The sequence below is a fragment of the Hyla sarda genome, chromosome 7 (assembly GCF_029499605.1).
Source record: "Hyla sarda isolate aHylSar1 chromosome 7, aHylSar1.hap1, whole genome shotgun sequence".
In the NCBI taxonomy this organism is placed as follows: Eukaryota; Metazoa; Chordata; class Amphibia; order Anura; family Hylidae; genus Hyla; species Hyla sarda.
The window spans coordinates 176,631,804-176,775,982 of NC_079195.1; the positions used below are offsets into that span (position 1 = coordinate 176,631,804).

At 45.0% G+C, this 144,179-nt stretch overlaps 2 protein-coding genes across 4 annotated transcripts in view; both read left to right on the forward strand.

Annotated features, from left to right (window-relative positions):
- The first annotated feature begins 6,320 nt into the window (after positions 1–6,320).
- On the forward strand, positions 6,321–64,971 carry BMS1 (BMS1 ribosome biogenesis factor). The gene is made up of 23 exons (XM_056531398.1): positions 6,321–6,395; positions 13,052–13,251; positions 13,526–13,716; positions 14,106–14,185; positions 15,038–15,226; positions 24,964–25,106; positions 26,445–26,566; positions 26,708–26,904; positions 27,234–27,373; positions 37,125–37,852; positions 47,292–47,393; positions 52,627–52,787; positions 53,882–53,963; positions 54,122–54,198; positions 55,033–55,224; positions 55,349–55,537; positions 55,686–55,866; positions 58,530–58,588; positions 60,532–60,654; positions 61,253–61,400; positions 62,223–62,398; positions 62,509–62,670; positions 64,355–64,971. Exons 2-23 carry the CDS (start codon positions 13,076–13,078, stop codon positions 64,577–64,579), a joined length of 3,843 nt encoding a protein of 1,280 aa, XP_056387373.1. The 5' UTR covers positions 6,321–6,395; positions 13,052–13,075; the 3' UTR covers positions 64,580–64,971.
- Positions 64,972–86,131: 21,160 nt separating this feature from the next.
- The window catches only part of LOC130282764 (proto-oncogene tyrosine-protein kinase receptor Ret-like), a 597,601-nt gene continuing 539,553 nt past the window's right edge, over positions 86,132–144,179 (forward strand). For 2 of the 3 annotated variants that reach the window (XM_056531399.1, XM_056531400.1), the window contains exons 1-3: positions 86,132–86,208; positions 125,033–125,102; positions 135,270–135,333. In XM_056531399.1, coding sequence (XP_056387374.1) covers positions 86,205–86,208; positions 125,033–125,102; positions 135,270–135,333 — 138 coding nt within the window. In that variant the 5' untranslated portion in view covers positions 86,132–86,204. Of the gene's footprint in view, positions 86,209–125,032; positions 125,103–135,269; positions 135,334–144,179 lie in introns of those variants that run through there. The other variant, XM_056531401.1, reaches the window with a different exon arrangement.

Genomic DNA, 144,179 nt, shown 5'->3' on the forward strand with positions numbered 1-144,179 from the left:
GTTTAATTTTTTTTATTGACTCAGAGGGTGGGGGAGGGGCCCGACTGGTATAGCGGTATGGGCAAAAATCCATACCATGGGAGAAAAAAAAAACGGTATCCGGTTCATACTGGTATACCGCCCAGCACTACGGTGGGGGGTGCGACGCGGTGCGGCGGGTCGGTCGCAGTGCGGCGGGTCGGGGGGGGGGGGCGGTTGAGGTGCGGTGGGGGCGGTGCGGGGGTCGGGGCATTATCGGCTTATCGGCAAGGTAATTGCCGATACCGATAATACCCAAAATCATGATTATCGCCCGATAATATCGGCCATACCGATAATCGGTCGATCCCTAATTGCTATATGATGATGTGTTTCCCTCTTTATGCACTGAAGCTGGTACGTTCCCTGAGTTTTTCCAGCAAGATAGTGCACCACCACATTATGGGTGTCAGGTCCGAGCATTCCTAGATGAACAGTTTCCTGGAAAGTGGATTGGTCGTCGTGGGACAGTTGAATGGCCCCCAAGGTCTCCTGATCTGACCCCCTTAGACTTTTATCTTTGGGGTCATCTGAAGGCAATCGTCTATGCTGTGAAGATACGAGATGTGCAGCACCTGAAACTACGGATACTGGAAGCCTGTGCTAGCATTTCTCCTGCGGTGTTGCTATCAGTGTGTGAAGAGTGGGAGAAGAGGATTGCATTGACAATCCAACACAATGGGCAGCACATTGAACACATTTTATAAGTGGTCAGAAACTTGTAAATAACTCATGAAAGAATAAAGTTACGTTAAAACCAAGCACATCATTGTTTTTCTTGTGAAATTCCCAATAAGTTTGATGTGTCACATGACTCTCTTCCTATTGAAAAAACAAAAATTGGATTCAAAATGGCTGACTTCAAAATGGCCGCCATGGTCACCACCCAACTTGAAAAGTTTCCCCCCTCACATATACTAATGTGCCACAAACAGGAAGTTAATATCATCAACCATTCCCATTTTATTAAGGTGTATCCATATAAATGGCCCACCCTGTATATATATATATATATATATATATATATATATATATATATTGACATTGAGGCTTGTTTAAGGGCAATGAGAGGGTGTTTTCCAAGACCTTTAACCTAGGTGAGCTAGCGGAGATGCTCATCAGGTGCCTAATTAATGAGGCCAGCAGAAGTGTGGGAAGTTTGCATATAAGGAAAGGAAACAGAATAGTCTGGGCTCTCCCCAGAAGACAGCAAGGTGGCTGAGAGGGTCCTTGCGAGGAGCACACAGCCAGGCGCTGTGAGTGACCCACAACATTAAAGTGGATGAGACAAGGGGTCTTAGTACACACAGCAAGAGGCTGCAAACGCGTGTGTGAACAGTGGGTAAAGGTTGCAGGAAACTTATGTTTTAAGCTGGTGGGGACTTGCTTACCAGTGGATAGATGTTTTGTCCTGCACTCCGGCCAGACACGCTGGCCGTGAGCGCTCCCCTGCTCTTCCTTCATCTGCCGCAGGGCTGGGCTTCTCAGCACACCACTCACCTTCCCAGTCTGTTGTCCCTCCGGTCATCTCACAGCACCAGCGCGTGTGCCCCACGCCTCCTAGGGCACGTGCGCACCGGAGCTCTTAGGTTTAAAGGGCCAGTGCGCCCATAATTATCACTTACACCTGCACCTTTTCTATAAGTAGCTGCACCTCCCACTAACCCCTGCCGGATCTTTGTTTGCCATTTGTGCCTTAGAGAAAGCGTTTTGTCCTTGCCTTGTTCCAGACCCCTTTATTCCATGACCTGACCTTGCTCCTGTGCTGCCTGCCTTGTTCTCCTGTCACATTCCTGACCTCGCACCTGTGCCGCCAGCCCAGACCTACTGCTATCCTGACCACGACTTGCCGTATCCCTCCTGTGCCTCGTACCTCCTTAGCCGCCTGTGTGGTCGAGCCGTGCCAGGGGTAGCGACCTGGGTGCCGCCTGCCACAGCAAGACCCTCCCGCTTTGCTGCGGGCTCTGTTGAAAACCAGCGGCACCTTAGACTTCGTTCCCTGGCACTGCCCACATCATCTACCACACAGGTCCAACAGATCCACTATTACCGTGTGTGAACCTGCCCGAACACGGCGATTTCCTCGATTGGCATCCGTGTTCCAACGTCCACCTCTACAGTCTTCTTTGCCTCCTGCCAAAGAGGCTATTCAAGTGGACCGCTCTCGCTTAACGCAGCTGGAAAGATCTAGACGACGCAATGAGAATTTGTGCCTATATTGTGTCAGTCCGGAGCACTTTCTCAAAGACTGTTCTATACGTCCACTGCGTCCGGGAAACGCTTGCACCTAGGACACGTGGGAGAGGCGTCCTTAGTTGTGAATACAACCTCTCCTCGTTTGACCATTTCTGTTCAAGTCTTTACTCCTGCCAAAACTTCTTTCATCGCTTCTGCATTTTTGGACTCTGGTACTGCTGGGGACTTCATTGATGCCTCTTTGGTCCATAAACATCGTCTTCCTGTGACTCGGCTTGCTAAGCCCTTGTATATTTCCTCTGTTAAAGGGATTCTCCACTGCCCTGTCTTCCGGAGCTCTGCTCGCATCGTCCGGAAGTTTATTACTCTGGACGCTGTGTGTGGGCTTCCGTGTTCGAGGCCGCCCCCTCGTAATGTCACGCCCGCCTCCTCAACGAAAGTCTATGGGAAGGGGGCATGACAGCCGTGCTCCGGAATACAGGGCAGTGGAGAACCCCTTTAATGGACAAAATCTGGACTGTAAGGTGTTATTCCGCACAGAACCTCTCATCAAGCAAGTAGGAGTCTTGCATAAGGAAAAAATGTAGTTCTATGTGCTTCCACATTGTACTTCAGAGCTTCTTCTCAGTCTTCTCAGGCTCCAACATCATTCTCCACAACGTAACTGGAAATTTGGTGAAATCAGACGCTGGGAACAGTTTTGCCAAAATCACTGTCTTGTGCCAATCCAGTCTAAAGCGGTCTCTTCACCTCCTCTTATGCCTGGTCTTCCTCTTCCATACCTAGACTATTCAAATGTATTCTGCAAAAAGAAGGCCGAGACCCTAACACCACATCATACCTACAACTGCTCCATTGACTTACAGTCTGGAACCATGCCACCTCGGGGAAGAATATATCCACTATCTGTTCCTGAGACACAAGCCATGGCAAAATATATCCAAGAGAATCTCCAAAAGGGATTTATCCGAAAGTCCTCCTCTGCTGCTGGAGCAGGTTTTTTCTTTGTGGGTAAGAAGGATGGTTCTCTCTGTCCATGTATTGACTACAGGGGTCTTAAAAAGATCATGATAAAAGATTGCTATCCTCTTCCTCAGACCTTTTTGATCATCTACGTGGTGCCAAGGTCTTCTCTAAGTTGGATTTGTGGGGAGCATAAAACATGTTGTCGTATATCTTGATATCTTAATCTTCTCACCCAACTTGGAGGAGCATCGCTCTAATGTCCATCTGGTACTTCAGCGTCTCCGGGAGAATCATCTTTATGCCAAATTGGAGAAATGCCTATTCGAGAGATCTTGTCTTCTGTTCCTCGGTTAAATTTTTTCTCATCAAGGCCTTCAGATGGATCCAGACAAACTGACTGCGGTATTGGATTGGCCTCGTCCTACTGGTCTACGGGCTATTCAACGCTTTTTGGGATTTGCCAATTATTATCGTTCATAATAAGTTCATCCTACATTTCTCTTCCTTGGTTGCTCCAATTGTGGCTCTCTCACTAAGAAGAACTCTAACCCCAAGATTTAGCCTACTGAGGCCGAAGAGGCCTTCACTTGCTTAAAGACAGCATTTGCCTCAGCTCCCGTGCTTTCAAGACCTGATCCAGAGAAACCCTTTGCTTTGGAGGTAGATGCTTCATCCGTAGGAGCCGATGCCGTTTTTACCCAGAAAAACTCCAAGGGCAAGATTGTAACCTGTATTTTTTTTTTTAAGACACTATTGGAGATCGAGAACTCCTTCCTATTAAGCTTGCTTTGGAAGAGTGGCAACATTTATTAGAAGGTTCTTCTCATCTGGTCAGCATCTATTCAGACCATAAAAATCTCCTATATCTCCAGTCTGCTCAGCGATTGAACCCTCGCCAGGCTGGATGGTATCTTTTATTTTCCAGATTTAATTTCTTCATTTGTCTTTTTTTCTTTTTCTTACCACAAGCCATGATTTCTATAAAAAGGAGAGAACATTATGCATTGAAGTAGAGGTCAATGTTTTGCCAAGATGTACAACATATTACATTTTTTTGCTTTTGACAGTGCCCATTTAATGCTCCTGACATTCATCATGGTAGTGCAGAGCATCATCATGTGCCATCCTCCACCAGCTCCAGGGCATATGCCCTTACCTGGACCCTTTTGCTGACAGTTTAACCTCTTAAGGACCCATGACGTACCGGTACGTCATGAGTCCGCTCCCGATCTATAAAGCAGGGCCACGTCTAAAGTGAAAGTAAAACCATGCCGGTTAGCTCAGGGAGTGTTCCGGATCGCCACGGCGAAATAGCGGCATCCCGAACAGCTTACTAGACAGCAGGAGGGTCCTTACCTGCCTCCATGCTGTCCGATCGCCGAATGACTGCTCAGTGCCTGAGATCCAGGCATGAGCAGTCAAGTGGCAGAATCATCGATCAGTGGTTTCTTAAGAGAAAAAAACACTGATCAATGTAAAAGATCAGTGTGTGCAGTGTTATAGCTCCCTATGGGAGCTATAACATTGCAAACAAAAAGTGAAAAAAAAAGTGAATAAAGGTCATTTAACCCCTTCCCTAATAAAAGTTTGAATCACCCCCCTTTTCCCATAAAAAAAACCAGTGTAAATAAAAATAAACATATGTCGTATCGCCACGTGCGGAAATGGCCGAATTATAAAAATATTTCGTTAATTAAACCGCATGGTCAATGGCGTACACGCATAAAATTCCAAAGTCCAAAATAGTGCATTTTTGGTCACTTTTTATATAATGAAAAAATGAATCAATAAGTCCTATCAATACAAAAATGGTACCGCTAAAAACTTCAGATCACGGTGCAAAAAATGAGCCCTCATACGCGGAAAAATAAAAAAGTTATAGGGGGTCAGAAGATGACAATTTTAAATGTATAAATTTTCCTGCATGTAGTTTTCCAGAAGTATGACAAAATCAAACCTATATAAGTAGGGTATCATTTTAATCGTATGGACGTACTGAATAAAGAGAAGGTGCCATGTTTACTGAAGAATGTACTGTGTAGAAACGGAAGCCTCCAAAAGTTACAAAATGGCATTTTTTTTCAATTTTTTCTCACAATTATTTTTTTTCCGTTTCACCTTAGATTTTTGGGTAAAATGACTGATGTCATTACAAAGTAGAATTGGTGGCGCAAAAAATAAGCCATCATATGGATTTTTAGGTGCAAAATTGAAAGAGTTATGATTTTTTTAAAGGTAGGGAGGAAAAAACGAAAATGCTAAAAACCCGGGTCCTTCAGGGGTTAAACAACTACCACTTGTTACCAGCCTCAGCAATTCAAAATGGCAGCACCATTGGGATTCCTATTCACTTAAGGGGTTATCACAAGCCTATAACTTATCACTGATCCACAGGATAGGTGAAAACTGTCTGATTATGGGGAGGTTTGGCCCCTGGGACCACCACAGATCACGAGAGCGGGGTCCTTGGCCTTGAACTAACCAGTTTTCAAGTATGTGAAATGCCACACCATTCACTGCCAAAGAAAGGGGTGGCAATGCCCATACCTGGCTGATGCTCCAGGGACCCCGCTCTTATAATGTGTGGGGGTCTCAGCAGCCACATACCATCTTTCCTGTGGATTGCTGATAGGTTTTCATCTTGGAATGACTATTACCAATGTCCAAATTCTTGGCTCCTCCTTGGATTCCCTCTAGAGCAGTGTTTCCCAACCAAGGTGCCTCCAGTTGTTACAAAACTACATCTCCCAGCATACCCGGACAGCCTTTGGCTGTCCAAGCATGCTGGGAGTTGTAGTTTTGCAGCAGCTGGAGGCACCCTGGTTGGGAAACACTGCTCTAGAGTGACCATTACTACCCTCACATGAGCTGTCACCCAACTATCCCAGGATCCTGAACAGTAGATGTGTCCTCTTATTAGATCAGTGAGTGTATCATTGTATGACAAAGTAGATTTCCTATTCTGGAGCTTATGGTGCATTTCACCATACTGATCCTCACAGCGCTTTCCCACATAGAATAATGGGGACATCGTTCTACAAGTTCATGTCTGGCGGATCAATGTACAGTCCGCACACACCGCGCTGCAAGTTATTTGGTTCCGCTTTCGAACTGTTTCCTGACGTGCCTGAACAGCGGTGCTCACTTCCGGCGGAAGTAGCGCCCATGTGGACTGTGTGAACGCTGACTAGTGTGGAACCTAGCCGGAGACATAGGTAAAGTATAAGCGTTGTGTGGTGTGCGTACTACAGGTCGCAGCGGGTCTGCACCAATGTACTAGAAAAGCTGAGTTATTTCTTATGTATACATCCTATACATAAACAGCAAGATACATGGCGTCTGCACAGCTGTATGTATGGCGAGCCTCACACCGCCATGGTATATGTCTCCATTACTTCAGACATTGCTTCATGCAGCATGTGCTGCAGTGTTTCCCAGCCAGGCAGCCTCCAGCTATTGAAAAACTATAACTCCCAGGCTGTCCGGACAATCTAGGACAGTGGTCTCCAACCTGTGGACCTCCAGATGTTGCAAAACTACAACTCCCAATGGCTGTCCGGGCATGCTGGGAGTTGTAGTTTTGTAACATCTGGAGGTCCACAGGTTGGAGACCACTGATCTAGGAGTTTAGTTTTGCAACAGCTGGAGGTACCCTGGTTGGGGAATACTGGTGTATTATATACCACATGCAGTGTTTTTTGTACCAAAAGCATCAGTGGATCCTGCAGAAAGGAAACCTGTTAATCTGGGCATTCCATTAAAAAACTTTTTTTTCCATATTAACTGGCTGCAGAAAGTTAAACAGATTTGTAAATTACTTATATAAAAAAAAATCTTAATCCTTCCAGTACTTATCGGCTGCTGAAGTTGTGGTGTTCACTTCCGACTGACCACACTGCTCTCTGCTGTCACTTCTGTCTGTCTCAGGAACTGTCCAGAGAAGGAGAGGTTTGCTATGGGGATTTGCTCCTACTCTGGACAGTTCCTGAGACAGTCAGAGGTGTCAGCAGAGAGCACTGTTGTCAGACTCAAAATAGCAACTCAACTTCTGCAGCTGACAAGTACTGGAAGGATTAAGATTTTTTTATAGAAGTTTAAAAAATATATATATATAAAGAATTTTTAGAATATCCTATTTATATTTCTCACTCCTGGTTTTGACTCAGAAAACAGTGTCAAATGCTGTATGTGTCTGGCCAAAGTTTGAGCTGCTTGGACAGTGGACACAGAGCTGTATTTGTAAGCTGAAACCATGATTCATTCCAAAATATGGAAGAGGTGCAGACCTTCCTTTACCTCTCTTCTCTGGGTTGTTCACAAAGCAGGATTTCTGTGTTGGAAACATCTGCCGCAAAAATTCACATTCCGGTGTCCGCAGAAAGAATAGACATGTCTATTCTGTGTGCGGACACCACACGGAAATACATTGGCATCTATGAGACAGCACATTTCCAAGTGCTCCTGTCTCTGCTGTCAGGGGAATGTACGCACAGAAATTTTCGGTGCGGATATTCCCCCGAGTGAACATAGCCATAAGCTATGTTCACACAGTGGAATTTCCTTGTGAAATTCCGCATGGAGATTCCGCAGAAGAACCCCTTTAATATCAATGGAATTCTGCTGCAATGTGCACACTTCGGAATTTCCACAGCAGATGTTTCTGCTGCGGAAATCCTGATTTCCGAGTCCGCAGAAAGAATAGACATGTAGAAATTAATTTCTATCTCTGAGATGGCGCATTTTCGAGCAGACATTGCTCATGTAAACATAGCCTTAAGGTTCCACTCATTGGGGGAGATTTATCAAAGCCTGCGCAAAGGAAAAGTTGCCCATAGCAACCAATCAGATCGCTTCTTTCATTTTTGAAAAGGCCTCTGAAAAATGAAAGGGATCTCATTGGTTGCTATGGGCAACTGGACAATTTTTCCTTTGCACATGTTTTGATAAATCTCCCCCATTGGGTTTGGCCTACAAATACGAATGTCAAATACTGACCAGATCAAATCATTGTATGGCTATAAGGGCTTGTTCACACTGCAGACATTTAGCCGAAATAATCGGTGGTAGGACCAATGCAGAAATGCATTCCAGTGAATGAACAAGTTTTTTAAATTCTTACAGTGCCCATTTAAAGAAGACCTGCAGCCATAGACACTTATCCCCTATCTGCAGAATAGGGGATAAGTGTCTGATTGCGGGGGTCTGAACGTTGGGTTTCCTCTGCGATTTCCTGTACAAAGCCCTGGCTCTGCTGCAACTCTCCCACGCAGGAGGCGTGTCACATGTGACACGCCCCTCAATGTATCTCTATGATAGAGGCGGAGATGCAACGTTCAGGCATCCCCACCTTTCCCCCAGAGCTGTTTGGAGGGGGCGTGAGGTTGACGATACGCGCATTAGCCACACAGAGACGTGGTAATGGCGGGGTCCCAGGAGTCGGCCCCCCCCCCCCCCTGATCAGACACCTTTTAATGGTAGTTTTTGTTCATTTGTTTTAGGCTAAGGAAACACCTAGGAAGGCTAAATATAAAAGTAAAGAGTGTGTTCTTTGTAGAAAGAAGCTGGATCCAAATTATTTAAGTTCACATTGTGAAGCCTGTGTTAAAAGGATTGTGGAGGATGTGTCTCCGTCTTTCTCCAAAAGTATGCAAGAGGTAGTCAGAGAAGAGATTAAGGCCTGTATGTCTACTTGGTCATCTGTGCAGCCAGAGCCTAGTTATTCCACTATAGCCATCCATTCTTCTGTACCTGGTTGTTCCGAGCAAAGAGATTTTTTTAGAATTTGAAGAGGGGGATTTGGATGAAGAGTCAGAAATTTTGGAGGAAGTTCATAGCGCCGCTCTTTTTCCTACTGAAAATGTGGACGGTCTAGTCAGAGTGGTTAGATCTACCATGAAGCTTGATAATAGGATTGAGCCTTTATCTGTGCAAGGCCTTCATTATTAAGAGAAAATATCCTTTTCAGGAAGAATTCACCGTCAGTTGGGATAGGTCCCCTAGAATTGATCCACCTGTGGCTAAGATGTCTAAAAAAGCAGCCCTACCTTTTGAGGATGCCGGCTCTCTAAGGGAGCCAATGGACAGAAGGGCTGATGGATTTCTTAAAAGAGCCTGGGAAGCAACAGCAGGCTCCTTCAGTCCAATTATTGCTACCACATCTGTGGCAAGATCTTTAAAGGTCTGGATTGATCAGCTGTGGGAGCAGATCAGGGATGGTGCTCCTAGAGACCAATTGCTTCAATCAATCCCTACCTTGGCAGCAGCGGCAGACTTTATATTGGATGCTTCTGCAGACACCCTAAGACTATCCGCTAAAGCCTCGGCCTGTGCCAACTCTGCCAGACAGGCTATTTGGGTTAAAGAGTGGAAAGAAGGTGATCTTACCTCCAAATTTAAATTATGTGCTATACCCTGTGAAGGTTCCTTTCTTTTTGGGACTGATTTAGATCTAGTCTTAGAGAAAGCAGCGGATAGGAAGAAGGCCTTTCCCTTAATCCCTTCCTTACCTATCCAGAACAAGATGCCCTTTCGTGGAAGAGGAAGGGTGGAATTTCGGAGAGATTCATACAGGGCCAGGCAGTGGCGAGGCCAGAGAAGAAGCAGAGGTTTCATGTTCACTACCCCTGAAACCTCCAAGAAGTCCAGTCAGCAATGACTTAAGGTTCCCAGTGGGGGGCAGGTTGTCTCATTTTCTTCCCCAATGGGAGAAAATTTCTGCAAGCCACTGGGTTTTGTCCACAATAAAAAACGGTTTAAAAATAGTTTTTTCAGGTCTCCCGACTCCCAGATTTGTTCCAACAGATCTCCGAAGGTTTCCAGAGAAACAGGCTGCCCTGGAGAAAAGTTTTCTCCTTGATTCAGAAGAGAGTTCTGGTTCAGGTTCCGGAAGAAGAGGGAGGTCTGGGATACTACTCCACGCTCTTCCTTGAAAGAAAGCCCAATGGCTCCTTCCGCACTATAATAAATCTCAAGCTATTGAATCGTTTCCTGAAGTACCACAAATTTCGGATGGAAATTATTCAATCAGCTATCCTGAACCTGAACCAGAACTGTTTTATGGTCACCTTGGACTTGAGGGACACATATTATCATGTTCTTTTTTTCCCAAGGTCATCAAAAATATTTAAGGGTTGCAGTAGTCTTGGGAACCTGTCTGTTCCACCTCCAGTTTCAGGCACTTCCCTTTGGCCTATCACAGGCTCCCCGAGTCTTCAACAAACTTATGGCCGTGGTGATAGCCCATGTAAGAGAACAAAATATAGTCATAGTTCTGTACTTAGACGATTTTCTTTTGGTGTCAGACTCGGAGGAGCTCTTGATTCGGCATGTTCTTCAGACTCACAAAATTTAATTCTGTTGAATCTAGGGTGGGAAGTGAATCTAGACAAATCCCACCTGGTCCCTTCTCAGATATGCACATTCCTGGGGATAGGCCTGGATTCCACCCGTCAAATCTCCTTTCTTCCCCAATCCAAGGTGATTTTGGTCAGGCAGAAAGTGTCTCAGCTACTGAAACTAAAGGAGCTCCCCATAAGGGAGGCCATGTCTGCCCTGGGCCTGTTAACTTCGTGTATCCCAGCGGTTTTATGGGCTCAGTACCATTCAAGGAGGCTACAGGGACAAATCCTGAGCCAGTGGGACGGAGTCCCTGATTCATTAGACACTTACATGACCCCTTCAGCCCAAGTAAAGAGGTCCCTTCTCTGGTGGGTAAATCCGGCGAATCTAGAAAAGGGCATTTATTGGATAAAAAAGAACGAATTTTGCCATACTACAGGCGCAAGCCCCTGGGGGTGGGGAGCCCACGGAGAATCCTTAATCCTTCAGGGTCAATGGAGTCAGGAGATTTCCAGGGAATCTCAGAACCTAAGGGAATTGAAGGCTGTCCTGTTCGCCATCTCTCAATCCGTTCCTCTGCTTGGCGGAAAAGACCTAAAAATTCTGTCAGACAATTCCACAGTAGTTGCCTACTTAAATCATCAGGGGGGTACCAGATCCCCTTCCCTCATGAGGACTTGTCATCACATCTTCAGACTGGCAGAGATGCATCTCAGCTCCTTGTTTGCTCTCCATCTAAAGGGGTCCCAAAATCAGGTGGCGGACTATCTCAGCAGACATCGCCTGAACCAAGGGGATTGGGAGTTAGATCAGACAATATTTCTCCAGACCTGTCAACGTTGGGGTACTCCCCGCATAGATCTGTTTGCCTCAAGGGCCAACAGGAAAGTAAAAGATTTTTTTCTCCGTCACCAGCGGATCACCCCCTGGGGATAGACGCTTTTTCACAGAGTTGGTGCAGGGGACTTCTTTTTGCCTTCCCTCCGGTCAGGTTACTTCCCAGAGTCCTAAGGAAGATCCGAGAGGACAGGGGGAGAGTAGTGGTCATTGCCTCATTCTGGCCCCACAGGGTATGGTTCACCTGGTTGAGGAAGATGTCGGTGTCAGATCCCTGGATCCTTCCAGAGTCCCGGAACCTTCTACATCAAGGTCCAGTTATGCATGCCGAGTCCTCCAATCTGCATCTGACGGCATGGCGGTTGAGCGGGGCATCTTAGAACAAAGGGGTCTTTCTGATCGTGTTATTACTACTCTGTTGGCGAGCAGAAAAAGGGTAACTTCTCAAATTTATTTAAGAACTTGGAAAACCTTTGGTAGATTCATGCAAAACCCTATTGATGTTCTTAAAACTCCTGACATCCCAAAAATATTAGATTTTTTGCAAGCGGGTCTAGATAAACAGCTTAGACCCAGTACTTTAAAAGTTCAAGTGTCAGCACTTAGTGCTCTTTTTGATTATAAACTAGCGGAACATCCCTGGATTAAAAGATTTCTATCAGCTACAGTCAGGATGTCTCCGGTGGTTAGACCATTGGTTCCACCTTGGGACTTAAATATTGTCCTAAATAGTCTCACTAAAACTCCCTTCGAGCCGTTAGTTGAGGTTCCCTTAAAGATTCTTACCTTTAAGCTTGTGTTTCTTTTGGCAGTCACGTCCGCCAGGAGGGTTGGGGAAATTACTAGTTTCTCTATTAACCAGCCCTATTTGTCTTTAATGATAGAGTGGTGTTGTCTCCTGATCCAGCCTTTCTCCCCAAGATGGTCTCTGACTGCCATAGAACTCAAGTTGTGATTCTACCTTCCTTCTGTGAAAATCCTAAAAATGACAAGGAAAAAGAATTCCATTGTCTAGATGTTAGATGTCTTCTTCATTATTTGGAGATATCTAAAGATTGGCGCCTATCGCCTAAGTTGTTACTTCAATTCCAGGGGCGGAATAAGGGTAGAGCAGCTGCTCCTAGCACTGTGGCGAGGTGGATAAAACAATCCATCCAGCTAGCATACACTTCTGCAAATCTAAATCCCCCTTGAGGGTTTAGTGCTCATTCTACCAGATCAGTTTCTACATCCTGGGCAGAGAGAGCCTCAGCTTCTATTCAGCAGATCTGCAGAGCAGCCACTGGAGTTCACCACATACCTTTCACAAACACTACAGGTTGAATCAAATGAGAGATGAAGAGCTTTCATTTGGTCATAAAGTTCTCCAGGCACCTACTAATTCCCTCCCATGTTATATGGAAGAAAAAAAAAAGGGGAGATATATTAATATTTCCTAGCTATGTATGTAAGTTATGGTTGATTATTATTCATTGATAATTCCTTTTGGGTTGTTACTTGATACTTGCTTAAGAACTGGGGAATAGCAGCTCCTATGGTCCTTATATGCAAACTGTTTCCAGTTCCTGTTTCCTGTCCTGAGGAAGGAGGCGGTCTCTCCAAAGGTTCCATCATGGGCTCAACGAAAAACAATTACCGGTAAGAGTAATTTATGTTTTTCTAGATTTTCTGTTCACTTTTATTTAATATTCCACAGCTAAACACAGATAAAGATAGAAAAATGGATGAAAAGAAACAAAAGAAACACAACAAGAAAGCCAGTGGAACAAAGGCCAACAAGAAGCGTAAGCGGCAGCAAGGAGAGGGAGGAACTGGTACTGAGGAAGATGCCAGGAAGAGGAACCCCAAAGCGTTCGCTGTGCAGTCCGCTGTGCGTATGGCCCGAAACTTCCACAGGTAAAGGGGTTGATGCCATGAAAAGCAGCGTTCAGGATAGAGTAAATATGTATCTTTTACCATGATCCTTAGATCAACCACTCAGACGCCATTGGGTGTGGACACATTGTCTGAGAGGTAGAATTAGGGTTCCTTAATCATATAACAACTGCATTGGCATAGTAGGTTAAGTTATTGGCAAATGTCTCTTATCTGTAGCTTGTGGATTTATATTTACAGTTGTTTCAGATACTGTTGTCACTTTTGAAGTATTCACTTTAGCCTCTCATTACAGGACACAGGATCTTAAGACGAAAAAGCATCATATCCCAGTGGTAGACCGGACACCTTTAGACCCACCTCCTGTTGTTGTGGTAGTTGTGGGGCCCCCAAAAGTTGGCAAGAGCACCCTGATCCGTTGTCTGATTAAAAACTTCACTAAGCAGAAACTCACAGAGATCCGCGGACCTGTTACCATCGTCTCTGGTACTAGAATATCTATTCATATGGGACATGATAAAGAATGTTTGATATGTCCAGCAACTAAAATTCTATAGATAATTTATTTGTGTCTGTCTCTAGGGGAAGAATGCATGGTTCTGTTATTTTTTTCCAACCAGTGTGCCTCCAGCTGTTGCAGAACTACAACTCCCCACTACACAACTGATTTAGAGACTTGTTTTCATTGAAGATCATTTTTTTTCATAAGATGTGTAACTTTGTAAATGCTTTGAATTACTTAACCTGTACTATTCCTGATTCACAGCCTTTAATACAGTATAGATCTGCATTCACAATTTCATAGGCTTTAAAGCTAAAATCTCCCAGTATCCCTTGCAATTTATCTTTCTATATTTTTTTTGGGGTAATCTTAGGAAAGAAAAGACGTCTTACCATCATTGAATGTGGCTGTGATATCAATACAATGATTGATTTGGCTAAAGTTGCTGACCTGGTGAGTGTTTTTGGGGTATAAGGTAAATCGACAAGGAATGCAGACCAACATTTCTGTGAACTATGACTTTTCATAGCCCTAGGTCTTGTTTTGGGGAGTTTCTTGCACCCCGTGTAACTGCCTTCACTTTCCTGTATATCCTGTATAGTGGTCAGTCACCACATTTTTTCTATTTTAAGAATTGGCCAACTCTAGAAATAGCAGAGGTTGTGGGTCTATAGTAATTTGCTTGGGACTGTTTGAGGTCTTAATTAGGAAAGGCACCTTGGTGGAGCCCATCTTCAACATTTGTATGTGTTGTATGATCGATTCTTTATTGTATCTTAGTTTTTGTAGTCTTGAATAGAGCCTAAGAAAAGATAGATTTCACTGGAATATTTTGAGTTGTTCAGCACTAGAGATGAGCGAACTTACAGTAAATTCGATTCGTCGCGAACTTCTCGGCTCGGCAGTTGATGACTTTTCCTGCATAAATTAGTTCAGCTTTCAGGTGCTCCCGTGGGCTGGAAAAGGTGGATACAGTCCTAGGAGACTCTTTCTCCTATAGAGACAGGTTTATTTTCTTTGTTTTCCTGGAATCCTAAACCTTACCAACCAGTAATAGTGTTGGTGACAGATGAAGTTAATATCTATTCATTAGAACTTAATATGTTCCATAGACATGCCATTTCCTATAAGATAACCACACAGGAGTGTCTAATCTTTGAATTTTGCACTTTGTCATTCCTCTGTTGTTCATCCTGGAAATGCAATAATTGATTTATTTTTTGTCTATGTGACATGTGTCCAGTCACAACTCCAATCCAGTGTCTCTTGCTTCTTCTCAACATTAACTTGTTTCTCTTTACTCAGGTTCTGATGCTAATAGATGCTAGCTTTGGTTTTGAAATGGAGACCTTTGAGTTCCTGAATATCTGCCAGGTCCATGGTTTTCCAAAAATAATGGGGGTCTTGACCCACCTGGACTCCTTCAAGAATAACAAACAACTGCGCAAGGTCAAGAAAAGGCTGAAACACAGGTTCTGGACAGAAGTCTATCAGGTGCTCTGTCTGTCCTATTTCTGTCTAATCTCTTAAAAAAAATAAGTAATTAACACTTGGAAGGCTTTGTTTACATCAGCGTTGTTCAAATCAGTTATGAAATGTCTATTATTGACACAACGGAGGTCGCTCATAATGAATATGAAACTGATGTTAAATGAAGTAAAATTGTAAAAGATTTAGAAAAACTTGCATATAAGATAACGGACAATTAACGTCTATTATTAGCCATTAAAACATCTGCCTCCCTGCCTCTCCCATAGAGGTGTATGGGGGGGGGGGGGGGCGTACCATCGACCTCAGTGAGGTCGACGCTATATGCGTTAGCCGGCGAATAGCTCGGCAATGCCGGGGCCCAGTTCGAGAGATCTCCTGAGGGGGGGGGGGGGTCGGCGTCGGCGTCCCAGCGGTCTTGCTCCCCCCCCGATGAAACACTTATCCCCTATCCTGTGGTAATTTATTGCTACAGATGTCCTTTTAATGTGTTATTTTTTCTGAGCTTGCTCAGTAGCAATAACGAATGAAATAACGGATAAAAATAATGGGAAAAAAATAGCCCTGCATGCACATCTTTTCTCTGTTTAAAAAAAAAAAAAGAAAAAGGGAAAAAAAAAAATTCTACGCAACAGACAGTAATGGAGCATAGTGGAGATTTAAAAAAGCCCATTGACATTGCTCATTTCTATAACTGAGAGGAACAGCGGTGATGAAAAATGTTCATGTGAAACCAGCCTAGGAATCATGTGTATCTTTTAGGGTATGTTCACCCAATGGAATCTCTGTGCGGAATTCTGCACAGAGATTTCCCAGCAGCCTATTGATATTAAGGGGATTCTGCTGTGCACAGATGTTTCTGCTGCGGTAATCCCAATTCCAGAGTCTGCAGAAAGAATATACATGTTTTTCTCGTTCAGCTCCATTGGGGGGACTCACAGACCCGTGGGTATATGCTGCTGCCACTAGGAGGCTGACACTAGGCAACAAAAGAAGTCTGCCCCTCCCAGCAGGTTATACCCGCCCACAAACTCTGAGCTATCAGTTTAGCTTAGTGTCCGTAGGAAGCAGACACAGGTCTGGAGCTCTCCAGACCTGGTCTTTAATTTTCTTATTTTTTTTAGTTTAGGGACGGGTGTATAGATTTTTTTTTTCTCCCTTTTATTTCTCTCTTTTTAGGTGGGGGCTCTGGAGCATAGCGCTCACTGTTCACCCCCCCCCCCCCCCCCCCATTGGCGAAAAAGGGGCACAGGCATCGAATAATGCACTGTCAACCCCTTCTCGCCACCGGTCAGCGCCTGGGGTTGCACCTTTAGGTCCAGGTACCCCTATCTACTCTGCTCATCTTGCTGTCTCAGCCCGGCATGATGCAGGCGTGTAATAGCTTGTTGAAGACTTCAGTAGGTAAGTTTCCCAGGACAAGGTATTCCCCCCCCCCCCCCTTTCCTAGGAAGCTATACTTTATTCAGGATTCTCAACCTCTGTAGCCCCTCTGTTTTTGTCCCACTCCTTTTTATTCTTTCTAGAGACAGTTCCTTCTCGGACATTCTGAAAGCAGGGGACAGAAGCATTGGTACTTAGGACAGTGGTTAATGTTATTTTTACTGGGGCATTTTTACAGCCCTACTTTGCCGGCGGCTGTGCTATGCGCACATGGCCGGCATTTGCTTTCGCTTCGGCCTCCTCCACCTGTGAGGCGATCGGTGCGCCGGGAGTTTGTCTTCTCTGTCGGCCGCGCTGCATGCGCATGGCCGGCAGCTTTTTCTCTTCTCTGGACTCAATCCAGGTAAAGTGTCCAGAGCGCAGGGGGTGTTAATTGAGGCCGCAACTCTAAGGGTCGCTGTCCTAGGCCTCCAAATCTGCGTGCCAGGTCCGTTTCGCCTTCATCTAAGGCTGCCTCCACCTGCTCCCACTTTCCTGGGGAGCTGGAAGATGAGGTTTCAGGTTCTGCCTCTGATCCAGAGGACCGAGCCAGCGTGTCCAACATGGTAGACAACTTGCTTTCTGCCATCAGGCACACCTTCCACCTAGAGGACCCCGGAACTTTGGACCCAGCACCAGAAGTTTCATTGTTCCCGCTGCTCTCCTAAGGTTTTCAGCTCTCATGCTAAATTTGACACCTTATTGGAAACAGCATGGAAGCATCCAGACAAACGCTTTCAAGGGACTAAGAAGGTTCAGGCGCAGTTTCCCTTTGCCCAGGACCTTATCGCGAAATGGACATCTCCATCTGCTGTGGATCCTCCGGTTTCCTGTCTGTCGAAATTGACCACTCTACCATTGGCGGATGCAGCATCCTTTAATGACCCGGCGGACAAGAAGATTGAGAATCTGGCCAAGTTCCCCTTTGAAGCGGTGGGTTTATCTTTTCTTCCTTCCTTCGCTTCTGCTTGGGTGTCCAAAGCCCTTTCGGTCTGGGCTTCCCAGCTCCACCAGGGCATTTTGTCCGGGGCCCCTTTGGAAGATTTGACTGATCTTGCATTCAACTCTCCAATGCTGGAGACTACTTCTGCTCTGCTTCCCTGCAGTCTGCCTGTTGTACAGCTTTTGCCACAGGTAACTTGGTGGCGATTCGTTGCTCCGTGGCTTTCAGGGTCCCTTTTCCCCTTAATCACCGTACTTGGTGGTCCTATTTTCGATGGTGTGAATCTCGCTCATTATCCCCAGTTTCCCTGTCGGTCCTTTCCTACTGCTTTGGGACTAAACTGATACCTCAGAGCCTGTGGGCGGGTAAATCCTTCTTTTGTTGCCTAGTGTCAGCCTCCTAGTGGCAGCAGCATCATATACCCATGGTCTCTGTGTCCCCCAATGGATCCTCCGAGAAAGATTTTACGGTAAGCATAAAAATCTACTTTTCTCTTTCGGCTCCATTGGGGGACACAGACTGTGGTGTATGCTGCTGTCTCCAGGATGTATGACACTATGGCAACAAAGTTGGCTCCTCCCAGCAGGATATACCCGCGTCCAGGCCCTGAGCTAATCAGTTTTAGCTTAGTGTCTGAAGGAGGTGGATATGGTCTGGAATTCTCCAGACCAGGTCTTCTGTTTTATTATTGTCCTAGTTAGGGAATGTGTTCCTTTTTCCTTCATGTTTTCAGGTGGGGATTCAGGAACTTTCCCATTGCGATTGAGGGGGCACAGAAATTGCGTATTTGCGCTGTTCACCCCCTCTCACCAACGGTCAGCGCCTGAGGTTGTTCCTCATGGGTCCGGGTCCCCCAATTCCCTGCTCGCCTCGCTCACACATGGTAGCTCGGAGTGATGCAGGTGACAGAAAGCTGACTGAAGACTTCACAGAAGACTCCATTAGGTAAGTTCTTCTGACTGAGGTGAGTATATATATTCCTTTCTTCCTTAGGTGCTGATTCACAACCTCTGGAGACCCTCAGTTTTTGGCCCACCTTTCAGGGTCTAATGGGGCTGGCCTGTGCTAGGGGCTTAATCTTTATTATTCTGGGGAGAGCAGTGGCATATTGGGATGAATTGCTTAGTTTTTTCTATGCACTCGTGTGTGTGTGTGTGTGTGTGTGTGTGTGTGTTTGTGTGTTACTATGCGGCTGACAGCCACGGCACTTTCACTGTATGGGCGCATGAAGCGCTGACTTTCACTTCGGCAGCAGACAGCTGCCGGCGCATATCAATCTTGCCCGCTCACTTCCCCGCGAGCGCATATGCGGACGACATGTGCGATTTGGGGCAAGGAGCGGGCGCCATTATTCTTCTTCATCGGCATTTCGGCGGCCGGGGCGCTATAGCTCCGCCCACAGGGTCGCCAGAGCTTACTGGAGGCACGAAACGTCCTCCAATCAGCGCTGTGCGCGCGATGTAGGTGGCAGGGGCCAATCAGACAGTGCCCCTGCTCCAGGCACGCCCCTATCCGGCTATTGGCTAGTCATTTCTCCTCTCTGTCTACATAGAGCAGAGTTTCCTCACAGCAGCTGCCACAGGGGACACAGAACTGTTCCTCCCTCTAAACAGACAACTGGACTGTTAGCCTCCTATTTTGTCTGTATGACATGTAATTCCAAAATGCCTGGTTCTGCTGAACCCACTGGCTCTGCCTGCGCCACTGCTCTCCCAGACCCCCTAGCTCCCCCAGATGCTCTTACAGTTCCGGTGGATTCGGCCACCCCTCCAGCCTGGGTTTCTTCCTATCCCAGTATATGGCTGACTTGACTCAAGTCTCCCGTTCGGTGGCTGAGGCCTCCCGTGATTTGGTGTCTGCCTTAAGAAGCCTGCGCCGGCCCTCTAGAGAGTCCTGATCCTCTTCTCCACAAGCCTCACGCTCTCACAAGCATACTAGGGGTGCTTCTTCTGACTCTTACATTGAGTCTTCAGGTAGACGTGGGTCCCCCCCCCCCGTGTCATCTGGTCACAAACAGTGCTCCTCCAGAGGACGTTCCCAGAGTAGCTGCTCTGCCTCGCCAGAGCCGCGTACCCGGTCAGGGTCGCCCCCCTCCAGGGCTGCCTCCACTCGTTCACATTCTCCTGGTGAAATGGAGGATGAGGCTTCCGATTAGGCATCTGACTCAGAGGACCGCTCGGATACAGTTGAAACGGTGAACTCATTGGTTGCGGCCATAAGAGACACCTTTCACTTAGAGGACCCAGGATCTTCAGATGTGACTCCTGAAGTATCCTTTCATCGTGCTAAACCAGCACCTCAAAGGTTCAGCTCTCTCGCTGAATTTGACATCCTTCTGGAATCTGCATGGAGGCATCCGGACAAGAGGTCCCGGGAATGAAGAAGGTTCAAGTGCGTTACCCATTCACCAAGGACCTTGCCTCTAAGGTGGTTTCCCCTCCCTCGGTGGATCCACCAGTTTCCCGCCTCTCTAAGGCTACTACACTGCCGCTAGTAGATGCGGCTGCCTTCAAGGACTTGACAGACAAGAAGGTGGAGTCCTTAGCGAAGTTTGCCTCTGAAGCAGCAGGCTCTTCTCTGCTTCCCACCTTCGCCTCTGCATGGGTGCCCAAAGCCCTTTCAGTGGTGCTCAAAACTCTGTCAGGGTATCCTGGCGGGATTCCCCCCAGGGGATCTATCTGCTTTGGTTCTCCAATGCTCTAAAGCTGGGGACTTTCTGTGCACAGCTTCCATGCCGTCAGTCCATTGTGCTGGCTTTGCTGTGGGTCTCCTAGCGTCTCTCCGCCGCTCCATGTGGTTTAAGGCGTGGGATGCGGATGCCGCCTCCAAAAGGTCTCTCACCGAGCTTCCTTTTACTGGTACCCGTCTTTTTGGCAAGCGCCTTGACGAGATTATCTCTGAGACGACGGAGGGTAAGAGTTACTTGTTGCCTCAAAATAAGGCTCGCTCTACTTCCCAGAGGAAGTCCTCTTCCTTCCGGTCCTTTCGAACTATTGGCCCCAATGAGGGGTCTGGGCAGGCGCCTTTGCGGGACAAGAAGGCTCCCTCGTTCCGGGCGTTCCGAGGGATCGTTTTTTCAGTCCCGAGCCCCCCCTGGTCTCCTTCTCTGGGAAGCAGTTTCAGGAGGCCCTCCAGTCCCTGCTCCTCCAGGGAGTTATTGTCTCCGTTCCTCCAGGGGAACGTTTTCGGGGTTTCTATTCCGATCTGTTTGTGGTTCCCAAGAAAGGCGGTTCTGTGTGACCAATTCTGGACCTCAACCGTCATCTTCTCATCCGCTACTTCCGAATGGAATCTCTCCGTTCGGTAGTGGCATCCATGGAACAAGGGGAGTTTCTTTCTTCGGTGAACATCAAGGATGCCTACCTTCATGTTACAATATTTCCCGGACATGAGCGGTACCTCCGCTTTGCGGTTCCGGAGGGGCATTTTCAATTCGTAGTCTTACCCTTTGGTCTGGCCACTGCTCCTCGGTCTTTACCAAGATCCTTGCGCCAGTGATGGCCCTGTTCGGTCGAGAGGAGTCTCAGTGCTTCCTTACCTGGACGACCTTCTCATAAAGGCTCCCACCAGAGTCAAGACTCTAGAGAATGTGGATCTCACTCTCCAGACCCTGAATCGCTTCGGGTGGATGGTCAACCAGGACAGGTCTGTCCTCTCTCCCACCCAGTCTCTGATCTTCTTGGGACTTCAATTCAACTCTGCCTCTTCCCGGATTTTTGCCTTCTGCCGGACAAACGTCTGTCGCTCCTGTCAGGAGTCCGCTCTCTTCGGGCCCAGGCCCCAGTTTCCATCCGCATTTGCATGGAAATCTTGGGTTGGATGGTAGCGGCCATGGGAGCCGTACCCTTTGCCCAGTTTCATTACCGTCCCCTTCAACTGGCGATTCTCTCTCGATGGGACAGATCTCCTCTGTCTCTCGATCGCAAGATTGCTCTCCCTCAACGGATCCGTCAGTCTCTGCTCTGGTGGCTCCGCTCCCCCCTTCTTCTTCAGGGGCGATCATTTCTTTCTCTCCACTGGCAGGTAGTTACCACGGATGCCAGTCTGTCGGGATGGAGCGTTGTGTTCAGGGACTGGATGGTTCAAGGCCTCTGGTCTCCCCGGGAAGCCCTTCTTCCGATAAACATCTTGGAGCTGAGGGCGATTCTTCTTTGTCTTCTTCATTGGGAGTCCCTGCTTCAGTCCCGCCCTGTCCGCGTCCACTCGGACAACGCATACATAAGTAGCATACATAAGTCGGCAAGGCAGCACTTGCAGCTCGGCAGCCATGGCCAAGGTGACAAAGATTCTCATCTGGGCGGAAAACAAGGTTCCGGCCATTTCGGCGATTCACATTCCGGGTGTGCTCAACTGGGAAGCGGACTTCCTCAGCCGGTCCTCAGCCGACCCCGGCGAGTGGTCCCTACATCCAGCATCCAGAGGTCTTCGCACAGATCTGCGACCTCTGGGGCATTCCAGACGTGGACCTCTTCGGCACAATTGGAAGATCCTTCCATTTGTGTCAAAGTCCCGGGACCCCCTGGCTCTAGCCGTGGACGCCCTAGTGATTCCTTGGGCGGGGTTTGCTCTGCCCTAGCTGTTCCCTCCCCTTCCGCTCCTTCCCAGGGTTCTGAGGAAGCTCAAGGCGGAGGACGTTCTCGTCATACTGGTAGCTCCAGATTGGCCCGAAGGTCGTGGTATGCCGTCGTGGTCAGGCTCCTGGACGATACACTCCACTGCGCCTTCCACTTCTTTCGGACCTGCTGTCTCAGGGTCCTCTTTGCCACCCCAATTTACAGTCGCTGCATTTGACGGCGCGGCAGTTGAGACCGCGGTTTTGAGAGCCCGTGGTTTCTCTTCCCAAGTCATTCGCACCATGCTCAGGGCTTGCAAGCCCTTCTCGGCGAAGATTTACCACCGTACCTGGCGGTCTTGTTTTCGTTGGTGTGAAGCTCAGGTCTTGTCTCCTGTTACTTTTTCGGTCCCCCGTCTTCTCTCCTTCTTGCAGTGGGATTGGAACTGGGGATGTCTCTCAGTTCCTTTTAAGGGTCAGGTTTCGGCCCTTTCTATTCTTTTCCAGCGTCCTCTGGCTTCTAATTCTCATGTCCGGACCTTTCTTCAAGGAGTGGCGCATGTTGCCCCTCCTTATCGGTCACCTTCTCCCCCTTGGGACTTGAATCTGGTTCTGGGTGTCCTCCAAGGTGAACCTTTTGAACACCTTAGGGAAGGTGTCACTGCGCCTCTTTTCTTGGAAAGTGGCGTTTCTTGTTGCTATCACCTCCATTCGGAGGGTGTCTGAATTGGCAGCTCTCTTCTGCCGTTCTCCATTTCTGGTGTTTCACCAGGACAAGGTTGTCTTTCGACCAGATCCTTCCTTTTTATCTAAGGTTGTTTCGGCCTTTCATCTCAATGAGGACATTGTTCTTCCGTCCTTTTTGTCCCGCTCCTTCTCATCCTTAGGAGCGTTTACTCCACAAACTGGATGTGGTTTGGGCTGTTAGATCTTACCTCTCTATCTCTTCTTCGTTTCGTCAGTGCGATTCCTTTTTCGTCCTTACGGAAGGTCGTCGTAAGGGACAACCTGCTTCCAAGGTCACCATTTCTCGGTGGATCCGGTCTGCCATTTCAGAAGCCTATCGCTGTAGGGTGAAGATTCCTCCCTTCAGGGTTGTGGCTCATTCTACCCGTTTCTGTTGGGGCATCCTGGGCTCTCCAGAACAAAGCCTCGGCCTCCCAGATTTACAAGGCGGCTACTTGGTCGTCTTTGCACACTTTCTCTAGGTTCTACCGGGTTCATACTTTCGCATCGGCTGATGCTAGTCTGGGCCGTAAACTGCTGCAGGCGGCAGTGGAACAGCCATCTGCCTGACTATCTGCCCACCCAAGGGATGGCTTTGGTATGTCCCACGGCCTGTGTTCCCCGATGGAGCCGATAGAGAAAAGGAGATTTTTTAACACTTACCGTAAAATCTCTTTCTCGAAGGATCCATTGGGGGACACAGCTCCCGCCCTTTTGGGTTTCTCTTTGGTTCTCTGTCCGAGGGTGTGTTCAGTTATATCTTTTCTTCTGGTTCTCGGACAGTTCGTGTTTTTTCCTTGACCTGTCGGTCCTCTCCTATTGCTCTGGTACTAAAACTGATTAGCTCAGGGCCTGGAGGCGGGTATATCCTGCTGGGAGGAGCTGACTTCTTTGTTGCCATAGTGTCATACCTCCTAGAGACAGCAGCATACACCACGGTCTGTGTCCCCCAATGGATCCTTCGAGAAAGAGATTTTACGGTAAGTGTTAAAAAATCTCCTTATTCTTTATGCAGAGTCCGCATGGAAATGCATCGTCATTTATGAGAAGCTGCATTTCCAAGTGGTCCTAGTGCCAGCGCTCCGTTATCTCCCGTGTGAACATAGCTTTAGAGTGGGGGCTTACCTGCAGTGTCCTCACTGGTGTATACAATGATCAGCCATAACATTAAAACCACTGACGGGTGAAGTGAATAACTTAGTGGCACCTGTCCGTGAATGAGATATATTAGACAACAAGAGAACATTCAGTTCTTGAAGTCGATGTGTTGGAAGCAATAAAAATTTACAAATTTGAGATTTGAGTGACTGTCAAGGGCCAAATTGTGACTGCAAGGTGACTGAGTGTATCAAGGAAAGACAGCCAATGCTAAATGTTACCTTTGGCTGTGACTAAAAGATGCCTGAGCATACAGTGCATGACCGATTACTGTGTATGGGGCCACAGACTTGTCAGAGTGCCTGTACCAATCCCGGTCTACCATCGAAAGTGCCTACAGTGGGCAGAAGAACATTAGAACTGGATATGGCACTATGGGATGAAGGCAAGCATGTGAAGGCAGTGTGAAGCTATGTGCACTGTTCTGTTAGGAAAACTTGGGTCCTGGCATTCATGTGGATGTTACTTTGACAGTGTACTACCCACATTAACATTGTACAGGTCAAGTGCTTCCCTTCAGGGCAATAGTATTCGATAATGACTGTAACCTCTTTTATGCAAAAACAGTTTGAAGAACATGACAATTAATACAAGGTGATGACTTGGCCCCTAAATTTTACAGATCTCAATCCAGTCGAGCATCTGTGAGATGTGTTGATAAAACAGGTCTGATCCTTGTAGGCTGTGCTTCACATCTAACAGGACATAAAGGATCTGCTGCTAATGTCTTCTTAACGGATCAGAGCTGTTTTTCCTGTACAAGGATGAGCTACACAACCTTTAATGTTATGGCGTAATGTTATGAGTGATGTGTAACGCCTGCTAAACCAAAGAAAACTATCTGAGGGAGGTCACATTTTTTATACTTTCATCAGCTTTAATCCCCTAAAATATATATGTAATAATTTTTTTATGTGACATAAGGTTATCTTTCCTTTGCAGGGTGCAAAGCTTTTCTACCTGTCTGGAATGGTGTATTCTGAATATCAGAAGCAAGAAATACGTAACCTTGGGAGATTCATCTCTGTAATGAAATTTCGCCCTCTGGTATGGCAGACATCACATCCTTATCTACTTGCAGATAGGTGAGTGTGCTCCTTTAGCATTTACTGTGTAGGGGAAAAAAGTAACCTTACCCTTGTAAAATTCCTAAACAAACACAACCTTATAGTCAACAGCTTTAGAAATCTTCTATAAGAAAAGTTGCATGCTTTTGATGCACAAAATGACTGCATTAATCCATTGCAACAGAAATAGATGAAAAAAAAACCTCCATCCATAGTGATAAATTTCCCCCTAATTTTCCAGGTAAAACAGCACAAAACAGGGATATAAGAGACAATGCTCTGCTTCTCCGTAGTTTATCAGAAAAATGTTGGCTCTTTAAATGTGCATTATAATAGCAGAACTATCCAGAAACCAGGCCTGGTATATTGTTATAGAAGTGTTTTAAATGCTACTACTTTAAATGCTTCATTTGAAGGTACAGGCCTGAGGACCTACTACTGAGAGATTCTGATGGCCACAAATCCCTTTAATTTTTGTCGTTTGCATTTTTGTTATGGAGTTCTTGTGTGGATTCAGTCCTACAGACCAGACTGAACGGAGAGGTGGTCGCACATGTTTACACCTCCTTCCATTAAAGTGCTTGAAAGTTCTAGAAATTGCTAAGTAAGTTTGTGAGAAGCGGGAGTGCCAGATGTAGGACACAACTTATCAGACATTTGTGGCATATAATGTGGATGCAAAAGAAATTTTCTTTTGGTCCTATTACATGAGCTAATGTGATTTCATAGATCAGCGCTCACTTGGCTGGGGCCCCTTGGGCAGCAACATCTCTCTCCTCTTACATCCTGGCCAGTTCACTGTTTGATTGACACACAGAACAGATATTTCTGCAATTAAAATACACCAAAATAACAGTATATGAGCACACTTTTGTACATAGCTTAGCTAGACCTTGTTCACACTGCGTTTTCATGCTACGTTAAACGTATATGTTTAAAAGGTGAATAAAACAAACCAAAACATACACGTTAATGTAGCCATTGACTTACGGTGAGCACTTTATACTGTACGCTGGCACACATTACACAGCTGTTTTCCACTATTCATTTATTTTTTTGGAGGATCCATAAGCAATGCAGTGTGTTTTTGTTTTTAAAATTAATTTTTATTAACTTTAACAAACGGAGAATAATAACATTGCAATTAGGTGTTAAATCTCATTTGTGGGAGGGAAATATTGTGAATACAGAATGAATGATAATTCCTCACTATAAACATACAGCGACATTTATGCATATCGTATCTCAGAATGCAATGTGAATGGGGCCTTATTTGGAAATGTATTCTGCTGGAATACTGACATTATGCAACCAGTTTCGATAGGGAAAATTCAATTTGTTGTCTCCCTTTCTTAGGATGGAAGATCTGACTAATCCAGAAGACATTAGGCTGAATCCAAAGACAGACCGTAAAGTTTCATTGTATGGTTACCTGCGGGGGGCCTATTTGAAAAATAAGAGCCAGGTTCACATACCAGGTTATTACTCTGTTGTGTTCTTTATTTTATCAGTTTTATCATGCTTATTTTTACATAGTTCTCGTTTCACTATTTTTTTCTTCTTCATTATGTGCAGTGTAATATAAGATTTGTAGGATTTATTCAGCCATCTCTTTGTAGGTGTTGGAGATTTTGCCCTTTCTGAGATAAGTTTCCTACCTGACCCATGTCCCCTCCCAGACCAGCTGAAAAAGCGTTCTCTGAATGAGAAGGAGAAGACAATTTATGCTCCACTCTCTGGTGTTGGAGGCGTAGTATACGATAAAGATGCTGTGTATATCGACCTAGGTCCAAACTACCTTCAACAAGAACAGCAGGTAAAACATAAAAGCAGGTGCCTGTTAACCTTTTAGGATATGTATCTAACTGGATTGGGTAAATTACATTAAGAAACATAATTACACTAAATATGTGCTAGCATCCCTAGATATTATATTGCTTGAGCTTGCTTTTGTGCTATGGTACACATATCCTTAATACAGGGCTTATAGAAAACTGGTTGCCCATATTGTACTTCCATGTCACTCATAGCTTGTTAGATAGATGATAGCGTCATTATGTAATCTATATTCTATGATGCTTTATTGCATGGTGACTGACGACTAAATATTATGGTTTCGAATGACTGCTTTTTATGTCTTTACAGAGAGCTGCAAAACCTTCACGTGAACTGGTAAAGAGTCTCATTTCCACCAACGTTACCATTGATTCCAAGATGTCTACAAGCAAAGTGTCCTTATTTATGGACTCAAAACCTCTGGGCATGGACGAAGTTGACAGCAAAGAGTATGTTTTCATATGTCTGCTCAAAGTGTCCCTGAAACATTAACAACTTTTAGCATGTTCTAGAGACATGTCAGAAATTTTGATTGGTCAGAGCCCCATGGATTATTATATAGAGATGGAAGAACTGCTGACAATCAAGACTGCCTTCTACAGCGAACCGGGGGAATGAAGCTTTTAGCGGACCCCAACCAATCTAAACTTCTGACATCTTATTTTTTTTAAAGTGACAGTGTCCATTTAAATGGGTACTCCAGTGGAAACCTTTTTTTATTTATTTTTTATTTTTTAAATTTTTTTGTATATATAACAACTGGTGCTTAAAAGTGGTGCCTAAAAGTTAAGCAGATTTGTAAATTACTACTATTAAAAATCTTCCAGTACTTGTTAGCTGCTGAATACTACAGAGGAAATTCTTTTCTTTTGAAATTTCCTTTCTCTCTCCATTTTTGGAACTGTCCAGAGAAGCATATGTTTGCTGTGGGGATTTTCTTCTGCTCTAGACAGTTCCTGACATGGACAGAGGCGTCAGCAGAGAGCACTGTGAACAGAGAGAAAAGAAATCCACAAAGAAAAATTTCCTCTGTAGTATTTAGCAGTTAAGTACTGGGTGGATTAAGATTTTTTAATAGATGTAATTAACAAATCTGTTTAACTTTTTGACACCAGTTGATTTAAAAAAAAAAAAATATATATATATATATATATAATATAAAAAATTCTCCATCTGCTCCATTGGGGGACACAGACCGTGGGTGTATGCTGCTGTCTCTAGGAGGTATGACACTATGGTAACAAATAAAGTCGGCTCCTCCCAGCAGGATATACCCGCCTCCAGGCCCTGAGCTAATCAGTTTAAGCTTAGTGTCTGAAGGAGGTGGACATGGTCTGGATTTCTCCAGACCAGGTCTTATGTTTTATTATTTTCCTAGTTAGGGAATGTGTTAGTTTTTTTATTCCTTTTTCTTTCATGTTTTCAGGTGGGGACTCAGGAACTGCGGCTCACTGTTTCCCCATTGCGAGTAAGGGGGCACAGACATTGCGTATATGCGCTGTTAACCCCCTCTCGCCAACGGTCAGCACCTGGGGTTGTACCTCATGGGTCCGGGTCCCCCAATTCCCTGCTCGCCTCCCTCACACATGGTAGCTCGGCGTGATGCAGGTAACCAAAGCTGACTGAAGACCTCGCAGAAGACTCCATTAGGTAAGTTCTTCTGACTGAGGTGAGCATATATTTTCTCCCTTAGGTGCTGACTTGCAACCTCTGGAGACCCTAATTTTTTTGGACCACTTTCAGTTAAGGGGCTGGCCTGTGTTGGGGCTCTATCTTTATTCAAAGCTGGGGCGTGCAAGGGCATTTTGAGCAGGAAGGGGTTACTTCTTACTATTACGTGTGTGTGTGTGTGCTTTATACTATGCGGCTGTCAGCCACAGCGCTTACTATGCGGCTGACAGCCGCGGCGTCTGTACTGTTCGACGCACGGAGCGCCAACTTACTTTTGTTTTCGGCAGCAGACCGCTGCCGACATACATGTGCATCGCCCGCTCACTTCCCCGCGGGCGCAGACACGCCTGACATGTGCGCCCGGGTCAAGGAGCGGGCGCCATTACTGTTCTTCACGGCGTCCGGGGCGCTATAGCTCCGCCCACAGGGTCGCCAGAGCTTACTGGAGGCACGAACAGCCCTCCAATCAGCGTAGTGCGCCCGATTATCGTGCACAGAGGCCAATTAGACAGTGCCTCTGCTCCAGGCACGCCCCTCTATGGCTATTAGCTGGCCTGTTTCTCCCTCTCTTTCTCTCAGAGTGGAGTTCTCCTCACAGCAGCTACCACTTGGGACACAGACTCGGGTGAGAGAGTTCTTTTTTTCATTCTGTCTGTACCCAGAACTGTTCCTCCCTCTAAACAGACAACTGGAGCATTCGTTTCCTATTTTGTCTGTAAGTCCTGTAATTCCAAAATTCCTTGTTCGGCTGAACCCCCTTGCTCTGCCTGCTCCTCTGCTGCCCCAGACCCCATGGTACCCCCAGATGCTCTTTCAGTTCCGGTGGATTCGGCCGCCCCTCCAGCCTGGGTTTCTTCCCTATCCCAGTATATGGCTGACTTGACTCAAGTCTCCCGTTCGGTGGCTGAGGCCTCCCGTGACGTGGTGTGTGCCTTGAAAAAGTCTGCCCTGCGCCGGCCCTCTAAAGGGACCCGCTCCCCTTCTCCACATACCTCATGCTCTCACATGCGTACTAGGGGTGTATCTTCTGAGTCCATCTTCTTCCATTGAGTCTTCAGGTTGAAGTGGGCGTTCCCCTCGTGGGTCCCGCTCTGGTGGCTCCGCTCCCCCCTTCTTCTTCAGGGGCGATCATTTCTTCCCCTCCACTGGCAGGTAGTGACAACAGATGCCAGTCTGTTGGGCTGGGGTGGTGTGTTCAGGGACTGGATGGTTCAAGGCCTCTGGTCTCCCTGGGAAGCCCTTCTTCCAATAAACATCATGGAACTGAGGGCGATTCTTCTTTGCCTTCTTCATTGGGAGTCCCTGCTTCAGTCCCGCCCTGTCCGCATCCAGTCGGACAACGCCACGGCCGTGGTGTACATAAATCAGCAAGGCGGCACTCGCAGCTCGGCAGCCATGGCCGAGGTGACAAAGATTCTCATCTGGGCGGAAAACATATTTCGGCGATTCACATTCCGGGTGTGCTCAACTGGGAAGCGGACTTTCTCAGCCGTTCCTCAGCCGACCCCGGCTAGTGGTCCCTGCATCCAGAGGTCTTCGCGCAGATCTGCGACCTCTGGGGCATTCCAGACGTGGACTTCTTCGCATCTCGGCACAATTGGAAGATCCTTCCGTTTGTGGCGAAGTCCAGGAGCCCCCTGGCGCTAGCTGTGGACGGCCTAGTGATTCCTTGGGCAGGGTTTGCTCTGCCCTATCTGTTTCCTCCCCTTCCGCTCCTTCTCAGGGTTCTGAGGAAGCTCAAAGCGGAGGAAGTTCCCGCCATTCTGATAGCTCCAGAGTGGCCCTGAAGGTCGTGGTATGCCGACGTGGTCAGGCTCCTGGACGACACTCCACTACACCTTCCACTTCATTCGTACCTACTGTCTCAGGGTCCTCTTTACCACCCCAATTTACAGTCGCGGCATTTGATGGCGTGGTGGTTGAGAATGCGGTTTTGAGAGCCCGCGGTTTCTCTTCCCCAGTCATTCGCACCATGCTCAGGGCTCGTAAGCCCTCCTCGGCAAAAATTTACCACCATACTGGCGGTTTTATTTTCGTTGGTGCGAAGCTCAGGTTTTGTCTCCTATTACTTTTTCTATTTCCCCTCTTCTTTCTTTCTTGCAGTCGGGTTTGGAACTGGGTTTGTGTCTCAGTTCCCTTAAGGATCAAGTTTAGTCTCTTTCTGTTCTTTTCCAGCATCCTCTGGCTTCTAATTCTCATGTCCGGACCTTCCTTCAAGGAGTGGCGCATGCTGCCCCTCCTTATCGGTCACCTTCTCCCCCTTGGGACTTGAATCTGGTCTTGGGGGTCCTCCAAGGTGAACCTTTTGAACCCCTAAGGGAGGTGTCCCTGCACCTCCTTTCTTGGAAAGTGGTGTTTCTTGTTGCTATCACCTCCATCCGGAGAGTGTCTGAATTGGCAGCTCTTTTCTGCCTCTGGCAGTTCCCGCAGACTTCAAGGATCCCACTTAGCGAGGTTTGCTTCTGAGGCAGCTGGCTCTTCTCTTCTTCCCATCTTCGCCTCGACATGGGTGTCCAAGGCCCTGTTGGAGTGGTGCCAAAAGCTCCATCAGGATATCTTAGCAGGATCCCTCCACCAGAGGCTCTGTCTGCTCTGGCTCTCCAATGCTCTAAAGCTGGGGACCTTCTGTGCGCAGCTTCCACGTAGTCAGCCCGTTGTTCTGCCTTTGCTGTGGGTCACCTAGCGGCTCTCCGCCACTTTGTGGCTTAAAGCTTGGAATGCGGATGCCGCTTCCAAAAGGTCTCTCTCTGAGCTTCCCTTTGCGGGTGGCCGTCTTTTTGCCGACCGCCTCGATGAGATTATCTTTGTGGCAACTAGAGGTAAGAGTTCCTTCTTACCTCAAAATAAGGCTCTCCTTTCTTCCCAATGGAAGTCCTTTTTCCTTTCGGACCTCTGCTTCCAGCTAAGGGTCCGGGCAGGCGTCCTCGCGGGACAAGAAGACTTCCTCGTGCCAGGCACGCCCGGCTTGCAAGTCGGATTCCAACCGGTCTGGCCATTTTGCGCCCAAATCGGGCAACCGCAAGCCCGCTTCTGATGAAGTGAGGCCCCCACCCGTGTTTTCTTTCGGGTGGGAGGTCGTCCCTTCCGAGACATGTGGACTTCACACATTCAGGACTTTGGGGTCAGGGATGTGGTGTCCAACGGCTACTAGATTGAATTCGCTTCCCTTACGAGGGATCGTGTTTTTTTGACCCCGGCCCCCCGGTTTCCCCCCCTGGCAAAGCAATTTCGAGCGGCTCTCCAGTCTCTGCTTCTCCAGGGGGTTATCTTCCCTGTTCCTCCAGGGGCACGTTTTTCGAGGTTCTATTCAGATTTTTTTGTGGTCCAAGATGGACGGTTCTGTGCGACCAATCCAACCGTCATCTCCTCATCCACCACTTCAGAATGGAATCTTTCCGTTCGGTGGTGGCGTCCCTGGAACAAGGGGATTTACCTTCATCGGTGGACATCAAGGATGCCTACCTCCATGTGCCAATATTTCTGGGCCATCATCGGTACCTCCGCTTGCGGTTCCGGAGGGGCATTTTAAATTCGTGGCCCTCCCCTTTGGTTTTGCCACGGCTCCTCGGGTCCTTACAAAGACCCTTGCGCCAGTGTTGGGCCTGTTTGGTCGAGGGGAATCTCGGTCATATCCTATCTGGACGACCCTCTCATCAAGGCTCCGACCAGAGCCCAGACTCTGGAGAATCTGGACATCTCTCTCCACTCTCTGACTCGCTTCGGGTGGATGGTCAACTGGGACAAGTCAGTCTTCTGTCCTACCCAGTCTCTAACCTTCATGGCCTTCGATTCGATGGCCTCTGCCCGCATTTGTCTTCCGCCGGACAAACGTCTAGCGCTCTTGTCGGGGGTCCGCCCCCTTCGGACCCTGGCGTCAGTCTCCACCTGCACAGTATGGACCTCCTGGGTCGGGTGGTGGCAACTATGGAGGCCGTACCCTTGGCCCAGTTTCATTACCGCCCTCTTCAACTGGCGATTCTCTCTCAATGGAACAGGTTTCCTCTGTCCCCCGATCGTCAGATTGTTCTCCCTCGCAGGGTCAGTCAGTCTCTGCTCTGGTGGCTCCGCTCCCCCCTTCTTCTCCAAGGGCGGTCCTTTCTTCCCCTTCTTGTGCGGTTGTCGGCCTGGGGCGGCGTGTTCAGGGATTGGACGGTCCAGGAACTCTGGTCTCCCCTGGAGACCCCCCTTTTCCAACAAACCTATTGGAATAACGGGCGATTCTTCTTTGTCTTCTTCATTGGGAGTCCCGTCTTCAGTCTCGTCCTGTCCGCATGATCGACACACATTCCGGGAGTGTTCAACTGGGAAGCGGACTTCCTCAGTCGGTCCTCACCCGACCCCGGCAAGGGGTCTCTTCATCCGGAGGTCTTCACGCAGCTCTGCGACCTCTGGGGTCTTCCGGACGTGGACCTCTTCGCGTTCCGGCACAATCGGAAGATCCTTCTGTTTGTGTCCAAGTTCCGGGACCCTCAGGCTCTGGACATGGACGCCCTAGTGATTCCTTGGGGGGGGGGGGGGGGGTTTGCCCTACCTTATCTGTTCCCTCCTCTTCCGCTCCTTCCTAGGGTGCTGAGGAAGCTCAAGGCAGAGGATGTCCTCGCCTTTCTGATAGCTCCAGATTGGCCCCGAAGGTCGTGGTACGCCGACGTAGTCAGGCTCCTGGACGGCGCTCCTCTTCGCCTTCCGCTCCGCCCGGTCCTACTCTCTCTCGGGGTCCTCTTGCCACCCCAATTTACAGTCGCTGCATTGTTAGCGTGGCGGTTGAGACTGCGGTTTTGAGGGCCTGCGGGTTCTCTTCCCAAGTCATTCACACCATGCTCTAGGCTCGTAAGCCCTCCTCCGCACGAATTTACCACCGTACTTGGCGGTTTTTATTTTCGTTGGTGTGATCCTCAAGACTTCTCCCCGGTGACCTTCTCGGTTTCCCGTCTTCCCTCCTTTTTTGCAGTCAGGGTTGGAACTGGGGTTGTCTCTCAGTTCCCTTAAGGCCAGGTTTCGGCCCCTGGTTTCTATTCTCATGTACGGACCTTCATGCAAGGAGTGGCGTGCGCTGCTCCTACTTATCGGTCACCTTCTCCCCCTTGGGATTGAACTTGGTTCTGAGTGCCCTCCAGGGTGAACCCTTTGAGCCCCTTAGAGAGGTGTCTCTCCGCCTCCTTTCTTGGAAAGTGGCATTTCTTGTTGCTATCACCTCCATCCGGAGGGGGTCTGAACTGGCAGTTCTTTCCTGCCGTTCTCCATTTCTGGTGATCCACCAGGACAGGTCGTTTTCCGGCCAGTTCCTTCCTTTTTGCCTAAGGTGGTCTCGGTCTTTCATCTCAATGAGGACTTTGTCCTCCCGTCTTTTTGTCCGGCTCCTTCCCATCCTAAGGAGCGTTACTACACAAGCTGGTTGTAGTTTTGGGCTGTTCGGTTTTATCTCTCCATCACTTCTTTTTTTCGTCAGTGTGATTCCTTTGTCGTCCTTACGGAAGGTCGTCGCAAGGGAGAACCTGCTTCCAAGGCCACCATCTCTAGGTGGATTTGGTCCGCCATTGCGGAAGCCTATCGCTGTAAGGGGAAGATTCCTCTTTTTCAGGGTTGTGGCTCATTCCACACGTTCTGTTGTGCTTCTTGGGCTCTCCAGAATAGAGCTTCGGCATTGCGGTTTTGCAGGGCGGCTACCTGGTCGTCTTTGCACTTTCTCAAGGTTTTTTTTTTTTTTTACAGTTCATACTTTTGCATCGGCTGATGCTAGTCTTGGTATTAAGGTGTTGCAGGCGGCAGTGGATTGGCCGTCTGCCTGACTACTTATCTGCCCACCCAAGGGACGGCTTTGGTACGTCCCAAGGTCTGTGTCCCCCAATGGAGCCGATAGAGAAAAGGAGATTTTTTAACACTTACCATAAAATCTCTTTCTCGAAGGATCCATTGGGGGACACAGCTCCAGCCCTTTTTGGTTTTTTCCTTTGGTTCTCTGTCCGAGGGTGTGTTCAGTTGTGTTTTTTCTTCTGGTTCTCGGACAGTTTGGGGTTTTTCTTTGCCCTATTGGTCTCCTCCTATTGCTCTGGAACTTAAACTGACTAGCTCAGAGCCTGAAGGCGGGTATATCCTGCTGGGAGGAGCTGACTTTTTTTTGTTACCATAGTGTCACACCTCCTAGAGACAGCAGCATACACCCACGGTCTGTGTCCCCCAATGGATTCTTCGAGAAAAAGATTTTACGGTAAGTGTTAAAAAATCTCCTTATTTTGACCACCTATAACTTTCTAATTTTTCCGTATATGGGGCGATATGAGGACTAATTTTTTGCGCCATTATCTGTAGTTTTTATCAGTACCACTTTTGCTTAGGTTTTACTTTTTTATTAATTTTTAATTAATTTTTTTGGAATAAAATGTGACAGCAGCAATTTTGGACGTTTGAAATTTTTTTTTTTACGTTTACGCCGTTCACCTTATGGGATAATTAACAAAATATTTTAATAGTTCAGACTATTACGCACGCAGCGATACCAAATATGTGTAATTCTTTTTTACGCTTTTTTGCTGGTAAAATGGGAAAAACGGACGTTTAACTTTTTTATTGGGGGAGGGGATTTTTCTAATTTTTTTTTACTTTATTTTTTTTTTTTTTTACACTTTACTAGTCCCCATAGGGGACTATTTATAGCAATCATTTGATTGCTAATACTGTTCAGTGCTATCGGTGATCTTCTGCTCTGGTCTGCTCGTTCTCAGACCAGAGCAGAAGACCCTGGGAGACAGCCGGAGCCAGGGACCTCCGGCTGCCATGCTGGACGATCGGATCCCCGCGGCAGCACTGCGGGTGATCCGATCATCCATTCAAAGTATGTCCGCCATTACCGGCGGGTCCCCGGTGCTCGCGGTCATGGCGGCGCGTAAACGTACGTCATGGTGCGTTAAGTACCACGGCACCATGCCGTACATTTATGCCCATTGTCTTTAAGGGGTTAAGTTTAATAAGGATATTTCATAAAAATGCCAAATATTGTAAAGGACAGCTTTTTGAAGTATACTATCTGATGATCTTCAAAAATGAATTAGTACTATAGAAGTTGTTTGCCTGAAATGGAGAGAATGCGAAGAGGACCATGGAGGGGTCTCTTAGGGTCTCAATAATAGCAGTAAGAGCACTAAAATCACCTTGTCACCACTCTGAAGGCTTAAAGGGGTACTCCGGAGCTAAGACATTTTATCCCCTATCCAAAGGATAAGGGATACGATGCCTGACCACGGGGGTCACATTACTACAGCCCTGTGATAGGCAGTAATCAGACCCGGGGCGAACATGCTCAGGGGGCTGATGGTAACAGGGTGGTGCGTGAAAGATCACGGGGTCCCCAGCGGCAGGACCCCCGCGATCAGGCATCTTATCCCCTATCCTTTGGATAGGGGATAAGATGTCTTAGCACCGGAGTACCCCTTTAATGTAACAAAACCATGCAGGTTTTCTCAAAAGAAATTTAAAGTACAGGTAAACTTTAATTAACGGCCAACCATATGATGCAAGGATGGAACGAGAGGTAGTAGTAAAAAATTGCAGCTCTCTGTTCTGGCTCATATTCACCTGGTGGGGCATATGGACAGGAGTTGTCCTGATGTGACTATTGCACCTGGTGTGGTCTCCTAATTGTCTCCTAAGGTTCATTTGTCTATCCAGGTCCATGTATTGCTTATTTGCAACTGTGCTGGTGGTGTTACAGTATCTTGTATTCTGCAAATCTACATAGGCCGGCAGCACTGTTAGTTTTAAAAGCACAACGCCAACCTTGCTCTTATGCTCGGTCTGCAAAATTTGTCCTGAAAAACGCTGCATGCGCTTGGTGGTCAAGGTGCCGAGACAACAGTTTGACGCCCAGTGAGTTCTGTGCACAAGTCCTGTTAAGTAACAAAGGGCTTGTGCACAGTACTTGCTGGGAGACTTGACTGCCCAATGTGTGCAGCGTCTTCAGAACAAAACTTTGTTTAACAGGTAGGAGAGCAACACTAGTTACGCTTCAAGCAGCAACATTATGCTGGTGACCAGGGATGTGGACATTAATCCATTCTTTAGACCAACAGGAACTTTGATGTTAACACCTCAGCTACTCTCTACCAGTAGGGAAATGGACATTACCCCCTACTCTGTCCTAAACTTATTTTATGTTGACATAAACCATTTCACTAACTAAGACCATGAGGGACAGTGACATTTTTTTTTTTTAACCATAATCCTTATTGCTATTTTACTATTGTATATCCTGCTCTTATTTACAACTACCTGTATGCCATATATAGCTTACATTTTAGGCTGTGTGGCACTTTGTATCTCACTGGAATGATTATGCCCCCATGTGTCAAGGTCTATTTCAAACTTGTTATAATTTGTTAGTGGGAACATTACCCAGTGCCCTTTATGTGCCACCTCACTAACTGCAAAGTCCAAGAAGGAATTTTGTCAGAGAGTATTACCTAAGGAATTGTTGGTAATTTTTAGCTACGTTCTCTTCATGGTGCCTGGTATTCATTTTGTTATACTATTTATTAGGTTTGAAATGCCGACAGAGGAAAAAGTTATAGACGCTGAAACTGGTCGGGTACGTCGTAAAGCTGTGTTTAAAGGGGACGAAAATGAGGATTCTGATGAGGAGGACGATGATGATGAGGAAAGTGAGAATGAAGATGAAAAGGAGGATGATGATGGTGAAAATGATGAAGATGAGGAGGAAGCTGCTGAATTTTCTGAAGAAGAAAGTGAAGCTGAAGAAAAAGTTAAACTCTTGAGCCGAAGAGCTGATAAAAAAATGAAAGTGGAGGAGCGTCCTAAAAGGAACACTTTGGAGATGCCAGCATTTGCAGACAGTGATGATGATCTTGAACACAGTGGTGATGAAGGAGCAGAAGATGAGGAAGGAGGAGGTGATGAGGAGGAAGAAGAGGAAGATAGTGAAGAGGAGGAAAAAGAGGAAGATGGCGAAGAGGATGACGACAATGATGAGAAAAATATAGTGGTAAAGAAAAAGGGGACTGCTGTGAAAAAGGCACAGAATGGCAATGAAGGCAGAAAATCAAAAGCCACATTAGATAGTGGGAATTGCACTGGAGAAGATGGCATATCTTCAGATTCTGAAGACGTAGAAAGCATGGATACTGATGAAGAACCATCTAAAGATGTAGTTAAAGAATCTGAATCAGAAGAGGACAGAGGTGATGAAGAAGACTTACTAAAAGAAGATGAAGACCTCATGGAAGACGATGACATTGGAGACACAGCTGGTGAGTTATATAGTGACCTCCACCTAGGTGTTGGCTCAAAATGTGCTGATGTTTCACCATTTTTATAGTGACGTCATTTTTTTCTGTTAATATGAATTGATTAAAGAATACGTTTTTACTACTTTCTGCTGGAAGCTGCATTCCACGCTGTCTTGCACATTGAGTGACCTCCATTACCACAATTCAAAATTAAATTCAACTTGAGAAGTCACTTTCAAGTTGAAATGGGATGCTAAAATGCTGGCAGATGGTTTTATCAGAAAACTGGCAATTTAGTTTATAACTTTAACCCCTTCCCACTATAGGACGAATTCATAAGTCCCAGCACCCGACATGTTTGTGTGCTGGGGCGTATGCATACGTCCTGACGATCTCCTGCGCTCTGCTCAGGAGATTGGCGGCGGGACCTGACTTTCAATCCCAGCCGGGGTCCCGCCAGTCACGGCAGCATTAACCCCATAGATCAATCCTGATTATGGCATCTATGGTGTTGACCGGGAGGGTGCTCCCCCTGTTCACCAACAGCAGCACCGCAATACGATCGCGGTTTGCCATTGGTTTCTATGGCAGCAGGAGGCCTGACTATAGCCTCCTGTCTGCCTGCCTGCTACGGAAGCCTGAGAAATCCAGCCAGAGGCTGGATCGCACAGCCTGTAGTGTGTGCAGTACATCAGGTCATACTGTGCTGCAGTACAAATGTATTGCAGCATGGTACACTGCTCAAAAAAAACACTTAAAGGAAAACTGTCAGACTAGTCACCTGCACAAACCGGTGGTACTGCCTGGTTAGTGCCTGCAGGTGACGCTGGGAAAAACGATGCCTGCATACAATGCCTGGATCCATTGCTCCATTCGTCTGATATCTCCTTCTTTCTGAATATGCAAATTAGCAGTAAGGGGCATGAGCAGGGTTACAATTCAGCCTTCGGGCACTGTGACGTCAGTGCTGTTTCTTTGGCTCTCGGCCCGGCTAATCATTATTCACTGCCTCCCTCGGCCTCTCCTCCATTCCACCGCTATGTAATCGCATTTACTGTGCATGTGCAGCTTCCTGACTACACCTGGAAGCGGCCTCAGAGCGGTTATGAAGCCTGTTATGAAGCCGCTCTGAGGCTGCTTCCGGGTGTAGCCAGGAGGCTGCACATGCGCAGTTGACGCGATTACTTAGCGGGGAGGAGGGGGAGAGGCGGAGAGAGGCAGTGAATAACAGCGCTGACGTCACAGTGCCCGAAGGCTGAATCATAACCCCGCCCATGCCACTTACTGCTAATTTGATATTCAGAAAGAAGGAGATATCAGACGAACGGAGCAACGGATCCAGGCATTGTAAGCAGCGTTTTTCTCAGCGTCACCGGAACTACCAGGCAGTACCACTGGTTTGTGCGAGTGACTATTCTGACAGTTTTCCTGTAAACACAATGTAACTCCAAGTCAATCACACTTCTGTGAAATCACACTGTCCACTCAGGAAGCAACACTGATTGACAATCAATGTCAAATGCTGTTGTGCTAATGGAACAGACAACAGGTGGAAATTATAGGCAATTAGCAAGACACCCCGAATAAAGGAGTGGTTCTGCAGGTGGTAACCACATACCACTTCTCAGTTCCTATGCTTCCTGGCTGATGTTTTGGTCACTTTTGAATGCTGGCGGTGCTTTCACTCTAGTGGTAGCATGAGACGGAGTCTACAACCCACACAAGTAGCTCATACAGGATGGCACATCAATGCGAGCTGTGGCAAGAAGGTTTGCTGTGTCCATCAGCGTAGTGTCCAGAGCATGGAGGCGCTACCAGGAGAAAGGCCAGTACATCAGGAGACGTGGAGGAGGCCGTAAGAGGGCAAAAACCCAGCAGCAGGGCCGCTATCTCTGCCTCTGCAAGGAGGAGCACTGCCAGAGTCCTGCAAAATGACCTCCAGCAGGCCACAAATGTGCATGTTTCCACTCAATCGGTCAGAAACAGATTCCATGAGGGTGGTATGAGGGCCCGACATCCACAGGTGGGGGTTGTGCTTACAGCCCAACCCTGTGCAGGACGTTTGGCATTTGCCAGAGAACCCAAAGATTGGCAAATTCGCCACTGGCACCCTGTGGTTTTCACAGATGAAAGCAGGTTCACACTGACACATGTGACAGACGTGACAGAGTCTGGAGACTCCATGGAGAACATTTCTACTGCCTGCAACATCCTCCAGCATGACCGCTTTGGCGGTGGGTCAGTAATGGTGTGGGGTGGCATTTCTTTGGGGGGCCGCACAGTCCTCCATGTGCTTGCCAGAGGTAGCCTGACTGCCATTAGGTACCGAGATGAGATCCTCAGACCCCTTGTGAGACCATATGCTGGTGCGTTTGGCCCTGGGTTCCTCCTAATGCAAGACAATACTAGACCTCATGTGGCTGAAGTGTGTCAGCAGTTCCTGCAAGAGGAAGGCATTGATGCTATGGACTGGCCCGCCCGTTCCCCAGACCTGAATCCGATTGAGCACATCTGGGACATCATGTCTCGCTCCATCCACCAACACCACGTTGCACCACAGACTGTCCAGGAGTTGGCAGATGCTTTAGTCTAGGTCTGGGAGGACATCCCTCAGGAGAGCATCTACCACCTCATCAGGAGCAAGCCCAGGCATTGTAGGGAGGTCATACGGGCACGTGGAGGCCACACACACTTCTGAGCCTCATTTTGACTTGTTTTAAGGACATTCCATCAAAGTTAGATCAGCCTGTAGTGTGGTTTTCCACTTTGATTTTGAGTGTGACTCCATATCCAGACCTCCATGGGTTGATACATTTGATTTCCATTGATAATTTTTGTGTGATTTTGTTGTCAGCATATTCAACTGTGTATGTAAAGGCGAAAGTATTTCGTACGAATAGTTCATTCAGATCTAGGATGTGTTATCTTAGTGTTCTCCTAATTTTTTTGAGCAGTGTATAACCTGTAAAAAAAAGGGTGTGGGGGGGGGGGGGGAATAAACGGTTCTTTAATTAAAATATAAAGTATGAAAATTATAAAATGCCCCTTTCTCTATCGGCTCCATTGGGGGACACAGACCTTGGGTGTATGCTGTTGTTGCTAGGAGACTTGACACTAAGGAAACCAAAAAAAAGTCGGCTCCTCCCAGTAGGATATACCTGCCTACAGAGCCTGAGGTAATCAGTTTAAGGTTAGTGTCTGCAGGAGATGGACACTGGTCTGGAGTTCTCCCCAGACCTGGTCTAACTTTTTTCTTTTTCTAGATTAGGGACGTTTAGTTTCTTATTTCCTTTTATTTTCCTGTTTTCAGGTGGACATAGCGTTCACTGTTTCCCCATTTGCAATTGAGGGGGCACAGACATCGTGGATGTACTGTCAACTCCCTCTCGCCGGGGAGTTGACAGTACAGCGCCGGGGGTTGTACCTCATGGGTCCGGGTCCCCCACTTTTCCCTGCGCATCTCGCTTTTTACAGCCCGGCATGATGCAGGTGATTAAAAGCTGACTGAAGACTTCTTCAGAAGACTTCATTAGGTAAGTTCTTCTGACTAAGGTGAGTATTCCCCGCTTCCCCCCTCCTTTTCTTACAGGTTGGGGACTTGCAACTTCTGGAGACCCCCTGTTTTAGTCCCACTCCTCTTTATTATCAGCTAATGTGTGCATTTCTGAGGTGTCTCTGCTCTTCCCCCTCTTACTATCTAGGCAAGGGTTTCCTATTACTTTATTGGGGGGCTGGTGGTCAGTGGTGTAGGACTGTTAGCTCCTCTCTGGACGCCAGTGTTTTAACGTTAGCAGATCTGTATTTTCTTCAGCAGCCGCGGCTGCCGTCTCACTCAATTTACTTTCACTTTCTCGGCAGTAAGCTGCCGGCGGCGCTTTTGCCCGCCCCCTTCCCCCTGCACTCGCATATGTGACGGGGATTGAGAGCGGGCGCCATTTCCACGCCGACATCGTTCCTCTCACGGTGGGGTTCGTGCCCTGTGAGTGCAGAGGCGCAAAATCACTACAGCCAATGGGAACAAGCAGGGGAGCTTTTGGACCAATCGGAGGCGCCCCAGTCTAACCTGGCCCCTCTCTTCTCATTGGTCCTGCTGCCCCTGCTTCTCTCTCTCTCTCACAGCAGCTGCCTGGTAGGGGACACGGACGCTGATGAGACGGTTTTATTTTACTCATGTCCGAGCCCAGAACTGTTCTTCCCTCTAAGCAGGTACCTGGGGCCCTGGTCACCTACTATTCTGGCAAGGGCTGAAATTCTGAAATGCCTGGGTCTGTTGAACCCACCTGTTCCTCCTGCACCACTGCACCTCCTGACCCCCCCGGGTATTCCTACTCAGGATGTTCCCCCAGACCCAGTGGGCTCTGCTGCCCCTCCAATATGGGTGTCTTCTGTCTCTCTGACTTGGCGCAGGTCTCCCGTCCCATGGTGACTGCCTTGAAAGGGTCCTCCTTACACCGTTCCTCGAGAGACTCGCTCTCCCTCACCCTATGTTAAATGCTCTCACAGGCGTAATAGGGGTCATTCCTCTGTCTCCTCTCCGGAGTCTTTGTACAGACGTAGGCGAGTACTCCCCTCATGGGCATATCCCATCTGCTACGTCTTTCCGCAAGCGTCGCTCTTTTAGAAGACGCTCCCCGAGTCGCCATTCTGGGTCCCCTGAATGGCGCACCAGGTCAGTGTCTCCTTCTTCTAAACCTGCCTCCACCCGTTCCCACTTTCCTGGAGAACTAGTTGATGAGGCTTCTGCCTCTGATTCAGAAGACATCACAGACATGACCGACACGGTGAACTCATTGGTTTCGGCCATAAGAGACACCTTTCACCTAGAGGACCCAGGAACTTCGGACGATGTCCCATAAGTTTCCTTTCATCGTGCCCGTCCGGCACCCAAGATGTTCAGCTCCCATGCTGAATTTGAAGCCTTGTTGGAGTCTGCCTGGAGGCATCCTGACAAGAGATTTCAAGAAACAAAGTAGATTCAGGCACGTTATCCCTTTGCTAAGGACCTCATTGCCGGTGGACCTCACCTACTACGGTGGACCCACCAGTTTTCCGCCTATCTAAGACTACTACCCTGCCTTTGCCTGATGCTTAAGGATCCAGCGGACAAAGGGTGGAGACCTTGGCAAAAATTGCCTTGAGGCGGCGGGTTCATCTCTTCTCCCTGCTTTTGCCTCTGCCTGGGTTTCCAAGACCCTTGCAATCTGGGTTCCCGACTCCGTTAGGGCTTTTCTTCTGGAGCTTCCTCGAAAGAACTGGCTGTCTTAATTCTCCTACTTTCTAAAGCGGGAGATTTTCTATGTTCTGCTTCCATGCAGTCGGCCCGCTGTGCTGCTTTTGCCACGGGTAACCTAGTGGTTCTCCGTAGATTCCCGTGGCTCAAAGCCTGGGATGCGGACGCAGCCTCTAAAAAATCTCTCATTGAGCTTCCATTAACTGGATCTAGGCTTTGATGAGATCATCTCGGAAGCCACGGGAGGGAAGAGTTCCTTATTACCTCTAAATAAGGCACGCAGTACTACTTTGCGCTGTAAATCTACCTCCTTTTGGTCCTTTCGGGGTCACAAAGGGGGCCAGGCAGGCGCTCCCTTCTTCAAGTCTCGCCCATCCTGGAAATCGGATAACCGTTCGGGCCGCTTTGCGGCCAAGGCGGGCAGCCGCAAACCCACCTCTGCCTGAAGGGGCGCTCCCACCCGCAGATTTTTCTCGGGTGGGAAGTCGTCTGTTGCTCTTCTGGGATGTCTGGACCACGCTTGTGCAGGACTCCTGGGTCAGAAATGTGGTATCCAACGGTTACCGGATCGAGTTTGCCTCTCTTCCAAAGGATCGTTATTTTCCTTTCCCGAGCCCCACTGTCTCCCTCTCTGGCAAAGGCCTTTCGGGGTGTTCTTCAGTCCCTCCTCTTTCAGGGGGTCATTGTCCCGGTTCTCCCAAGGAATGCTTTCGAGGTTTTTATTCCAACCTCTTTGTAGTTCCCAAGAAAGGGGGCTCAGTACGCCCCATCTTACATCTAAAGCTCCTCAACCGGCATCTCCTCCTGCGTCACTTCCACTTGGAGTCACTCCGTTCGGTTGTGGCGACCATGGATCAGGGGGAGCTTCTTTCCTCAATGGACATCAGGGATGCCTACCTCCATGTTCCGATTTTTCCGGGACACCAACGGTTCTTCCGCTTTGCTGTTCCGGAGGGTCATTTTCAGTTTGTAACTCTCCCCTTCGGCCTGGTCACAGCTCCGAGGGCATTCACCAACTTTCCTTACTTAGAGGACCTTCTGATCAAGGCTCCGTCCAGAGACCAGAATCTAGAGAGTCTCACCCTCACTCTTCAGGCTCTGTCTCGCTTCGGTTGGTTAGTCAATCAGGACAAGTCCGTCCTATCCCCCACTCAGTCCTTGTTTTTTTTTTTTTGGGGACTTCAGTTCGGCACCCAGTCCGCCCGGGTGCACCTCCCGCCAAACGGGTGACCCTTCTGTCGGGGGTTCGTATTCTCAGGAACCCCTCCCCTGTGTTCTTTCGCTTTTGCATGAAAGTCCTGGGTCGGATGGTGGCGGCCATGCAGGCCGTTCCCTTCACTCAGTTTCATTTTCGACCCCTTCAACTCACGATTCTATCCTCAATCACAAGATTGTACTTCCTTGGACATCTCGCCGCTCCCTTCTGTGGTGGCTCCGCTCCCCCTACTACTTCAGGAGCGCTCCTTCCTGCCCCTCCATTGGCTGGAGGTCACGATGGCTGCCATCCTTTCGGGTTGGGAGGGGGGGGGTGTTTTCCGACACTGGACAGTCCAGGGCCTTTGGTCTCCCAGAGAGACACTCTTCCCGATCAACATCTTGGAACTGAGGGCAATCTACCTTTGCCTGTTACATTGGGAGATCCTTCTCCAAGGCTGCCCAGTTCGGGTCCAGTCGGACAACTCTACTGCGGTGGCATACATCAATCGCCAGGGCGGCACTTGCAGCTTGGAGGCGATGGCTGAGGTTTCCAGGATTCTTCTCTGGGCGGAACTTAGGGTTCCGGCCATCTCGGCAATTCACTGCGACCTCTGGGGAACTCCCAGATGTGGACCTCTTTGCATTCCGCCACAACCAGACGGTTCCCCTCTTTGTGTCAAAGTCGCGGGACCCCCGTGCTCTGGCTGCGGACGCGCTGGTGATTCCTTGGTCGAGGTTCGTCCTACCTTATCTGTTCCCTCCTCTTCCCCTCCTTTTCAGGGTCATGAGGAAGCTCAAAGTGGAGGGCATTCCCGCCATTTTCGTGGCTCCAGATTGGCCGCGGAGGGCGTGATACGCTGACGTCGTCCGGCTCCTGGACGACGTTCCACTGCGCCTTCTGCTTCGTCCAGACCTTCTCTCTCAGGGTTCCCTGTGCCACCCCAATTTACTGTCACTGCATTTGATGGCGTGGCGGTTGAGACCACGGTACTAAGGGCCCGTGGCTTCTCAACACAGGTGATTCGCACCATGCTCAGCGCGCAAGCCCTCTTCCGCGAAGATATACCACAGTACCTGGCGGTCTTATTTTCGTTGGTGTGAACCTCAATTTTTTTCTCCAGTGGATTCTCCCTTCCCCAACTCCTTGCATTTTTGCAGTCAGGGTTGGATCAGCAATTAGCTCTCAGCTCTTTAAGGGGGTCAAGTTTCGGCCCTTTCCAATTTGATCCTTGGCGCCCTACAGGGCGCGCCTTTGAACCCCTCAGGGAGGTTTTCCTTCATTTTCTTTCCTGGAAGGTGGCGTTCCTTATGGGAATTATCTCCATCAGACAGGTTTCAGAATTGGCGGCTCTTTCTTGCCGCTCTCCCTTTCTGATTGTCCATCAGGACAAAGTAGTTTTTTCGTTTGGTTCCTTCTTTTTTACCTAAGGTGGTTTCTGCCTTCCACCTTAATGAGGATATCGTCCTCCCGTCCTTTTGTCCCACTGCATCTCATTCCAGGGTGCGTTTACCTCTTAAACTTGATGTGGTATGGGCGGTGCGTACCTACCTCTCTGTTACATCTTCTTTTTTGTTCTTACGGACGGTCTCCGTAAGGGTCTACCTGCTTCGAAGCCGACAATTTCGCGGCGGATCAGGTCTGCCATTTCAGAAGCTTACCGTTGCAGGGGGAAGCCCCCTCCTTCAGGGTTTCAGCTCACTCCACGCGTTCTGTCGGAGCTTCCTGGGCTCTCCATAACAGGGCTTCAGCCTCTGTCTGTAAGGCGGCTACCTGGTCGTTCTTGCACACTTTTACTAGATTCTACCAGGTTCATACCTTTGCATCCGCTGATGCTAGTATGGGCCGTAAGGTGTTGCAGGCGGCGGTGGCCAGCCTGCCCCTTGATTGTTTTCTGTACCCACCCTAGGGACGGCTTTGGTACGTCCCAAGATCTGTGTCCCTCAATGGAGCCGATAGAGAAAAAGGGATTTTTGTCTTACCGTAAAATCCTTTTCTCGGAGGATCCACACAGCTCCCGCCCTTTCTTTGGTGTTCCGGTTTTTGGTTACCTGTCCGAGGGTGTGTTCAGTTAATTTTTTGTTCTGGTTGCCTCGGACTGGTCTTAGTTTCTGCCTCTTGGTCCTCTCCTACTGCTTGGGGACTAAACTGATTACCTCAGGCTCTGTAGGCGGGTATATTCTGCTGGGAGGAAGCGACTTTTTTGGTTTCCTTATTGTCAAGTCTCCTAGCAACAACAGCATACACCCAAGGTCTGTGTCCCCCAATGGATCCTCTGGGAAAAGGATTTTACGGTAAGGCAAAAATCCCTTTTTCCCAAAAAAAGCCACGTATAATCTTTGTAAACACAAATCATATACATACTAGGTATTGCCTTGTTCATAATTATGTGTACTATAAATCTATAAATACAATAAATCACGGTAAACGCTGTAAGGAAAAAAAAACACAGAATTCGAAAATTTTGGTGGAAAATAGTGGAATAATAAAGAACAAAAGGTAGCATGTAACGCAAAAATTATACCAGTAAAAAGTACAGCTTGTCCCGCAAAAAATAAGCCCTCAATGGCCTCGGACAAAAACAAAAAAAGCTATTTGCTCAGAAAAGGAAAAAGAACATAAAAAGCTATATAAAATATAAAATGGGTATCTCAATAATCATACCGACCCACAGAATAAATATAACATCACTTTTTATCTCAGAATCGCTCTGCTCAGAAAAAGCGTTCTAAAGTTATTACAATTTAAAGAGACACATGTCAAATAAAAAAAATAAATAAAAAAAAACTAGTCATTAAGGTAAAAAATGGGTCCATCCATAAACTTTTTTTTCCCATTTTCATAAAATTTTTCTCCAGTTGGTTAGAATATCATTCTGTGGATGTTCTGCTTGAGAAATCTAGATATATAGATTGTGATATATATATATATATATATATATATATATATATATATATATATATATATATATATATATATTATTTATAGTGTCTGTTGTAATGATATTGAAATCTTTACCCTCGATCATTTTCTAGGTGCTTTGAAGTGGAAAGAAGACCTGAAAAAGAGAGCTTCTGAGGCTTTTCTACGACAACAGCAGTCTGTTCCTAATCTCCGAAAACTTGTCTATGGAACAGGTGACGTACTCTGTATGGTCTTCTACTGTAGGCTAATTGAAACAAGCATAAATATGGTATTTCCTATTACTTCAAGCTGCTTTGAATCCTATTTCACCATTTGGAAAAATGACACAGATTAAATTGTTCAAAACAAAAAACAACCCATCTGCATTGCACATCCCCTAGAAGACACATGGTGTACATGTAGGCCCTTACCGTCTGGATATTAACGCACCAGGATGTACATGTACACCCTGGAGGGTTAAATGACTGTAAAGCGAATGCAAGAACTGCGCTCACCTCATAGGTGGTGAGGGACAACCACTAGCGGTAGCCAGAACAGCAGCAGTCATTAACCCCTCACGGTGTCTAAAAGCGTTAATAACAAGTGCCAGTAGCTCATTGGTGCTCATTGCTCCCCACAACATGATGGCGGGGGTCCGATGAGCTAAAATGACAATGGCCGCGAGATGAACACTCCAATGATGCAGCCTGGCTCCACTGTATCTTTAAGGTGCTAACCACGTTGCAATATGCATAGCATTATACCGGTGTTTCCCAACCAGGGTGCCAAAGGCTGTCCGGGCATGCTGGCAGTTTGTAGTTTTGCAACAGCTGGAGGCACCCTGGTTAGGAAACGCCACATTATACAATAAATGCACGTTAATGATTGCATATTATAGTCTTCTCTCGTTTGGCTCCATTGGAGGACACAGGAACCGTGGGTCTGACTCTGAGCTAATCAGTTTTAGCTTTTCTACAGTTCGAGTTTTCTCTCCTTAATTATTTTATTTATGTTGGGGCGATAGGAGCATAGCGCTGCCTGATCCCCCACTTGCAAAGAAGGGGCACAGTACATAAATTATGCACTGTTAACCCCTTCTCGCCACTGACCAGCGCTAAGGATGTGCCCCGGGTCCCCTGCTCGCCCCGCTATGACAGCCTGGTATGATGCAGCGTGGCACTAGGCTGGTTGAAGACTTCGGTGGGTGAGTATGTAAGGAACATTTTTCCCTTGAGGTAAGTACACCTCCACCCTCCATTCCCCTCATCCCCCCGAGTTAATAGGCGGTACTCTTTTAGGGGGGTTTTGGGGTTAAAAACGTAACGGTCCCTGTACCTCTCTTCCTAGCACCTCTCTTGCCTGCGGACATGCCGCACACGAGGTGCCTTCTGTATATTTACGACAATATTCTGTTGCACGGCGTCCCTTCACTGCATATGAGGTTCCTTCAGTATTCTTGAGCACCTCGAGTATTTGCACGGCTGTTTCTGCACTTCGACCGTGGCAGCCTGTACATCTGTCGCACGGCTCTATTCTGGCTCCCCACTGCGACAGTCTCTGCCGGGATTTCTTCTGAACAGTGCATATTCCATGGACAGGGGCTGCGGCCGGCAGGCGGCTGTTAATTTAGCCCGTGGTTTTGGCCCTAGTCTTCCCAGTGGTAGATCCGCCCTTCTGTTTTGCGCGGTCCGGCACTCCTTCTCTTCCTAGGTCTCGGCCAATGCCCTGTCATGTATGCAGGGATCATGTATCTCCTCCACCTTTAACCTGGCTACCTATGGGAGGCTATGAACTCCCCAGGGGGGCCGCTCTCTTGCCTATGATGTCACTGGTCTCACACCGGGACGCTACTGCAGCTAGAGACACTCATCTCTGTTGCGGTCTCTTTCTCGGTGCATGCTGCTGTTTCTGCGGGCTGCTGCTGTTCCTCTCAGCACGGACCTCCTCTGCAAGGGACCTCCACCTCTGCTGGTGACCTCTATCTCTATAAGGGTCTTCCACTGCAAGGAACCTCAACCTCTGCAAGGGACCTCCACCTTCTGTCCCAGCCGTTACAGGAACCTGGGTGAGCTTATTCCTTTCTTCTCTGGATTTGGCTGACTTGTATATTGGGTTCTTTTCCATGTCAGAGTCAGGGACACCTTTCACCTACGGGATGCTGGAACTTCGCACCCAGCTCCAGAAGTTTCTTTCTGCCGTACTCGCCGGACCCAAGGTCTTCAGAGTTTGATGACCTGCTGGAAACTGTCTGGAAGCACCCTGAAAAACCCTTTCAAGGGTCTAAGCGGCTGCGGGCTATGTTTTCATTGCCCAGGACCTGGTCTCCAAATGGACCACCCCGCCTATGGTGGACCCTCCAGTCTCTCGCTTTTCCAAGTCCACTACTCTTCCTCTGGCTGATGCGGCTTCCTTCAAGGACCTCTTGGACAAGCGAATTGAGAATTTAGCAAAATTCGCATTTGAAGCAGTAGGCTCGTCCTTGCTTCCTGTGTTCGCCACAACTTGGGTATCCAAGGACTTGTCAGCCTGGGCCTCCCAACTTCGCCAAGGCGTTTTATCCGGAGCTCTTCCAGATGATCTGGCTGACCTAGCCCCCCAGAACTCCAACACTGGTGATTATCTATGCTCTGCGTCTCTGGAGTCCACACACTGTCCGGCCTTTGCTTCTGACAACTTGGTGGCTATCCACCGCTCTGTGGTTGAAGGCCTGGAATGCCGACATGGCCTCCAAGAAATCGCTCACTGAGATGCCTTTCACTGGCTGCCACCTTTTTGGCAAACGCTTGGACGAAATAATCTCTGAGGCTACAGGCGGTTAGAGCTCTCTGCTCCCTCAGAATAAGGTGTGTTGCACCGATTCTCGCCACAAGTCCTCTTCGTTTCGTCCCATTCGGTCCTTTGCCTCAGGCTGCCAAGACAACCCAGTATCTTCGCAGTCTCTGAAGGCTCCTACCTTCAAAACACGCCCCTCCTTGAAGCAGAATGGCCATTCTGGATGCTTCTTCGCAATGCCAGGTACATTCAAACCTACCTCCTCCTGAAGGGGCACGCCCACCCGAGCCTTCCTCTCGGGTGGGTGGTCACCTGTCCCTCTTTCGGGACATTTGGTTGGCACAGGTCCAGGATTCCTGGATTCGGGACGTTGTTTCCTACAGTTACCAAATCGAGTTTGGTTCTTTTCTCCGGGATTGTTTTTTCCAGTCCTGTCCTCCCCGCTCTCTGGCCCTGGCTGCGCCATTTCAGTCTGCGCTCCACGCCCTCCTTGCGCAGGGGTTTATTGTGCCAGTTCCGCCCCAGGAACGTTTTTTTTTTTTTTGGCGTCTATTCATATATGTTCGTTGTTTGTCTCTATCTGAAGCTCCTCAATCCGCACTTGCGCCTGCAGCACTTCCGAATGGAATCTCTCCGTTCTGTTGTTGAGTCCATAGACCAGGGAAAATTCCTGTCTAATAGAGGACGTGCACTATTAACCCTTTAGATGCGGCGATCAAAGTTCATCGCTGAGTCTAAAGTAAAAAAAAAAAGCATTCCAGTGAAACCGCGGTGTCTGAGATCCAGGCTTGAGCAATCGACCGCCAATAACACTGATCAATTGATCAGTGCCTGCAATCTGCATGTTATTGCTACAACATTGCAAAAAAAAGTGTAAAAAAAAAAGTTAAGAAATGTGATTTAACCTCTTCCCTAATAAAAGTTTGAATTATCCCCCTTTTCCCATTTAAAAAAAAAGTAAATAAAAAAAATATATAAACATGTGGTATTGTCACATGCGTAAATGTCTGAACTATAAAAATATATATTTAATTAAACCGCATGGTCAGTGGCGTACACGTTAAAAAAAAAAAAAAAAAAAAAAAAAAATTTCAAAAGTCCAAAATAGCGTATTTTTGGTTACTTTTTATACCATAAAAAAATGAATAAAAAACGATCTAAAAGTCAAATCAAAACAAAAATGGTACTGATAAAAACTTCAGATCACGGTGAAATAAAATGGCCCCTCATACATGCCCGTATGCAGAGAAATAAGTTATAGGGGTCAGAAGATGACATTTTTAAACATATAAATTTTCCTGCTTGTAGTTATAATTTTTTCCAGAAGTACGACAAAATCAAACCTATATAAGTAGGGTATCATTTTAATCATATGGACCTACAGAATAAAGATGGTGTCATTTTTACCGAAAAATGTACTGCGTAGAAACGGAAGCACCCAAAAGTTAGAAAATTGTGTTTTTTTGTTAAATTGTCGCACAATGATTTTTTTTTTTTTTTTGGGTTTTGCCGTAGATTTTTGGTAAAATGACTGATGTCATTACAAAGTTGAATTGGTGGTGCAAAAAATAAGCCATAATCTGGATTTTTAGGTGGAAAATTGAAAGGGTTATGATTTTTAAAAGGTAAGGAGGGAAAAACGGAAATGCAACAACTGAAAAACTCTATGGCCGGCATTTATCATTGTAGTGTAAGTGAAGCATTTTTCTACACCTTTTTTGTGTGCTGGTAATGTGTAGGATCACCAAATGTATTAAATGGTCACAGAGCATTTGATATACTTTGTGCATGTCACATTTTCTGAAATTTCTCTCTTCACATACACCAAAAAGCTAAGCCAAGTCTGGGCTGGTGTAATTTTAGAGACTTTTCAGTGGCTTTGCGCCTTTTTTGCACCTTTTCACAAAAAGGCGCAGTTCATAAAACCCTTCCATATCATGTGTATTGCCAAAATCAGTGGATTGCAACTCAAAATCAGCAGAAATGTGTAAACTAAAAGGTGCAAATAAACCCTGCTTTCGCCTTTTTTGCGCCTTTTGTAGACACACAAAAAGTCTAAAGACAATGATAAATTTCGGCCTATTTCCTTAAGCGCTTAAGCTTTTATCACCAAAACTGCTTGTGATGTCAAACTACTTCTATTGGGTATTTATAAAGAAATTATTTGTCAAGCTTACTTATTACCTTGAGTATTTTGTTTCTTGTTGCATTGTTTTCCAAACGTAATGTATATTTCAAGATTATCAGATTTTGTACTGGATTTTTTTTATTCATTTCTTTCTGTGTAGCTTTTAATGGGGTATTCTGGCTTCTAAAAATTATCTCTTGTGCTCGGGCTGCCAATAAATAGAATAAAAAACAAAACAAAAACATACATACTTACCTTGTATCCCCTGCGGTGTCTTCCAGTTCTCTACTGACAGTTTCAGCTGCTTCTTCCAAGACAAACTCGTCTTGGCAGTGCCAGGCCACTCAGCCAGTCACTGACTGAGGAGGGACACTGTTTCATCTGGTGATTGGCTGAGCAGCCATTCACTGTCAAGAAGAGTCCATCTTGACAGTAGCAGCCGGAACTTTCAGCAGGGAACGCCTAAGGGAGCGAGGTAGGTAAGCATGAGTTTTTTTTTTTTTTTTTGGTTGGTTACCCCAGCAAAATATATCATTTTAAGTTGCATTGTTTTATATGTCTCACAGTGGTTGGGAACGAGGAAGAAGGAGATGATGATGATAATGAAGGAGAACTCGGAGGCCTGTTCCACGTCAGTCGTCCAGATAAAGAATCTAAGAGAGTGACAAATGCTCTAGACTGTTCAAAGTTTATGGTTGAAAATCCTCAAGATTGGGAAGACGATGAGGTATTGTACAAATCCACCACTCTAAACTTAGTACTTCAATTCTCACAGTGAAAAGGAACATTGTGATGGAGAAACTTTCCTTCCCTAATGGACCTTTTAATGTTGCTGTACTTGTAATGGCTGCCTGGGACAGAATGTTTTATGACCCTGTAATTGTTTCGCTCTCTAGTTATCAGAAGCCTTTCTGTTCTATGCCGATGAGATGCACATTTCTCTCAGCAGAAGTATAGTGGAAGTAACTTGAAATCCTGTTTGAAAGATTGTAGTTATTATAAATTGATGATGCTATTGAGGTACCCTCAATAGTATCATCAATTTATAATAACTACAATCTTTCAAACAGCATTTCATGTATGTATATGAGAGAGAGAATGGTTCCATACTAGGGATCGACCGGATTTGTCGGTGATATGGGCCGATATTCATGATTTTGGACATTATCGGTATCGGCAATTACCTTGCCGATAATGCCCTGCCCCGCCTCCCCAGCCAGAGACCGCAGCTGCCCCATTGCCTCCCCCATCCCCGGTTTTATAATTACCTGTTCCCGGTGTCCGCGCTACTTCTGACTCCTGCGACATCCTGCGCTATTGCTGTGCTCTGCACAGCGCAATGACGAGTGACGTCCTCAACACGACGTCACCGTCAGTGCGCACAGTGACGGCTCAGGACGCCGCCGGAGCCAGAAGTAGCGTGGACCTCGGGAACAGGTAATTATAAAACCGGGGATGGGGTAGGCAATGGGGCAGCAGCAGTGGTGGTTGAAATAGGGAGGATCCCAGGACAGGCAGGGGGGAGGGAAGCGGACGGCGGCGGCGGTCTCTAGCCCCGCAAAAGCCACTGCAGTTCATTTATTTAAAGCGCCCGCTTTAAATCATTGATCTGCAGCGGCTTCTGGGGGGGTGGGGGGAAATAGCTGATAACTTGTTATCGGCTATCGGCCTGAAAGGTCACAGATTATTGGTATCGGCCCTAAAAAATCAATATCGGTCGATTCCTATTCCATACTGACCGTCTTACAGTAACATTGCCTGCTAGTTATCATTAAACATATTATGGTTTGTTTTGTGCTTACAGTGTTTACCTTTTTGTAGGTTATGGACTACATTCGTGATTGCTTTGTCACTGGAAAGTGGGAAGCGGACAAAGATGCAGAAAAGCTGTTACAAGAAGATGGTAAAATATAATAAAATATAATATATTAATATAATAAAAAATCTTTTATTCAGTTTAAGAACTGTTCATCTAACAGCTTAGATCTTGTCATGTGATCAGTTAAGTTACTTGTGATATGAGCTTGTGAAGTTCATTATTGGGTATTCATGTATTCTTAGAGGAGCTTTATGGTGACTTTGAAGATCTAGAGACAGGGGAGGTGCACCAGGGCAAGCCGGAGAACCGGAAAGAGAAGGTAATGGATATTTTAACATTTTTATTGCTGTTATTGAATGAATAACTATTTCACTGTTCTTACTTAAATACATTATCCAATATTTGATGGATTATCCAAAACTAATGGCCCATCATCAAGATAGGACATGAATATCAGAAGAGCTGGATCCAACACCTAGAACCTCCTGCCAGTCAGCTGTGTAGAGGCCTGTCCCTTGTGCAACATCTATGTTTACTGCCGCTCGTTCTGCAATTGACATACATTTGATGAAAGGAAATTCAGCGTTGTGCCATTAAAGTGAATGGACCAATGCTGCAGCTCCTTTCACAGCTGCTACTAGGTGCAGCAATTGCTGGATGATCAGCAGTAAACATTGGCCCTGGTGAACTAGTCTATGAGATGCCAGGATTGATCTGATAAGTGATTGTCATCTGTTAGTTCAAAGGAAGTAGGCTGACCCAGATCAAATTAACACATTGACATATTAAAGGAGTAGTCCAGTACAGGAGATTGTGGGGGTCCCCGCGATCTGAACCTTTAGGATAGGGGATAAGTTTTCCTGTACTGGAGAACTCCTTTAAACACAGTGATTTTCTGTGGGTCAGGCTGGTGATCACATGGTCCAGTTAAAATAATAAAACACATGGATGCAGCTTTGCTTACATGAAACATATAGCACAGTTGGAATAGTTATAGTGAGTGTTCAAGATATTAAGAAAAAAAAACAACCTGAAATTTACTGGGTTTCCTGTCCCTGGGTGCGGGGCCCTTTCTCCGATGCGGTCATGGTTCAAGGAAACACAAATATCGGTAAATATAGTTACTGATTTTCTTAATACATTGTATTTACAGTCTGAAGGGGAGGATGAGGATGGAAATGAAAACAAAGCAGATGAAGCTGCCCCAGAAGAGGAAGAAGTGACAAAGAAGCGTCTAGAGAAGAAGAAGAATCTTAAGGAACGCTTTGATAATGAGTATGATGATGGCGATCCTGAGGCCACATATTTTGATGACTTAAAAGGAGAGATGCAGAAACAAGCAGAGGTTAGTGTTCATTAAAAAAAACATGTTATAATTCTGCTCGTCTTGTGTGAAACCAAGGTGCACATAGCATGGAGCTGGGCTTGCACTGTCCCAACAGTTCATTCATTTACTGAATTCCTTTTAGCTTAATCGTGCAGAATTTGAAGACCAAGATGATGAGATCCGCGTGCAGTATGAAGGCTTTAGGCCCGGCATGTACCTACGAATTGAGATTGAAAATGTGCCCTGTGAGTTTGTGATCAACTTTGATCCTCACTACCCAATGATCCTTGGTGGACTTGGCAACAGCGAGGGAAATGTTGGCTACATCCAGGTAAATGCATCTGGTAATAATATGCTGACCTAGTAAAGAAGGCTCTAGACTTGTTCTTGGAAGTGTAGCATATGATGGATCTACCTGCCCAGGAAATAGAGAAAAGCCCTAGATTACCTTTTAAATGTATTTTTTAATCTCATTTAAGATGCGACTAAAGAAGCACCGTTGGCATAAGCGGATATTAAAGACGCGAGACCCCTTGATTTTTTCATTGGGCTGGAGACGATTCCAGACTATGCCACTTTATTATATTGAGGATCATAATGGACGTCACCGGCTTCTTAAGTATACCCCTGAGCACATGCACTGTGGTGCCACTATTTGGGGTGAGTATGTACATTTTTATCTACAGTGCCAAAAAACTAGGTTGACTTGAAGTGTAGCTTCAGATGTTTGGCAAGCCAGCTTCTCTGCCTGAGCTTCCTAGGATGGAATAGAGTCATGAAAACACAGTAAAAAAAAAAAAAATACAAAAATAAACTTTTCTAAGGCCAATTTCCAACAGCAGTATTTGGGTTAGTATTTTTCACCAGAATGTGTGAGCCAAAATTAGAAGTGGTTCTAACACACAGAAGTGAAAATCTTTACATTATAGTTTCTCTATATGTAGGGTCCCTTGTTTTGGCTTATAAATATTTATGGACAAAATGCAGAAATGCCAGTGGTAAATAATGAATTCTTGATTCAGATCCTGATAAAAACTGCAGAATATGCGGGGCAGCCATTAAAACATCAAGAGAAAGACAGCGTGGGCACGTTTTGTGTATAACCCCTCGTCTATGCACAGCAACTCTCAGGTATAGTCAGGCATATATAGGGATTCGAATGTGCAAGGGTGAAGTCCTAGGATACAATCCCAGAAATTAACCCCTGCTCTCCAACCTCAAAGTAACTTGTACACAATGAAAATATTGATAATTCTCTGACATAATAATACCTAAAGCACATACATATAAGGTAATGGATAAAAATACACATTATCATGGATAAACGGTGCTACATAATGATCGAATAGAGTCGAGAAATTACTCAAGAAAAATGTATATGCAGAGACATAGAACACTGTATAATGTGGCCTGAGGACTAATCTGAATGGCAAAGCAAAACAAAAAAACTCTTAAACCAGAAATGCTCACATGTTAATGCAATATGAGATCAGCCCTAAGATTCAAACCATGCGGTTGTGTAGTATGCAAGTTGTAAATCCAAAAGACTTCTCTGTTACGTAAAAGTGTGACACGGTCACCTCCACGTGCAGGTCTTCGAACCAATCACGAACATCACGAAAGTGCCAAGAGGCACCCGATATTTTTTTTTTCTTGAATGCGTTTCTTTAATGAATGAATTGTACTTCCTATGTAAGAGGACTGACAGGTGTCACAACAAATACTGTAGACAACATATGTGGACTTAAAATTAATGAAAGCACGAATAGGAAAACATATCAGTGCTTTGATCCATGACAACTTGAGTTTGATATATATACTTGCAGACCACACATCTTGGGGAACCACATTTGTGGAAACCCCTAATGTGGAGCCAAGTAGACTTTGCCGTATTATCCGAGACAAAAGCACTAGGAGACAAAATTTTACCTAAAGTAGGAGCGCGGCAAGATGAAAACCTACAAACACTGCTTGGGAATTTAGCCAAAATTGTATCTTGCAAAAGTATGGGTAAGTACTTCCTAACAATCTTAACTATTTCTTCGTACTCGACACTAAAAGTAGTGACAAACGTGATCTTACTTTCTTCAGAATATTTATCCTCAATAGATTTTTTTTTTTCTGTCCTTAGATAATGCTCTGTTGATCAAGCGGGAAGAATATCCCGTGTAGAAGGCGCTCAGTGACCACAGCCAATTTCCCCCGAAAAAGCTCTGCAGAGGAGCAATTTAATTTTGTACGTGTGAATTCACCCACCGGCACTGCAGAAATAGTGTGTCTAGGATGACACGATTCTGCTCTTAAAAGGGAATTAATGAAACGCATTCAAGAGCACATATGTGCGATTGAAAAATCCACACCATGTGAACATTCACGGTAGGGACATATCGTCTTTTACTTTTTATGGTATAGAATTGGTTCGAAGACCTACATGTGGAGGTGACTGTGTCAGACTTTTACGTAACAGAAGTCTTTTGGATTTACAACTTGCATACTACACAACCATATGGTTTGAATCTTAGGACTGATCTCATATTGCATTTCTGATCATTTGAGCGTTTCTGGTTTGAGGTTTTTTGGTTTTTGTTTTGGCCATTCAGATTAGTTCTCAGGCCACATTATACAGTGTTCTATGTCTCTGCATATACATTTTTCTTGATTAATTTCTCGACACTATTCGATCATTATGTAGCACCGTTTTTCCATGATAATGTGTATTTTTATCCATTACCTTATAAGTTTGCACTTTACGTATTATTATGAGTATTATTAATATTTTTATTGTGTACAGGTTACTTCGAGGTTGGAGAGCAGGGGTTAATTTCTGGGATTGTATCCTAGGACTTCGCCCTTGCACATTCAAATCCCTATATATGCCTGACTATACCTGAGAGTTGGTGAGCATAGACGAAGGGTTATACCTGAAACGCGTCCATGCTGTCTTTCTATTTTAATGGCGGTCCCTCGTATCCTGTGTTTTTTAAGAATTCATCATTTACCACTGACATTTCTGCATTTTGTCCATTTTCCTTTGGAGTCAAGCCGTGTTGGGGATCGAGTGAGCGGACCTCCTTCCTTTGATTACAAATATTTATGTAAAATGACAACCAAATTTTGCCTTGTGAAAGTGGCCTATCTAGATGCTTGATTCTGCAACATTACCAAAATCGCAAAACTGTCCAGTCATAACGAAATGAGTAGGAGTTGGAACAGAGAAAATAAAACAAAATGTAGTGACAGTATTTTACAAAGAGGATGCATTTTACATTTGCTGCCTACAGGTTTATAAAGAGAGTCACATTTATTTTTACTTTCCCGTATAGGGCCCATAACTCCTCAGGGAACTGGTTTCCTGGCTGTTCAGTCTGTTAGCAGCACCACAGTAAGTAGATGTGTTTCTGTAGATGCTCCATAATGAAGATATACGGCATAACAGTGAAAACCTTAAAATTAAAAATGATTCACATTTTTTACTATCCCTAATGCATCAGAATTCTGGCTCCACGTGTGCCAGAATTGTGGTTCACAGTAATTGACACCTTTTATTAATATGCTCTGTGCAGCCAAAACAACAGGAAACACCGGGATGTGGAAAGGGAATGTGGCCTATAATGACTTTTGATGCAAAATTTTGACGCATCGCCTTTGCCTGAAGTAGGCCAGCTAATAATTGGTGTACATTAAATGTGATTGTGTAAACCTAGATTACAGTCTACAGATGCACCAGAATTATCATTCAGCATGAGCCACTGTGTCTTACCAGATTGTGTGAGTTATGTCTGTTTGCATTGTTTAAGATTTAGACAGTTTCAGTAAATTCCTTCCAGTTAAGTTTAGCTGCTGCCACTTCCAACAGACTCTAAGTTGATCTGTATAACCACTTGCTGATGGTCCATAGACTATAAATGTCCTAGTTTTTCAGGATAGTCTATGGACATGTGATATGTGCCTGGTCAGCAAATGGTTAAACCCTGAATGTATCACTGTCAGTCACAAAATTGGAGTGATTTGGACACAGCAACCAATCCCAGCTGTAACAGATTGATAATACTGAACCTCCATGCTTGTGTGGGTTCTTTGTTTTTTGTTTTTTCACCTTTCTAGGCGAAAAACAGGTACAACATTGTCTCCCTCATTTCCCCAAAACAATGTGGAACAGGGCAGATTAGCTTCTGTTACCGTGCTAGCCATGGGGTCACTTGTGGTTCCTGACTGTCTAATTCCCAGCCCCCTACTTATTTCACTACCTGTTCATCTAATGGGCATCCATCCTCTGACCTTTTTTGGTAGAATTTCCCACCTGGCCCTCACTATTTTTGCCTGTGTGATTAGGTTATGAAAGAGTCTTAAACTCAACATTTTGTTTTTCTTTTGTCTTCTCCCTTTGGTGGAAGGTAACCTTTTTTTGTAGCTGTCTCCTCCATCAGATGTGTATCTGAATTGGTTACTCTCTCGCATATCTCCCATACACCAGAATAAGAAAGTCACTTGTCCAGTTCTTTCCATCCTAACAAAAGGTGCTGTATCTAAATGAAGACTTGCACCCATCATTTTGTTCCTTGCGTTACCATCTTAGGGTATGCTTTTTGGATTGGTTGAAGTTGTTTTGTTTTACCTGTCTCAATCATCCTGCTTCCACCTATACAATTTGTTTCCTCATTTCGAACAGTACTCACAAGGTGTTTAAGACAGTCACTTAGTGGACCAGACCTGTCATTGATGAGAAATATTGTGGCAGCAGTAAGGCATGTGTGTTCTGATCCATGATTCACTCAATCAGACCTGTAGATGTGTAAGGCTGCTACCTGGTCTTCGCGCTACAAAATTCTACAAGGTGCCGGTTCTCTGTTTCAAGATCTAAGTATAAGTGGACTAGACACACACTTATGTAGGAGCAGCTATTATTTTTGGCATAGTGCCTGCCTGCTAGCGGCAGCAGCCTTTACCCAGGATCTTCTGTGTCTCCCAATGAACACTGTGAGAATTTTTTTTTTTTTTAGTACAAAAAAAAAGCTGAAATACCCAAACTTTATTCTTTTAGGATGGTTTTAGGAGTTCTCGTGGTTTGCTTCCTCCTTAATCTGTGTCTTCATTGACTTGTGTTATGCTCCTCCATGAATATAATGGTGCCGCCTCTACTGGTTGTTTGACATAAGCAGGAGGATAGCTCACTGTCATTGTGTCATTCTGGAGAAAGCAGAAAGAAAACAAGAAAAGTCTGTAGCAATTTTCAAATATGAGGTTTTGCTGATGGAACTGGTCATTAATGCATCTATCACAAAAAGATGTGTTTATTACTAAAACTTTCTTATTGCTCTTTTATAGGCAGATTTTCGCATTGCTGCTACTGGTGTTGTGCTGGATCTGGACAAATCTATCACAGTGGTGAAAAAGTTAAAACTGATAGGTTACCCCTGCAAAATCTACAAGAATACAGCCTTTATTAAGGTACATCCCTGAATCTTTATGTTCTATTATTATTCATTTTTATTTTATTTATCATTAATGCATTCCCACATTGGTGACAAGGGAATTTTAGTGCTCTTGCTGCTGTTATTGAGCCCCTGAGGAACACTGGTATTTACACAAGGGACAGCTTCCCTGGGCTTTATGGGTGGTCAGAGATAGGAAGGAAGCCTTAATTTATCTTTTAAGTCTTTTAAGGGCAGTGTGGATCCTCTTCTGAGCACAGACTGGCTCAGTTTAAAGATACAGAGCCCATAATTTCTTAGGCACTCTTTCTCATGTACATAGCACATACAAAGCCTCCCCTTTACTTGTGTTTTGTCCTGATCTAGCTGCTGCTAAATACAGATTTCCCCAAACAGGCAGTGGGCAGCAGATTGCAAAGAAGGGAGACACCTAGACAAGATTTAATAGCTGTTTTTTTATTAAGGGGTTGTTTTTGGTTAATTTAAGTGATTTACAATGTTGTATGAAACGATAGTGACCAAAGGAAGTAAACTTCAGTGACACATGATCTTTCAGTTTACTTCCCATGTACTTATGCCTGTTGCTTTTTACACTTCTGTTAATATGTTTTCAGGGGATGTTTACTACGGTCTTGGAAGTGGCCAAATTTGAAGGAGCATCAGTGCGAACAGTAAGCGGCATCCGTGGGCAGATCAAGAAAGCCTTACGAACACCTGAAGGGGGATTTAGGGCAACGTTTGAAGACAAAATTCTAATGAGTGGTGAGTGAAAACACCTTCAGAGATGAGCATTCTTTGCACTCAAAAGCTATCTTCATGCATTTAGGCATATAACATTCTAATATGGAGCAGTAATAGGGCACTCATAGGATGCTATAGATGTCCATATACATCTGACTACTCCTGGATAGAATTATATATATTTTTTCAGACTTGCCCAGAATTTTTAAACAAACAAACTGGGCTTATGTAAGGTCACTTCCTCAGTACCTGACTATTCCCTGTTTTGGCCAATGACTGGCTGAGTAGCATTATGATGTACTGGGCCTCAGCACCAGGAAGAAGACTGGGACTCAATACATCACACTGCCGCTCAGCCTATCACCGGTCAAGGCAGGACATTGCTGCAGACAGCGATCTGCTCACCTGCAGTGTGACAAGTTGACCACAAGAAGCAGGAAGAGGATCCCTGCGGTGGACTGGAGCGTGATACCAGAGGCACCAGGGGAGCCATGGTAAATGAGTCCAATTTGTTCTTTTTAGTACTAGCATTCTGGGCAAGTTATAAAATATACTTTTATCCCATAGTACCCCTTTGATACTGAATCCAAAACTTTATTATGGAGTTTTACATCTTCTACATGCTAGATTATAATTTTGCAGCATATATCTCCAAACCCCAGCACCATACGGCCTTTGTAGTCGAAACTTTGGTGAACCTTTTGTCTAGTATCAGGAAATTGCATTACCACCATTATATTCTCAGGAAGATAATATTCCCTTCTCTTGTTTACATTCAGTCTATAAACAAGTTGTGATCCATTGATGCTTACACTGCATGTTTTCCTGCTCTTCCTTTTATAGATATTGTGTTTTTGCGCACCTGGTACCCGGTTACTGTTCCCAACTTTTATAATCCTGTGACCTCATTATTAAAACCTGTGGGTCAAAAAGAGACATGGACTGGTTTGAAAACTGTTGGTCAATTGAGACATGAGCTTGGCATCACACAGAAGAAACGGAAAGATTCCCGCTACAAGGTACTGTAGAAATACCAAGGGAGGTGTCCTGCAAACTGCATTGATTTGTGGTCTGGGTTACTAATAACATTTGTTTTCTATGTAAACATACATATGATTTTTCCCTACAGCCCATTGTGAGGCAAGAAAGACACTTCAATCAGCTCCATATTCCCAAAGCTCTGCAGAAAGCACTGCCATTTAAGAGCAAGCCCAAGAAGATGGAGAAGAAGGCTAAAGTGACCAGGGACAAGGTGCGACCTGCGGTTATCCGGGAACCTCATGAAAGAAAGGTGAGTGCGGCTAATTTTTTTCTAAAAATATTTTTTTTTTCCTCTGAATGCTCTTAAAGAAACACTAAATAGGAAATACCCAAAATATATAATATAATATAAAAAAACAGCCTCACATAATGTTTCCTCTGCTCCTGTTCTGTCTCATATTGCAATAAAAACAGAGAAATACTCTGCGTCTGTGTAGACAATTTTATTTCTCCCTCTCTTAATCTTGTCCCTTGCTGTAAGACAGCTGGCTTTGTAAGGAGCCGTCCACTACTGCTCCCCTCTTTAGTAGGGGAGGATATTAAACCATCCCCTTAGCTAAGCCTCAACCTTTTGTAGAGAGATTAAAGGGGTATTCCAGTAAAAAAAAAAAAAATTCAACTGGCTCCTTAAAGTTACAGATTTGTCAATTACTTCTATTAAAAAAAATCTTAATCCTTCCAGTACTTATCAGCTGCTGAGGTTGAGTTGTTTTCTGTCTGACAACAGTGCTCTCTGCTGACACCAGTTCCTGATACAGACAGAGGTGTCAGCAAAGAGCACTGTGGTCAGACAGAAAAGAACAACTCAACTTCAGCAGCTTGATAAGTACTGGAAGGATTAAGATTCTTTAATAGAAGTGATTTACAAATCTGCTTAACTTTCTGGAGCCAGTTTATATGAAAAAAATAGTTTTCACTGGAATACCCCTTTAAAGAGGTACTCAGGTTATACAAACTTACCACTGGCCACAGGAGACAGGCCCCGTTTTGGAGTTCGTGGGGGTCCCATCACTTGGACCCCCCCCCAAAGTTGGAAACTTTTTCCCTATGCTGTGGATAGGGGATAAGTTATGCAAAACATATGTACCCATCTAAAGGGGTTGTCTGCTATTATTTTCAACAGTTCTCTCTATTTTTGGAGCAATGCCCACTTCTCTCTTCTGTCTTAAACATGGCTCCAGATGGAGGAACACCTCTATCCGTCCTCTCTCATGAAACACTCTGTACCTGCACTAGTTTCTTGAGTACTAGGGACTGTGTCAATCTGTGTTTGCACAGACTCTGGAAGCAGTATGGTTGCAGTGTGTTTCAATGGGGAGGTTGATGGAAATGTCTTTTAACCCTCTCAATCTTTGGCTATTTTTGGAAAGGCTATTCTAGATGTGCAGTTAAGACAGAAGGCTATTCTAACAAAAGGCGTGGCTTCACAAATAGGGAAAACTGCACAGAACCTCTAAAAAGTGTATGTTAGGCTGGGTCCACACTACGTTTTGTCCCATACGGGAGCGCATACGGCAGGGGGGAGCTAAAAGCTCGCGCTCCCGTATGTGACCGTATGCGCTCCCGTATGCCATTCACTTCAATGAGCCGACCGGAGTGAAACGTTCGGTCCGGTCGGCTCATTTTTGCGCCGTATGCGCTTTTACAACCGGACCTAAAACTGTGGTCAACCACGGTTTTAGGTCCGGTTGTAAAAGCGCATACGGCGCAAAAATGAGCCGACCGGACCGAACGTTTCACTCCGGTCGGCTCATTGAAGTGAATGGCATACGGGAGCGCATACGGTCACATACGGGAGCGCGAGCTTTTAGCTCCCTCCTGCCGTATGCGCTCCCGTATGGGACAAAACGTAGTGTGGACCCAGCCTTAGGAAGTTTCATGTATTCACTATGTTGGGACAATGGATAACAAACATAACTCTTTGTGCTGCACAGATAATTTCCCTTCTCAATGCTCTGGGCACCGTTAATAATTATAAGAAACAAAAGGCCAAGACAAAGCAAAGACAACAGAGGAAGGAGTTTCTGCAGCATAAGACAAAGGAAGAAGAAGATATGCTGAAGAGGCAGAAAGAGGCCAGGAAAAAACTCTTCCGAACCATCGGACAAAAAGAGAAAAAGAAACAAAAGTCCAGTCTCAGGGGCACAGAGCCAAACTAAAAACATTGCTCTCGGGAGGTGTACAGATCTATGTAAATATGCCAGACGACTTCTTGGATATTTTAGACAACTCTTCAAAGTCTTTAATGCTTGGTATCATCCTAAACCAAATGTTTATTTAACTTTTTTATTATTATTATAGAATTTTTAAATATATTTGGGAACAGAATGTATATAATAAAATCAAACACTTGGCCCTGGAAAGACTTTGAAGTTATGCTTGACCCACTGTAGCTTGGAATTTCAGGAAATTCAAAGTAACATAACTTGTAAAGGCCTATGGATCGACGTGTACAGGCCGGAGGGAAGAACTGTCTTAACCCCTGTATTCCTGTTTCTCTGTTCTGCTATTAAAACCATTGAATAAAGATGTGATTTGTGATTCAGTTTTTGCATTGTATACTTCCTGGGCTATCCTCGTTTAAGTCAACGGAGCCAATGATATTAACCCATAGTTTGTTACTTAAAGGAGTTAAGCCAGTGATTTTCATATTTTTCCATTCTGCCCAGGCTGCACAATAAAAAGTAAAACAACAAACCTTAATTTTCCTTCTGCTGCTCCCCTGGTGCCGTCAATAACAGTCTCCTGTTTTCCAGCCCCAGTCATCTTCTGCATTCTGGGGCCCAACATGTCACACTATTCTGAGCTTATCGCCAGCCGCAGCGATGTCTCGCCTGCATCGGTGGTACGCTAAGTGGCAGTGTCATGTAACGAGCCCGGGCCTCGCCTTCTTCCTGGTGGCTGGGCCCATTATCCCATCCCCCACCCCCGCTGGCATTAGCAGTGAGTTTCCTGCTACTGGTCGCTCACCGCTTATACAGTAGTATTTCAAACAAAATATTTGATGCTTATGTTATCACACCCCAATAGCTTAACAATACATCCCTCTTACTTCACAACAAATGAATTCAACTGAGGCGCCAGAAGTGGTGGTGGTGGTGCAGGGACAAAACGGAAGCAACAGACTGGTATAACATCTGCAATAAATCTAACAAAAAAAAAACAACCCTGACATAGAGCGGCTGATAGTGGATATTGTTGGTTAATGTGAGCACCTTCTGTGCTGTGATCTATTTATACCTCTGTGGGACTTTTTAAATTTTTTTTGACTATTTCTGTTGCCTAATAATTATGTACACCTTGAATATAGGGTGTTAATCCCCTTAGGCCACACCTAAGGATATGTTCACAAAGGGGTACTTCAGTGGAAATTAACTGGTCCCAAAAAGTTTAAGTATTTTTTAATATAATTAATTTACAAATCTCTTAATCAGCTGCTGTGTGCTCCAGAGGAAGTTGTGTAGTTCTTTTCTGTCTGACCACAGTGCTCTCTGCTGGCACCTCTATCAGTGTCAGGAACTGTCCAGAGTAGAAGCAAATCCCCACTGCAAACCTCTCCTGCTCTGAACAGTTCCTGACATGGACAGAGGTGTCAGCACTGTGGTCAGACAGAAAAGACTATGCAACTTCCTCTTAAGTATACAGCAGCAGAAAGGATTAAGATTTTTTTTTAAATAGAAGTCATTTACAAATCTGTTTAACTTTCTGGAGCCAGTTGACTTGAATTTTTTTTTTTCACAGGAGTACCCCTTTAAAACCTAAAGGAAGAAGGGCATACAGGTATGCTCTTGCGTCCTGGTACGTTAGTGCATTTAAAGCATGCTCACAAACTGAGCACACTTTATATCCAGTGGGTCCGGGTTGCTTTCAGGCTCAAGCAGCAGAGTGCCGATAACAATGATCAATGCTGAGCCAAAGCCCAGCGTTGGACAGTGTATGCAATTACAAGATTGCATGTTATAGGGGACTGGAAAAAAAAAAAAAGTACAATTTGTGATGCAAAAAAACACGCCCTTATATGGGTTTTTAGGTGCAAAATTGAAAGCGTTATCATTTTTAAAAAGAGAGGAGGAAAAAACTTAAGTGCAAAAACGAAAATTTGCCTGGTCCTTAAAGGTGTATTCCATTGGAAAATCATTTTTTTTCAGATCATTTGGCTCCAGAAAGTTAAACAGATTTGTAAATTACTTCTATTAAAAAATCTTAAACCTTCCAGTACTTGTTCTTTTCTGTCTGACAACAGTGCTTTCTGCCTTCGGGTGTCTGGGCATGCTGGGAGTTGTAGTTTTGCAACAGCTGGAGGCACCCTGGTTGGGAAACACTGCCATAGCAAACCTTCAGGAGCTGTCCAGCGCTCCGGAACTCAGCTCTGGCCACGTTAGGTTTAACAAACCCCCAGCGCGTCAGGCCCGATGCTGACATCACTATGGCACATGCGCAGATGATCCTCCGGAGCGAGGACCAACTGCGAATGCGCCCATGGCGGCATCCGATTCGCCGAAAGCAGGCCAATCCGCATTCAGCTTAGAAGAAGCTGAAAGTAAGGAGGGTGCGCGCTGATGACGACCGAGGATTCCGTCGCGCGGGAGGCGGGCACATATGGAGCGAGGCCGGCCTCCAACACACCACCCTCCACGGTGATGTCCCGATGGCAAGATGACGGCAGAAGAAAAGAAACAAAGTGGTCGAGGCTAGGCAGGAAGCAAATAAAGAAATCAGCTTCCGGGTCTGGAAAAAAGGTAAGTAAAACACCACATACAGAACCGTTAGCAACGTGAAAAAAAGCCATAATAACATATAGCCACAGAACTAACTGCCAAAAGTAGGTTAAGGCAGTGGAGAACCCCTTTAATGTGCCTGGCTATCGCTTTATCCCTCTGATTTCTAATGTCGCCAATGTGCTCCAGGACCCTCTTACGTATTTCACGTATGATTTTCTGACGTTTTTAAGGCCGCAGGAGCACATCGCGACATAGACTACCCCCTTGGTACTGCAGTTAATAAAATTCCTGATCTTATATAGCCGATTATTGGGCGGTAGAGAGAGAGAGATTGAATTTGAACCATGTATTATTCACATGCACGTCAGTGACCACAGGCAAAGAAACCCGTCATTTTGTATTTACGGAGCCAGGTAGCTGCAGAGGGGGGAGGTGAAAAATGGCTATGTGTAACCATGTCCACTATGCTTCTACCCTTGCGATACGTAATTTGGGGGTATTCCCCTACATAAGGACCCAAGCCTCTGTCAATCAGGAGGATACCCCAGTGACGTTGAATAATCTCCCTCACTGGTCCAGACAAGTTGTCAAAGGTGCCTATTATTCTGCATATAGCGGGATCCTCCTTTTTGGGTTTGGGGACTAAAAGATGGTCCTAGGGGGGGTGGCTTTGGCTGTTTTAAATGCAGTAGTATAGAATGTGATCAGATTATCCCTGCTCTTTGAACCTACCCCTCAAATCTCTCGCCTGTGCCACAATTTCAGCCTCCCGTGAACAGTTTCTCCTGAGGAGATATTGGCCCTTGGGTATCCCCTTTTAAGGGGGCCCGGATGGAAACTCTCCAACCTCAGGAGGCTGTTGGTGGAGGTAGCCTTACGGTAGACTGTAGTGTTCAGACCACCATGTCCATTTTTTGAAATAGTGAGGTCCAAAAAAGCCAGTGACCGCTTGTCAGATGTATACGTGAAAGTGAGACCAATGTTGTTAGAATTTATCAAATCCATAAATTCTTTAAGTTGTAACCTACTGCCTGTCCACAAAATGAAAACATCATCTATGTATCGTGCCCATAGTGTGGCACGTTCACAATACTCTTCTCTCTCCCCGACGAACGCTATAGTCACCTCCCGCCAGCCCAGAAAGATATTTGCGTACATGGGCCCACAGGGACTGCCCATGGCAGTTCCTCTGAGCTGGTGGTAATAGCGTCCGTCGAAGAGAAAGTAATTGTGATTAAGAATAAACCTAAGAACAGACAAGATGAATTCATTATGTTTTTGCAGATAGTTAAGTCTTGTGGACAGGAAGTAGGCGACGGCTTGTAGACCTTCTTCATGTGGGCTAGAGGAATATAGTGCTTCCACATCTATACCCACTCAGAGTGTATTCTCCTCTACCTCGATCCCATCCAATTTAGACAATAGGTCCATGGTGTCCCGAGTGTATGATGGGAGGGAGGTCACAAACTGTGTAAGGACTTTATCCACATACACCCCCACATTCTGTGTAATGCTGCCTATGCCGGATACTATAGGGCGTCCTTTGAGGGGGACCATGCCCTTAGGAATTTTGGGCAGCGCATAGAATGTGGGGGTGATGGGAGCGGTCGGGCACATGAATTCATATTCCTTAACATTGATAAGCTTATTTGTGCAAAATAAAATATCAGTGAGAATATCTCTGTATCTAGTTGTGGGGTCCTGTGTCAGTACTTCATATGAATCCCTGTCATCTAGGATCCTGTGACACATACGTTTATATTGATTCCTCTCCAAAACAACAATGTTTCCCCTCTTATCAGATGGTTTGATATTGAGATGCATTATTTTCTAGTTCCCTAGTGTTTCTTCATAACTCAAATTGTTATGGTGGGTACGGTTTTGGATTTGTAAGTTTGTCAAATCTTTGGTCACAAGATCCCTAAAAATCTCTATACAGGATAACTCACTGGTAGGGGGCATAGCTTTGCTTTTGGGTCTCAAATCCTTTATCTAATGTTAATACGCATATATTTGATTTAAAAAAAAGTTTGATAGTGTGATAGTAAATGTGTGAACACTGCAGAAGATGAAATGAAGTTGGCAGAGTGTTCAGAGAATTATCGCTGGACTTCAACCAGTGATTATGTAGTGCCAGCCGCCCCTTGCTGTGCCTGATGATCATAAAGTATACCTGTGGGCAAGGCTCATTGAGATTCCTGAACCCGAGTGTGCAAAGCCAAGTAAGCTTCAGAATGTCTGCTGGACTCACACTTCTCTTTCTTGAACTATCTGCTCTGTGCTTTGCAACAGGTAAGACTTATTCATTTCCCACTATATATTGATTATGTGACCTATAGAATGCATGAGAGAATGGAAACTTTTAAAAAGCTATATGGTGAAGATACATTATTGTTCCCACGAAGGTGAAGTACGGTTACAAGAAGTCTATGCTTGTAAATTCCCCAAATGCAGATTGCATTATGATGTCTTAAAGGGGTACTAAGCTCCAAAGGATAGGGGATAAGATGTCTGATCGTGGGGGTCCCACCGCTGGGGACACCTGCGATCTCCCTGCTGCACCCGGCGTTTGTTTAGAGCATCGGGTGCAGCGCTGGTGGCTCGTGACGTCCCGGACACGCCTCCTCAATGCAAGTCTATGGGAGGGGGCATGATGACCGGTCATCACGCCCCCTCCCATAGACTTGCATTGAGGGGGCATGACTGTGACGTCTTAAGACTCTGCCCGGATCGCCAGCCATCTGGCAAGGAGCGAAGATCGCTCCATGCACCGTATGTCTGGGGTTCCACAGCCGAGATCATGGGGGACCCCTGCGATCACACATCTTATCCCCTATCCTTCAGGTAAGTGATAAGATATCTAGGGGCTGAGTACCCTAAACATTATCCCTAGCTGATTGGTTGGGGTCTGACATGTCACAATTTTCCTCACAAAGTTTTTTTCTTTGAGATAACAGTACCTGCTAATTCCAGGTCTTTTTGAAGCTCTCCACAAGTGTCCTTGGCTCTTGGACATCTCTTCTGATGATTTTTTTTCACTCCAGTGTCAGAGATCTTACCGCTATCACCTGGTCAGGGCAAATTTATGGTGAAATGATTGTCTTTCCACTTCCATGTTATGGCCCCCAAAGTGTTCACATTCAGAAGCTTAGAAATGCCCCTGCAACCAATGCCATTATTATGTTTTGCAACAATTAGGTTGTGAAGGTCTTGGGACAGCTTTTTGCTTTTGTTCATCATAATGTGTCTCGTGTGACACCTTGGCAATGAGACCTTTTTGTAGGCCATCAGTAGGGACAGTACCCGCTAATATTAAATTACACTGACAGGGGGCTGGATTGCTTGTTAATGAGTGACACATTCTGGCTGTTGTCTTGGCTTTCCATGTCTTTTTACACCTCCTTTTCTTTATGTGTTCAATATTTTTCTCCCTGTTTTATTTGTTTTGTATTCTTTGTATGTATGGCTTACTGAGTGAACTGTGTTTTGATGGAAAATACAGGTATATACTAAACAATATATCAGTGAATTGATAAAATGAATGCATTAGGGTTGTGTAGAAGTTTTGACAATGTTGCCCTCTTCTTTCATAGCTAATGAACTGAAATATGATGAAGCTTTATTAACAGTGAACAATCATCTTCTTCAACCCATTACTTTGCTTTATGTCTCAGATTACTGCTACAAGGTAAGATATTAACTTTTTTTCTAAAACAGTATTTCTATTCTGTGGCTTTGCCATAAGAATTTAAGACCTCTGTAAATTGCCCAATGCCCATAGGTTTAGGGCAGGCTACATATAAAATGTTGTGTTCCCCTTTTAAGAATTTAGCTCAAACCTTAACGGTTCAACAAAGGATTTTTCTATTTTGTCTTAGATTCTTGATGGCTACAAAGTGGCACATTGTGCTTGATTACCATTCACTCAGTTATGCTTGGTGATTGCATATTGTACTTGTTGGCATTGAACTCTTAATAGAGAGCACTGTTGTCAAACAGAAATAACAACTCAACTTCAGCAGCTGATAAATACTGGAAGGATTAAGATTTTTTAATAGAAGTAATTTACAAATCTGTTTAACTTTCTGGAGCCAGTTGATAGCGGGTGAAAAATTCTGGACATGCAGTAATTTTCCCCCTACTAAACTCCCATCATTTTAAATAGAAGTCCCTTTAATGGTGCTCAGAGGTAGTGTGAAAGATCCCTTAAGAGGTTATCCAAACAAATATTATGTGCTCATGGTGTGGAGGGTAAAAAACAAACAAACATGTACTCACCTGATGCTGATCTACCACCAGTGCTGTCCCTTCTGCTTGGAGCTTATTTTTCTGACACACAGGACATTTTTACTCAACCAATGGCAGCAACAGTGTCAAGCCTCAGTCTTATTTTGTCCCCCTAAGCACTTTTACATATAAAATTTTTTTTTGCATGTTTTGAAGGTCTGGCAAAATATGTATTACAAAATGAAGGTCTTTTTACCGCAAATTTTGTGATGCAGTTTTTCCCCCCTGAATGCAATATAAACGTGAAAAAAATGTAGTGTAAACCCCGTGTAATAGAAGTGGATAATTTACATCTATGAATTGATTGGTTTTGCATACAGCCAGACCCACATTTCTATTTGTTTTCCGAATAACACATACGTTTTTTTTATTTTTTCAGTGTCTTTTACAGCCACTTATGACTCTTCCAGCTGCCCAAAGCCTCCAGCCTACAAACCATACGGTCACCATCAGGACACAGTTTGCACTTACTTTTCACTTGTTGAGAGATGATGGAAATGAAGAACTAGTGTGCAGGTAGGTTTCACAGCAATTAACACATGGTTAAGAACACATATAGTATAAGGGGCAGAACAGGATAAAGGCCAGGGCTACACTTCAACGTTTCTATAATTCTACAAGATGCAGTACACAAGATAACTTAAAGTTCTATAACTTAAAATTAAAGGGGTACTCCGCTGCTCAGCCTTTGGAACAAAATGTTCCAAACGCTTAGAGCCGGCATCGGGAGCTCGTGACATCATAGCCACGCCCCCTCATGACATCACACACTGTCCCCTTAATGCAAGTCTATCAGAGGGGGCGTGACAGCTGTCACACCCCCTCCCATAGACTTGCATTGAGAGGGCGGGGCTATGACATCCCGGCGCCGACTCTAAGCATTCGGAACATTTTGTTCCAAACGCTGAGCAGCGGAGTACCCCTTTAAAGGGGTACCTGCTCCTTTAACTGTCAACGTCCCTGACTGAGATAGCTGAAGTGCTTGGCTATCACTATCAGTGCCATGGGGTAGTGAATGACAGTAAATTAAGTTGTGGTCACGCAAGTGTACTACCCCTCCATTCACAGAAGACAGTCTTAGGCTAGTTCACATGGGGGCAATGTCCACACAGATAATCTCTGTGCAAACATTCTCCTGACAGTGGAGCACCAGCAGAATATGCCCACACCGGAACCGCTCGGAAATGTGCAGTCTCATAGACGGCAATGCATTTCCATGCAGAGTCTGCAGAAAGAATAGACATGTCTATTCTTTCTGCGGACACCAGAATTTAAATTTCCACTCCAAATGCTATGTGAAAGCAGCAGAATCCCATTGAAATCTCTGGGACTCTGCTGCTGTGGAATCTCTGTGCGAAATTCCAATGCGGAATTCCTCACGGAAATTCTATCTAGTGAACATAGCCTTAGACCACTGTTCTCTTAATCAGTAAAGGTCCCAGTAAAGGGGTTATCCAGATAAAAACATTTCTTTATATATTAACTTGCTCCAAAAAGTTTAACAGATTTGTAAAATACTTCTATTAAAAAATCTTAATCCTTTCAGTACTTATGAGCTGATGAAGTTGAGTTCTTTTCTGTCTAAGTGCTCTCTCGGGAACTGCCCAGTTTAAAAGCAAATCCCCATAGCAAACCTCTTCTACTCTGTGCAGTTCCCGAGACAAGCAGAGATGTCAGCAGAGAACACTGTTGCCAGACAGAAAACAACAACTCAACTTCAACAGCTGATAATTATTGAAAGGATTAAGATTTTTAATAGAAGTCATTTACAAATCTGTGTCAACTTTCTGGAGCCAGTGGATATTAAAAAAAAAAAAAAAATTCCCTGGAAAACTCCTTTAAAGCAATCAATTGGTGCCAGAAAGTTAAACAGATTTTTAAATTACTTCTATTAAAAATGTTAATCCTTCCAGTACTTTTTAGGGGCTATATACTACGAAATGCTTTTCTTTTTGGATTTCTCTGATGTCACGACCCCAGTGCTCTCTGCTGACCTCTGCTGTCCATTTTTGGAACTGTCCAGAGCAGGAGAAAATCCCCATAGCAAACATATGCTGCTCTGGACAGTTCCTAAAATGGACAGCAGAGGTCAGTAGAGAGCACTGTGGTCCTGACAGAAGAGAAATCCAAAAAGAAAAGCATTTCGTAGTAATTTACAAATCTTTTTAATTTTCTTGCACCAGTTGATTTAAAAAAAAAAAAAAGTTTTCCACGGGAGTACCCCTTTAAGGACTCAGGGTTTTTCCATTTTTGCACTTTTGTTTTTTTCCTCCTCTTTCCTTCCCTTCTAAAAATCATAACGCTTTCAGTTTTCCATCAACCGACCCATATGATGGCTTGTTTTATGCGCTACCAATTTTACTTTGTAATCATATCAGTCATTTTACCAAAAAATCTACGACGAAACAAAAAAATAATAATTCGTAGGACAAAATGGGGAAAAAAAACGCCATTTTGTAATTTTTAGCGGCTTCAGTTTCTTTCTGCACTTTTTGGTAAAAATGAAACCTTATATTTATTCTATAGGTCCATACAATTAAAATGACATCCAACTTAAATAGGTTTGATTTTGTTTTACTTCTGTTACAAAATTATAACTTGTTTGACGAAAATTGGTACATTTAAAATTGTTATCTTCTGACTCCTATAACTTTTTTATTTTTTCGTATATGGGAATGTGTGAGGGCTCACTTTTTGTTTTGATGAGACTTTTTGATCGCTTTTTATCAATTTTTTAGACATAATTTTGGACTTTGGTATTTTTTTTACGTATGCACCATTGACCATTTGGTTTAATTAACAATATATTTTAATAGTTCGGACATTTACGCACGCGGTGATACCACATATGTTTTTGTTTACTTTTTACTTTTTTTATTGAATGGGAAAAGGGGGGTGATTCAAACTTTTATTAGGGAAGGGGTTAAATGATCTTTATTAACTTTTTTTTTTTTTAGTCCCCATAGGGGACTATTACATGCAATTCATGGATTGCATACACTGTTCAATGCTATGCCATAGCATCGAGTCAACGATCGGACAGAGAGGAGGCAGGCAAGGGCCCTCCTGCAGTCTTACCGTGGTGGTCCTGATCAGCTCCGCTGAGCTGCCCGGATTGATTTTTTTCTATTTTAGACGCTGCAATCAACTTTGGTTGCGGCGTCTAAGGGATTAATGCCGGGCATCACCACAGTCAGTGATGTCAGGCATTAGACACGGGTCCCGGCGGCTATCAGCCGCCAGGACCACCCCGCTATGACGCGGGCTCAGCTCCTGAGCCCACGGCATAGAAGGGGAGTGTTCTTAAGAGGTTAAAGGCCAGTAATGTACAAAGGGACCCTTACCATTTATGGAATGAATTGGTGCTACCTACACCTTGTGTCCGGTGGGATCGCCTACTTCAAAGAATGTGTCGGCAGATAAGAACCATTTGGCCCATCTAGTCCCAATAATCTGAATCCTATCAATAGTCCCTGGCCCTATCTTATATGAAGGATAGCCTTATGCTTACCCCATGCATGTTTAAACTCCTTCACTGTATTTGCAGCGACCACTTCTGCAGGAAGGCTATTCCATGCATCCACTACTCTCTCAGTAAAGTAATACTTTCTGATATTACTTTTAAACCTTTGCATTCTTATATTGAACTATGTCCTCTTGTGGTAGTTGTTCTTCTTTTATTAAGGTCCTTTAACCTTTCCTGGTAAGTGTTATTTTGCAATCCATGTACTAGTTTAGTAGCTCTTCTCTGAACTCTCTTTAGAGTATCTATATCCTTCTGGAGATACGGCCTCCAGTACTGCGCACAATACTCCAAGTGAGGTCTCACTATTGCTCTGCATGAGCACTTCCTTCTTTCTACTGCTAATACCTCTCCCTATACATCCAAGCATTTTGCTCGCATTTCCTGCTGTTTTATGACATTGTCTGCCGACCTTTAAGTCTTCTGAGATAATGACCCCTAAATCTCTTTCTTCAGATACTGAGGTCGGGACTGTATCACATAGTCTATATCAGTGTTTCTCAAGCGAGGTCCTCAAGAACCCCCAACAGGTCATGTTTTCAGGATTTCCTTAGTCTTTCACAGATGATATAATTTTGGTGATACCTGATCCACTGACCATAACTACATCACCTGTGAAAGACTAAGGAAATCCAGAAAACATGACCTGTTGGGGGTACTTGAGGACCGCGCTGAACACTGGTCTATATTCTGCCCTTGGGTTTTTATGTCCCAAGTGCATTATCTTGCACTTCTCCAGCCTTTCTGCAGAACCGCTTATTACAGCTGCTACCAAGTATCTATTGTAGTACAGCTGTGGCATATAGCTCTGCTGGGTGGCTGCTTTAGTGGGGCGAAGTATAGTAAGCAGCTGCTCTGTTGGACGGCTCCGGCACCCGACATACAGAAGCATCATAAGTTGATGCTGTATTCAAATTACAATGGCCCATGAAAGGCTACAATAAGTTAAATCAATTTTATGTGGGGGCCATTGTAAGTTGAGGGAGCACTGTTCTTAAAGGGGTACTCCCATGTCAAACTTTTTTTTTTAAATCAACTGGCCTGGTGCCAGAAAGTTAAACAGATTTGTAAATCACTTCTATTAAAAAATCTTAATCCTTCCAGTACTTTTTAGGGGCTGTATACTGAAGAGAAATCCAAAAAAGAAATGCATTTCCTCTGATGTCATGACCACAGTGCTCTCTGCTGACCTCTGCTGTCCATTTTAGGAACTGTCCAGAGCGGCATATGTTTGCTATGGGGATTTTCTCCTGCTCTGGACAGTTCATGAAATGGACAGCAGAGGTCAGCAGAGAGCACTGTGGTCATGACATCAGAGGAAATGCATTTCTTTTTTGGATTTCCCTTTAGTATACAGCCCCTAAAAAGTACTGGAAGGATTAAGATTTTTTAATAGAAGTGATTTACAAATCTGTTTAACTTTCTGGCACCAGTTAATAAAAAAAAAAAAAAAAAGTTTGCCACGGGAGTACGCCTTTAAAGTCAATCTTGTAGCGCTACAAATAGTTGCAGTGTAGCCTAGGCCTTAAAAACATGGCTATTGTCTTCCAAAAACCACACAACACCTGTTTGCTGGTTTTGTGTTGTATTGCAGTATAGCCCACTCACTTTTGTGAAGCTAAGGTCGGGTTCACATCTGTGTCTGATCTCTGTTTGGGAGCCCCATTACATAGTCCAATCCAATGCCAATGCTAGATGGTCCAATGCACATCAGACACCATCGGGTCCTGACAGGTCTTACTGGCTTTGAACGGGGTCCATCGAGTTTCTGTCTAATGTGTATTGCATCCAGTTTTATAAATTTTTAAGGGGTCCCACTAAATGTAAACTGCAAATACCATAATATTTAGAAATAGAAAGGGAGATATGCAGCAGAAACCCACGGGTATGCCTGGCATTCCTTCTGTGGAGTACATAATGTATTTTTCCATCTGAAAAGTATGGTGTATGAGCCTTCACATAGCTTTCCCAGAATCCTGATTGATATATATTCTTTTTTATGCAGTTATAAATGCATGAGAGATGGGTGTATAAAAAAATTGGGTAACAGCGTTAAATATTAAACAAGCTTTCTTACACCCTGACAGACCAGGGCTACCCTGCGCTTATGGGCTAGTATAGAAGGTTCTACTACTGTTCCGTTAGGATCCTGACGTGTCATTAATCGTCTCTTGTTGTGATGATATCTCCTGATCCCGGTATAGATCATCTGTACATCCTGCACTTGTACTGTAAGGCTTTGTTTTGTAAACATCATTAATATTTTGGAAGGGGATTAAATGAGATTCATGATTGAGCTGAATGTGAACCATATTAACAATATCCGAAGCAAAATTTTCTACTTCAGATCTGCAGCCAATTCCAGCAACTATTGATTGTATTATTAAAAAGGACTATCTCCAGGCTGATTATCATCTAGATTCTCTCTGGGTAATCAATACAGTGTATTTGTGTCAGATATAGAAAATTATGCAGAGGAGGCCAGGCAAAACATCCAGACAAAAACATTATTGTAAGCAACCACATGGTGGCGCTCTGCATCTGCCTTTCCAAGACACTCTTCATGCTGGACAACAAAGTTATGCAGCATCTTGCAGTCAGTTCAAAGCAGTTCTTTATCATTTCTATACATGTACAAATCTTTAATAGTAGGGTCACCAGTACTGTATTTGCTGCTGCACATTTTTCTACCCATTATTAAAGTCAATGGGGAGCAAAATACGCAGATTTTGCTACCCATTGAATTTAAAGGTTAGTAAAATATGCAGCAGCAAAATACGGCACATGTGACCCTACTTTTAATTTGTGTAATGTGGAGTAGACTGTAGTGATATAAAAAATAAAAAATAACATGTAGGTTTAGATTAGAGTTTTGTCCACTGCTCAGGTCTCTCACTAAAAATTGTAATGGTTTGTAATAGAATATTGATAAATATTCCAAAAAAGACACTTACAGCTAATAGGGTATTATGAGCTTATTCTTTGTATAATCAAAAGTTATACAATTTTCTAATGTATTTTCTGTTTTCTTCCAAGACAATCAAGACAATTGGGAGCGGGTACTAAATCATGATAACCATGTGCAGGTAAAACCACAACTACATGGGATGTCCAATAGCTATGTGATGTCCCCGGAAACATTGACATTGTGCAGACTTTGTATGCGGGCGTGGTTTTGCCCACATGTGATTATTTCATTTTGGTACCCGGCCTATCTCATATCTTCCGAAATTAGTTCAGGGCAAAAATGGAGTGCCAGAAGCAGCTACTGCTCTTGGACATGCACTTTAAGGTTTTCAAGATCTCTGCTTGCTGTCATTCCATGTAAATTTTTATAATAACATCTATCCATGTCATATGTTGATCACACAGATGCAGGACTGGTTACACTTCACAGATGTTAGATGTTAGATTAGGGGTTCTGCCAAGTTTCGGAATAACATCTCATGACCAGGGAAGACTTACCTTTAGAGCAGTTATTGGCATCCTCCGGCCTACGGGCTGTGTCAGGCTTGTGACATAATTTTATCTAGCCCCCCAGTCGTTTCCAACTGGGGTGCTGCAGCAGTCCGGTGGGGGAAGAGGGCGATTAAATGCGCTAGGAGGCCTATGGCGCATAACATTGGCCTCTAGTGATCCTGCTTACAGCCTCTAGAGACAGAAAACATCTCTTTCTCCAGGACGCACATAGACCAACGTCATCATGTGATTCCTGAAGGTAGAGACATTCCCGACCTAGAAGCAGGAGATGATAGTTGTGTCTGAGTTAGAGTCGGGGTGAGTATGTATTTACCTATGTACATGGGCAAGTTAACAAAAGGGGCTCTTGTATACAGGAGGGTCCTACATACAGGAGAGGCAAACTACCTAGAGGAGGGGTCCTACATACAGGGGGGCAAACTACCTAGAGGAGGGGTCCTACATACAGGGGGCAAACTACCTACAGGAGGATCCTATACACTGGGGGCAATTACCTTCATACAGGGGTTTCTACTTACAAGGGGGTCTTACATACATGGGGGTCCTACATACAGGGGGGAAAACTACCTACAGGGGGTGCTATATATAGGGGGCAAACTACTTACAGGGAGATCCTATACACAGGGGGCAAACTACCTACATGCTGGGGTTTCTACCTACAGGGGGGTCTTACATACAGGGGTGCAAGCTACCCATGGGGGGGGGGGTCCTACATACAGGGAGAAAAACTACCTACAGGGAGTCTTACATACAGGGGTGCAAGCTACCCATGGGGGGGTCCTACATACAGGGGGACAAACTACCTACAAGGGTTTGCTATATATAGGGGGCAAACTACATACTGGGGGGTCCTTATACAGGAAACAAGCTACCTACTGGGGGTCCTTCCTACAGAGAGCAGACTACCTACAGGGTAAGGTTCTACATGCGGAAGGGGAAAAACCTTAAAGGTGCAAGCTACCCCGGACTGCATGACGTACACCTGGAAAAGCAGTTGCGAGTAGCAACATCATCCATACTAGCTAACATGACACACCTCACCAGAGAGAAGCAATTCCAGCCATTAAAACATGGGTTCATTTTAAAGTTGATCATTTTTTATAGCCCACAAATTGTGGCATAAAAATCTCCACAGAAAAAAGTTTCCCCACCCCTGCACTAGAGGTAAAAAAATGTAGTTACCAATAAATGACTGCAAGCAGAGATCCTAAAAGTCCAACAGGAATTGATACAGAAATATGTTGGTTATTTGCTAATATATGCTGAAATACATGGCTTCCCTCGCCATAGATAAATGATAATTGCCAGCTAAATGATTGTTGGGCAGAAATTTCAGCTGCAAGTTCAATTGTTTCATGAGGCAAAAAAAATTATTTTTGTTAACTCAGTAATGAGTTCTCATTTTATCCACTGTTCAAAATCTGTCACCATGATATTCTTGTGTATTATCACAGTTATGGCTGCAGAAGAGAGGCCATGTCAGAAAGGCCTGGTAGACAGAGGTTGAAGTGAATGCCCTCCTTTTCAGCACCATCTATGGCTCCATACTACTGCGTTGTGCCTCACTCTGTGCTCTAGTGACTTTAGCTGGAAAATCGATGTCACGGTTATATTCTTAAAAGAAAAATACGCAGGTGGTCAGTCAGCACACCCATCGCTGACCCACACTCTGTAGATCTAGATAGAGCTCTCTGTTTAGAAGTTGAACCTCACCTCAAAGGGGCCTTTGTGCTGAGATGGGTGAAAGGTCACTGCCCAGGAATAAGAGGGGAGTACAATGGGCACCCTGCGATAATCATACAATGAACTCCTTCCGCTTTACATGTGACTAATTCCCAGGCTTGGCCTTTTTGTTCACCGAATAAAAGTTGATTCAGAGTTCACCCTGATGTATGAGGAACGATCTCCTTTAGCCTTTACTGCCTTGACAAATTTACACATCAAAATAGGCTAAAATACTGTATTTGTTTAGTTTTTTTTTAAGTTCATAATGCATAAATCTATACTGATATATATATATATATATATATATATATATATATAAAACTTAAATTAGCTCACCACACCACCTGCACAGGTAGTGTGATGTGTCCTGCAAAACAGCTCAGGCTCCATTTAAAAAGTCTCAGAACTGATTGGGATTTATGCCAAGCCAGAACTCTCTCCAGAAGGAAAGAGGACCCATCTGCAGACAGCTGTTTCTTTTTTTTTTTTAAAGCCGAGGAACGTGCTCTCAAATCACCCAAAGTGCAAGAAAAAGTGCAAACGTGTTACACTAAAAAAACGTGCACAAAGGATGCGGTCTATCGCAAGCCCTTCTCCGATAGGAGAGAGGCCCCCCAACAAACCTTACCCTTCGCCTCCGGACCAAAAGGTACCTGCGAGGTTCCAGGTTCGATGTCCCTTTTCGCCGAAGCTACTAGGGGACCACAAATGCTCCCGGCATCCCCCTTGGCGTTAGCCAAGGTATCTGCCCGCAGAGCCGATAACGGTAGGTACCCTGCCAAAGCAGGAGTATCCGGGGTGTTTGCAGGGAGGTGCGGAACCTAATGGCCACACACACCTCCCCTAGACCGCCAGGAGGGACACCCAGAAGGGTCCTGACAGATCCTGACAAATCCTGTGAACACACAACACGCAAAAAGTGACACAGTGAGACAAAAAGAAATAAATAAGTGAATGTGTGCAGATATACTGCCCGGACATCCGTCCGGCTGATCCGGGGTGTTTGCCCCTCGTCAGTACAGAGCAGGGTGATCTGGCTTGGCTGTGGTGAGAGGCCTGTGGCTTTAACCCCTTAAGGACACAGCCCATTTTGGCCTTAAGGACTCAGACAATTAAATTTTTACGTTATCATTTTTTCCTCCTCGCCTTCTAAAAATCATAACTCTTTTATATTTTCATCCACAGACTAGTATGAGGGCTTGTTTTTTGCGCGACCAGTTGTCCTTTGTAATGACATAACTCATTATATCATAAAATTTATGGCGCAACCAAAAAACACTATTTTTGTGGGGAAATTAAAAAGAAAAACGCAATTTTGCTAATTTTGGAAGGTTTTGTTTTCACGCCGTACAATTTATGATAAAAATGATGTGTGTTCTTTATTCTGAGGGTCAATACGATTAAAATGATATCCATTATTACATACTTTTCTATTATTGTTGAGCTTAAAAAAAATCACAAACTTTTAAACTAAATTAGTACGTTTATAATCCCTTTAGTTCGATGACCTCTAACTTTTTTATTTTTCCGTATAAGCGGCGGTATGAGGGCTAATTTTTTTTGCGCCATGATCTGTACTTTTTTTTGATACCACATTTGCATATAAAAAACTTTTAATACATTTTTTCTAATTTTTTTAAATAAAATGTATTCAAAAAGTAGCAATTTTGGACTTTTTTTTTTCCGTTCACGCCGTTCACCGTACGGGATCATTAACATTTTATTTTAATAGTTCGGACATTTACGCATGCGGCGATACCAAATATGTCTATAAAATTTATTTTTACGCTTTTTGGGGGTAAAATAGGAAAAAACTGGCGTTTTACTTTTTTATTGGGGGAGGGGATTTTTCACTTTTTTTTTACTTTTAAATTTTTTTACATTTTTTTTTACACTTGAATAGTCCCCATAGAGGACTATTCATAGCAATACCATGATTGCTAATACTGATCTATGTATAGGACATAGAACAGATCAGTGTTATCGGTCATCTTCTGCTCGATCTCAGACCAGAGCAGGAGACGCCAGGAGCCGGAAGGAGGAAGGAGAGGGGACCTCCGTGCGGCGTTCTGAATGATTGGATCCCCGCAGCAGCGCTGTGGGCGATCCGATCATTCATTCAAATCGCGCACTGCCGCAGATGCCGGGATCTGCATTGATCCCGGCACCTGAGGGGTTAATGGCGGACGCCCATTGCTGGCGGGTCCCTGGCTTTGATCAGCAGCCGGGATCAGCCGCGCATGACACGGGCATCGCTCCGATGCCCGCGGTTATGCACAGGACGTAAATGTATGTCCTGGTGCGTTAAGTACCACCGCACCAGGACGTACATTTACGTCCTGCGTCCTTAAGGGGTTAAACGGGGTCAGTACTTTCCTCGTGGAGAGGACACCTCTTCAGGTGTAACGGAGATTCAAGTTAGGCCATTTAGCACTCCGCGGGCTTCTGGGTAAAAAAATATTTAAATTAGCTCACCACACCACCTTCACAGGTAGTGTGTCCTGCAAAACAGCTCAGGCTCCATTTAAGAAGTCTCAGAACTGATTGGGATTTATGCCAAGCCAGAACTCTCTCCAGAAGGAAAGAGGACCCATCTGCAGACAGCTGTTTCGGGGTGTTTGCCCCTCGTCAGTACAGAGCAGGGTGATCTGGCTTGGCTGTGGTGAGAGGCCTGTGGCATTAAACGGGGTCAGTACTTTCCTCGGGGAGAGGACACCTCTTCAGGTGTAACGGAGATTCAAGTTAGGCCATTTAGCACTCCGCGGGCTTCTGGGTAAAAAAATATTTAAATTAGTTCACCACACCACCTTCACAGGTAGTGTGTCCTGCAAAACAGCTCAGGCTCGTTTAAGAAGTCTCAGAACTGATTGGGGTTTATGCCAAGCCAGAACTCTCTCCAGGAGGAAAGAGGACCCATCTGCAGACAGCTGTTTCGGGGTGTTTGCCCCTCGTCAGTACAGAGCAGGGTGATCTGGCTTGGCTGTGGTGAGAGGCCACATATATATTAATCATCTGTTGCTTTCAGCTTAAACAGCCTGTTATATTGATTTTATTGTGTCCATCAATACAGAGATACTGGGGGTCCTGAAGTGCGTCCCTTAGGCAAAGGCAAAAACATATGGTGCAGCTGCACAACACCCCAGCATCATTATCAGGCTCTTGTATGCTAAGTGTAATGCCAGTGGGCCCATTCTGCAGTTGTACTTTCTCTCTTGACGGACATAGCTCCCGGATTACCTTGTGTTTTAGTGCTCCTGGCTGTTCTCCTGCCGACTGCCTCATAGCTGTTGTCTCTGCTCCTGTTCCTCTGCCTGTTGGGTTCATGTGTGCGCCCTTATAAAAGGCAGACCCCTTCCGGATCAGTTTGCCTGTCTCTGACTATGTTTGTATGCTACCTGTCCATGACCTTGGCCTGTACCTGGATTTGCCCCTGCCTGTCGCCTTAGTGCTTAGCATCAGTGTCTCTGGTTCCACACCAGGACTACTCTCAGAAGTAGTGATCTGCCAGTGCCTAGCAGCAAAGATAAGATCCTCCTAGGTGAGGGTATAAATTAAAAAACCCCAGGGCTACTTGGATGACACCCTCAAAAGTGGCCCAATCCATATTAGTTAGGTGGCACAGCAGATCCACACCTATGATCTGTTACACTGAGCGTTCGGCCTAACCAATAGCTTATGAAAGCACTGTGGCATTATTATCTTCCAACAGACCGTTATCATAAGCATGCCACATATACATTACATAACTGAGTCATATATGTTGGGAAAAACAGTGGCTGCAGATATAGTTATGTGAAAAATGTGATAGTCGTGTGTGTTGATTCCCATTTTGCCATCTCTGGTTGAATGTGATGCTTTGTTACCTATTGACAAATTCAGAGGCCGCATGTGAGGACTCCACAATATGTTGGTTTGACCACCACAGAACTAGATGAACCTTTGCCACATCTACACAACAATATGTGGTGTCCCGTTACTGGATTGCATCCGCTGCCTTGTTGTGGGGTCCCCAAAGTCAGAGTCCCTAGGTGTAGGTGGGGTCCTCATCCTTAGTTAGCCCCTTGTCCCCCCTTTTGTAATTAAAATTATTTAAATATAATGTATTTATTTATATCGTAAGTGTACTTGCCTAGTTAGAGTCGCAGGACCTGCGGGTCACATGATGCGTTCCAAAGACTCTATGGTTTTGTAGTTCAAGGACCTTTGTAGGAAGTCAGGTGTTTACCCATCAGGCTATGTAACAGTGAGTGACAGCTGATTTGGACCAATCCAAAACGGCCCTGCCCCTGCCCATATAAGGGAGCGGCGGCCATTACTCTCTCTCTTTCCTCGTGGGCTGTTGACAGGGAAGGATCTGCGCTGCTGTCATCAGTGAGTTAGGCCCGAGCCTTGCGGCGACGGCTGATCTTTACAAAACTGTGAGTGTAATCAATCCCTAAACACTCTGCATGATCACCGGGCCATTTCTAACCCCTAAATCCGGACGGATCTTCGCAAATTACCCTAAATTCTGAGACTTATATCAAAAGTCAAGGTCCGCAACAACTGTCAGTCACTGAAGTGTATGGAGACTGTGTTAATGAGACTGTTACTGTTCATTGGATGCGCCGCAAGTCTTTAAGTAAAGTTTATCCAAGTTCAACTACCTTGTGGACCTTCAGTCATTTTATGCATGCACCTATCGTTACTGGGAAGGGCGGCGATAGGCCGGAGAATTACCTCAGCATACTAGCCCTTAGCCTGGCATCACGAACAATAGGGTTAACCTTGACCCCTGTTATACTGAAGCAATACACTGACTACACTACCCCTACCCCTGAGGCCTTCCACAAAGCTATTGTGAAATTTTTTAACATTGCAAATGCATGATATAATGGAGAACATACATAAATCCTGTCTAATTCTTACAAATTGTAAACTTATACTAGAGAGTCTAAAATGTGCCTGTTTTATCACCGTGTCTAAGGCTGTTTGATAAATTGGGTGCATCTTTAGATTGTTTAGTCTAATTTTGCACCATCTATTAGTTGGCTTAGTTTTGTACCCATATAATCTTTGAAGGTTTCATATATGGACATGAGTTTCTCCACAGGGACACACACTTCCCCATTGACATGCCCACAGCAACTAAACCAAGCAATGCCGTGGTTACTATGCATAACAAAATCCAACAACTTGACCTGCTGTCCACTTTCAGGCTATGCCTTATATTACTATTTTGTTAAAGGGGTACTCCACTGCCCCAGAATTTGGAACATTTTGTTCTGAACGCTGTGTGCCGGCTGCGGGGGTTGCGACTTCACGGCCACGCCCCTTGTGACATCATGCCACACCACCTCAAAGCAAGTCTATGGAAAGGGGCGTGGCAGCCACCACACCCCCTCCCATTGACTTGCATTGAGGGGCAGGGCCGTGACATCACAACCCCCACAGCCCGAACCCAGCGTTCAGAACAAAATGTTCCAAACACTGGGGCAGTGGAGTACCCCTTTAAGGAAAACATGGAGAGCCACAAAAATATTTTTTCTCCAAAAGCTTTTCTAAATCAGAGACTGTAACCACATTCAATGCACCTCAATTGGACACCATAAGAGTATCTCTTAAAGACCCCTAGGATTCTAATGCCAAAGTTAGTATCTTTGAGTCAAGCACCCCCTCAGCTCCTGCACAAGGCACAATACGATGTATTTGTTTTGCTAGGAGACTTCCTTTAACTCAGTTACATTGTTTTTCCTGTTCCGTTACAATATTATAAATGACAGTATCACACGTGTGTTTGATGGTAAGTGCTTGACCTGGCAGCTTCACATCATTGATTGCTCGGAGGATTTGTATCTCATTACGGACATGGCAGCTTCTCCTCACAGCCCAGGACTCTGCACCAGTTAGTGCTAATTACAATAATTACTGATTATCTCCTTTCTGTTTTTACCTGACAGCTGGAAGCAGCTATACGAAGAACACGGTCATTACACCGTATCTGTCCAGTCAAGTAATGGGACCGTGCGCTGCTACAACCTCGTAAGCACATCGCCCTCCAACTCTCTGATGCGTAAGTGTCCTTCATTTGTCTCTGTTAATTTACTTGTTCAAAACAATAGTGACAATTAGAAATGAGCAAATTAATTTGGGAGACTGGAGACAGACGGAGATCGTTTTTTGCAAGAAATGTGCACTGTTTTTCTATTCCTAGATAACACCTTTAAAGGCAATGAGATTTGTTGGGCACAGTTGATGTCCTACATGAGAGGGATCAGGCTCTGCCATTATGTTTGTTTTTCTGTGACAAAGCAGAACAATGGAAACAATTCTGCCATTGTGAACACACCCAGACAGCAAACCAGAATATTGCAGGCGCTTTGCTATACTAGATTCCAGTTCCCTGGCATTAAAAAAGTTGAACATTTTGTGCCCAAGTTTCTTTCACTCAAAAATATGGTCACTTTGGTCACCTCTGACAAAGAGGCATAACTTCAGTATAAATGGGGTGTGGTTATGTGCCATATTTATTATATGCAACTTTTTGAAAAAGTCCCACAATTTTGGTGCAACTGCACTTAATGTATAAACCACATGACAGAAAAGTACATTGAAAAACATTTTTAAAAATTCATCATTCATCGCAGCAATATGATAAATTATGCGCAATTGAAATCGGCATAAGGTCAAAACTGCAAGCTTGAAAGGTACTGTTTCTAAGAAGTACTTTACACATTGGTGTATTGTTGACTTAGAAGACCTCACAAAAGTGCAGAATGGAAAGTTATAAAACTTGGACACATATATACAAATTCTGACATACTTCTGTGTCCTTACCATGTGTTATTTGCCCTATTTTGTTCTTTTTCTCCTCTGTTTTTCTGTTGTCCCCACAATGTATCCATATTAAAGGGGTTATCCACCATAAGGTGATTTTAGTACGTACCTGGCAGACAGTAATGGACATGCTTAGGAAGGATCTGCGCTTGTCTTGGGCTAAATGGCTATGTTGTGAGATTACCATAATACTGTGGCTAGCTGTTTGTGAACTTGTATTTCCTTTTGACTTTTCTTTTTTTGACTACAAATCCCACAATTCCATTTTCCTCCCTCCCACACATCAGCCACCCCACCCATTGAAACATAAATGAGCTGCATCCATTAAAAAGACCTGTGGTTTTCAATCATGGGTGCCTGCAGTTACAGATTGATCTCTCTCCCACCAAGCGATCCCTCCACCCATTGAAGCAGACAGGCTCCCTGTCATCAGCTGACTAGTGAGTCCGGTCTTGGCCGCATTGCAAGCTGGGAAAAATCTGAGACAACAGTCATTTTGTATGCTGATAAAAATAAATATTGGAGTGAAAATAACAAAAGAATTGTGAGAAAACCATCACACACAGACACAGACACTATATTATGAACTTCACTAACTTTACAGCCCCTGTAGCATAGTCAAATAAAAAAAAATCTGGCATACCCCTTTAAACACATGTATCTTCTACTTATAGTGCTGGTTGACATAGCAAAGTACGGACATGACTGTATTGACTACAAAATAAATTTGATTATTAACAGGTTTCATTGAATTTTGTTAATGTTTAAATTGTTGCACAATATAAATATATATATAGTTTTGTTGAATAAGATGGAAGTATACTAGACAGGTAGGAGTTAGAGAATAAAGATCTTTTAATAACCTTAAAATCTCCATGGAGTCCAATACTCAATATCTACTGTCAAACAATATGACAAGTCTGGAACATGATCTGAATCTTCTGACCTTGGTAGAGGGCTTTTCACTTTCCCTAACCTTAGGCTGTCAGACCAAACTGAGAATATAAAGATGGCCAGTCCCAATGGAGAACATTTCAGAAGATCCTATTTGACCCTTTCATTTATAAAATGAACATGAGGGAGTCTAGACTACTAATACCAAATAAAACAAATATTGGTTAAGACATACATATTGTTCCTCTTGCTTAACTTTAGTGACTGCGCTAGTTGTACCCATATAATTGCTTTAAATTTGCAAATACAGATTATGTTCTATGTGTCTTATGTGTTCTGTTTCATCTCATTTATAATGTATTGTTGCTGGACTACATTAGAAAATATGGATTTATCAATCTGTCTGGGCCAATTTGCATATAACAAACAATCACAGGTCAGTGTTCATTTTAACAAAGAAATCATAGAAATGAAAGCTGAACTGTTGTTATGGACAAATTCCATTTTTGGCAGATCTTTGTCAGCCACCGCAAACAATCATTCTCATTTAATTTACAAGCTTTTACACCTAATAGTGCCAAAACCACCACACACTGGAATAAGCCTACTAGGTGGCGGTGTTGAGTATAAAACCCTTGAGAGCAGGGTAAGAAATGGGGCCAGGAGGTGTCAGAACAACAGTGGATTGGGGCAGGTAAGTATGTCTTATTTTTTATTTTTACTGCGCTCCCAGCCATATAAAAAAAATAATAATAATTAAATATGAATATCACCAGACAATATCCTTAAATAACAGAGGACTGAAAGGAGCTCCTGTGAATAGAACAGAGACTTTAGAATTTTGTATTCTCCTTTTAGTGTTGTGTGCCAGAATGCCTCTAGTGTAACTGTAATTATTAAGCTTATGTGCCTCATCTGAGAACTGTAACCATCAAGATTCCTGCTCCAATGTATGCAAAGAAGTTCAGTAAATCAGATTTTCCATTAACTACATTGGTTTGCAAGTGTCTTTCTTTAAAAAGAAGAACCATGAGAGAAAATTTACCTAAAGTCAGGAGGAGTCCAAATACAGGAAATGAGGGCAGGACAAGCAGGGCTCTGTGCAGGCTTCTGGCTTGTCAATCATCTTCATGTGTGAGCCCGTAGCATGTCACAGAGCCTCAATGCACAGAGCCCTGCTTGTCCTCAGTGTACAGAGCCCTGCTTGTCCTCACTGCACAGAGCCCTGCTTGTCCTTACTGCACAGAGCCCTGCTTGTCCTCACTGCACAGAGCCCTGCTTGTCCTCACTGCACAGAGCCCTGCTTGTCCTCACTGCACAGAGCCCTGTTTGTCCTCACTGCACAGAGCCCTGCTTGTCCTCAGTGTACAGAGCCCTGCTTGTCCTCAGTGTACAGAGCCCTGCTTGTCCTCAGTGTACAGAGCCCTGCTTGTCCTCAGTGTACAGAGCCCTGCTTGTCCTCAGTGTACAGAGCCCTGCTTGTCCTCAGTGCACAGAGCCCTGCTTGTTCTCAGTGCACAGAGCCCTGCTTGTCCTCAGTGTACAGAGCCCTGCTTGTCCTCACTGCACAGAGCCCTGCTTGTCCTCAGTGCACAGAGCCCTGCTTGTCCTCAGTGTACAGAGCCCTGCTTGTCCTCAGTGCACAGAGCCCTGCTTGTCCTCAGTGTACAGAGCCCTGCTTGTCCACCCTCACTTCCTGTATTTGGACTCCTCATAGAGACACACAAGCAATAGCTGCAGGGACAAAAATATACATATTTTTAACCAATGTATAATTCAAATATACATATAATGTTATTATCTACATTATATAATAGTTTTCGTTGATAACAGGTACACTTTAAGTTCCATTGCCAGCATTACCCCTTTCTACAATATATGTCTTCTGACTATTAAGTTTGCTTTATAGGGGTACTACGGTGGAAAACAATTTTTTTTAAATCAATGGGTGCCACAAAGTTAAACAGATTTGTAAATCACTTCTCTTTAAAAATCTTAATCCTTCCAGTACTTATCAGCTGCTGTATGCTCCAGAGGAAGTTGTAGTTCTTTCTGGAATTCTTTTCAGTCTGACCACAGTGCTCTCTGCTGACATCTCTGTCCATGTCAGGAACTGTCCAGAGTATAAGCAAATCCCCATAGCAAACCTCTCCTGCACTGGACAGTTCCTGATACAGACAGAGAATTCAACAGAGAGCACTGTGGTCAGACAGAAAAGAACTAGAGAAAGAAATACAACTTCTCGTAGAGCATGAAGCAGCTGAGAAGTAATGGAAAGATTAAGATTTTTAAATAGATGTAATTTACAAATCTGTTTAACTTTGTGGCAACAGTTGATTAAAAAAAAAAAAAAAAATTCCACTGGAGTCCCCTTTTAACCAGTCACTTTACAGGCAAGTGGTGATAGATCACAGTGGATACCTGTCCCACACAGAAAGTCTATATTGCTCCTGCCTCAACACTTATTATCAACAACTTAGACACAGTATCAAACAAAATGTACAAAGAAATCTTAAGGAATAGCATGGATTTTTGCCTTTTAATCCACAAATTTCACCCTTAAAGTTTTCAGTGGGGCCCTGGGCAGCTGCCCAATTGCCTGCCTAATAGTTCCAGCTCTTCCAGTTAAATCCAATGATATTTTATGGGGAAGTTTTTCCATTGGATCAGTGAGTTAGTACTATTGTACTTCACGCTAGCTTTGTTGACCACATCTGTTCTTGTTCTACTTGTTACCTGCCCCAGAAAGGCTCTAGAATGTTCATATGACTTTTACCCATTTTTTTTTTTTTTTTTGCTACCAGTTATAACATTTATTTTCCTGAAACCTAATCTCGCTAGAAAAGGATTGACCAAGAGGTTTGTAGCCTATTAGATATAAAGCCCCATATCAGATAGATTGTAAAAAACAGTAATAAATAATGATTAGGAAACACTTGCCTGAAGTGTGTTGGGATGGAACTGATGACATGAAGCTTAGAATCTAGATTGAGAGGGAAAGTGAATGAGCATATATCACTCTGTTTGTGCTTATCTTGTACCGGGGAGGCTGGACTATAATTTAAAGTGCATTAAGATGCCACTTACTGAAGAATTGATGTTAGTTAAAAGCCAAGTTTATGCAGGTCTGGCATTACTCAGAGACCCTTTATCACAGGTGAGGAGGGGCGACATGCTGAGGGATCTCTAAATCAGCTCAACAATGGATCTAAAGATAACAACCACCCATCTTACGCCAGTGCGCAGATTCTAATTCAAGTCAATATCCTGTCCCTCTCGGATAAATATATGGATGCTGCCCTGACAGTCCTGTAGGCATCCTTTAAAGGGGGTACTCCCGTGGAAAACTTTTTTTTTTTAAATCAACTGGCTCCAGAAAGTTAAACAGATTTGTAAATTACTTCTCTTAAAAAATCTGTATCCTTCCAGTACTTTTTAGGAGCTATATACTACAGAGCAAATGCTTTACCTCTGCTGTCCATTTCAGGAACTGTAAAGAGCAGGAGAAAATCCCCATAGCAAACATATGCTGCGCAGGACAGTTCCTAAAATGGACAGCAGAGGTCATCAGAGAGCTCTGTGGTCATGACATCACACAAATCTAAAAAGTAAAGCATTTCCTCTGACATATATAGCCCCTAAAAAGTACTGGAAGGATTAAGATTTTTAAGCATCTTGTAGCTCCACATGTGCCGCCAGTGTTATCCTGCATCTAACAAACATCTGCCCATGTACCTCCAATGTATCCCACATCACTAAATTGAATTTTACAACTCATCATGTACCGCCATTGCACCCCCACACCAAAAACAAACATCATAGAACTGTCCATTTACCTCCAGCCAGTGCACCCCCAAATCACAAACATCCTACATCTATCAATTTACCTCCAGTGCACCCACAGCACAAACATCCTACATCTATCCATTTACCTCCAGTGCACCCACAGCACAAACATCCTACATCTATCCATTTACCTACAGTGCACCCACATCACAAACATCCTACATCTATCCATTTACCTACAGTGCACCTACAGCACAAACATCCTACATCTATCCATTTACCTCCAGTGCACCCACATCACAAACATCCTACATCTATCCATTTAACTCCAGTGCACCTACAGCACAAACATCCTACATCTATCCATTTACCTCCAGTGCACCCATAGCGCAAACATCCTACATCTATCCATTTACCTCCACTGCACCACACCACAAACATCCTACATCTATTCATTTACCTCCAGTGCACCCACAGCACAAACATCCTACATCTATCCATTTACCTCCAGTGCACCCACAGCACAAACATCCTACAGCTATCCATTTACCTCCAGTGCACCCACAGCACAAACATCCTACATCTATCCATTTACCTCCAGTGCACCCACAGCACAAACATCCTACATCTATCCATTTACCTCCAGTGCACCCACAGCACAAACATCCTACATCTATCCATTTACCTCCAGTGCACCCACAGCACAAACATCCTACATCTATCCATTTACCTCCAGTGCACCCACAGCGCAAACATCCTACATCTATCCATTTACCTCCAGTGCACCACACCACAAACATCCTACATCTATCCATATACCTCCAGTGCACCCACAGTACAAACATCCTACAGCTATCCATTTAACTTCAGTACACCCACACCACAAACATCCTACATCTACCCATTTACCTCCAGTGCACCCACAGCACAAACATCCTACATCTATCCATTTACCTCCAGTGCACCCACAGCACAAACACCCTACATCTATCCATTTATCTTCAGTACACCCACACCACAAACATCCTACATCTATCCATTTACCTCCAGTGCACCCACAGCACAAACATCCTACAGCTATCCATTAACCTCCAGTGCACCCACAGCACAAACATCCTACAGCTATCCATTAACCTCCAGTGCACCCACAGCACAAACATCCTACAGCTATAAAGCAAAAAAACAACAAATAAAGCAAAAGTTAGTAAACTCTAGCATTAGCAGGAAGAGTGATCCATATAGGGTGCCAGACCAGACCATACCCACACCACAAACATCCTACAGCTATCCATTTACCTTCATTGTACCCCCATACCACTAAGGAAAATCCTGTACCTCCAGTGCATCCCCACACTACTAGCAAACATCCTAAAGCAAGGGCCATATTTGCCTCAAGGCACACAAGGACACATACCTAGGGTTGCAGTTTTTAGGGGTCGGCACTTGAATGAGTAAAAGAGAAGTTGCACACTTTTGATACAGAAGCTGTTGCTGCGCTGTAGCCTAATGGAAAAAATCTACTTCCCCCTGCAGCTATTTGTAAGCAGCAGGCTGGATGTGCCCAGTGTGCGCCACATCTGAAACCAGCCGCTCATGCACACCAAGCCCACCACTTACAAATATTCCTGTGAGGAAACAGGCGGGGGAAAGGACCCTGCAACTCTGGGCCACAGTGTAAACCCAAAATGCTGATGATAGTGCACTAGATCCTGGCAGTAAAGCATCCTAAGCAGCTATTTGAAGCCCAGAGCCCTACTGTTGCCATCAATATCCAGTGGGGAAGAAGGTTGGAGCCCTTAGCCTCTTACTTGAGCTCGGCCTCATTCCTCTTGCTTGTCTGCCCTTACCTGAGTGACTTCTTACTACAATACATAGACACATGCAGCACTGGATGATAAATATGAGTGTGCTCAGCTCCAGGCTGTTAGGACACTGCATATCCTACCTAGCTATAGGGAATTGTAGGATGATACCTGTGCATTATAGGAAACCAGAGCATACTGAAACAGTATAGAGGGTGACATGGGATGATATGGTATTACAGAGTGACAATGAGGGACTTAGAGTGACAGGATATAACAGAGAGTAAGATTATGGAAATAATGGGAAGACTGTAAACAACAGGGGGAAACAGGGTGATAATGTACAGTATAATAGAATGTGATATAGGGTAGTATAACACAGGGTGACGGGTAAGAGGGGATAACGGAGTAACAAGGATTAATATGTGGTAGAGGGTGTGATGCAAAGGGCAGATGGAATTACGCTAGGGGCAGATAGCATTAACCCCTTGTATTCGTGACACCAGGGCGTGGTTTATCCTCAATATCACCCAAAGGTATACTAGATCCTGGGCTAGGCACGAGGGCAATAATGACTCTGACGCCAAGTTATGGATAACGGTAGCTTTACTGAGGGTAGACAGATGGTAAAGTCTATACAGTTCAGCCAGGGCCCACGGAGGTGACCAGTGACACAGAGACCTTAAGGGCTTGCTGGGACTTGTAGTAGATGGGGTCAATTTCATGCAGGCCACATTGACTTGACAAATGATGACTGACTGATTTGACTGATGACTGACAATACTGTGTCTTTGGCTTACTTTAGCTGCAGACTGGACTTGAGGCCTCCTATGACTCAGGACACTCTCTAGGAATTGACTTGACCTCAGAAAAGACTTGTAAGGAAAGAGAGAGAGCTAGCTCCACCCAGGGCTTATATGGGGGAGACTAGCAGGGAGCCCATAGGTCACTCCTGAGATCACCTGGTCACTGGTACCTCCTGGATAGCAATCACATGACAAGTCACATGGTAAACAGTCTTTAAGTGACAACGCTTCCTGAACACATTACATGGTATAATACATTAGAAAAATATTTACATGGGGGGGGGGGGGGACAGATGCAAGGGGGGCCAGAAGACACTGTAGGGAGGCTGCCTGACAGGGCAGCAAGGGTATGGGGTAACACTTCCCATACTGGGCCACCACAAACTCCCCCTCTCGAATACAGCCATTCTTGGTGCCCAGTCCTGGACGGCGGATGACTAACAGTGGCCACTGAGGCCTAGTGACAGTTCCTGGTGCATATTGGTATCAAATGTCCTTCAAAGGTCTGGATAGTTAATAACAACAGGGGATGAGTCCATGCAGCACTTTAGAAATGTCCATACATGCTCCTTTGGGAAATAAATTGGTAGACACACAGGATTCTTTACACTCTAGACACTGCTGTTATGGTCACAGTAGGTGGTGGATCCTCTGGGCCTGTGTGGATGATGACATGAGCCGTGCCAGGGAGCGGAGTCTAAGGTGCTGCTGGTTTTCACCAGAGCCCGCTGCAAAGCGGGATGGTCTTGCTGCGGTAGGTGGCACCCAGGTCGCTACCCCTGGCATGACTCGTCCACACAGGTGGCTGGGAGGTGGCGTGGCCCAGAAGGAAACTGGCAGGATGTGGCAAGATGGCAGTAGGTCAGGGCAGGTAACACAGGTGCAGGGTAGGTAAGGTAGCAAGGAACAGGTACACAGTAACAGAGACACAGCAATAGACAACCAAAGATCTGGCAGGGAACCAAGGGAGGCGCTGATATTTAAGGACCAGGATGCAGGTGTAGACACTTGATTTAATGAGCACTGGCCCTTTAAGAGTGACAGCTCCCGTGCACGGGAGGCAGAAGCACGCACGCCGGGGCTGCGACGACATGGAGAGGCAGAAGATGAGGGAGGTGAGTGACGGGCTGCGATGCAAATCCCAGCCCCGCCGGCAGCAGGGACATAAGAAGAGAGTACCTCCGCCCCCTTTGGTCTCCCCACTACATAAGACCAGGGAGTTTCTGGAATGGGCAAAGGCTGTAAGGAACTTGTAGGCTTCTGTGGTGGAGACTTCTAAGGTGATCAACTGGCAAGGAAGAATGTCCCCAATTCAAGGCTTTACGTCTGAGTTTAAAAGGCACAGAAGATATCACAGGGGGAACAGGACAGTGATCTTGGCAATATTGTCCCCATAAGTGATTTCACCAAATTTCCAGTCAAGTTGTGGAGAATGACGTTGAAGCCAAGGAAGACCAAGAAGAAGCTCAGAAGTACAATGTGGTAGCACATAGAACTCAATTTTTTCCTTATGCAAATTTCCTACTTGCATGAAGAGGGGTTCCATGTGAAATTGCACCTTACAGTTCAGATTTTGTCCAATAACAGAAGAGATGTAGAAGGGCTTGGTAAGACGAAACACTGGAAGACAGGTTTTCTGGACCTGGGAGGAACCAATGAAGTTACCAGCGCAACCAGAGTCCAAAAGAGCAGAAGCGATGAAAGAAGCCTTGGCAGAGGGAAATACTTGAACCAGGGGGGTCAAGCGAAGGGAGGTAATTTTCACTTCAAGGGATGCCACTCCTACTTGTCCAAGTTGAGAGCGTTCTCCTGGACGCGGGGGACTTATAGAACAGTCTTTGAGAAAGTGCTCCGGACTGACACAATATAGGCACAAATTCTCATCACGTCAACAGGATTTTTCCTGCAGCGTTAAGTGAAAACGGTCCACTTCCGTAGCCTCTTTGGCAAAAGGCAAAGTAGAGAGTAGGGGTGGATGTTGGAACACAGGGGCCAGACGAGGTAAACGCAGTGTTCGGGCAGGTTCTTTTTCCAAAGGAAGTTCCTCCTGCCTCTCGGCAAAACGCACATCAATTCGAGTGGCTAAATGAATAAGTTCGCTCAGGTTAGCCGGAGTGTCTTGTGCAGCAAGATAATCCTTGATTCTAGAGGAAAGTTATTTTTTAAAGGTAGCACACAAGGCCTCGTCATTCCAAGAAAGTTATGAGACAAGAGTGTGGAACTGAACTGGTTAGTCGCCAACGGAGGAGTTCCCTTGGCAGAGGTTCAGTAGAGTCGTCTCAGCAGAGGAGGCTCACGCAGGTCCTTCAAATGCATTGTGGATTTCTGCAAGGAAGGCTGACAGGTTCAAGGAGACCGGATCTCTATGATCCCAGAGAGGAGTAGCCCAGGCCAAAGCTTTTCCAGACAGTAGACTGAACACAAACACCACTTTAGCACGCTCCTTTGGGAACAGATCCGCCATGAGTTCAAGATTGATAGAACGCTGTGTCACAAAGCCTCTACACAGCTTGGGTTCTCCGTCATACTTTGAAGGCAAGGACAAACGAAGCTTGGTCCTGGAGGAAGCTGCAGACACCTGAGGAGGCTCAGGAACAGGTGTTGTTGCAGCTGCTAAGCGGCAAGGAGCAGTTGCACCATGACTGAAAGTTGATTCAGTTGTTGCGCCTGAAGGGCTAACTGCTGCGACTGTTGAGCCACGAAGGTGGGAAGATCTGAGACATCTGGCAAAGGCACCCCTGCAGGATCCATGGCTGGATCTTACTGTTACGGTCACGGCAGGTGGTGGATCCTCTGGGCCTGTGTGGATGATGACGTGAGCCGTGCCAGGGAGCAGAGTCTAAGGTGCCGCTGGTTTTCACCAGAGCCCACCACAAAGCAGGATGGTCTTGCTGCGGCAGGCGGCACCCAGGTCACTACCCCTGGCACGACTCGTCCACACAGGTGGCTGGGAGGTAGCATGGCACAGAAGGAGACTGGCAGGATGTTCAAGATGGCAGTAGATCAGGTCAGGTAACACAGGTGCAGGGTAGGTAAGGTAGCAAGGAACAGGTACGCAGTAACAGAGACACAGGACTTTCACAATGGCAATAGATACCCAAAGATCCGGCAGGGAACTAAGGGAGGAGCTGATATTTAAGGACCAGGGTGCAGGTGTAGACACTTGATTAAATAAGCACTGGCCCTTTAACCCCTTGGGGACAGAGCCCATTATAACCCTAAGGACAGAAGCATTTTTTGCAAATCTGACCACTGTCACTTTAAGCATTAATAACTCTGGGATGCTTTTACTTATAAATTTGATTCCGAGATCGTTTTTTCGTGACATATTCTACTTTATGGTAGTGGTACATTTTTGCCGATGCTTGCATCATTTCTTGGTGAAAAATTCAAAAATTTTATGAAAAATTAGAAAATTTAGCATTTTTTTTAACTTTGAAGCTCTCTGCTTGTAAGGAAAATAGACATTCCAAATAAATTATATATTGATTTACAAATACAATATGTCTACTTTATATTTGCATCATAAAGTTGACATGTTTTTACTTTTGGAAGACATCAGAGGGCTTCAAAGTTCAGCATAAATTTTCCAATTTTTCCCAAAATTTTCAAAATCGAAATTTTTCAGGGACCAGTTCAGGTTTGAAATGGATTTGAAGGGCCTTCCTATTAGAAATACCCCACAAATGACCCAATTATAAAAACTGCGCCCCTCAAAGTATCCAAAATGACATTCAGTAAGTTTGTTAACCCTTTAGGTGTTTCACAGGAATAGCAGCAAAGTGAAGGAGAAAATTCAAAATCTTCATTTTTTACACTCGCATGTTCTTGTAGACCCAGTTTTTGAATTTTTACAAGTGGTAATAGGAGAAAAAGCCTCCAAAAATTTGTAACCCAATTTCTCTTGAGTAAGGAAATACCTCATATGTGTATGTCAAGTGTTCGGCGGGTGCAGTAGAGGGCTCAGAAGGGAAGGAGCAACAATGGGATTTTGGAGAGTGAATTTTGCTGAAATGGTTTTTGGGGGGCATGTCACATTTAGGAAGCCCCTATGGTGCCAGAACAGCAGAAAACCCCACATGGCATACCATTTTGGAAACTACACCCCTCCATGCATGTAACAAGGGGTCCAGTGAGCCTTAACACCACGCAGGTGTTTGACGACTTTTCATTAAAATCGGATGTGTAAATGGAAAAAAAATTTTTTTTTTCACTAAAGTGCAGTTTCTTCCCCAAACTTAACAATTTTACAAAGGGTTTTGGGAGAGAATGCCCCCCAAAATTTGTAACCCCATCTCTTCTGAGTATGGAAATACCCCATGTTAGGACGTAAAATGGTCTGCAGGCGAAATACAATGCTCAGAAGAGGAGGAGCGCCATTGAGCTTTTGGAAAGAGAATTCGTTTGGAATGATAGTCAGGGGCCATGTGCGTTTACAAAGCCCCCCGTGGTGCCAGAACAGTGGACCCCCCCACATGTGACCCCATTTTGGAAACTACACCCCTCACAGAATTTAATAAGGGGTGCAGTGCAGTATTTACACCCCACTGGCGTTTAACAGATCTTTGGAACAGTGGACTGTGCAAATGAAAAATACAATTTTTCATTTTCACGGACCACTGTTCCAAAAATCTGTCAGACACATGTGGGGCGTACATGCTCACTGTACCCCTTATTACATTACACGAGGGGTGTAGTTTCCAAAATGGGGTCACATGTGTGGGGGGGTCCATTGTTCTGGCACTCATGTGGTCTTCAATTCCGGACACATTTTCTCTTCAAAATCCCAATGGCGCTCCTTCTCTTCTGAGCAGCATTGTAGTGCGCCCGCCGAGCACTTTACATCCACATATGGGGTATGTTCTTACTCAGAGGAAATGGGGTTACAAATTTTGGGGGGCTTTTTTCCTATTTTCCCTTGTGAAAATGAAAAATTTAGGGTAACACCAGCATTTTAGTGAAAACATATTTTTTTTCATTTTCCCATACAACTTTAATGAAAATTCATCAAACACCTGTGGGGTGTTCAGGCTCACTATACCCCTTGTTACATTCCGTGAGGGGTGTAGTTTCCAAAATGGGGTCACATGTGGGTATTTATGTTTTTGCGTTTATGTCAGAACTGTAAAATCAGCCACCCCTGTGCAAATCATCAATTTAGGCCTCAAATGTACATGGTGCGCTCTCACTCCTGAGCCTTGTTGTGAGCCCGCAGAGCGTTTTACGCCCACATATGGGGTATTTCCGTACTCAGGAGAACTTGCGTTACTAATTTTGGGGGGCTTTTTTTCCTTTTACTGCTTGTGAAAATAAAAAGTATGGGGCAACATCAGCATATTAGTGTAAACATTTTTTTTTTTACACTAACAGGCTGGTGTAACCCCCAACTTTTCCTTTTCATAAGGGGTAAAAGGAGAAAAAGCCCCCCAAAATTTGTAGTGCAATTTCTCCCGATTACAGAAATACCCATATGTGGCCCTAAACTGTTTCCTTGAAATACGACAGGGCTCTGAAGTGAGAGAGCGCCATGCGCATTTGAGGACTAAATTAGGAATTGCATAGGGGTGAACATAGGGGTATTCTACGCCAGTGATTCCCAAACAGGCTGCCTCCAGCTGTTGCTTAACTCCTAGCATGCCTGGACAGTCAGTGGCTGTCCAGAAATGCTGGGAGTTGTTGTTTTGCAACAGCTGGAGGCTCTGTTTTGGAAACACTGCCATACAATACGTTTTTCATTTTTATTGGGGGGACAGTGTAAGGGGGTGTATATGTAGTATTTTACTCTTTATTATGTGTTAGTGTAGTGTAGTGTTTTTAGGGTACATTCACACTGGCGGGTTACGATGAGTTTCCCGCTAGGAGTTTGCGCTGCGGCGAAAAATTTGCCGCAGACCAAACTTCAAGCAGGAAACTTACTGTAAGTGCATGCTGGGAGTTGTACTTTTGCAACAGCTGGAGGCACACTGGTTTTAAAACCTTCATTTAGGTTCTGTTACCTAACAGTATTTTCCAACCAGTGTGCCTCCAGCTGTTGCAAAACTACATCTCCCAGCATGTACTGACATACCGTGCATGCTGGGAATTGTACTGTTACAACAGCTGGAGGCACACTGGTTGGAAAACCTTCAGTTAGGTTCTGTTACCTAACAGTATTTTCCAACCAGTGTGCCTCCAGCTGTTGCAAAACTACAACTCCCAGCATGTACTGACATACCTTGCATGGTTTGAGTTGTACTTTTGCATCAGCTGGAGGCACACTGGTTGTAAAACCTTCAGTTAGGTTCTGTTACCTAACAGTATTTTCCAAATAGTGTGCCTCCAGCTGTTGCAAAACTACAACTCCCAGCATGTACTAATCGCCGAAGGGCATGCTGGGAGATGTAGTTATGCAACAGCTGGAGGTTACGCAACTACAACTCCCAGCATGGTGAGACAGCTGTTTGCTGTTTCAGCATGCTAGGATTTGCAGTTTTGCAACATCTGGAGTGCTACAGTTTATAGACCACTGCCCAGTGATTTCCAAACTGTGACCCTTCAGATGTTGCAAAACTACAAATCCCAGCATGTCCAGACAGCAAAGAGCTGTTTGAGCATGCTAGGAGTTGTAGTTTTGCAAGATCTGGAGGGATACAGTTTAGAGACCACTATATAGTGGTCTCAAACTGCAGCCCTCCAGCTGTTGCAAAACTACATATTCCAGCATGCCCAAACAGCAAAAAGCTGTCTGGGCATGCTGGGAGTTGTAGTTTTGCAACATCTGGAGGGCTACAGTCTCAGACTGTAGCCCTCCAGATGTTGCTAGGCAACTTACCGTCTTCCGTAGGATCCAGGGAGCCGTCCTCTTCTGCCGCATGCCGCCCGCGCCAATCTCCATTGCCGCCCGCCGATCACCGTCGCCCGCAGCTTCCGGAGGGGTAAGTGAACCTTCGCCGTTCGGTCCCCCGTCGTTTTCCCCATCCTGCCCCGCCTATTGTGGGTGGGCAGGACGGGGAAAACTAAAGTAAACCCCTCTTCCCCCAATCTGCTATTGGTGGTCGCGTCTAGACCACCAATAGCAGAGATAGGAGGAGTGGCACCCCTGCCACCTCACTCCTATCGATTTTGGGGGATCGTAGTTGTCTTAGACAACAGCGATCCCCCTTTTATCCCGGGTCACCATAGACCCGTAGTGACCCGGAATCGGCGCAAATCGCCGATCTGATGACCCCCCTGGGCATTTGCACGGGGTGCCTGCTGATAGATATCAGCAGTCACCCCAGTCCGGTCCCCGCCCAGCGTGCGTCGGGGATCAAATTCCCACGGGCGTATGGATACGCCCTTCATCCTTAAGTACCAGGACGCAAGGGTGTATGCATACGCCCTTCGTCCCCAACAATTTAAGAGTGAGAGCTCTATGAGGCGAGGGCCACACATGCCGGGGTTACGAGGAGACAGAAAACGGAAGATGAGGGAGGTGATTGACGGGCTGGGATTCGCATGTGGGCGCATCCTGCGATGCGAATCCCAGCCCCGCCAGCAGCAGGGACATAAGCAGAGAGCGCTCAAAGCCAGCGTGTCCCTCCAGAGTGCAGGTATTACAACTGAAACACATAAATTGTGGATTGGGCTGCCAGAGGCTATTTTCCCAATGCCTTAGCTACTGGGGCCCTTTGGTACTAAAACACTTCTCCCCAGAACTCTATACATGTTTTATACAACACACCATTGTTACCTCTATATACAGCATTTCTGTCACTCTACATGCTTTACTGCTTCTCCCCAGAACTCTATACATGTTTTATACAACACACCATTGTTACCTCTATATACAGCATTTCTGTCACTCTACGTGCTTTGCTTTACTAGGTTGCAGGGGAACCCTCTGGCCAGGAGAGCACCCTGTACACGGGGACAGAAAAAATGTTAGATACATATAAACATTTCCACAATATGGACTGGTAATGGACACGTTAGATACAGTCCTGACTAGACATTTTGACAAACTCATTTGCACATTATATAGACTGACTAAATTAATTGGACAATGTATGATACTATGTTACTCCCTATATCTAGCAGGAAGATGTCATGGCAGGGAGGTAGTGGCTACGCTTCTTCTGATCAGGTCAGGATACCTCCCATATAAATTGCCATGAACAAAAGACACTGTACACTTTGACATTTTTGTACAAACATATTATATACATTTTATTATAGCACACCATAAACATTATAGTACACTTACACGAATACTCACTTGCACAAAGATAATATCAAAATATATTACTCTAACGGTATATACATATATTTTTCTTTTTGTTCCTAGTACCGCTCCACAGTTCAGGTACACTTTAGAGCTCTTAGTAAAGAATCACGGCTAAAAGCTGGGCACATACACTTATGCAAATTATTACAAATAAACTTCTTGACAAGTTCGTCAGGCACTTCTTAAACGTTGCATAACCTGTAGACAACAAAAGTACTTTACAAAGTAAAGTTAGTGACCCATAGTAGAATTATCACTGGTAGGCTTCTTTAACTTGGAAACTTGCCATCCCAGCCTCGCAGGTCGGACTGCTTCCAAGGCTGGGACATGTAACGGGGTCCATGGGACTGTGCCCCCTCTAATGGACTAACTCGGGTGTTCCAGTTCACCCAGGACAAGGTAGACTTCATAATGGTGGGGCTGATGGTGACCACCATTTGCACCGCAGCAGCTTGCGCCACTGGGGGAAGAGCAGTTGGTGCCTGTTGGGTCGGCCAAACCTCCTCTAGGGAGTAGGTCGAGGCACTTCAGTTGCTGCACGCTGGTTAGGCCAGACCTCCTCGACCACAGGAGTAGGCCTGGGCACATCTGTAAATGACTAGACTGTCGGAACTGAGGCATGAGGCTTCCCTGGCAGGGGAAGAAGGTGCTCGCTCATATACTGTATTAGTCCAGGCTCATAGCCAAACAACCACTTTGGTAAAGGTGGGGACGGGGATGTGCTGCAGACTTCTGGACCTGGGGGGTTTGCTCTGGGCTAGGGGTAGAAGGAGGGGTAGAAGAAGCGGCCTCAGCCACGGGACTCACTTCTGACTGCTCGGTGTGGATTTAGGCCCAGGATCCCCAGGTTCGGTGGTGAGGGGACAGCCTCACATGCGATGATCTGCGGGAAGATGCCGGGGTTTCTGGCCAGTCTTCATCATCCTTGGGCAGCGTGACTTGGTAGCAGGCCTCTTCGGTCCCCATGGAGATCTTCTGGAGACTCTTGCAACATGTGCGCCGCGGCGACTTTCCGGCGCTTGGGACTCTGCATGGTTGCTTGCCTGTTCCGCCATGTTGCTCCACTTGCTGACTTCCGGCAAACTGGGAGGACCCTACAGTGCTGCTCCTTTTATGCAGGGCTTTGGGAAAATAACCACCGGTCGGAAGTGCATCAGCTGTGCAGCACTGACTTCCACTCCCCGACAACAAGGGGAGGATCTTTACAGTTCCACTCCGGCATCTATACAGCAATATCATTTCCACACTCAGGGGCACGTTTCTCCAGCACATCTTTAGCCCTTGCAGGTACAGGCAATACTTGACAAGGTAACATATCTTCTGATCTTGCACATGGTCGACACAGTACTTAAATGTTTCACAATGGCGGACAACAGTCTTTTCTTCACCTCCCCCTCTATTTCACAAGCGCCTTGGGGAAAACATTCTTAACTGGTAAAGTCCCGTACACTTTCTGGTGCAAATTTTATTTGCATCGGCATGCAATTTTCACTGACAATACTGGACACAGTTCAGACTGGGGGGGGAGGACTTGTTGCATAAGGCGCACACCCATATCCTGTTCGTAGGATGCCAAAAGTTGTGGTAGAGGGTGTGATGCAAAGGGCAGATGGCATTAACCCCTTGTATTCGTGATGCCAGGGTGTGGTTTTTCCCTCGATACCACCCGAAGGTATACCGCTAGATCCTGGGCTAGGCACAGGGGCAATAATAACTCCGATGCCAAGTTATGGATAACGGTAGCTTTACTGAGATTAGACAGATGGTAAAGTCTATACAGATCAGCCAAGGCCCACGGAAGTGACCAGTGACTCAGAGACCTTAAGGGCTTGCTGGGGCTTTTAGAAGATAGGGTCAATTTAATGCAAGCCACGTTGACTTGACAAATGATGACTGTGGCTGACGACTTGACTGATGACTGACAATACTGCGACTGTGGCTTACTTGTAGCTGCTTGTGGCTGCAGACTGGGTTTGAGGCCTCCTATGACTCTGGACTCTCTCTAGGACTTGACTTGACCTCAGCAAAGACTTGTAAGGAAAGAGAGAGCTAACTCCACCCAGGGCTTATACGTGGGAGACTAGTAGGGAGCCCATAGGTCAACTGGTCACTGGTACCTCTTGGGTATCAATCACATGACAAGTGACATGGTAAACATTCTTAAAGTGACAACACTTCCTGAACACATTAAATGGTATAATACATTAGAAACATATTTACATGGGGGGGGGGGGGGGGGGGGGGGTACAGATGCAAGGGGGCCCAGGGGACACTTTAGGGAGGCTGCCTGACAGGAGAGCAAGGGTACGGGGTATCATCTCCCGTACTGGGCCACGACAGACAGATAGTGGCAGAAGAAAGAGCTGGAGAAGACTCAATAGTCAGAATCATGGGCCCTGGCTTCAGTGCTGCAAATATGCAGCATTACGTTGTCTGGACCCAGCCTTTAGATTCTGAGGTATGTAGAATCACCCTAGTGGCCAAGGCTGCATAGGTTGTATATACAACCCTACCAACAGCTGTTTACCTCCAGTGCACCCCTGATGAAATATGTTATCTTAATAAACTTCACTTAGAAGTCATTCAGAGTGCTACACAGCTATCCTGTTATTTCGTAATGTTGAGTAAGTCAGACTAGAAGTTCACTTTTTATTAGCCTAGGTAATATAATGCTGGTGCTTTCTCATGCTAGGTTGTGTGAGATGTAGCTCCAGTAGTGATATATCTAAGCCATTGATACTGTCAGACAACTGACCTTTGTTTTTTCTGACTTCCAACATGATGTTTGGAGAAAGTGACAGTAGCATTTCTTCCTTTAAAAGTCAAGATCACATTGTAACACAAAAGCCATGCGATGTGTCTGTCTTACACTGCCTCCCAAATGTAGCCTATATACTTTTAACCTTAGAAGTACTTTTCTTTTTAGAAAATTAACTATTTCAGTATAACAGCAAGATAAAAAGGTATAGAAAAATGTTTACACTTCAGTTAAATGAACTAAATCAAGAAATCATCATAATGAAGGTGAAAAGGTTCAGTGAATATTTAACTTTGTAAAGTGTAATAGAAAACCATTGAGTCGGAGATAACGTGCCGGAACATGTGCTGTTCATGTACAGTGATGCTGTAAAATGTGTGATGAACCCTTTCCTACGTCACTGTAACCATAGAGCAGGCAACTGTGACGAATGACCATTCTCTGCTCGCTCTGACTGTGTTGATTTAGTACTAGGCTTGTCAAAAGATACAGCAAAATCAAGTCAGTATTTATCTACAGTTGAATGCCGAAGTACACGATTGAGTTACATGCATGTTCTCCATTCACAAATGACCTTATTATGCTCACAGAAACACCTTTATTGCCTCTAAAATAAGTCTATTGTGTTCAGAGGGTTTCTTTTAAGGATTAATACTATATGATATAAAAAAAAACAATTTTAAAGAAAATACGAAGAAAAATACGGCAGGGGTCACAGGTGGCATGTTTTAATGCATGATTTTGCTACCCATTGACTGTTCCATAATATTTGACTGCGAGAATAACACTGCAGATTTCCCTATTGTTGACTTATTGAATTATTTGAGTCCTAGAATGAATCCTACAAACACATGTGTGATCAGAGCCTTTAAGTGGTAACTCAATTGATAAATTTTACATTTACAGGATAGGTGATATGTAGCTGATCGGGGGTGGGTGAGGTGGGTTGGATTTTGGAAGATTCCCTTCTCTGGGACCCGGCATTCTCAGTAAGAAGCATTTGAGCACTGATGAAGCCCAAGTACTTTACTTATGTCTTTGTGACACTTCCATAGGAATGAATGCTGTCTGCAGCACACGCTGCTCATTAAGAGCAAGGTCCCGTCTCAATGATCTTGGTGGGGGTGGAGTTGGGGGGTTGTATGATATTGGGTCCCAGTGGTCGGACCCTCAGAGATCAGCTACTTATTTAACATTGCCCAGGGTGGCAGTATAACATAAAAAAGCAGTACTCACCTGCTGGCGATTCTGTTCCGTCAGGGTTGGTTGTCATTGTGGCAACCAGAGCAGGGCGGAACATTAGCTGGTAGCTACGCTAAAAAGAATACTCTCAGGATGGTGGGGCCTTACGGTATGCAACAACCTTGTCATAGTACTGTTAGGGACTTAAGGATTTCCCCAAACCTCCCCCATGCACTCCAGGCCAGTGCCAGAGCGTTTGGGGTGCTCTTGGGACATTATTTCATAATATAGATAGAGTAAAATGGAAAAAAAAACATCAAACATTATTTTAAAAAAATTGTGTGCAGGAGGCGTGTCGGCCGCAGCGTGTCAGCCGCAGCGTGATGTCGCAGCCGACACGCCTCCTCCATGTAGTTCTATGGAAGAGGCGGGGAGGCAGCATTCTTGCCTCCCCGCCTCTCCCATAGAACTGTATGGGGACAGGGCGTGGAGGGGGCGTGCCGTCAACCTCAGAGAGGTTGACGCTACATGCATTAGCAATGCGGGGCCCTGTTTGGGAGATCATGGGGGGTCCCCTGTGGATAGGGGATAAGTTGTTTTTTGCTGCAGATATCCTTTAAGGCTAGTGATTTTGTTACAGGGTAGTGAGCAATAGATTATTTTCAATGTTCCTGGAGAAATATATATCAGGATATAAACTTTAGGATGAATATAAATGTTTATTTCTCTCCAATGGTGGCTTCACGTAGAGATGATTCAAATATTTAGTCCACTTGCAAATGAGAATATGAAGTGATTAAGTTGTTGTTTTGTGCCGGATTAACAATTGTAAGTAATTGGACGTCTGCCTCCCCCCCTGGTATCCTTGCTTGGACTAAATTGATAAACCTGGTCAGGAAATATGAGAAATTTTATTTCAATTTTTATTTTATTTAGTGTTTCTTTTTTTCTTTATTTCTTTACCTGCTACGGCACAGGAGGGTGAGAGTGGGAAAACAGCTATATAAATTGTAAAATGTGTTTTCTCTTACTATTTATACATGGACTTAGTTAAGCATTTATTTATCTTATTGTTGGAATGAAAAGAAACAAACACTAACCAGAGAAAGACTCTTTTAAGTCAAAATTACAAATATCAAGACAATGTTATGTATTTATGATTGAATTTACTAAACCACTTGTATTATTACTTTAAAATTGTTGCTATATAAAGACAATAATCTGAAATGCCTTTTTAACAAAATACACCTCTTCTCTGTGGCTTCCAAGGTAGATTCCTGGCAGGATGTTCTACTGTTTGCTCTGTCTGAATCATCAGCCTTCCATTGCTTACTTTTCCATCCTGTAGTGGGTATCTCATCCAGCAGGGAAATCAGAAAGATGAGGATATGAAGCCTGAGCCGCGCTGTGCATGCTGGCTGTGTGCTGCATAATGTTATAATGTTTTCCTAATCATATAAGAGACAAAACAGCGAATAGAACATAAAATGTGACCCACTCTCTGCAAACACTGAAATAGTTTCTTTATAATGCTTATGCCTACTGAATTATTACGTTTTATTATGAATCACATTATTTCAGTGAAAATCCACCTTAGATTAACTCCAAATTTCATACAGCTGAGTATACTACTATTCACTGTTTGTTTGTTTTTTAACTTGTTATTCAGTAAAGATTGTTCTCAGCTCTTATTATGATTTTTTTTAGATTTCTCATTAAGTGGGTGCACATTTGCTGCATGCCACCAAGAACATGCATGTGTAGGGCTAGAAATTCACTGATGTCATGGTAGCTAAAAGTAGACCGCTGGCCCAGGAGGCACTTCCCCAACACACATAGCAGTGGTAACCACACTATTACTTTAGGGTAATTGTAGTTCCTTAGTAGATTCCATCCTGGGCACACCAGACTACAATGTCCAACTGATGATATAATAAGGAACTCTTGATGTTCCAAAGGTGTGGATTTAGCAATATAATTGATAGGAGGACAAACTAGAGCAAAAAAGACTGCACTGCAAGGGTTTAACTTAGTTTGTTCAACAATGGATCATCTGCATACATGGAGGCACTTGTTAGGGACAGTAACAAGATGAACAACAGATGAACAAGATGAATGTTAGAGAGTTAACCTGTGCGGTGGCAGTGAGGACCCAGAGTTAGTGTCTGGGATGTGATTTCTCTCACCTCAGGGATTATAACATCAATTGGCTCCAGATGGTAAAGGTGAGGATCACTTGAGGGAGCAATCCATTAAAAATGAACGTATCCCTTATCCACAGAATAGGGGATAATTAGCTGATCGCCGGGGATCCGAACGTGGGGGGACCCCGTCTGTCAGTGAGGAGTGTGTGTTGTCTACCTGATGATGGAACATGCTCCATTGATTTCAATAGGAGAACCAGGAATGTCAGAGTGCTGTAATTGGGTCCCTTCGGCCTCCTATAGAACGCATGTCGTATGCAGAACGCGCTTCTCACTTACAGCTGTGTCCTGTTCCAGAGATCACGGGGGTCCCAGCGGTCAAACCAACCGTGATCAGCTACTTATGCCCTATCCTATAGATAGAGGATAAGTTAGTTTTGGCTGGAGTTCTTCTTTAAGGTCATGGAGGTCCTTAAAAACTGTTACCCTCTCAGACTAGGAAAGAGACTTGACCCTGGTCTTCTGGAAAGCTGCAGATGAGATGTCCCCAAGGTCAGAATAAGGTATGGGTAGGTCTTCACAACTAACTCTTCACTAACTGCTCGTGTATAACTCACTACTTTGTGTCTTGGCACTCTCGCTCTACTCAGCAGCATCCAGTAGTGTCAAGACAATAAAATAAATAAATAGAAAATAAAAAATATTCAAAATTCTTTTTACATTATATATTTTAATTATTAAATGCTACTGAAAGGAGAAGGCTTTGCAAAGGCTTAGGGCATGTTCATATGGTTAAAAACCACAAGTAAAAAATTTGCCTTGTAGCTTGTGGCTGCAGACTTGACTTGAGGCTCCTATGGCTCCAGACACACTCTTAGGCTTGACTGCACCTCAGCAAATACTCAGGAACTAAGAGAGAGAAGAGACTCCTCCCAGGGATTTTATGGGGGAGACTGTGGTGGGGTCCCATTGGTCACCCTTAGGTCACCTGGTCACTGATACCTCCTGGGTAACAATCACATGACAACTCACATGACAACTGATGATCACGTTAACCTTTCTTAAAGATACAACATTCTTATATACATAACATAGGGGATAATATACAATTACAATAGAACAGATACAGGGGGGGGGGGGCAGGGGACACTGCAGGGAGGCTGCCTGACAGGGCAGCAAGGGTACGGGGTAACAACTCCCGTACTGGGCCACCACAAACTCACCTCCTTATAAACACAGCCGTCCTCGTTGCCCAGTCCTCGAGGGCAGACAACTGGAAGTGGCCACTGGGGCCTAGACTGCCAGTTTCTGGGGCATTATTGTCGCATGTCCTTCAAAGGTCTGAAGGTCTGAATAAAAAGAACTGAGAAGAGTCCATGTAGCATTTTTGTGAAAATGTCCATAAATGTTCCTTTCAATAATGGGACATAAACATGTGGGATTCATTATCCTTATAACTACATTTTTATCACATTTAATATACTTCAGTTGGATCAGGCTGCCTGAGGCTCTCTACCTGATGCTTTAGCTACTGGGGCCCCTCGGCACTAACCACTTCTCCCCAGAACCCTACAGGAAAAATATTAGACAGGTGAATTATGGACTGGAAATGTACATTGCATTTGACTAGCTCATATAATACATTATGTAAGCTGACTGAATTAGACTATGTGTTATACTGACAACTTTGTACACAGCACTACCATTATTCCTTATACCTAGTTGGTAGTTGTCATGGCGGTGGGGTGGTGGCTATGCTTCTCCTGATCTGGTCAGGATACCTCCTATATAAATTGCCATGAACAAAAGACACTGCACTTAAACATTTTTGTACAAACACATTATATGCATTTTATTACAGCACACCGTAAACATTATAGTACACCACCATGTGTATTCACTTGTGCAAAAATATAAAAGGAAAATATATTACTCTGACAGTATACACATGTTTTTCTATTACCGCTCCACAGTTCTGGTACATTTTGAGTTTTCAGTAAAGAATCATGGCTAAAAGCCGGGCATATGCTTTCTTATTTGGTTACGAATAAACTTCTTGACAGGTTTGACAGGCACTTATTCTTGAACGTTGCATAACCTGTAACAACAGAAGTACTTCACAAAGAAAAGTTAGTGACAGATAGCAGAATTATCACTGGTAGACTTCTTCAGCCTGGATATTTGCCATCCCAACATCGACTGTCGGACTGTTTCCGAGGCTGGGACATGTAATGGGGTCCACCGCACTATGCCTCCTCTAATGGACTCACTCGGGTGTTCCAGTTCACCCGGGACAAGGTAGACTCCTTAATGGTGGGGCTGATGGTGACCACTATTTGCACCGCAGCAGCTTGCGCCACTGGGGGAACAGCAGTTGGTGCCTGTTGGGCTGGCCAAACCTCCTCTGTGGGAGTAGGCCGAGGCACTTCAGTTGGTGCCCGCTGGTTAGGCCAAACCTCCACGACTACAGGAGTAGGCCTGGGCACATTCACAGATGACTGTTGTAGATACTTTGGTGCCAGCACTTTGGACATGTAGATCTCTTCCTTCTGGACGGTACCTCTGACTTAAGGTGGCAGTAAACCAAAGGGATCTGCGTCCCAGTCGTCAGATTGGAAGTAGGCAGACGGAACTTGAGTTGGATTCTTTGGACGGGTCTCCGCAGCCGCCCACTCTCTTATCATGCTCTGTACAGGAGTGTACTCCATGATCTCCCTGCTCTCTAGAGAATGCAATGATGGTAGGAGATCTCTCTGCACTGCCTGATGCTTGACTAAGATGTTCTAACCATGACGATAGTCCATGAGGGTGCCAAACCCCGACACTTTGTCGAATTTCATGACATGGCTCAGCGGCGTTCCAGGGGTGGTTCTCCCTCTCAGGGATGTTCCAGCTTTCTAATGTACAAGGCCTCTAATGCTTTAATGTCCTGTTGCTGTGCCTGTCACACCTCATATTCCAGCAGCTTCGGCCCATATCTTTCCACTCTTTGGGCCCTCAGCCCTTCTACAATCTTCTCTACTGGCCCTCTCGGACTAGGCCATCGGAACTGGGGGATGGGAGTTCCTGGGTAACAATCACATGACAACTCACATGACAAATGATGATCACATGTTAACCTTTATTAAAGATACAACATTCTTTAATACACAACATAGGGGATAATATACAATTTCAGTAGAACAAATGCAGGAGGGGCCCAGGGGACACTGCAGGGAGGCTGCCTGATAGGGCAGCAAGGGTATGGGGTAACAACTCCTGTACTGGGCCACCACACAATCAAATTCACTATTCTATGAAAATGTAATAATTCATAAACCAAAATCCTCTATTGCGCTGTTTAACTTATCTTCCCAGCATGCCAAGGGTTAAACAGTACTAATGAACTAGAGGTCAGTTACAGCGTGGAGCCGTAATTAAAATATTGTATTACAAAGTGCGAATTTCTGTCTGTTTCTGTAATCAATAAGTATGGTGTCAGACAGCTGAGGCTGGCATGGGACTAACCCCCTATCCTCTCAAAAGCCTAATGTACCCCTTAACTAATCAATGGGGCACATCTGGGAGCGAAGTTTTGTTATTTTCAAGTCTGTCCTCTCTAGAGGATATACTGTGTATAAATTTATATATATATCCATCCATCCATCAGAACAGTTACCATTTCATTTTGTTAATGAGATTACTTATTAATGCATTGGAACATGATCTTATTCCTGTCCTTTGCATATTCATTGGTTTCTGACGTTTCAGGTTCACAGGGCACTGCTCAGCATTATAAAACACAACAATAAAAAGTTATGGATGATCATGTAACTCATAACTGTAAATTATTTCAACACCAAGGACAGCACCCGTCGTTCGTGGAATAAAATACGTTTTTAATTTACATGATTACCAAGCGTAAGAGCCAAGTTTGTCAATTTCTAGTCCTTGATATCTCTCTTGTTTTTCACATTGACTGCGTTCACCACAGCGATTCAGGGGTTACACTCCAGCTATTCTTGAGCTAGAAGCTTGTGAATTCGGAATTATATTAGAAGAGCAGGGAAAAGCAAATTACCACATTATAAAAAAAAACTAGGATGCTAAAAACTTTCTATATTTTCAGAACTATAAAATATATACAATATCAAGGCTTTTAAAGCTAGAGTCCATGCTGCAATGAATACGGTAACTTACAGGTGTCAGTACTAAATCTGTAGAAGGGCCATTAAAGGGGTACTCCGGTGAAAACCTTTTTTCTTTTAAATCAACTGGTGGCAGAAAGTTAAACATATTTGTAAATTACTTCTATTAAAAAATCTTAATCCTTCCAGTACTTATTAGCTGCTGAATGCTACAGAGGAAATTCCTTTCTTTTTGGAACACTGATGACATCAGGAGCACAGTGCTCTCTGCTGACATCTCTGTCCATTTTAGCAATCATGCATAGCAGATGTATGCTAAGGGCAGCATGGTGGCTCAGTGGTTAGCACTGCTGCCTTGCAGTGCTGGGGACTTGGGTTCAAATCCCACTAAGGACAACAATAAATGAAGTGTTATTATTATTATAATAACGTCAGCAGAGAGCACTGTGCTCGTGATGTCATCAGAGAGCTGTCCAAAAAGAAAAGAATTTCAGCAGAGAGCTGTCCAAAAAGAAAAGAATATTCAGCAGCTAATAAGTACAGGAAGGATTAAGATTTTTTAATAGAAGTAATTTACAAATATGTTTAACTTTCTGCCAACAGTTGACTTAAAAGAAAAAAGATTTTCACTGGAGTACCCCTTTAAATATTGTAATTTATAGTCCTGGTCTCTTCTATGGGCAGTACCCCTTATAGCTATGCTCCTGGGAAGTCTGTTTTTAATGTAGAGGTCTGCAGTAAACAGAAATGCGATTATATACTGAGCCACTAAATGAAAAAGCTTTGTGATGCAAAAGGCATTAGATTTCAGTCCGTGAGAGCTGCATGTGAAGACCATATATCTAGATCATTGGTAGCTTTAAAGGGGTACTCCAATGGAAAACTATTTATTTTTTAAATCAGCTGGTGCCAGAAAGTTAAACAGATTTGTAAATTTCTTTTCTGTTTATGTCAGGAACTGTCCAGAGCAGGAGAGGTTTGCTATGGGGATTTGTTCCTGCTCAGACATAAACAGAGGTTTCAGCAGAGAGCACTGTGGTCAGACTGAAAATACCATTTTAATAACGTGGGGCATACAGAAGCAGATAAGTACTGGAAGTATTAAGATTTTTAAATAGAAGTAATTTACAAATCTGTTTTACTTTCTGGCACCAGTAGATGCCAATTGTTTTCCATTGGAGTACCCCTTTAAAGGGGTACTCCACCCCTAGACATCTTATCCCCTATCCAAAGGATAGGGGATAAGATGTCTGATCGCGGGGGTCCCGCCGCTGGGGACCCCCCGCAATATAGCATGCAGCACCCACCTGTATCTGCTTCCGGCAACGCTGGAGGTTCTGGCTTCCGACCACGGGAACGGAAGATCATGATGTCACGCCCCACACCCTCAATGCAAGTCTATGGGACAAGCAGAATTCCACTTGGTAATGAGAAACATTTGTTTTGCTTGTGAAAGCATTAGGCCTTGGCTTGAGGGGTGTGTTGTTGTACAGGAATCTGAGCCAAGTGACAGTGGGTCTGAGTGGAAGCTGCACACTAGGACTCTGAAGCATAGTCGTAGGGGTCCATAAATGCCATACTGGTAATGCTCAGCAAAGTTTGTGTGTTGCAATAAAGAGAAAGTGTCTTGTGGACTGTGTAGGCTTTCATAACACCTTATCCCTGTGAGGAGCCATAACTGAGGCCTTGTGGACTGTGTGAGACTACAGCCTATGGCAGGGGTTCTCAATCAGTGGTACGTGTACCCCTAGGGGTACGCCACCGGTTGTGCGGGGGTACGCTGATGCGCTGAAGAATACCGGCCATACATTGGCCAGTATTTGTCAGCGCACAGCGGAGAATGGCCGCGGCAGCTCCCTGTACAGTATCGTGGCCGCGGCTACTGTACCGGAGCTGCGTGGTTGCTTGCTGGGGAGACATGTGACCTCCCCTGATGTTGCACTGAGGTGCCACACAGCGCAGGAGGACATCACACCTCAGTGCGGCCCCACTGAACGGGACTCTGCGCTGTATACTTGGACAGGCCACACGCGAACAGGCAGGGTAATGTAAAAAAAAAGTAAAAAATAAGTGTATGGGGGGAGGGTTTTTGTATGTGTATATTAGATATATATTAGCCCGGGGGGGGGGGGGGTGTGGAGAGAGAAATAATGGCACAAGGGCATTAAGATGGGGGGAGGGATAATGGCAAAAGGGGATAAATATGGGGGGTGTTGATTATTCTCCCCCTCCATCCTAATCCCCTTGTGCCACTATCCCTCTCCCCCCCCCCCATCTTAATGCACTTGTGCCATTATTCCCCCCTCCCTCTGATCCCCTTTTGCCATATCGGATAATAATGGCACAAGGGAATTAAGATTGGGGTGGGGATAATGGAAAAAGGGGAACAGAGAGAGGGGGAAATAATGGCACAAGGGGATTAAGTATTGCATTAGTATAGAGGTAAGAACTCGCCATTATGAATATAAGTAATTTTATTACTTATTTGGTCCGCAGGTACCCCTCACGTGCAAGTTCCCCACGAATTTACGAGCGAGGGGTACCCGCGGACGTATTTTCACCCTTTGGGGGTACAGTCGCGAAAAAGGTTAAGAACCACTGGCCTATGGGATGTCATATTCAGAACAGTGTGGGGTGTTTGAGACTTCATCTGTAGGTGGAATTGTAGACTGTCCAGCCTGACGAAAAACTGATTGACGTGCGAAACAGCTGTCGCTGATTATCCTCTCCCGCCTGTTCTGAGCAGCTCCCCGCTGCGTGTATGTTTTAAGTGCAAGATTTTGGAATAAAGACCAAAGATGACATTACAGTGGTGAGTTGCCATTTTCTATTCCTTCTATTCCTTCTAATTCTATAATTGTAGACTGGTCAATATGGGCTTAATAAGATTTCAGCCCTGAGTGAGTTACCAGCAGCAAGGGATAGATTGACTGCCCTGTGGCCTTGGAAGGGACCTGTTATTCCAGAAACCAATGCACTGGTGGTAATTAAAAGAAGTGTTAGCGCAAAGGACTCTTTGAAGAAAGTCAAGTGTTTACAGATTATCCCTCCACCTGTGTAAAGTGAGAATTGTTGCACTGCACATTTAGGTTAAATGGGCACTGTCATTAAACATGATTTTTAATATTTGATTTCTTATGCCAAATAAATAAGTTTTGCAATTGGCTTCCATAAAAAATAAAAATAAAATTTTATGTAAGTTTTTCTGCTGTATACTTATGGCCACCAGGGGTCTCCCTTCTTGGCCAAAACATATTCCGTCTGATCAAAACACATTCCGTCTGATCAAAATCTCTCGCTGCTTGAATTGGCAGGGGACCAAACTCAAGAAGTGTTTCTCTGCACTGAACTTGATTGACAGCTGCAAAGAGCCTCACTGAAAGCTGCAAAGACTAAAAGCTGCACAGACTGAAAGGTGCACAGACTAAAAGCTGCACAGAGCCTTACTGAAAGTACTCGTTAAAGTATGTCATATGGCATAGCCATAAGATATTACATACATGTCTGAGAGATGCAGGTCCTTCTTCCACATCCATACCTATATTAGATCAAGGGTCCTCCGTTCCCATCTGGCCTGATTGCAAAAGCCAAATGTGGGCAGAAATTCCGAAAACACAATTTATGCAACATCCATTAGGCATGCAGTTCTTTAACTTAGTAGTTATGGAAACAGTGTAGCTTGCTGCGTATTCATGTCTATGGGAGTTACGTAAAACTGTGTAAAACTGGCTGTTTAGCTATTTATGGAGTCTTGGCTACCTCGGCGCACCAGAACCAAGTTGACAGGGCCGGCAGCCCTCATTCAGTGGTGGGACCGACATCCATCAGACAAAAATGGCATATCCTGTTGAAATGTGGACTATGCACAGATTACGTAGACCTGTGTAAAGGTTAACTGAGTCGAGTACTATTTCTAATGTACTGTGTTTTTGCTTGTTAACTTCTCAACCACTGGAGTGTTTCAGCCCTAAATGAGCAGACACATTTTAAAACAGATGCAGCGTATCAGTGACCCAGGTATTGCTCAGTTAGTTATTAATCAATGTCTTCTAATCTGGAAGGTGGTGCATGGATGAACTTGCTGGTCCACAGGCTGAAAAGAATTGGCTTAAATGAAACAACATTAATCAACCAAGGAACTAAAATCCAAATTCTATTTCACATGGGTAAAATCCATTAGGATTGTCCATTACAAATGCATGTTGAGCCCACAATGATCAAATCATGCATGAGCTGTGTGCACATACATTTAAAAATACTAAACTGAACAATATAATCCTAATGTGAGAATTACATGATCAATCAAATAATAAAACTAAATTGGTAACCTGTGACCAGTCACAGTACTTATCTGTTGTTAAAGGGGTACTACGGTGAAAACCTTTTTTCTTTTAAATCAACTGGTGGCAGAAAGTTAAACATATTTGTAAATTACTTCTATTAAAAAATCTTAATCCTTCCTGTACTTATTAGCTGCTGAATACTACAGAGGAAATTATTTTCTTTTTGGAATGCTCTCTGATGACATCACGACCACAGTTCTCTCTGCTGACATTATAATAATAATAATGCATTATTTATTGTTGTCCTTAGTGGGATTTGAACCCAAGTCCCCAGCACTGCAAGGCAGCAGTGCTAACCACTGAGCCACCATGCTGCCCTTAGCATGCATCTGCTATGCATCTGCTATGCGTCTGCTATGCATCTGCTATGCATCTGCTATGCATGGTTCCTAAAATGGACAGAGATGTCAGCAGAGAGCACTGTGTTCGTGATGTCATCAGTGTTCCAAAAAAGAAAGGAATTTCCTCTGTAGCATTCAGCAGCTAATAAGTACTGGAAGGATTAATATTTTTTAATAGAAGTAATTTACAAATATGTTTAACTTTCTGCCACCAGTTGATTTAAAAGAAAAAAGGTTTTCACTGGAGTACCCCTTTAAGGGGGCCGTACAATTCCATAACTGTTCAGCTGACAGTTATATGTACCCGACCTCCCAATACACATGAACATTCAGCATGGCCGAGCGTTCATGTGTTGTTTATAGGGAGTAGAGGGGTAAACTGCAGACTCCACTGGTGCTGGCTTAAACCTTCCATAACAGGAAGGTTGAGTGAAAGTGATACACGCTTGACCCTTCTTTCCACTGACATTATTTGTTGGGGGAGACTTGGAAGATCACCATACCCTTTAGTCAGTTGGCCAAACCAGCCAAAGGTGGTGGATTTGTGCAAATTTAGTATAAGATTTATGAGCACCTTAAAGGGGTACTCTTCCCCTAAAATTTTTATCCCCTATCCAAAAGATGGGGGATAAGATGTCCAATTGCGGGGGTCCGGTCGCTGGGACCCCCCCTCGCTCTCCGGCACAGCACCCTAGTCATCTGATGCACGGATGACGGGCGACCATAGATGTCATGCCCCCATCCATAGACTTGTATTGCTTGTCTTGCAGGCACAGGACAAAGCTGAGCGGATTTTTACAGTGGAATACAGTCTCACATGAGAGGAGGGCGGGGGAAGAAGTTTCATAACAGGAGAGTAAAGCATTTTTGTCTAATATGATGTATTACAATTTTTTATATTCATTTTTCCTATTGATTTATGCAAAGTTTGTTTAAATGACAGTGTCTGTCACTGGGGCAGTGACAATTTACCCTGTACAAATAAAAAGTAACTACAAATAAGCAGCCAAGTACAGGGACTAATCCCCCAGTCACACTTTTATAGTATGTGTTATTAATGTGCGATCATAGTCAATTTTCAGGTATTAGAATGGTTCTCTCGTGTAAGCACTGCGTGAGGCTTGGTGGCATTTAGGATCAGGCACCGTGCTGTCTTACAGGATATTTTATACACTGACTGATAAAATGTTCAGATTGACCTTTCAGATGTTTATCTGATTTTGGTGTAGATCCTAAGGCTGAGACAATGACAGTCCATGGCCTGAAAACAAATCTAGCTCTGAAGAGACAATCTTGTCTTGGCATCATTGATTTTTAATTAAACATCTACAAGCGGCTTAATCTCGTTATGGGACGTTAATTGACATTGTACTTTACAATGCAAAAATAACACATTGGAAGCTTGGCTGCCCTCCTGATGAACACAATCGATAGGTTGTCGTATACATACACTGAGCATTATACAGAATAAATCCACTATTGGATCACGAGGCGTGTAATACCTGCTCTTTACCGGAAAGCCGATTTAATTAGAAATTAATTTGCTGTCATCAAAAATATATATATTAAAGAATCATCCAGGCTTGTATATAGCACTTTATGCTCTCAGGGTCTTTATTTTACTCGTCTGGTAGGACTTACTCTTTATGTTACTCTTCAGGTAGGATTTGCATTATATAGAGATGAACTGTGGTTATATTCTACTATGGCTCATAAGTTACCAAGGCTTTGCATCATACCTGCAAGATGGATTGGCATCATGGACTATTTCACAGGCATTAACATAATAACTGTATTCTCTGGGCCAGTACAATTCCAGCACAGCCAAATTTAAAGTTTTTTTTTTATGTTTTGCTACTTTCGCTCAATAACATGTTTTTCTGTTGCTGTATTCCAAGAATGATGACATATTAATGTACCATGATAAATAAGTATCTGCCTGTATTTATAAGTATAAGGGCACTATTAAAGGAAAACTGTCAGATATTTTCTCCTGCACTATCCACAGGTACTGATGGATAGTGCGGGAGACGCTGATTCCTATGAGCCCTACCTTGCCCGGATCCGCCCGGCCATTCGCCCGCAATTGTAGTTTCATTGTATGTGGAAATCTTGCTGTAACTGGCACGGGCGGGGCTTCTGCAAGTTAACTGGCACTGATGTCAGCGCCGCTTATGAATATTCATCCCCCCTCCCTCCAGCTCTCCCTCTCTTCGCCGCTCCTAACTGGAGGGAGGGGGGATGAATATTCATAAGCGGCGCCAACGTCGTTGCCAGTTAGCTGCAGAAGCCCCACCCATGCCAGTTACAGCCAGATATACAATGAGGGGGCAGGACTATGACATCACAAGCTCCCAGCGCTGGCTCGAGCGTTAGGAACAGTTTGTTCCAAACGCTGAGCAGCAGAGTACCCCTTTAAACAGCATATCTTGAAACCGCAGTCTGCTTTAACCCCTTAACGATGCAGGACGTATATTTCCATCCTGCACGGGCTCCCGCGATACGAAGCGGGATCGCGCTGCGATCCCGCATCATATCGCATCGGTCCCGGCGCTCATCAACGGCCCGGGACCCGCGGCTAATACCACACATCGCCGATCGCAGCGATGTGCAGTATTAACCCTTTAGAAGCGGCGGTCAAAGCTGACCGCCGCTTCTAAAGTGAAAGTGAAAGTGACCTGGCTGCTCAGTCGGGCTGTTCGGGACCGCCGCAGTGAAATCGCAGCGTCCCGAACAGCTGACAGGACACCGGGAGGGCCCTTACCTGCCTCCTCGGTGTCCGATCGGCGAATGACTGCTCCGTGCCTGAGATCCAGGCAGGAGCAGTCAAGCGCCGATAACGCTGATCACAGGCGTGTTAATACACGCCAGTGATCAGCATAGGAGATCAGTGTGTGCAGTGTTATAGGTCCCTATGGGAGCTATAACACTGCAAAAAAAATGTAAAAAAAAAGTGTTAATAAAGGTCATTTAACCCCTTCCCTAATAAAAGTTTTCCCATAAAAAAAATAAAACAGTGTAAAAAAAAATAAAAATAAACATATGTGGTATCGCCGCATGCGTAAATGTCCGAACTATAAAAATATATCATTAATTAAACCGCACGGTCAATGGCGTACGCGCAAAAAAATTCCAAAGTCCAAAATGAATAAAAAGTGATCAAAAAGTCCGATCAAAACAAATATCATACCGATAAAAACTTCAGATACCGCCCTGTACGTGGAAAAATAAAAAAGTTATAGGGGTCAGAAGGTGACATTTTTAAACGTATACATTTTCCTGCATGTAGTTATGATTTTTTTCCAGAAGTGCGACAAAATCAAACCTATATAAGTAGGGTATCATTTTAACCGTATGGACCTACAGAATAATGATAAGGTGTAATTTTTACCGAAATATGCACTGCGTAGAAACGGAAGCCCCCAAAAGTTACAAAATGGCGTTTTTTCTTCGATTTTGTCGCACAATTATTATTTTTTCCGTTTCGCCGTGCATTTTTGGGTAAAATGACTAATATCACTGCAAAGTAGAATTGGCGACGCAAAAAATAAGCCATAATATGGATTTTTAGAGAGACCTTGTTTTTTTTTTTTTTTTGTTTTGTTTTGCTGTGCTCTGCCTTATCATCGAACTGTATCTAAAATGTAATATACTGCTGTTTATATTCCTCTTCTTCTTTGTTAAAAAGTAATGACAGATGGAAAAAGAAATTAAACCCATCCATCTGATTGCATTTATATTCTAATGTATTCACATACACTCTCTGTCCTCTGCTGCCTCTGGTGGAAAGTATTACTAAAGGTGGGGGGGGGGGGGGGTGGAGCACTCTTGGGAGAAACAGCTGAGCCCCGTTTAGAAGATTGCAGGGTCCAAACGATTCGACCCCCCACAATCAGACACATATCTGTCCCTGCTCCTCCCCGGAGCGCTCGCGGCGTTCTCCTCTCTGCAGCGCCCCTGTCAGACCCGCTGACCGGGAGCGCTGCACTGACACTGCCGGCGGGGATGCGATCCGCATAGCGGGACGCGCCCGCTCGCGGGTCGCATCCCAATCTACTCACCTGTCCCGTTCCCCGGCAGTCACGTCCTGGCGCGCGCGGCTCCGCTCTCTAGGGCGCGCGCGCGCGCCAGCTCTCTAAGATTTAAAGGGCCAGTGCACCACTAATTGGTGCCTGGCCCAATCAGTGTAATTAACTCCCACCTGCTCATGCCTTTATAACCTCACTTCCCCTTCCCGGATCTTGTTGCCTTGTGCCTAGTGAAAGTGTTTTGTGTATGCCCTTACCAGTGTTACCAGACCTTCTGCCGTTTCCCTTGACTACGAACCTTGGCGCCTGCCCTGACCTTCTGCTACGTCTGACCTCGCCTCTGTCTAGTCCTTCTGTCCCACGCCACTCTCAGCAGTCAGTGAGGTTGAGCCGTTACCGGTGGATACGACCTGGTTGCTATCGCCGCAGCAAGACCATCCCGCTTTGCGTCGGGCTCTGGTGAATACCAGTAGCAACCTAGAACCGGTCCACCGGTACGGTCCACGCCAATCCCTCGCTGACACAGAGGATCCACATCCAGCCTGCCGAATCCTAACAGTATCCCCTATCCTTTGTATATCGGATAAGTTTCTTTCTGCCAGATAACCAATTTAACCTTCTAGTATTATCTGGTATCCTCTAGAATTCACCAGAATTTTCTGATAAATAGGTGGAGTTATTATAATTAGCTCCCTATATATGTCTAGATTTCCTAGGCCGCAGTGGCTGAAAGCATGGTCTCAAGGCTGCAGAAGTTGCTGTTTTACTGTTTGGAGTTTAAAGGGGTTTTCCACCATAAGGTGATTTTAGAACGTACCTCCCAGACAGTAATGGACACGCTTAGGAAGGATCCATTTGTGCTTGCAGTAAAAAATAAGGACAGATGTTGGCACTATCTAAGTGCCGTTACCAATGTCATATATTTTGTAAGTGATAGAAGGACAAAAGAAAAAGCAAATAAAAACACAGGTGAGGATGGACGATTTTCACTCACCTATTAGTGTTGCGCAACAGGCAAAGCGCATACAGGAGCAGTCACAATGCTCCGAATGAATCCCATTGCTGACTGTGGTGGCGACAATATGGACATCTGGAGGGCGGGCTGTGGAGCACCTTTCCCCAGGTAAAAGAACTGCTGTCATGGCACCTTGGGATGAAAGTCTCTTTTTTTGGTCAGTGAAATCCAGTCACGGAAAAATGATGGAATAAAGTTATGTGATTTATTTAATAAAAGACTACGCGTTTCGCAAGGCTAAACCTCGCTTTGTCAGGTCTCTGATTTTTGCAGAATGATCTTCCTCTCACCCAGTGGTCGCTCCACTCATTAAGCAAAGACAGGTTCCCTCTGATCACCTGACTAGTGATGTAATGTCTCTGCCGCACTGCAACCTGGGAAAATAATACGACAATAATTGTGTATGCTGTTGAAAATAAACATTGGGGAAAAAATCCCATGAGAATTGCGAGACCACCATCAAACACAGGTACAGACACAATATTATGAACTAGAAAAAGGGGGTGTAGCTCACTTAGCTAACCGACCCAAGGTTAACTGATTGGCCTTAATCCCCCAAAAAGGCCTGATTCTGGAATATAGGAATGTTTATTAGTATGTAGTAATAGAGATTACCACATACAAAAATCAGTCCTCAAGGGACAGAAAGAGATAGAAAAAAATTGAAATAAAAGAATAAAGAGAGAGAGAGAGAGAAATATAGAAAAGAAGGGGAATAAGCTAAAGGGGTACTCCGGTGCTTAGACATCTTATCCCCTATCCAAAGCATAGGGGATAAGATGCCTGATCGCGGGAGTCCCGCAGCTGGGGACACCCGTGATCATACACGCGGCACCCCGTTAGTAATCAGTCCCCGGAGCATGTTCTGATTATGCTCGACCGCAGGGCCGGCCGCGTGTGACGTCCCGCCTCCCCCCCCGTGTGACGTCACGCTGGATCGTGCACGCGATCTAAAGATGGTCTGTGAGATAAGGTGCTGCAGCGCTGCCAAGTGCTGATGGGACAGTTTTTAAAGTGCATAAAAGTTCATATAGGTGGTGATATTAAAAGTATAAACAGGCTATATGCGTTTCACGACCGTTGTCGCATTCCTCAGTAGGCAAAAAATTTATGGCTACTGAGGAATGCAACTACGATCGTGAAACGCGTATAGCCTGTTAATACTTTTATACTTAAATGGGTACTCCCGTGGAAAACTTTTTTTTTTTTTAAATCAACTGGTGCAAGAGAGTTAAACAGATTTGTAAATTACTTCTATTAAAAAATCTTCCAGTACTTTTTAGGGGCTGTATACTAAAGAGAAATCCAAAAAAGAAATGCATTTCCTCTGATATCATGACCACAGTGCTCTCTGTTGACCTCTGCTGTCCATTTTAGGAACTGTCCAGAGCAGGAGAAAATCCCCATAGCAAACATATGCTGCTCTGGACAGTTCCTAAAATAGACCGCAGAGGTCAGCAGAGAGCACTGTGGTCTTGACATCAGAGGAAATTTATTTATTTTTTGGATTTAGTATACAGCCCCTAAAAAGTACTGGAAGGAGTAAGATTTTTTAATAGAAGTGATTTACAAATCTGTTTAACTTTCTGGCACCAGTTGATTTAAAAATAAAAGTTTTCAACGGGAGTACCCTTTTAAGAGCAATATGTGCCTTTATAGACCTCCGCTCAGGCCAAATAAACGTGTTGTGAGCCAACCGTGAGTGTTTTTCCAAAATCTTCATGGATTTTCCAGTTCAGTAAACATCTATACTTCACACAGGTTAACTTCTTCAGTACTTTCTGATACACATAATATTAAGGGCCTTCTACATACCACTGACCAGGACATCACCCCCCCCCCCCCGGGTAGTGCCCCAGGAAAATAGACTATAGACCGCTTATCATTAGACAAGTGTATAGTGACTCTCACTGGACACTTGACGTGTGACGAGTGACGTGCGCGACGTGACATCACCATCAGTGCGAACAGTGACAGCTCAGGAGGACGCCACCGGAGCCAGATGTAGAGTGGACCCCGGGAACAGGTAATTATAAAAGCGGGGATGGGGGAGGCAATGGAGCCGGAGTGGAGGCAGTGCAGGGGGGGCGGTCGCGGTGCGGCGGGCCGGGGGGGGGCGGTCGTGGTGATAGGACTCAGGACCCCCGGACAGGCAGGGGGAGAGAAGCGGGTGGTGGTGGTGGCGGCAGCGGCCTATGGCACCGCAAAAGCCACTGCAGTGCATTGATTTAAAGCGCCCGCTTTAAATCAATGATCTGCAGCGGTGTCGCGGGGGGGATAAATAGCTGATAATTTATACCGGAATATCGGTATAAGTTATCGGCTATCGGCCCTAACCTCTACCAATTATCGGCCCTAAAAAAACGATATCGGTCGAACCCTAATTTATATATATAGTTTTATTTCAGAATGTTTAAGGATAATGATAGAAAAGAAAGCTTCCTTTCTTAACTAAAAACAATCAATAGTTACAATTTCACTATGAGAATAGAAAAACATATTTAGATTCAATGCATTAGACGGGATGATAGAGACCAATATATTTGACCATTGCATTCTAAATGTTACATTGCATTTCTGTATTTGCAGCATTGCTGGTGGCTTTTGTGTGTCTGCTGTGCATTTGGGGATTGTGCTACCTTACAACGTATATCTTCAGGTATGTCCCATACTGTTCATTTATGGAAGAAAGAGGAATAAAGCATAATGTCATATATTTAAATGTTCAAAAAAGTAAGATTTTTTTCATCAATAAAAAGCGAGAAGTTACATGCAAGATTTGAGTTGTGTTGTACCTTATGAAATGAAGATAAAAATATGGTGATTTGCAGACTTACCATATGGCAGTACTTGGAATTCCTACTAGCCTGTATTATGGGCAGATAGGGACTCGTTCTGCTGTTGCACAATAATGGTACCTGCAAAGCAATAGTCTGATTCCAGAGTAATGAATCTGGTGTCTTGGTTGCTTTGGTCTGGATGTTTGGGTGGAGTTCCATTTGTTGGGGCTGTGTTAGCCCAACCCCTGCTCAATGGGAATGCTAATTTATTGTAAGAACCCGAAGGGTTAACCTTTTTTGAGCTTTTGTTTGGCCTGGTTTCTTGTCAACATCCTAGCCAATCTGGCTGTGGCAGCAATCAGGCTGAGTCACCTGTGAGCTGTAAATTTAAGCCCAGCTCATTCCTTTCCTGATTGCCAGTGAAAGAACTTAGTTTTGAGTAACCAGCATTGTTTGTCCTGTATTATTGATCTTAGCTTGGCTTTCTGACCTCTCTTCTGTATTTGCGTATTGTACCTTGTATATTCTAGTTGCTGACCCGGCCTGTCTGACCTCGCTTTTCTGTGTGTGTGTTTAGTTTGTTTTCTGTTAGTTTTGTATGCCTCCAGCTGTTCCCCGAAACGTATTATATTTTATTGTTTTGACTTTTTGACTGTCGCTCACTTATTTTAGGAAGGGACCATCTTCATGGTTGTAGACCCGTTATTTAGGACGGGTACACAAATAGGCAGAAACAGAGGGTGTGGGCAAGTTTAGGGCTGCACGCTATCCCTGCCCAACGTGACATCTATGTGCTTACACTGCTCAGTTTTGGGCAATCGAGACTGCACAAATCATTGAGGAATTGTTTGTGCACCACTTCTATAATTAATTAGCCGCACATGCCCTTCTACACAGGGGGATGTATGACCAGTAGGCCTGCACGATATATCGCAACGGCAATTGTATCGCGATTTTTGCCAATTGCGGTATGTCGATTTGGCTGTTGCAAAAAAAATGTGTTTACCTGCTCCCCGGCCACTGCAGCTCCGGTGATGGTAGCCCGATGGCAGGAGCTCTGGTGTTGGCAGCAGGGGCTCAAGTGGCGGAGGCATGGGCTCCTGTGGTGGCGGCGAGGATTAGCGCAGCAGAAGCACCTCACTGCGTCTTCTACCTTCATTGGCGGCGAGGATTGGCCCAGCAGTCCATGTGACTGCGCTCTCCTCCTGTGATTGGCGACGTAAATCAGATGAGGAGGTTAAACCCACCACGGCCGGCTTCCATAAATAAACAGCGCAGCCGTGCAGCAGGTAAATGAAGCGAGCTCAGGAGCTATGTTCGCTTCATACTGGCTAATGCTGGACATCACCGATCCGGGTGATGTCCGGCATTAACCCTTTAGACGCCGTGATATAAGTTGATCGCGGCGTCCAAAATGCCGAAATGTCCAAAGTGCCGGTAGATTCCGGCTCGTCCCACTCTAAAAATGTTGCCAGTAGTAATGGAGCGCATATAACACTGATCAATGCTGTGCTATGGCCTCCTATGGCACAACATTGTTCAGTGTCTGCAATCACAAGATTGCATCTAATAGTGCCCATGGCAGTGTTTTCCAAACAGTGTGACTCCAGCTGTTGCAAAACTACAACTCCCAGCATGCCTTTGGCTGTCCTGGCATGCTGGGAGTTGTAAGTTATGCAAAAACTGGAGTTTGGAAAACACTGCCCTATGGGAACTAATACAATTGTGAGAAAAAAAAAAGTAAAAACAAAAAGGTATTAAAGGGGTATTCCAGGAAAAAAACTGCTGCCCTTCCGATATTTACTGCTGCCCTTCCTATTGGGTGCCAAACTGCAACTCTGTAGTTTTGCAACATCTGGAGGGTCACAGTTTGGAGACCACTGTTACAGTGGTGCCCAAACGGTAGCCCTCCAGATGTTGCCAAACTACAACTCTCAGCATGCCTAGACTGCCCAGGCATGCTGGGAGTTGTAGTTCTGTAACATCTGTCCCTTCAGATTTAGCAATTTTCATGAAATTTTGGAAAATTGCTGCTCTACTTTGAAGCCCTCTAGTTTTTTCAAAAAGTAAAAATATGTCCATTTTATTATGCCAACATAAAGAGAACATATTGTATTTGTGAATAAAAATACAATTTATTTGGAATATTGATTTTCCTTACAAGCAGAGAGCTTCAAAGTTAGAAAAATGCAAGATTTTCAAAATTTTCATGACATTTTGGGATTTTTCACCAAAAAAGATGCAAGTAACGACGAAAATTTACCACCAAAATAAAGTAGAATATGTCACGAAACAACAATCTCAGAATCAGAAAATTCGGTAAAAGCGTTTTAGAGTTATTAATGCGTAAAGTGATGGTGGTCAGAATTGCGAAAAAGGGCTCAGTCCTTAAAGGGGTTAAAAGTGACCAAAAAGTCAAAACAATAATGGTACCGATAAAAACTACAGATCACAGCTGAAAAAAATTAGCCTCATACAGCCCGGTATATGGAAAAAAAAAAGAGATATAGGGGTCAGAAGAGGACAATTTTTATCAAATGAGAAAAAAAAAAAAATACCCTCCCAACAAACCCCCTCTCGGTCCTTAAGGGAATACACATACTCCACGTTTTCCATTCCCTGTAACTGCGCTGCACAATAGAGCAACACAACAACGCCGGAGAGGGTGGAGGCTACATTATACCAGGCCAGGAGAGTGTGCAGACTACACTATACCAGGCCAGGAGAGTGTGCGGACTAGACTATACCAGGCCAGGAGAGTATAGGGACTACACTATACCAGGCCAGGAGAGTACAGGGACTACACTATACCAGGCCAGTAGAGTACAGGGACTACACTATACCAGGCCAGGAGAGTACAGGGACTACACTATACCAGGCCAGGAGAGTACAGGGACTACACTATACCAGGCCAGGAGAGTGTGCAAACTACACTATACCAGGCCAGGAGAGTACAGGGACTACACTATACCAGGCCAGGAGAGTGTACGGACTACACTATAACAGGCCAGAAGAGTACAGGGACTACACTATACCAGACCAGGAGAGTATAGGGACTACACTATACAAGGCCAGGAGAGTACAGGGACTAGACTATACCAGGCCAGGAGAGTACAAGGACTACACTATATCAGGCCAGGAGAGTGTGTGGACTACACTAAACCAGGCCAGGAGAGTACAGGGACTAGACTATACCAGGCCAGGAGAGTACAGGGACTACACTATACCAGGCCAGGAGAGTACAGGGACTACACTATACCAGGCCAGGAGAGTACAGGGACTACACTATACCAGGCCAGGAGAGTGTGCAGACTACACTATACAAGGCCAGGAGAGTACAGGGACTACACTATACCAGGCCAGGAGAGTGTACAGACTACACTATAACAGGCCAGAAGAGTACAGGGACTACACTATACCAGACCAGGAGAGTACAGGGACTACTCTATAACAGGCCAGGAGAGTACAGGGACTACACTATACCAGGCCAGGAGAGTGTACGGACTACACTATAACAGGCCAGAAGAGTACAGGGACTACACTATACCAGACCAGGAGAGTACAGGGACTACTCTATACCAGGCCAGGAGAGTACAGGGACTACACTATACCTGGCCAGGAGAGTACAGGGACTACACTATACCAGGCCAGGAGAGTGTGTGGACTACACTAAACCAGGCCAGGAGAGTACAGGGACTACACTATACCAGGCCAGTAGAGTACAGGGACTACACTATACCAGGCCAGGAGAGTACAGGGACTACACTATACCAGGCCAGGAGAGTGTGCAAACTACACTATACCAGGCCAGGAGAGTACAGGGACTACACTATACCAGGCCAGGAGAGTGTACGGACTACACTATAACAGGCCTGAAGAGTACAGGGAATACACTATACCAGACCAGGAGAGTATAGGGACTACACTATACAAGGCCAGGAGAGTACAGGGACTACACTATACCAGGCCAGGAGAGTACAAGGACTACACTATACCAGGCCAGGAGAGTGTGTGGCTACACTAAACCAGGCCAGGAGAGTACAGGGACTAGACTATACCAGGCCAGGAGAGTACAGGGACTACACTATACCAGGCCAGGAGAGTACAGGGACTACACTATACCAGGCCAGGAGAGTACAGGGACTACACTATACCAGGCCAGGAGAGTGTGCAGACTACACTATACAAGGCCAGGAGAGTACAGGGACTACACTATACCAGGCCAGGAGAGTGTACGGACTACACTATAACAGGCCAGAAGAGTACAGGGACTACACTATACCAGACCAGGAGAGTACAGGGACTACTCTATAACAGGCCAGGAGAGTACAGGGACTACACTATACCAGGCCAGGAGAGTGTACGGACTACACTATAACAGGCCAGAAGAGTACAGGGACTACACTATACCAGACCAGGAGAGTACAGGGACTACTCTATACCAGGCCAGGAGAGTACAGGGACTACACTATACCTGGCCAGGAGAGTACAGGGACTACACTATACCAGGCCAGGAGAGTGTGTGGACTACACTAAACCAGGCCAGGAGAGTACAGGGACTACACTATACCAGGCCAGTAGAGTACAGGGACTACACTATACCAGGCCAGGAGAGTACAGGGACTACACTATACCAGGCCAGGAGAGTGTGCAGACTACACTATACCAGGCCAGGAGAGTACAGGAACTACACTATACCAGGCCAGGAGAGTGTACGGACTACACTATAACAGGCCAGAAGAGTACAGGGACTACACTATACCAGACCAGGAGAGTATAGGGACTACATTATACAAGGCCAGGAGAGTACAGGGACTACACTATACCAGGCCAGGAGAGTACAAGGACTACACTATACCAGGCCAGGAGAGTGTGTGGACTACACTAAACCAGGCCAGGAGAGTACAGGGACTAGACTATACCAGGCCAGGAGAGTACAGGGACTACACTATACCAGGCCAGGAGAGTACAGGGACTACACTATACCAGGCCAGGAGAGTACAGGGACTACACTATACCAGGCCAGGAGAGTGTGCAGACTACACTATACAAGGCCAGGAGAGTACAGGGACTACACTATACCAGGCCAGGAGAGTGTACGGACTACACTATAACAGGCCAGAAGAGTACAGGGACTACACTATACCAGACCAGGAGAGTACAGGGACTACTCTATACCAGGCCAGGAGAGTACAGGGACTACACTATACCAGGCCAGGAGAGTGTACGGACTACACTATAACAGGCCAGAAGAGTACAGGGACTACACTATACCAGACCAGGAGAGTACAGGGACTACTCTATACCAGGCCAGGAGAGTACAGGGACTACACTATACCTGGCCAGGAGAGTACAGGGACTACACTATACCAGGCCAGGAGAGTGTGTGGACTACACTAAACCAGGCCAGGAGAGTACAGGGACTAAACTATACCAGGCCAGGAGAGTACAGGGACTACACTATACCAAGCCAGGAGAGTACAGGGACTACACTATACCAAGCCAGGAGAGTGTGCAGACTACACTATATCAGGCCAGAAGAGTACAGGGACTACACTATACCAAGCCAGGAGAGTACAGGGACTACACTATATCAGGCCAGAAGAGTACAGGTACTACACTATACCAGGCCAGGACAGTACAGGGACTACACTATACCAGGCCAGGAGATTACAGGGACTACACTATACCAGGCCAGGAGAGTATGCAGACTACTCTATACCAGGCCAGGAGAGCACAGGGACTACACTATACCAGTAGAGTACGCAGATTACACTATACCAGGCCAGGAGAGTACAGGGACTACACTATATCAGTAGAGTACGCGGACTACACTATACCAGGCCAGGAGAGTACAGGGACTACACTGTACCAGGCCAGGAGATTACAGGGACTACGCTATACCAGGCCAGGAGAGTATGCGGACTGACTACCCTATACCAGGCCAGGAGAGTACAGGGACTACGCTATACCATTAGAGTACACGGACTACACTATACCAGGCCAGGAGAGTACAGGGACTACACTATACCAGGAGAGTACGCGGACTACACTATACCAGGCCAGGCACATGAAATGCGAAGGAGGAATTAAGCTAATTTCTCCCCATTTCATAGCCAATCCCCTCTATTTTATGTTTAGTCAATGAACATGAAATTGGGCGAGTTGGCTTTATGAAATAGAGGGACTGGACATGAAATAGGGGGGATTTCCCCATTTATTATATTGCAATCGCATATCGAAATCGCAATATTTACCTCCATAATCGCAATCGCACATTTTTCCCATATCGTGCAGCCCTAATGACCAGCTAATGATGATTTTTAAACCTGTCAAAACCAGGGGATCATCTGATGAGCGAGTGTTTGCTTCTTCATCATCTGATTACGGAGCCTATTTTACAGGGTGATTATTAGCCTTTTTGGATAATTGTCTGTTTAAAAGGGCTCTTTTTGGGGGGTCTTAGTGCCTTAGATTCTTTTGCATAGTTTAGTCTAGGGCTTGCGCAGGGCCATTACAGGAGCAGCTAGCCTTATTTTGATGTCAATTTTGGTTAGGGGAAAATATAGGGAAAAATAAGGAAAATTAGTTAGGTCCTTTCAATGTTGTCTTTGTTTGTTATCTTCTGTGTCATTTTTTGCTGTCGTCTAGCCATCCATTTAAATCATCAAACAATCCCTCATCTCCAGTTACTCTCATTGCCATTTTCTTCTTGTTACTTCTGACATTGATATGTGTTTGTATTATTTTTCTTGCAACAGTTTTCTGGCCATCATCCTGCTATAAAGGGAAACTGACAGCCTGTTCACCTGCATTAACCCAATATACTAGGTTATAGTGCGAGTAAACAGCTTTAAAAAAAATCATCAGTTACTTTAATATGTGGAGCAGTTGTAGAGTTATGGACATTTATTGTTTTGTTGTCATTGCTCTGCTTTGCGCAATAGAGGCGGGGAGTTGGCTCACCGAGCCCATGATGAATATGCTAATGTAGTTACTCTCACGTCAATAGGATGCGAGAGCCTGCCAGGGGTGAATGCTCTGCTCTCTGAGCTGATTGCAGGCATTGCTGCCTTCCAGGTGTAGCTAGTGGAGACATTGGCATTTTCATCATGGAGACGGCCCAGAGAGTAATATAGAGGGGGCACGGGAGTTCGGCAAACTGGCTTCCTGCTTTGATTGATTGAAACAATCAACATCCATAACTCTACAACTAATACACAAATTAACCTCTTCAGGACACAGGGCGTATGGATACGCCCTGCATTCCGAGTCCTTAGGGACCGAGGGCGTATCCATACGCCCGTGGGAAATCCGGTCCCCACCGCTAGCCGGTTGGGGACCGGAGCCGGATGCCTGCTGAAATCATTCAGCAGGCACCCTGGCACATCGCCCAGGGGGGTCCTGAGACCCCCCATGTCGGCGATCGGAGAAAATCGCATGTCAATTCAGACATGCGATTTTCTCCAATTCCGGGCTGATCGGGTCTCTGGTGACCCGATCATCCGGAAAATAGGTCTGATCGGAGCTGTCAGCAACAGCCCCGATTAGCCTAAAGGAAAGGAGTGAGGTCGCAAAGCTGCGATCTCCTCCTATCCCCTGCCATTACTCAGAACGGAGTTCTGACCAATGGCAGCGCAGGACAGGGGGTTGCCATGGCAACCCCCCGTTCTGCCCGCCCCTGGATGTCAAGGGGCGCTGGGAAGAAGATGTAGGCCGTACCTGCAGGAGAAGATGCCTGGGGACCCGGGACCTTCGCTGGAGCCTGCTGGATGCTGGATCAGGTAGGGAATCGTGGTGGGGGGGGGGGGGGGGTAATTGAAAGTGAAAGTAAATCGATCTTTACTGTGGCAACCACTAGGGGGGCCAAACTGCAACTCCCAGCATGCCCAGACAGCCAAAGGCTGTCTGGGCATGCTGGGAGTTGTAGTTTTGCAACATCTGGAGGGTCACAGTTTGGAGACCACTGTTACAGTGGTGCCCAAACAGTAGCCCTCCAGATGTTGCCAAACTACAATTCTCAGCATGCCTCGACTGCCCAGGAATGCTGAGAGTTGTAGTTCTGTAACATCTGTCCCTTCAGATTTAGCAATTTTCATGACATTTTTGAAAATTGCTGCTCTACTTTGAAGCCCTCTAATTTTTTCAAAAAGCAAAAATATGTCCATTTTATGATGCCAACATAAAGTGGACATATTGTATTTGTGAAGAAAAATAAAATGTATTGTGAATATCCATTTTCCTTACAATTAGAGAGCTTCAAAGTTAGAAAAATGCTAAATTTTAAAAATTTTCAGGACATTTTGGGAATTTTCACCAAAAAAGGATGCAATTAACGCCATAAATTTACCACCAAAATAAAGTAGAATATGTCACAAAAAACAGTCTCAGAATCAGAATATTCGATAGAAGCATTTTCGCGTTACTAATTCGTAAAGTGACGGTGGTCATAATTGCGAAAAAGGGCTCAGTCCTTAAGGTTAAAAATGGGCTGCGTCCTTAAGGGGTTAAAGTAAGGGACTACTCTTTTTTGAACGGGTAAACAGGCTGTCAGTTTCTGGGAGCCATTGTTAGGACCCAGGAAAGGTGACTGCTGTAAGTGAAGCCAAGTTCTGCAGTTTAGTTTTCAATAAGTGTTATTTCAGATGTGTATTTAAAGGGGTACTCCGCTGGAAAACTTTTATTTTTTTTTATTTTTTTAATAAACTGATGCCAGAAAGTTTACAAATCTGTTTAATTACTTCTATTAAAAAATCTTTATCCTTCCAGTTCATATTAGCTGCTGTATACTACAGAGGAAATTCTTTTCTTTTTGGAACACAGAGCTCTCTGCTGACATCACGACCACAGTGCTCTCTGCTGACATCACGACCACAGTGCTCTCTGCTGACATCTCTGTCCATTTCAGGAACTGTCTAGAGTAGGAGAAAATTCCCATAGCAAATATATGCTGCTCTGGACAGTTCCTAAAATGGACAGAGATGTCAGCAGAGAGCACTGTGTTCTTGATGTCAGCAGAGAGCACTGTGTTCCAAAAAGAAAATAACTTCCTCTGTAGTAATCAGCAGCTAATAAGTACTGGAAGTATTTAGATTTTTTAATAGAAGTAATTTACAAATCTGTTTAACTTTCTGGCACCAGTTGATTGGAGGGGCAAGCAGTGCATAACTAGCTTGCCCCCTGACTGGTGAGCAGTTAAGGGGTTAAGCAATATACAGGCAAGGTTTTTAGCCCCCTCCCCCGCCTGTAAAACTTGTTGGTAACTATAGTGGTATGTCCCATGGGTGGGGGGGGAAGGAGTGCACCAATCAGGGGTTAAATAGTTTCCCGGGCTTTCAGGGGCCCTCCCCTGGGTATTTATAGCTTTTGTGCCTCCCTTCCCCCCTCAATCTGCCCAGGACCCGGAGTTTTGCCCTCCCTCCCTCCCTTTTTTGTATCTCTGTTTATTGTAATTCACAGCTTGGCGGTAAGAAGACGGTGAAAGCGGGGTCAACCCGGGGTAGACCTCCACACAGGACAGTGTGGCAGCACCTCTCGGGTTGGCAAGAAGCCAATCAGTGTCTTTGTTACAGTTAAATTGTTATTTATATAAGTAATTTTATAAATAAAGCTGTGGCCGATCCCCACCCATAAAAAAGTTGAATTGTTGTTGTGTCAGTTATTATTTATTGTAGTATGGGGGAGGGGTAGTTATAGCCTGCTAGGAGGTAATTGGTCTCAACAGTCTTAAAAAAAATAAAGTTTTCCACCGGAGTACCCCTTTAATGCTGTATAAGATTGTTTGTTAGTCGCAGCTATATGACATATTTATCAAGGCTACATTCACATGCACCTTTTTTAGTACTGTTCTTATCTATGTTTTGCTGTGATAGTTGATATGCTTTTTCAGTTAAGTACAATAAATAATAAAAAGAAGAAAATATTCAAAATTGCAACAAGTCTGCAGAAAAAAAATGCACCACAATGTACAGTATGTAGTCATTTAGAGCGTCACAGACTTTTAATTTTTTCCATTGTAATTTACATTATTGCTTTTAATTTTACAGGTTGGCGTGCACTCACAAGTGTTTGGAGGAGTTGAAAAAAAAGACTTGCTGTAAGATTCACAATGTGAGTGCAAAACCTACTCAACATTCCACCGAATCTGGGGTTTTACTACCAGCCCTGACTTGACTTTGTATTGATAATTTAACTCGGAGTGCTTTTGTTTTGCTGCCTGTCAAGCCGCTATCTTCATGGCTAGGAACTAGAGATGAGCGAACTTACAGTAAATTCTATTCGAAAGAGTCTCCTAGGACTGTATCCACCTTTTCCAGCCCACGGGAGCACCTGAAAGCTGAACTAATTTATGCAGGAAAAGTCATCAACTGCCGAGCCGAGAAGTTTGTGACGAATCGAATTTACTGTAAGTTCGCTCATCTCTACTAGGAACCCGCACACAGACCAGGTTCACCTACTTCAGTGACAGTATGTAAAATGTATAATGGTGCTGAAGTGGTGGTACAACCTGGTAGGTTGTTCAGTATGTGGTTAAAAAGATGAAGGTGCTGCCTGCAGTTCTGGCAGAATAATCGGAATGCATCTGAATGGGTTGTGTAGGCTGCAGTTATTCCCAGGCCTTGAGTCAGGAATGGTCCATTGCCCATCTAACTATTCATGGTGTAGCCTGGAAGCTCTCAGTTTTGCCTCAAGCAATACAAGTATTGGGATCATTTTTTGCTCGAGGCTCTCATGTAACTAGGTGTAACCTAATGTGGGGGAACTCTGCCTGCCTAATGTGGGGGAACTCTGCCTGCCTAATGTGGGGGAACTCTGCCTGCCTAATGTGGGGGAACTCTGCCTGCCTAATGTGGGGGAACACTGCCTGCCTAATGTGGGGGAACACTGCCTGCCTAATGTGGGGGAACTCTGCCTGCCTAATGTGGGGGAACACTGCCTGCCTAATGTGGGGGAACACTGCCTGCCTAATGTGGGGGAACTCTGCCTGCCTAATGTGGGGGAACTCTGCCTGCCTAATGTGGGAGAACTCTGCCTGCCTAATATGGGGGAACGCTGCCTGCGCCTAATGTGTGGGGGAACACTGCCTGCGCCTAATGTGTGGAGGAACACTGCCTGTGCCTAATGTGGGGAAATTCTGCCTGCCTAATGTGGGGGAACACTGCCTTCCTAATGTGGGGGAACACTGCCTGCCTAATGTGGGGGAACTTTGCCTGCCTAATGTGGGGGAACACTGCCTGCCTAATGTGGGGGAACACTGCCTGCCTAATGTGGGGGAATACTGCCTGCTTAATGTGGGGGAACTCTGCCTGCCAAATGTGGGGGAACACTGCCTGCCTAATGTGGGGGAACTCTGCCTGCCTAATGTGGGGGAACACTGCCTGCCTAATGTGGGGGAACACTGCCTGCCTAATGTGGGGGAACACCGCCTGCCTAATGTGGGGGAACACTGCCTGCCTAATGTGTGGGGGAACGCTGCCTGCACCTAATGTGTGGGGGAACACTGCCTGTGCCTAATGTGGGGGAACACTGCCTGCGCCTAATGTGTGGGGGAACACTGCCTGCGCCTAATGTGTGGGGGAACACTGCCTGCGCCTAATGTGTGGGGAAACACTGCCTGCGCCTAATGTGTGGGGGAACACTGCCTGCGCCTAATGTGTGGGGAACTCTGCCTGCCTAATGTGGGGGAACTCTGCCTGCCTAATGTGGGAGAACTCTGCCTGCCTAATATGGGGGAACGCTGCCTGTGCCTAATGTGTGGGGGAACACTGCCTGCGCCTAATGTGTGGAGGAACACTGCCTGTGCCTAATGTGGGGAAATTCTGCCTGCCTAATGTGGGGGAACACTGCCTTCCTAATGTGGGGGAACACTGCCTGCCTAATGTGGGGGAACTTTGCCTGCCTAATGTGGGGGAACACTGCCTGCCTAATGTGGGGGAATACTGCCTGCTTAATGTGGGGGAACTCTGCCTGCCAAATGTGGGGGAACACTGCCTGCCTAATGTGGGGGAACTCTGCCTGCCTAATGTGGGGGAACACTGCCTGCCTAATGTGGGGGAACACTGCCTGCCTAATGTGGGGGAACACCGCCTGCCTAATGTGGGGGAACACCGCCTGCCTAATGTGGGGGAACACTGCCTGCCTAATGTGTGGGGGAACGCTGCCTGCACCTAATGTGTGGGGGAACACTGCCTGTGCCTAATGTGGGGGAACACTGCCTGCGCCTAATGTGTGGGGGAACACTGCCTGCGCCTAATGTGTGGGGAAACACTGCCTGCGCCTAATGTGTGGGGGAACACTGCCTGCGCCTAATGTGTGGGGGAACACTGCCTGCGCCTAATGTGTGGGGGAACACTGCCTGCGCCTAATGTGTGGGGGAACACTGCCTGCGCCTAATGTGTGGGGGAACACTGCCTGCGCCTAATGTGTGGGGGAACACTGCCTGCGCCTAATGTGTGGGGGAACACTGCCAGCGCCTAATGTGTCTTAATGGTTTTGTTCTTTAATGGTTTTGTTCATTTTGTGCACCTATGTATAAATATATGCTTAACCCCTTAAGGACACATGACGTTCTCATACGTCTCCATTTCCGAGTCCTTAAGGACACATGACGTATGAGAACGTCATGTGTTTTACCGGCCCCCCGCAACCATCTGGAGCGGAGCCGGTCCCCGATGCCTGCTGAAATCGTTCAGCAGGCATCGGGGCATATCGCCCAGGGGGGTCATTATGACCCCCCATGTCGGCGATGGCCGCAGATCGCTGGACAATTCAGTCCAGCGATCTGCGGCGGATTCCGGGTCAATCGGGTCTCCAGTGACCCGGTGACCCGGAATTATTGGCTGATCGGGGCCGTCAGAGACGGCCCCGATCAGCCAGAGCCTGCAGGGGTGAGGTGGCACTGGTGCCACCTCACGATCGCCCTGATTCGTCGGCCGGATTACCGGCCGACCAATCAGGGCGCCTGCTGCGGGTGTCACTCCCGCAACCCGCTCCGCCCCTCTTCCGGAGGACGTGAGCGGGTGCGGGACGTGCACCCCGGGTGCTGGGGACCCCGATCCCCGGCGCCCCTGTTGGGATCGGGGCCCCAGGAGCAGCGGCGGCGGCGGAGACGACGAGGGACTGACCTGTGCGGCGAGGATCGTTGGAGGTGAGTGACAGCCTCCTGCTGTTGCTTAGCAACAGCTCCCAGCATGCAAAAAGGGCATGCTGGGAGCTGTAGTTATGCAACAGCAGGAGGCAGACCACCACAATTCCCAGCATGCCCTTATGGGCATGCTGGGACTTGTAGTTTTGCAACAGCTGGAGGCACATTCTTTCTATGGAAAAGTGTACCTTCAGCTGTTGTGTAACTACAACTCCCAGCTTGCACAATCAGCTAAAGTGCATGCTGGGAGTTGTAGTGGTGCATCTGGTGGTTGCATAACTACAACTCCCAGCATGCCCGTTGGCTGTCGGTGACTGCTGAGAGTTGTAGTTTTGCAACAGCTGAAGGCACACTGAGTTAAGTAGTAAACCAGTGTCTCCAGCTGTTGCATAACTACAATCCCCAGCATCCCCAGCCAAAGTAGTATGCCTCCAGCTGTTGCATAACTACAACACCCAGCATGCCCTTCCGCTGTCCGTACATGCTGGGGGTTGTAGCTTTTGCAACAGCTGAAGGCACACTGGTTGCAAAACACTGAGTTTGTTACCAAACTCTGTGTTTCACAACCAGTGTGCCTCCAGCTGTTGCAAAACTACAACTCCCAGCATGCACTGATAGACCGTACATGCTGGGAGTTGTAGTTTTGCAACAGCTGGATGTTCCCCCCCCCCCCCCCAATGTGAACGTACAGGGTACACTCACATGGGCGGAGGATTACAGTTAGTATCCGGCTGCAAGTTTGAGGTACGGCAAAATTTCTGCCGCAACTCAAACTGCCAGTGAGAAACTACTGTGAACCCCCCGCCCGTGTGACTGTACCCTAAAAACACTACACTACACTAACACACAATAAAATAAAAAGTAAAAAACACTACATATACACATACCCCTATACAGCCCCCCTCCCCTCCCCAATAAAAATGAAAAACGTCTGGTACGCCACTGTTTCCAGAACGGAGCCTCCAGCGGTTGCAAAACTACAACTCCCAGCATGCACTGATAGACCGTATATGCTGGGAGTTGTAGTTTTGCAACAGCTGGATGTTCCCCCCCCCCAATGTGAACGTACAGGGTACACTCACATGGGCGGAGGATTACAGTAAGTATCCGGCTGCAAGTTTGAGCTGCGTCAAATTTTCTGCCGTAGCTCAAACTGCCAGCGAGAAACTACTGTGAACCCCCGCCCGTGCGACTGTACCCTAAAAACACTACACTACACTAACACAAAATAAAATAAAAAGTAAAAAACACTACATATACACATACCCCTATACAACCCCCCTCCCCAATAAAAATGAAAAACGTCTGGTACGCCACTGTTTCCAAAACGGAGCCTCCAGCTGTTGCAAAACAACTACTCCCAGTATTGCCAGATAGCCGTTGACTGTCCAGGCATGCTGGGAGTTTTACAACAGCTGGAGGCACCCTGTTTGGGAATCACTGGCGTAGAATACCCCTATGTCCACCCCTATGCAAGTCCCTAATTTAGGCCTCAAATGCGCATGGCGCTTTCACTTTGGAGCCCTGTCGTATTTCAAGGCAACAGTTTAGGGCCACATATGGGGTATCGCCGTACTCGGGAGAAATTGGGCTTCAAATTTTGGGGGGTATTTTCTGCTATTACCCTTTTAAAAAATGTAAAATTTTTGGGAAAACAAGCATTTTAGGTAAAAAAAATATATATTTTTTTACATATGCAAAAGTCGTGAAACACCTGTAGGGTATTAAGGTTCAAATTACCCCTTGTTACGTTCCCCGAGGGGTCTAGTTTCCAAAATAGTATGCCATGTGTTTTTTTTTTTGCTGTCCTGGCACCATAGGGGCTTCCTAAATGCGGCATGCCCCCAGAGCAAAATTCGCTTTCAAAAAGCCAAATGTGACTCCTTCTCTTCTGAGACCTGTAGTGCGCCAGCAGAGCACTTTTCACACCCATATGGGGTGTTTTCTGAATCGGGAGAAATTGGGCTTCAAATTTTGGGGGGTATTTTCTGCTATTACCCTTTTTAAAATTGTAAAAATTTTGGGAAACCAAGCATTTTAGGTAAAAAAAATATATATTTTTTTTACATATGCAAAAGTCGTGAAACACCTGTAGGGTATTAAGGTTCACATTACCCCTTGTTACGTTCCCCGAGGGGTCTAGTTTCCAAAATGGTATGCCATGTGTTTTTTTTTTGCTGTCCTGGCACCATAGGGGCTTCCTAAATGCGGCATGCCCCCAGAGCAAAATTCACTTTCAAAAAGCCAAATGTGACTCCTTCTCTTCTGAGACCTGTAGTGCGCCAGCAGAGCACTTTTCACACCCATATGGGGTGTTTTCTGAATCGGGAGAAATTGGGCTTCAAATTTTGGGGGGTATTTTCTGCTATTACCCTTTTTAAAATTGTAAAAATTTTGGGAAACCAAGCATTTTAGGTAAAAAAAATATATATTTTTTTTACATATGCAAAAGTCGTGAAACACCTGTAGGGTATTAAGGTTCACATTACCCCTTGTTACGTTCCCCGAGGGGTCTAGTTTCCAAAATGGTATGCCATGTGTTTTTTTTTTGCTGTTCTGGCACCATAGGGGCTTCCTAAATGCAGCATGCCCCCAGAGCAAAATTTGCTTTCAAAAAGCCAAATGTGACTCCTTCTCTTCTGAGACCTGTAGTGCACCAGCAGAGCACTTTTCACCCCCATGCGAGGTGTTTTCTGTATCAGGAGAAATTGGGCTTCAAATTTTGGGGGGTATTTTCTGCTATTACCCTTTTTAAAAATGTAAAATTGTTGGGAAACCAAGCATTTTAGGTAAAAAAAATATATATTTTTTTTACATATGCAAAAGTCGTGAATCACCTGTAGGGTATTAAGGTTCACTTTACCCCTTGTTACGTTCCCTGAGGGGTCTAGTTTCCAAAATGGTATGCCATGTGTTTTTTTTTTTGCTGTCCTGGCACCATAGGGGCTTCCTAAATGCGGCATGCCCCCCAAAAACCATTTGTCGCTCCTTCCCTTCTGAGCCCTCTACTGCGCCCGCCGAACAATTAACATAGACATATGAGGTATGTGCTTACTCGAGAGAAATTGGGTTTCAAATACAAGTAAAAATTTTTTCCTTTTTACCCCTTGCAAAAATTCAAAAATTGGGTCTACAAGAACATGCGAGTGTAAAAAATGAAGATTTTGAATTTTCTCCTTCACTTTGCTGCTATTCCTGTGAAACACCTAAAGGGTTAATACACTTACTGAATGTTTTTTTGAATACTTTAGGGGGTGTAGTTTTTATAATGGGGTCTTTTATGGGGTATTTCTAATATGAAGACCCTTCAAATCCACTTCAAAACTGAACTGGTCCCTGAAAAATAGTGAGTTTGAAAATTTTGTGAAAAATTTCAAAATTGCTACTGAACTTTGAAGCCCTCTGGTGTCTTCCAAAAGTAAAAACTCATAAATTTTATGATGCAAACATAAAGTAGACATATTGTATATGTGAACCCCAAAAAAATATATTTTGAATATCCATTTTCCTTACAAGCAGAGAGCTTCAAAGTTAGAAAAATGCAAAATTTTCATTTTTTTCATCAAATTTTGGGATTTTTCACCAAGAAAGGATGCAAGTTACCATAAAATTTTACCACTAAGTTAAAGTAGAATATGTCACGAAAAAACAATCTCGGAATCAGAATGATAACTAAAAGTATTCCAGAGTTATTAATGTTTAAAGTGACAGTGGTCAGAATTGCAAAAAACGCTCCGGTCCTTAAGGTATAAAATGGCCTGGTCCTTAAGGGGTTAAATATATAACTCCTATGTTTTGAATTTGAAAAAATAATTTTATTTTTCCAATTAAGAGGGGTTCGGTGAATGCGCATATGAAACTGGTGGGGTTCAGTACCTCCAACAAGGTTAAGAACCACTGGTCTAGGTGTTGGAACCCAGTTCCTTCTGATACAGAGCTCTGAATTTCTTGCATAGATGTACAATTAAATTATTAAGAAAGCGGCTACATATTTTTCTATTAACATCTTCAAAGAGGTACTTCGGAGGAAACAAAATATTTTCAAATCAATTGTTAAACAGATTCATAAATTACTTCTATTTAAAAATCTTAATCCTTCCAGTATTTATCAGCTGCTGTATACTACAGAGGAAGTTGTGTATTTCTTTTCAGTCTGACCACCTCTGTTGGTGTCAGGAACTGCCTAGAGCAGGAGCAAATCCCCATAGGGAACTTCTTCTGTTCTGGACATTTCTTAACACGGACAGAGGTGGCAGCATAGAGCACTGTGGTTAGACTGGAAAGAACTACACAACTGGTCAGTACAATGACAATGGTACTGAACTTGATGAACTTGTATAGCTTTTTTTCTCCTTTTTAAATTTTTTTTTTTTTTTGTGTGTTCAACAAGATTTATATTTTTCCATTATAAAGTAAGGGCTTGTTTTTGTGTAGGACAAGACATAACTTTCATTTGGTACCATTTTAGGGTACAAAAGCATTGTGTTCCCCCCCCCCCCCGCGATCAGACATCTTATCCCCTTTAAGTATTTTTATGTTTTATGTTTTTTTATTATTTATTGTTTCTTGTTTCATTTTTAGTGATAAGACAAAAAATAGATGTTGAAAAGATTAGTTAAAAGGTGTTAGATGCCACCTGACTGCTATATCAGCCCCTATGAAACTGAGAACCCCATTGTCATAACAGAATGACACAATCTCTCCTACTGATATATACACCTGTAAGAGGTTCTATTCCCCTGCTGCCCCCATCATAGTAAGTAACATATTCATGAATTGCTAAAAATGCTATTCCGTAATGTTATACTTGAAGAACTTCACATTAAGGGTTAAATTAACAAAAAAAATGACATTTTCATGTGTATTTAAAAACCATCACAGTTCTAAGAATAAATGTGTTGTGTATGAGGTGTTACTGTGTTGATTCATTGAAAAGGCAAGCAAATAAGAAAGAAGTGTGATGTGAGAACAATGATGGAATTGATTTTCTGCATTTATTATTTTGTGGTGAGCCACGGGGTGTGATGTGAGGTGTAAGGGACCCTTTGTGTTTGTGACGCCAGGGTGTGGTTTGCCTATGTAACCACCTGAAGGTAGTACCGCTAGTCCTAGGTTAGGCAGGGGCAAATAGTCCAAGGCCAGGTTAAGGTTAACGGTAGCTTTTACTGAGGTAGACAGATGGTACAGTTTATACAGTTCGGCCAGGATCCCAGAGAGTTGACCAGTAACATGGGGGACCTCGCAGCTTGCTGGGACTTGCAGTGACTTGAGAGACTATAGGTGCAGGCCACGTTGACTAGAATTGACTTGACTGAAGATGATGACAGATGATAAAGACGACTTGATTTACTGACTTGTGGCTGCAATTTAGGTTGAGGCCTCCAGATGTGCTGGGCACTGACTAGGGATCGACCGATTAATGGTTTGGCCGATATTATCGGCCGATATTCACGATTTTGGGCGTTATCGGTATCGGCAATTACCTTGCCGATAATCCGATAATGCCCCCACCAACCCACTCCACCGTGCCGCACCGCCCCGCACCCCCCACCGCCCCGCGCCCCATTGCCTCCCCCATCCCCGGTTTTATAATTACCTGTTCCTGGGGGCCGGGGTACATGCTACTTCTGGCTCCTGCTGCGTTACGCCGTGCGCAATGATGAGTGACGTGACGCGACGTCACCGTCAGTGCGCATAGTGACAGCTCAGGAGGACGCCACCGGAGCCAGATGTAGAGTGGACCCCGGCCCCCGGGAACAGGTAATTATAAAACCGGGGATGGGGGAGGCAATGGGGCCGGGGCGGTGCGGTG

Bases quoted from the DNA above. Each gene is read 5' to 3' on its own strand.
- BMS1 (XM_056531398.1), top strand. From the start codon at position 13,076: ATGGATGAAAAGAAACAAAAGAAACACAACAAGAAAGCCAGTGGAACA. The intron at 62,399-62,508 runs GTACTGTAGAAA...TTTTCCCTACAG, and splicing joins GGAAAGATTCCCGCTACAAG to CCCATTGTGAGGCAAGAAAG. The intron at 62,671-64,354 runs GTGAGTGCGGCT...TGTGCTGCACAG, and splicing joins GGGAACCTCATGAAAGAAAG to ATAATTTCCCTTCTCAATGC.